This window comes from Delphinapterus leucas, chromosome 8 (genome assembly GCF_059928025.1).
Source record: "Delphinapterus leucas isolate spDelLeu-1000000601 "Yukka" chromosome 8, BTC_Dleu_Yukka2, whole genome shotgun sequence".
NCBI classification, from domain to species: domain Eukaryota; kingdom Metazoa; phylum Chordata; class Mammalia; order Artiodactyla; family Monodontidae; genus Delphinapterus; species Delphinapterus leucas.
In genome coordinates, this window is record NC_143136.1 from 12,583,265 (window position 1) to 12,727,443 (window position 144,179).

Here is a 144,179-nt window from a genome sequence, read left to right on the forward strand (position 1 = left end):
ATTTAGAAATATTCAAGTAGGTCAAAAGAAACACTCAAGGTAGAGAATATTATCTGGAAAGAGCGTTAGACGTGACACAGACACGTCATTCTTCATTTCAACTCCACGTCTCACTCTGAACAAATCACTCAGCCTTCTTTGACCCTAGTTTTCTTTTCTTTATGATAAGTGGATTGGATCAGTGACCTCTATATACCCTACTGCTACTATCTGTGGTTGTTTTTCTTTGAGTCACTATCCATTCAGATTAATACAAGGCAGAATGGGAAGCCTCTATCAGCTTTGTGAAAGGAGCTTCTAGAGCAATAAGAAAGATTGACTAAGATAATGGTAAGAATCAAATGAGTCTACATTCAGTCCTCAGCAGAAGTAACAGCTCTAGCAAGGCACTATTTGTGTCAGGTTTTGAGGGACTAACTTGCAGATGAGACATCATGACTCATGAAAGCAAATGACACTGAAATTTTCCGTGAGCTTTAGAGTGTAGTTGTATAGACTTATCTGCTTCTCAGCTTGTTGTAACTTCCCCTGCAGCCTATTTTTCCTTAGCCTCAGAATTAATACTGAGCAATGAATCTAAATCAAGTGAGAAGGGAAGTCAGAAGGACTTCAAATAAAAGGTAAAAAAAAAATCCAGCTGTTCCCCCCCTCATTTCCAGGTTTTTTGTTCCTTAAAGACTTTTTAGATGTCCTCTGAGCTCATGATTCTTAAGTAGTGACTGAAATCGCCTCCTTTTCATGCTCCTACAATATTAGAGTACCACATTTCTAAAATGAAGTGCTATACCCATGGTATGAAAAGTAGGATATTCTATAAAGTCAAATAACAATTTTCTCTCCAGACAATAAGCTTACCACACCAATTGTTCTCAAGTGACAATAAACATACCAAAGAATGACTTCCTTCTCAAAATTTTAAAGTGCATTTGCTAAAGAACAGGTTATATGATTTGAAAAATGCATACTGAATATAAAGTTGTAATTATTTTAGTTCATCATAGCATTATGTAGAAAAGATAGATGATATTATATAATTTAGCTACAATGGCCAACTAAGTCTCTAAACTTAGAGACTCGAGAAAGAGGACTGCTTGGGAACATAAGTAAATTCTTTCAGGTGTCCAGCCAATTAGAACCATAGATCATATCCAAGAAAGATATGTCTTAATACAGTTTGTAGGCTCCCATATGCTACTTACTACTTCAGATAAAGCAGGCAGATTTTCTTGTTAAACAGAAATAACCAATATTTCTATAAAATTTTACTATGTATGCATTTTTCAAATAAATTATTTGAGATGAAAAGAGGGTATGATTTTAATGATTTCTCACTTTACAGAAGAGGAAGCTAAAGCTCAGAGTTCAAAGCTCAGGTTGTAGTAGTGATACAAAACCAGGTCTCCAACCTCCAAAATCCAGACTGTATCTCCTTGTCACACATGGGCCCTATATTCGTCATTATATTATCTGTTGCCCTCAAAGAGATAGAGGTAACCAAAGTAGGATGCTTCTGCTATGACCCAGATATAGGGGACAAGACAAATAATTAATTCCAGTAATTGACATTTATTGTGTGCCTACTACGTGCCAGGTTCACAGACACAGCAATAGACAAGACAGATGAAAGTGTCTGCCTTGTGGATTTTAATGGAAATGAGCAGGGTAGGGGGAGAAAAGCAATAGGTAAATTTACTTATAAACTTACTTATGAACATACATGATACATTCAATGATAATCAATGTGAGAGGAAAACAAGCAGAATGAAGAGTAGGAAGCTGAGTAGTGGTGGATGCTGATGTTTTAAATGTCAGGGAAAATCTCCCTGAGAATGTGGCATTTTAGCAATAATCTGACACAAGAGAAGGAGATGAAAATGCAGGTAAACTGACATAATTTAAAGGATTTAAAGGATTAGCAGGAACAAAACTGAAAATGTGATTCTATCCCAGCTTCCCAAAGCTCCTAAATCATCTACACCCAGGATGGAGGTAGATGGTAGGAGGATGAGCCATGCTGGGAACATCATGGTAGTTTAGCAGGTTCTGGGGAGGAAGCATGCTTTGGGTTGACTCCAGCTGGTGCCAGTGGTGAGTGAAATGCTAGCAGTAAAAAAATCAGGGAGCACCATGCTGACAAAATGCCCTGTTTCCTTGAAGGAAATGATGCTCCTCAAACTTTTCATGTAGGAAGAGACCTCCAGGACAAGGCTCCAACTTTATTTATCCTTTTCTTTCTTTAGACACTTTGTCTTCTTTACTCCTTTTGAACCTATCATTTTTTCCTTCTAATTTCCATATAATAGAAAAAGGAAAGGGGTATGAGAAATGGTAAGTGATTGGAAAGGAGGGTCAAATCAGAGCTGGAAGTTAAAACCAATTCCTCCTTTTCCCCCTTCTCACCTCCTAATAATTTTACTTACTGCTCATCTTAAAAGTTGCATTTTTTTCTTGACTATAATCAATGTTGCCTATCCTTTTTCCTCATGTAAGTTCAATTCTCTTTGAGAATTTTTAAAATAAAAGCTATGTTTACATGCATAAACAATTGATTCTACTGAGTGATTGATGAGTTTAATCTTTGAATGATTAAACCAAACACTTTTAAACCTTTGTTTTCTTTCATTTAGTGAATCATACCATTTGACTGAACTATTATTGTAGCTAGGAAGGCCAGTTTGGGAATTTCCATTGTGGACACATCCTACAAAGAGAAATAAAATGAAACAAAGCCAGACATCTTCATTCAATTTGGACTGTATAGAAAAATGTTGCCAACTATTTTTACTGTAATATTTCTGGATAATATTGGAAGATAAAAATTCTTTTACTTATTCTGTCTCCCTTCCAGTTCCAGCAGTTGTATTCAATATAAGACCAGATTGCCTTCAGTGATGTTGTCCTAATGAATCATCCATCTGGGTTGCCTTTATATTCTTAAAATTGAAATGATGAATACCTGATTTAAAAATTTTACAGATGGTGTCTTCTTTTGTTTGGACTTACTTTAAAAGAACATTTATATTTTATCTGCATGGGGGGAAGCTCCTCATCTCACACAGTTCCCAAGCCTTTCCAACATTTCAAATACTTGCTGCTGTAGAAATAAGTGGAATGCCCTAGCCTGATTCATAAATGCCAGTAGGGTTTAATTCTGCACTTAAATTATGTATAGAATTGGAAATGACATTTTGAAAATTAAGAGTTTGTATAAGTTTAGAAATTCACAGACTTAGAGAAATTCTAATTGGAAAGGTTATTAGTAGTCATCAATTCATACTCACATGATGAATAAATCTACTATATAACAGCCCAATAGATGGTTGTCCAGTTTATGCTTGGACATTAACAGCATGTCTTTCAAAATATACAGGAGGCTCATGTTGTGTTTGGTAGAAAAAAAGGTTTGGGGGGGAGAATTAATTAGAAATAGCCTCTACTGTCTCTATAGGGGTGAATACCTTTGTCTTTATATTTAAACTGTCCAGTCTTCAGCGCAAACCTAAATATCCTCATGTGTTCTCAAAGGTTTTTAAAACTTGGGTTTTTAATAGGCTAGTTATTGTACTTTCATACAATAATAGTCAAGAAATCTAACCATAATTCAAAAAGAATCATGTACCACAATGTTCATTGCAGCACTATTTACAATAGCCAGGACATGGAGGCAACCTAAGTGTTTATCAACAGATGAAAGGATAAAGAAGATGTGGCACATATATACAATGGAATATTACTCAGACATAAAAAGAAATGAAATTGAGTTATTTGTAGTGAGGTGGATGGACCTAGAGTCTGTCATACAGAGTGAAGTAAGTCAGAAAGAGAAAAACAAATACTGTATGCTAACACATATAGATGGAATCTAAACAAACAAACAAAAAAGGCTCTGATGAACCTAGGGGCAGGGCAGGAATAAAGACACAGATGTAGAGAATGGACTTGAGGACACAGGGAGGGGTAAGCGTAAGCTGGGACGAAGTGAGAGAGTAGCACTGACATATATACACTATCAAATGTAAAATAGAGAGCTAGTGGGAAGCAGCTGCATCACACAGGGAGATCAGCTTGGTGCCTCATGACCATCTAGACAGGTGGGATAGAGAGGGTGGGAGGGAGACGCAAGAGGGAGGGGATATGGGGTTGTATGTATACGTATAGCTAATGCACTTTGTTATACAGCAGAAACTAACACAACATTGTAAAGCAATTATACTGCAATAAAGATGTTAAAAAAAAACCCCAAAATCTCAAGCCCAGGAGTCATGTTTCTTGTGTTTGAATGCTGGACTTTCTACTTGCTCACTACCTGACCTTGGACTAATTACTGAATCTCATCCTTAAGATGTAGTAATAATAATACCTCTATTATAAGTTAGATTTAAAAGTGATATTCCACATGGAAGTGTTAATCTCTGCCTATCACAAAGTAAACTTACAATAAATTTCATTATTACCCCTTGTAATTTTTCCTAAGCACAAATTTGAATTGATTAGGCCAGAGGCTAGTTTTCTGTGCCATGCTACATTGGTTAAGAATGAATAAAGTCATCTACCTATTTGAATGACCAATTCGTCTCTGTTTTCCAGGGATTTGCTGGGTTTACTGCTGAAAATCCTATATCCTGGGAACACTTCTTATACCTGCGCAAACCAAGATGCTTGGTAAACCTACCCAGAATCTACATCTCCAGCATGGGTTTGTGATTCTCTAATTTCATTTCCATCTCTACAAGTTTTTCCATGGAATAACTCCTGAATTATGATAATTAATTTAAAAAACATGTTAAAATTTTCAATATGTATCATTAAAAAATGTAAAGGTTTACTCTAATTTTTGAGTTCTGGATTATGAGAAACATGCTACCTTGTTAAGACAGGTATTATGAAAATGTGGAGGGTGATTATTTTTCTCCCCCACACCTCTTGGGACAAATATAATTCTGAGTGGTTTGCAGGGTTAGTGTCTAGAATGCCTGATTGAAGAAATCTCAAAGAATGTGCTGATTTTCCTCTGAATACTGATCATTTACTTGGAGAGCTATGAACCAATACTCATGAATGATACTTAGGGTATCTGGGAAACTCTTAAAACTGTAATAAAAATTCATATGCATATGTTTGTGTGTGCATTTTTCAGGGAGAGTATTTGTAAATTTCATCAGATTTCAAAAGGAAACCATGGTGCCTAAATGTTTAAAGTTCACTTTCTTGAGAAGGCTTGAAAAGCTAACATTTGTACAGTTTGGGCCTACTTGAAACAAGATTTACCTGCTCTCCTCTTTCTTGGTCCCTTTTAGTCCTTGGATTTAGTGAGTGAAGTCGCAGAGGATCACTTCAGAATAACTTGATTCAAATCTTCTATAGAGTCTCCTTCCCTCACTTGATATTAGACAAGCTTTGAATTGGTCACAAATTTGATTTCAGGATTGGAAAATCTGTATTAGGTAGGGCATTTCTATGGGGGGTTTGTTGTTAGAAATAATGAATAACATTATTAACCCTAAGGTAACAGGAAAGATGTGTTGGAAGAAGGTAAACAAGAAGTCTGGGTTGTACAGACAGCATAACTGAGTTATTTACCCTGCTCATGGGCTTAGGTCAGTGACAAAAGAGCACTCCTAATTTTCACATGAAAACTATTTCCTTTATGGGTGCATGAGATAACACATGCTGAAGGACAATCTGAATGATCATCACAGGTGGAAGCAATGTAAATTAGTGTTTGAGAGATGAACCGTGGCTACAAACACAAAATGATCCCAAGGTCCAATAAATAGTTTGTGAATTAGAAATGGGTTAGGGAGAGTGGATTTGAGACTCTTTTTGAGGATAAGACTCTTAGAGACTCATCTTTATATGGTGTCAGTACATGGGTGCATGGATGGGTGTGGTGATTTACAGGGATATACACAAATTCGCACAGAGATGTAGCAGGAGATGAGAGGTTCTCTGTCATTGGGGCAACAGTGCTCCCTTGTTGGGCACACTGCACTTTGTTGAAAAAGCACTGTACAAAACTTATCCAATTGGTACTTCTAAATTTATGGTCACTAAAGCTAAATGAAACTTCAGCGTTGCTTGGCAATGCTTTTTTCTTTTCATTTTTTCTAAATGACTTAGAATTCCATTTAACATAATGTTTATTTCATTACTCTCATTCTCCACAGTATTGTCAAACCTCTAGCCTTCCACCCTTTTTCACTCTCAGTAATTGATTACTTCTTGCCTTACAGAAAAAGTATAAGCTCCCAGAGAGGAAGGCTTTCAATTCCTGAAACCAAATGTACCTACCTACTACAATGAGGGTAATACACCATCTTCTGTCCATGCCCAGTTCCTTCATTTTTCCTCAAATCCTTCCCTTCCTGCCATCTCAGAAATCTTTACTTTATCTACTGTACTTTACATTACCTGGTGTCTCCTGAGTCTTCAACTTGTTATCCTACGTGAACATTCTTATCTCAGATAATCTTGCTTCTTATCTTAAAACAAAAACAAAAACAAAAAAAAACCTCCCTCTATTTTATGTCCCTTCCCACTTCTGCTCTTTACTCTTCTCTCTCAGTCAAGCATTTTAGGAGTTGTCTCTACTCATTGTCTCCACTTACTGAGCTGCAAATTATCTTCTGCTTCCATTTTCCACTCCAAAACTGACCACGCTAATGCCACCAATGACCGCAGTATCACAAAATCCAAAAAGTAATCCTTCATTATCTTAGGTAAAATCTCAACCACATCCAAGACATTTGATTGTTCTTGGAAGAATTTCTTGCTTTGACTCCACTGACACCAGAAACTTCTCATTTTCATTAAACTCCCTGGTCACTCCTTGCTGCTCTCCCTGGCTGTCTCTTCCTCTTCTACTCAATCTTCAAAGGTTGACATTCCACCCTGAGCTTGACCCTTCCCTCAGTGCTCTTTTTCTAGGCAATGTCTTATCCTTACATCTCTCAAACTCAACTGCTGACTTGGTCCATGTGTTAAATGCCTCAAACTCAACTTTTCAAAGTCAAATCAGTTCTCTTTCACCACAAACCTGCTCTTTACCCAGGATTCTCTACCTCAATAGACTACACCATCATCAAATATTCTGTTCAACGTGGAATCCTGGTTATCATCTCTGATGTCTCCTTCTATCTCCGACCATACTCAGTTAATCGCCATTCCCTCAGTTTCGCTTACATCTCTCCATATGTAACATCCTATTCTAAATCAATATTGTAGTTTACTTGGTCTCCTCTTTTTTTTTTTTTGCGGTACGTGGGCCTCTCACTGCTGTGGCCTCTCCCATCGCGGAGCACAGGCCCCGGACACGCAGGCCCAGCGGCCATGGCTCACGGGCCCAGCCACTCCACGGCATGTGGGATCTTCCCGGACCGGGGCACGAACCCGTGTCCCCTGCATCGGCAGGCGGACTCTCAACCACTGCGCCACCAGGGGAGCCCTACTTGGTCTCCTCTTATCCACTGTTGCTGCCTCAACATCCTACCTCTTTTTTCTTTCTTCTCTAAGCAGCCACAGTTGTCTTTACAAACTCAGATTTTATCATGTTGCCGCTATTCTAATATCCATCAATGGTTTGCCATTGCTCCTAGAATAGCCTCTAAAATCTTTAACCACAAGGTCTTAAAATTATATCACTCTCATTGCAATCTTAGTCTCATATCTTACCATATCTTACTTATCTCTCTGTGATATAGTCACCTTGGACTCCTTTCAGTGGTTCAATTACCTTGTGCTCCTTCACATCACAGAGGCTTCATGCAGATCTGGGCTGCTTTTGCTTTTTTTTCTGCACCTAGTTAATACATCCTTCAGTTTTCAGTTTATAAGTCATTGCCTTCTACCCAGATTAGTTTCCACTGTATTTCTCTCTTAATAAATATAAGAATTGCCATATGTGTAATTATTTGTTTAAAGACTTAATTGCCAGCATGATAATAACCTCCACGAGGCTAGGCATTATCCACCTTATTTACAGCTGTATTATTAGTTATTTCTTGAATGAATGAAGATACTATAATCAAATTTATCCTTTTTGATAACTTCTTGACTAATCTTATAACCAAAAAAAAAAAATCACTGAGGGGGGAGATCAATATGGCAGACTAGGAGGAAGCAGAGCTCACCTCCCCCCATGAACACATCAAAAATACATCTACATGTGGAACACTTCTCACTGAAAACTAACTGGAGACTGGAAGAAAGACTCCTGTACAACCCAGGCTGTAAGAAAGATACACATGGGATCAGGTAGGAAGGGAAGAGAAGTGATTAGTTGGGGACCTGTGCCCTGGGGAGAGACTAAGAAGAAGTGGGTGTTATATGGGTAGACATCCTCTGTCTGGGGAGTAAGTGGTTCAAGTCACATGTTGGGCACCTCATCCCTGGGGGAAAATGAGTCTCCTTGTCTGGTTGGAGGGCCAGGGGTACTAATAGGAAGGCTGTGGGAAGCCTGGACTCTGCTGTGAGGAGTGAACAAATACTTCCTTACTCCCAAAATAGGACAAAGAGGAAGGATTGAAACTGCATGGGTTGCTGGTAGGTTTCTGGTGACCACCCTGACACATGACCCAGCCTGCCCCAAGCAACCATTCTGGTCCCACTTGCTTTCTGACTGTAGCTCCACTAGGGTGAAGGCCACAGGGGCAAAAGGGAGGCTCAAAAGCAGCTGTGAGGCACAAAAGCAGCTCAGACCCAGAGGGACATCTGAATAGGGTGGGGGCAGCCAATACTGGCACTTACACAGGCACTGCATCAGAAGCAGTGTGGGTCGCTGACTGCAGCTAGGGCCACACAGCCCATACCCATACCCACACCAAACAGCCACACTAGCTCCTCTTGCTCCAGCACTGCTTCCCTCTGGGACAGGGATGCTGGTGCTGGGAGTGGGAGAGCACACACTTAAGGGGAATAGAACCAGCTCAGACCTGACCCTCAAGCCTTCTACTCTGAAGACCTGGTCCCATACCCAATAGGCAGTGATGACCTCTGGGCAGAGGAGAAGGTCCAGTTCATACCTAGCTCTCACCTCAGTCCCACCATCTCCAGCCCCACTTCCTACCAAGACGATAGCCGCCAGCACACTCTGAGGAAAGATGCGACTTTTGTTCACATCAAATCCAGCTCTCCTACCAAAGCCACTGGGCACATGCAGACTGCATAAGGATGCTCCTACACAAGGACACCCCTTCAAGACTGCAATGGGTAACTGTTCCACCTAATTTCATATAGAAAAGTTAAGCAAAATGAGAAGATAGAGGAATTTGTTTCAGGTGAAAGAACAAGAGAAAACGCTTGACTTGCCACAGCAATCTTGAGATAAAAGACTAAAGCTGGAGGAATCAGACTCCCTGATGTCAGACTATACTACAAAGCTAGAGTAATCAAAACAACATGGTACTGGCACAAAAGTAGAAACATAGATCAGTGGAACAAAATAGAGAGCCCAGAAATAAATCCACATGCCTAGGGTCAGTTAATCTACAGCAAAGGAAGCAAGAATATACAATGGAGAAAAAACAGTCTCTTTAATAAGTAGTGCTGATAAAACTGGACCGCTATGGGTAAAAAAGTGAAATTAGAACATTTTCTTACACCATATACAAAAAATGAACTCAAAATGGATTAAAGAACTAAATGTAAGACTTGAAACCATAAAACTAGGAGAGAACATAGGCAGAACACTTTTTGACATAAATTGTAGCAATGTTTATTCAGATCTGTTTCCTAAGGTGGGGGAGAGAAAAGCAAAAATAAACAAATTGGACCTAATTAAACTTAAAAACTTTTGCACAGCAAAGGAAACTATTGAAAAAATGAAAAGAAAAACTACTGAATGGGAGAAACTATTTACAAATGATATGACCAATAAGGGATTAAAATCCAAAATCCATAAATAGCTCGTACAACTCAATATTAAAAGAACCAAACACCCCAGTTAAAAAATGAGCAGAAGGCCTGAAAAGACATTTTTCCAAAGAAGACATACAGATGGTAACAGGCACATAAAAAATGCTCAAAATCTCCAGAATGGATAAGAAGATGTGGCACATATATACAATGGAATATTACTTAGCCATAAATAGAAATGAAATTGAGTTATTTGTAGTGAGGCAGATGGACCTAGAGTCTGTCATATAGAGTGAAGTAAGTCAGAAAGAGAAAAACAAATACTGTATGCTAACACATATATATGGAATCTAAAAAAAAAAAAAAGGTTCTGAAGAACCTAGGGGCAGGACAGGAATAAAGATGCAGACATAGAGAATGTACTTGAGGACACGGGGAGGGGCAAGGGTAAGCTGGGATGAAGTAAGAGAGTGGCATGGGCATATATCCACTACCAAATGTAAAATAGACAGCTAGTGGGAAGCAGCTGCATAGCACTGGGAGATCAGCTCAGTGATGTGTGACCACCTAGAGGGGTGGGATAGGGAGGGTGGGAGGGAGGGAGACACAAGAGGGAGGGGATATGGGGATATATGTATACGTATAGCTGATTCACTTTGTTATACAGCAGAAACTAGCACACCATTGTAAAGCGATTATACTCCAATAAAGATGTTAAAATAAAAAAATAAATAAATGCCCTAAACATTAATTAAGAATAAAGACATATACATGGTAATATTTGTAATAAATAAATAAATAGATAAATAAAGTATACATTCAGTATATACCAAAAAAAAAAAGCTCAAAATCTCTAATCATCAGAGACATACAAATTGAAACCACAACGAGATATCACCTTAAACCTGTCAAAATGGTTAACATCAAAAAGTCTACAAATAACAAATGTTGGTGAAGATGTAGAAAAAATAGAGTCCTAGTACCCTGTTAGTGGGAATGTAAGTTGATGCAGCCACAATGGGAAACAGCATGGAAGTTCCTCAAAAAACTAATATAGAAGTACCATATGATCCAGCAATTCCACTGCTGGGTATGTAACAGAAGAAAATGAAAACACTTATTCAAGAAGATACATGAACTCCAATGTTCATAGCAGCATTATATTATTTATAATATCCAAGATATGGAAGCAACACAAGTGTCCATCAACAGATGAATGGATAAAGAAGATGTGGTATATATATATATATACATACACACACACACACAGAGTGGAATATTACTCATCCATAAAGAAAGACAAATACTCTTTGTTAATACTTATATGTGTAACTAAAAAATAAAACAAACAAATGCATAAAACAAAACAGAAACAGGCTCACAGATATAGAGAACAAGCTAGTGGTTACCAGTGAGGAGAGGGAAGTGGAGAGGGACAAGATAGGGGTATGGGATTAAGAGACACAAACTACTATGCATAAAATAAATAGCAACAGGGATATATTGTACAGTACAGGGAAATATAGCTGTTATCTAGTAATAACTTTTAATGGAGTATAATCTATAAAAATATTGAATCAATATGTTGTACACCTGAAACTAATATTGTGAATCGATTATACTTCAATAAAAAAATTACTCTGGGGCATAGTAGGTGTTGATATTTTTCACTTTGTGGTAAAGGAAGCAAGATATAGAGATTTGTTGTTTGCTTTGGAGGGGATGTCATGGTATACCTCTGACCAGTGGACCTCCAAAACTGAAATGGCAAATTTCTCAATGTTTAGGATTTATTTCTCTCTCTGTAATACAAGTGTCTTACCAAGCCCTCCAGGGGCTGTGCTGTAAGTATAAAATACATCCTGGGTTTCAAATACTTCATGTAAAAAATGTAATATACCTCATTAATAATTTTATACTGATTTTTACATGATGAACTAGTAATATTTTTGGAATACTTGGTTAAATAAAATATATTACTAAAATTAAACCCAAAAAATTCTTTGAAAATAATACAGTAAAACCACTGCTTTAAAAGTTTTCCCACGTGTCAGACTAAAGCATTTCCAGAAGTCTTCTCAACTGCTTGTAATCTCCATTACTTTTAATGTATGTATTTGTTTGTTTGCCTGCTTACTTATAATATTATAAATATTGCAAACAGTATTCGAAGCTTATAAGAAACAAATAAAAAGCTGTGCCTTCCAAGTATTGTAAATAAACACATAACATCATCAAAGAGTTTAGCTGAAAAGAATCTAAATTACAGAGGTATGAGTAGGGATAAGGAAACAAACAAAGGTTAGTGACACACACAGAAACTCGCATGAGAATGAAGCCATTATCATTCTTAGGACTGAAGTGGGAAGGGGAGGGGACAGTGTCATTAGAACTTTACATAAATTAAACCTGTGGAAGAGGGGCCTTTCACTTGAAGCTGAGACATGGAAGAAAGCAGATTCTGCTGAAGTTCAGCAAGCCTGGAAGGGACCAGCAGCAGGCTGTGTGGAGTGATAATTCCTTCACCTTCTCCCACATAACTGTCCTTTAGTCTCTTCCCGATGCCTGCCATGGGTCTAAACCAACACGAAACCCGAGGACATTGGTGAGAGCAGCGTAGAAAGGAGTAAAGAATACTCTGCCAGATAGAGTTTAGGTAGGTGAGAGAGCTTCAGAGAATACCCAGCACACATCCTTTCTTTCCTAATATTGTGTAAAGATGGTCCCTAACTTATAACTCCTCTTGTTTTAATGTCTGTGGCTTTGTCTCTTTTAGATAGCCTAACAGAATTTAGTTCTCTCATTTCAAGTAAGACCCTTAATCATGATTTTCTTAGATGCTTTCCATACCATACTGAATTAGGGAGGTGAGATGACTTAATAAGAACATGTCATTAAGGACAACACATAAAATGTAATTTTCCTTATGGAAACTTTTTTCACACCACCACCACTTGAGTAAGATACAGAAATAAGTGTTTATGAAGCCATGACCAACATGGAATTGGTATCATCATGACTAAAAGAAAGTTATTGTTGTGTACATGGTATCACATGTATGCCTATAAATGTTTTAAGCCACAAGTGAACTTGATTTAGACAAATCGAATAACAGGCAAGAAACCAACAAAGTGGATAACAGCCAATAAAAGATTTTGTAACTAGAGTATAAGATTTAATTCTACCTTGGAATGCATTTGAATATTGTAGGTCAACCTCCTATTACTTTGTGGTTTTGAGCTTGTACTATGAAATCTATGTTACTTGGACAATTAATCAAGAATGCTGTTACCTGGTAATAGATATTCTATTAGGTTGAACCATATGAATTGCTGATAGTTACCCACTTTGACCTACAAAAACAGTTAAACAGTGATACTACCTAATATGTAATGCACGTTAACTCTGAGTTTTAAAATAAACGACCAGATAAATACATGCATTCTTGCTTTCTGATGTTTATCAGTTTCCTCAAGGTCCTTGGCCTTTTAAAAATGGCATTTATTTATTTGGTAGAATACTAGCAATTTTGAGAGAAATATACAATACTTGTATTATAGCCAGTGCCAACAAGTACATCTGTGCCAGAATTAATCTCTTTGACATAGCACTGTGTGAAAGTAATTTGTTTATCTCTTTCACAGTACATGCTTGTACAAAATTCTTTTTTTTTTAATGTAACACATAGACTCATCTCTTTCATTAAGCTCTTTGAATGTAGTCAGATGTTGTGGTGATGAGGGAATAACAATCTCTCTAATATATTTTAAAAATCAAAAATAACATAGCTACTATTCTTCTTTGGCACTTTCACTTTTTATGAGAATGTTCCATGGGATATCCTCTTATTCAATTTTCACATTTTTACTCCTGTAAATTTTAGCAGGAGCTGAGAGAATTAATGAGAACATCCTTTGACAGTATTTTTCAAACCTCTAATTCTGAAGATATCTGGCTACTTATTTGTTGTTGGAAACGAACTATAATTTTGATGTGTTAAAGGCAGTAAGAAACATATACAATGCCTATTTTTAATACAAACTTTCTCCTATTGGTATTGTATATTACATGTTTGTCCAAGGGAGATATGTAAATGCTATCTAGAGAGATGTTTATTTTAGATTGTGATAATTCATAATGTAAGTAATTTGCTTTTAACTGATGTTTAAATTTCTATGATAAAATGCAATCTAAAATAACTTACAAAATAAACCATTTTTATACTTTAATAAAAAGGAGTGGGTTTTTCATATGTTTCTGGATCTTAAATAGAGGATTGAAAGTGAATATAATATCCTTAATTTCAAAACTATTAATTAGCACATCTCAAAATCCTGTTCCACTAAAATTCATTGTAAGAAAGGAGTAAAGAATAAAGAAAATAAATAAACAGAAAGGAAAGGAAAGGGAGGAAGAGAGAAAGGGGGAAAGAAAGAACGAGAGAAAGGAAGAAAGAAAGAAAGAAAGAGAGGAAGAAAGAAAGAAAGGAAGAAAGGGAAAGAGAAAAAAGAAAGGGAGAAAAACAATAAAACTAAAGCAAACTCAAATCAATAAAAATAATGGCAGGAATTATATCCCAGTGTGTTGGAGAGTTTATTCTCCATGTTTTCTACATTGGCTGCCCCCGTAGTTGACTAGAGATGTCAGGTGACACTGACCTGGGTCATGTGTGGTGAGGGATGATAAAGGATGGGAGAAAAGAACCTCCCTTTTCACCTTGGCAGGCCTTTTCCTCTATATCACCATGGTTCCAACTTTTGTTTTTAAAGGAGGGTTTTAGGTGAAAGCAACAAGTCTGAGGTTACAGCCAAACGTGAACTGGGGGAATTACTATGGCAATGGCTACCTCTGCTCAGGTTTAATTCTCAGTTATCAGCTGGACATTTGCTCAGGGCAAGTGGTCTCAAAGATTTGGCTTACAGTATACTTTCTCAATTCTTGATGGAACTGGAGAAGCTGCCAAAAATAAGACAAGACTAAGAATTAGACTCTCTAGACAGCTGACCAACTACTTTCTATTTGTTAATAACTGAATAATTTCATGTCCCAGAGCCTTCTTTTTCTCACATGTAAATTTGTACCTGGCTTGCTGGTCTCAGGGAAGTCTCACAGGCTTAGATGAGAGAATATGTACAAAAGTTCTTTAGCAGCTACCAAATAATATGCAGGTGGAAGGTGTGGGGTTACAATTGTATTAATAGCTAATTTGAATTCATTGATCTAGAAAACATCTCTGGAAAAGCCAAGAAAGCATACATTCACAGAAAGAAAGAACTAAATCATTTGAACTTTTGAACAATCTCTATTCTTAGGGGCTGTACATGTACCTCTATTGTAAAGATACAGTCTATAACTTTGAGTCTTAAACATAAGAAGTACCCAATACACTTAAATAAAAATGCGGATACCCTGACCATATCCCTTGTGATTCAAAGTCAGTGCATTTTCACAAGTCAGATGATTCTGGTGAAGAGATCAGTATGGAGTAGGACTGCCCAGTTTCCATGCTTATGCAGAATATCCTAATATTTAAGAGTGTTTGCCTTTCCATGAGCTGTGTCACTTACTACTTATGTACCTTTGGGCAGGCAATGTTATGGACTGCATGTTTGTGTCCCACCGAAATTCATATACTGAAGCCCTAATTCCCAATGCGATTGTGTTTGGCGATGGGGTCTCTGGGAGGTAATTAGGTCAGAAGGATGGAGCCCTCATGATGGGATTAGTGTCTATACAAGACGTCTAAAGGAATCAAATCCTGTGTTATCTGGATCATTATTTCTTACTATTTCCCTTTATTTTATTTTTGTCCTAATAACCCCCAATCTTCCAAGTTTAATATGCTTGCTATATTTGCTATGTACTGGCAGCCTTCTGTATCCCCCATTCCCCATCTGAGGATACAGAGGGCCGACTGTAATATGTCATCTTCTATAAGGGACTTGAGCATCCATGGATTTTGGTATCCCTGGGGGTCCTGGAACCAATTGCCTGCAGATACCGAGGGATTTTATATTCATCAAATGCATACTCAAAATGTTAGCAAGTAAAAGGAAAACAAGCAAATGAACAATGAAGTTTTTCTGCATATACTTAGAATAATTGTTCATCAGTGGACCTGTCTCACATGCTGGAAAGCATTGCTTTGTTTTGACCATCCCTTGGGAAGCCCCTAAACTTTAATTCCAGCAAAAGCAACACATTTACAGTTGCCTGTAGGCTTGGATGTCCTATAACCAACTCTTAGGGAGGCATTTTCTGAAAATTTCAACTTTTATTTTTACATCTCCCAAAGCCTTAAAAAAAGTCACCCTTGTGGGTGAGCCCTGAGAAAATTCCATTTATTCCTTTCCCAAGATGGAGTTAGAAGTTGGGAGTCTCCATCTGTCATCCTCTGCTCACACAGCCTTGGTGTTCCTGACTCAGCATCTGAAATGAACACATTTTCCATTGCAGTTTGGTCGATGCATCAACTGTGACATTTGACTTTTACAGATTAAGGAAAGAAGGTGTCCCCTTATGTGCTGCTTATTTTTGATTTATTGCATGTTAGATTTCAGGTCTTCAATTTGCATCTTTCTAGCAAATAGTGTCTGAAGGTTGTGTCTTAGCACATGTCTGGAGTTGTATGTACATAAAATAAAGGCAAATTCAAATGGCAAAGCTCAGAGAAGGAAACTAAGGACACATCATCATTGTTTAACCCAAAATGTTCTCCCCTTTCTGTTGCAGAAGTGTCAGAATACAAAATGGCATCATTTAAAAAATACTATTTCTGAAGTTGCTCATTGACAGTTTTGTTTTTTTTACACCTGGATTGAAAGCAATGGTTGACTTCTTAAAAATATTTTTTATTGCAGAATATACTATAACAAAGAGAATGTTTTTTTCTAATTCATGTAAGTTTTTTAATTGTGCTATGATGAATGCAACCAGAGAAATAACCAATTCCTTCTAACAGAACCTTCATTAAAACCATTTACAAAAGCATGCTGTTTCTCCTCTTTTTCATTCCGTTAAGAAGTACTATTTAGATAATAACAGCCATATAATAGAATTGCCTATTTTGTATGAAGTCTCTTATTTTGTTATTAAGTAATCAGCTTAGATGATTGGATTCTTACTAACCTCTGCCACTCAGAAGTCCAACTATATGAGCCAGGTACAACCACTCAGACTCAGTTTCCTCAACTGGAAAATGGGAATAATAATAATTGAGTTAACAGCAGCCTTGTAGACTTGCTAAGGGAATTGAATGAGAAGTTTTATGTGAAACTGGTTTGTAAATTCTATGCGACTATAAAATGTACAGCAACATTGTAACATAGATAAACATATAAATTATATCATTTATATAATATAAATTACCACATATTGTAATTATTTAACAACAATCACTAATATAATATGACTTTATACATTTAAAGAGTGACCAGGATTCATAAACACTCTTTCAATTTCAAAGTTAATCATCCATATCATCTAAAAGGGCACTGATGTGTAATTTTTCTACAGGTTTGCTCTTTAATATTATTTCTGGATCATTTGTGATCAACATGGATTTTAATACTGAATTAACTAGTACAGTTGCTTAGAATTTGAACTTTTTATTTTGTATTTTCTAAATGACTTTTGCCAGAGTAGCCTTGTTAAATTGAGCTATATAAACATGTAATTATTTATACCAACTCACGTTAGGTCTATGGTTTACTGACTGCCAATTTTCCACCTATGTAATTATAGCCGTAACAGGTTTTCAGTTATTTGAACTAAAGAGTTCACAGTCTTAGAATCATACTTTTTATTCTTCCTTGCAAGTGATACATTCACTAGATTTTTAAACGTAAAATTACTTTATACGTTATATATACAGACACAAACTGTGTATGAAATGTATTCACAATTCTTAAAAAGTTGGTAATTCTGAGTTGAATATATGTTTCAGAAACAGTAAACGAAACTTTCACTTAAAAAGATGTTCTTCATACTTTAAAATAACTTTAATTTCCTTGGATGTGAGTACTATGTAATTAAGTAATCCCTGTTATACAGAAAAAAACGTGTTAGATGTAAATACATAATTCTGTCACCACAGCTAACAGAAATGTTATCATTAAGTGTTTTCTACATTTTGAGGAAGGTAATAAATATCCCAAGGTCTCCAGGTTTGTCCTTTTTAAATTTTTTTGAAAGAAGCATTAAACATGTTGACTATCCATTTCTAGCAGGGAAATAGGAAAACACAGAAGACATAGTATCAAATATTTTTGAGGGCTAACATTCTGTTTGTCAACTTTGGCTACCAGAAATGACATTATTAACTAAAACTCGTTATCATAAAGCAACTCTGGTAGCTCTCACAATTCTTAATTCTCTAAGTTGAAATATATGCACTTTGCAATATTTCAATTCCCAAGCTGACCTCTGGGTTGTGTTTTAATGGATAATTTCCACGAATTCATTCAACTTTTTGTATGGGGCCTAGTTAGTTTTTGGTGGACTGACTTGGTAATAAGTTTGATCTCTTGCCTACTTCTAAATCATCAACGCAATTCACATACTTGTGTCTAGGTAAACTCAACACCCACTGAATTTAGAGTTATATTTTCACCATTAATTCGGGCAAAAATTTTTTGTAGCAATGTGGAATGTTGGCAAAACTAGACTTTTCAGGGTAGATCAAAGAAATTTGTGTCTGAGAAAGAAAAGGTTGACATGATGTACTGTTACATTTCTAAGCCAAATATATATGTTAGACCCATTTTCACCAAGCCCAAGCCACCCTCAGAATGTGCCTGATTTGGATCAAACTGTCTTTTTTTTTTTCACCTCCAGAGCTTGGCCTTACTTATCTCTCTCAAATTTTTCTCAGAACAAACGAGCTAAGAAATTCCTGAACAAAAGTTGTGAAGTTCCATAATTACTAATTAAACAAATTAAATTTAGCAGTTTCTCTGAAAACTACTGGTCAAAAGAGGAAAAAAAATACACTAAAAGCATACTTGTGAGTCTATGTGTTTTTCCAACATCTCCTGAATGAATTCTTTTGGCTGTATATGATGGATCATTTGGAGGCACGCATAAAAGAAATTTGATGTAAGTTAGTTATAGGCAGAGACAATATTTATGCTCAAATTTGAGATAATTTTCTGTATAGTTTCGTTGCTTTCCACTAGTAAAAGATTACATTTAATTCATTCAATTCAGATGATTTCAGACTTTTTCCCTGCAAGTAATATTAATTGTATTTGAATTGCAAATGACCACATAATATCAGTTTAAATTTCAATCCTTGGAACCAAAAGATTTTACTAAAATCCAAACAGATGTTCAACATGAAAAATGTTTACAGACTTAATGAATGAAATGTTTTTGGTCACTAAACTTTTTGACATTAACAAAATATTTTTAAGAAAAGAAACCCATTTTTGTGTGTGGTCTCATTTACACAGCAATTGTATGTGCAATCAATTATTAAAGCTCCTTGGTTTCTATATTACAGAGTTTGCAAGACATAGAATAGTGTTTGTAAAGTAAATGTCTCAACTTCTACTTTGAAATGAAAGGGACAAGTTTTACTATCCAGTCTTAAACAAATTTTTAGTTGTTTAGGGAAAAAGAAAAAACTATGGTTTTCAGATATTGGACAACAGACAGTGAAATTTGTGATATTGGAGAAGAGGGTAATAAGCAACCTTAGTCCTACAGTTGCCCCAACTTACTGCCTTAGGGGTTTCCAAGCCACAGTACAGAGAGAATGCAAGCAAAACCATGCAGTTACCTTGCACCAAGGAGACAGAATTGGAAGATTTGGTAGAACAAGGAAAGAATAATGGAGAGAAAGTTGCAGAGAAAGAGAATGAGCTCCAGAGATCTATCAAGGGTTCCCTCCTCTTAAGTCTTCAGCCAAATACCGATCAGCACATGAATCTGAGAAAACTGCCAAGCCAGGGAAAAGACTACTTGTAAAGTGCAGACAGAAAAAGCCTTAAGAGTTGATATTCTTAACAGTCAGGACAGAAAAACCGTATAAAACACGGATGACTGAGTAAAGTGTTAGAAAAAGGCATTGCCTAGGTAGTGGAGAAAAATTAGCCCTGGACTAAAGGCTTTTTGTTCCCACCTAGCAAAGTTCAGAAGCAAGTTTCATAAAAGATCAAACTATTTCCACATGACTTGAGAGTTCCAGAAATAAAAGTTCAAGAGTACTTAAGAAAATACAAGAATATTCAAATAAATAATAAGAAAATTTTCCAGAAATGGAAAATGAAGCTCAGTGAACAAAGAACAGGAAAATTAAGACAACTATAATAAGACACAGCATTAATCACATTGATTAATAATACCAGTGACAAAGAGAAAAATCTTAAAGACAGCTTGAGAAAAAGAAATTGTACATATAAAGAAATGAAGATCAGGATGACAAATTGTTTCTCTCAGGAAAAAATGCAAGCCAGAAGGGAGTGGAACAATGTTTTTAATATACTGAAAGAAAAGAAAATTGTCAATCTGGAAGTTTATATCCAGTATAAAACCTTTCAAACACTATGACAAAATAATTTTTCTAGGATACAAAATATGAAAAAAATAACTACTATTAGACATGCAATATAAGAATGTCAAAGTAAGTCCTTCATGTAGAAGGAAAATTATACCAGATAGGTATCTGGATCTACAAAAAAGAAAGAAGAGCACAAGAATTAGTAGCATATAGATACATATAAATTAATATTTTAATTAAAAAATCAGTTTAAAAGATAATTATTTAAGTAAAAATAATAACATTGCATTGTGGGGGGTTATAACAAATGCAGAAGTAAAATTTATGATAATAATATTAAAAATGCTGGGATAGGTGAAATGGAAATATTTAGTTTTATACAAAGTAGTATAATATTATTTGAAAGTAGATCATAGTAAGTTAAAGATATATGGCAGAATCCCTGAAAGCAAGTGCTAAACAAACACACACAGGAAATTAGAGCTAATAAACCAGAGATAAAATGAAATCATAAAAGATAATTAATTCTAAACAAGGCAGAAAATGGGGGAAAAAAGGAACAAGGAGCAAATGGAACATAGAAAGGATGGTAGATTTAAACCCAGTCATGTCAATAATCACACTATATATAAATGGCGTAAATACTTCAATTAAAAGGTAGAGATTATCAATTTGTCTGATTGTATATAAAAGTAATACTCTACTATTTTCTTCCTAGAAGAAACTGACTTTAAATTAATGACACAAGGAAGTTGAAAGTAAAATGGTGGAAAAGGATATATCATTCTAACACTAATGGGAGGAAAGTTGGAATGCTTTTATGTAAATTATAGAATTTACTAGTGATAAAGAAGGTCATTTCATAGGGATAAAGTTGTCAATTAATCATGAGGATACAACATAATAATGTTTATGTTCCTAACAACAAACTTCCAAATACATGAAGCAAAAACTGTCATAACTGAAAGGATAAATAAACCAATTCAAAATTATAGCCAAATATGTCAACACCACTCTCTCAATAATTGGTAGAAAATATACAATGAAAATTGGATCCATAGAAATGCAGAAGACTGGAAGAGTACTATCATCTACTTAATCTAGCTGACATTTAGAGATTATCTCTTCACCCAACAGCAGCAGATATACATTTTTTCAAGTGCATACAGACGTTTTCAAGCAAATCATATTCCAAGTCATGAAACAAGTCTCAATACATTTAAAAATTTTCAAATAATACAAAATATGACCATAATGAAATTAAATTAACAATCAATAAGAGAAAGATATCTTTAAAAAGTTCCAAAGTTTGGGAACTAAATAATTTACAAAGAGTAAAAGCTAAAGAGTAATGCAAAAGGGAGATTAGAAAATATTTTGAGCTGAATGAAAATTAAAATAATATATCAAAAATTGTGCTGTGAAGCCGTAACATTTCCTAGAAGGAAATTTATAGCAATTAAAAATAAACTCAGAAAATTTATCACATCTTTTAAAACTTAAAAAAAGAGAGCAAATTAAACCTAAAGTAAGCAGAACAAAGGAAATAATAAATATAAGAAAAGAAACCAATGAAACATAAAACAATAGCAATAGAGGAAACCAATGACATCAAAACCTGGTTTTCAGAGAGAATCAATAAGATTTATAAATCCTTAGTCAGATAAATAAGAAAAAAGATAAGACAAATTGCCAATATCAGGGATGACAGAAAGACGATCACTGCAGAACTTACAGAGATAGGAAAGTATGATAAGGAAATAATATAAACAAATTTATGTCAATTTATTCTATAATTTAGTTAAAATAGAAAAATTCTTTGAAAGACACAAACTACTGGAACACCCCACTCCAAGAAGATAGATATAGACATATTGAGATAGAGAAAGAAATGATAGATAAATATAAATAACATGAACAGCCTATATCTATTAAATAAACTGAATTTGTTGTTACAAATTATCTTAGAAAGGAAACTTCAGACCCAGAGGACATGACTGGTGAATTCTTTGTAACATTTGAGAAGAAATAATGCCAATTCTACACAAATTTTTCCAAAAAGTTAATGAGAAGAAAGTATTTCCAAACTTATTTTATGAGTCTGATATTACAACCAAACAAAAACATTAAAAGAAAAGCACAGACCATTATTTAACAAGAAAGTAGATGGCAAAACTTTTAAAATTTAATAGGAAATGGTGCTAAAACCATTGTATACATATATGCAAAACAAACAAAACTCCAAAACAAAAAAATCTTCAATTCATACCTTGCACCATGTAAAAAAGGAACTCCAGGGGCTTCCCTGGTGGTGCAGTGGTTGAGAGTCTGCCTGCTAATGCAGGGGACATGGGTTCGAGCCCTGGTCTGGGAGGATCCGACAGGCCGCGGAGCAACTAGGCCCGTGAGCCACAACTACTGAGCCTGCGCGTCTGGAGCCTGTGCGCCACAACAAGAGAGGCCGTGATAGTGAGAGGCCCGTGCACCACAATGAAGAGTGGCCCCCACTTGCCACAACTAGAGAAAGCCCTCACACAGAAACGAAGACCCAACACAGCAAAAATCTCCTACCCTCAACATCTTCTTTAAAAAAAAAAACACAAAAAAACTCCAATTGGATTATAAATCTAAATATAAAGCTAAAAATTATGAAATGTCTGCAAGAAAACACATGAGAAAATCTTCATGACCTTAAATTAGGCAAACATTTCTTAGATTCAAGACCAAAAACACAATCCATAAAAGAAAAATTTACAAGTTGAACTTTATTAAAGTAAGAATGTCTGTTCTTTGGATGACACTCTTAAGAAAATGAAAAGACATGCTACAGAGTGGGAGAAAACAGTGGCAAGTTGAATATCTCATAAAGGACTTATATCCAGAATATATAAAGATCTTTCAAAATTCAACAATGATAAAACAACCAATCAAATAATGAAATGAGCATAAGATTTAAACAGATCTTTTACCCAAGATAATACAGAGATGGCAAATGAGCATATGAAAAGATATACAACATCATTAATAAATACAGGAAAACAAATTAAAACCACAATGGGATACCCCTCCACACCTATAATGATATTTAAAAACAAAACAAAGCAAAATAAAATGATAATGCCAAATTCTAGTGAAGATGCAGAGTGAGTAAAATGTTGATACATTGCTGGTATGACTGTAAAATATGGAAGATTCTTTAGTCAACTGTTTGGCAATTTCTTATATTCTTTAACATACACTTATCATATTGCACAACAATCCTAGTTGCTTAAGTGAAATGAAAAATTACATTCGCATAAAAATATGTACTCAAATGTTTTCCACATTTTCATTCATAATCAATGAAAACTGGAAGCAAACCAAATGCCCCTCAGTTGATGAATGGGTGAACAATGTGTGGTACATTCATACAATAGAATAAAACTCAGCAATAAAAAGACACAAACTGTGAATGCATACAATGACATGGAAAAAATAAAGTGTATCAGTTTGCTAGGGCTGTCTTAACAAAATACCGCAAACTGGGTGGCTTAAACAACAATTTATTTTCTCACAGTACTAGAGGCTGGGAGTCCTGAGATAAAGATGTCAGCAGTGTTGGTTCCATCTGAGGGCTGTGAAGAAGAATCTGTTTCCTGCCTGTTTCCTAGCCTCTGCTGGTTTGCTGGCAACTTTTGGTGTTTCTTGACTTGTAGAAGCATCACTTCAATCTCTGTCTTCATCTTCACATGGTATTCTCCCTGCCTATGTCCAAATTTCCTCTTTTTATAAAGACACCTGATATATATTTTGGACTAGGGGCTCATCCTACTCCAGTATAACCTCATCTTAACTTAATTAATTGTATCTACTGTGACCCTATTTGCAAACAAGGTCATGTTATGAGGTACTGAGGGGTTAGGACTTCAACATGTGAATTTGTAGGGGTACAATTCGACCCATAACAAACCTCACATGCATTACGCTAAGAGAAAGAATCCAGACTAAAAAAGCTACGTACCCTATCATTCCATTTATGTGACTTTCTGGAAAATCGAAACTGTAGGGACAGAAAACAGATCAATCGTTCCCAGAGGCTAAGGTAGAGAAGGGTACACAGTTCTGGGGGACAATTTTTGGAGTGACAGAACTGTTCTATACCTTGATTGTGTGTGGTAGACTGCATTCACTTGTTAAAGCTTGTTAAACTATACACAAAAAGGTGAATTTTACTCTATGTTAATTATACTTCAATGAAAGAATGTGCAAAAAAGTAAATGGTTACTGCTTACGAATATTTCCCACTTAAAATCTCACTATATAGTGAGATTGGAAAAGTAAGCACTTTCCTTCATCATCAGCCACCAACTAAGCACAACATTGATTTAAACTTTCTGGAAAGTAATTGGGCAAAAAGAATATATATATATACTCTTTGAACCATTTACGGGTACTATTCCTAAAGAAATAAAGTTGTGCTTAGAAAGATGCCCAAACATTCAAAATGCCCTATCAAGAAGAAAGTAAAGAATTCAAGTAATGGGGTTATCTTGAAGCTTCTAAAATAGTGAGGTAGATTTATATTTATTGACACAAAAGATGTCCACAGTACAGCAGACTAATGTTATGATGTCTACCCAACCCACATGTCCCTTTTCTTGAGAACTACAGCATGCCCTATTCAACTCATACAAATAGAGCCAAGATTCTCTTTTCCAAGAGTTTGGAATTGAGTTTAAGAGATGCTAGTTTTATTTGGGATGGTTACAAGAACTGAACTTTTAAACTCCAGAACTGTGAGGAAGCCAAAGCTGTGAGGGAGATAAAAAAGCAGATGTGCAGAAAGAAGCAAACATGAGACTTAATGGCCCCACAGAAAAAGAGAAAAATATGGTGGGGTCTCTGATGATCTTGATTCCAGTATGTCTTGATACCCACCTGCTCTTTTATACTTGGGTTTTCTGGAATATCCATTTTTCAAAAATCCTTATCTCTTTAAGTTAATAATTTACTTGTAATTGAAAGGTTTCATGAAAAGTAAGAATTCACAACAAAAAAGTGTGTGTGTGTGTGTGTGTGAGAGAGAGAGAGAGAGAGAGAAAGCAAGCTAGCTGCAGGATATACACAAAACTCTTACTAATGATTATCTGTGGAAAGTGGGACCATAGATGACTTCATTTTTTTTTTTTTTTTTTTTTGCGTACGTAGGCCTCTCACTGTCGTGGCCTCTCCCGTTGTGGAGCACAGGCTCCGGATGCACGGGCCCAGCCGCTCTGCGGCATGTGGGATCTTCCTGGACCAGGGCACGAACCTGTGTCCCCTGCATCGGCAGGTGGACTCTCAACCACTGCGCCACCAGGGAAGCCCGACTTCATTTTTTAATATATGTTTTACTTTTAGAGAAGAATGATTTTTTTCACAGATGGAGGAATGTGCCATACCGAACCAGTTCTAATCACTACAAGTGAAAATTGTTAATGGTTTGATATTTAATTACAGTGTTTAGAACTCTGAACTACCATCTTTTTTTCCACTTCCCAAATGGATTAGTTTGCAGTGAGAATGTATTTCTTTTATAATAAAAGAGCAATACACACAAAAATGGATTTGAGTGTTATGTATATTGCCTGTTTTCAGATATGAAATTCTATGGAATTTTCTCATTTCTTTGTAACATAAAACGTTTTCTCATTTCCTTACCATTTCCCCTTGATGTAACTTTTCTTTTAAATTAGTGCTAATCTTAACTTCATTGATCTTTACATAAGCAGAAGGAAAAAATACTTATTCTTATCTTTCTTTAAGTAAAACAACCTTTTAGTAAAAAAAAAAATGTCCTAGAGGTGTTCCAATTTCTTTGCTTTTATTGAAATTTATCATATTTAATATTATTCATAAAATCATAGGTATTACAGATAATTAAATTCTTTAAAAGGTAATTAGCTGAATCTCTCACTTTTCAAATGATACGATGAAGACCTAGAGATGTTAGGTTACCAAAGACCACTTTCAAGCTGGTCTGTTTTTGAGAAGAAAGTAGTTTTGTATACTGTGATTTATCTTAGGATCTCAGATACTTCTGCTCTCAATGACAGTATTTCAACAGCTGTGATTGATTCTTAGGCATTTTTACATTCTAATATATCTAAAAACAATTGTACATTATCAAGTGTACTTCCTCTCCCTCCTCTTTCTGTCCTACTCTCCTGCTCCTCATTTTCCTCCTCTTTCTTCCCTTCTTTTTCCTTCTCCTTTTTTTTTTTTTAGAATGAAACTATTTATTCTTCTTTTAAGGGGACAATAGAGCCATAGCATTAACAAAGGGTGAATAACCTCATAAGTTTCACGTATTTGAACCAGATGTGGCTCATACTGATGATGGTCCTTTGTGATAAGATTGTTCCTTCTGCATAATCTTCAGTTCAAGCTAAAATTACTAATTACTGAAAAAATTACTCTAATGTATTGAATTGTTTTCATAATAATACAGCAAGGAAAATATTTGTGGAGTATATGGAGTACCACTTGTGCATCATGTAATAATGAACATTTAAAAATAGATTCAACATCGAAAGACTTAAATTTCAGAAAATAGCTCCACATATTATATATTACAAGGAAGCACTGGTCAGAATTATTTTACATAGTCATGAACAATTCCAAATATTTGTTAAAACACATCAATTCAATAGGAAGTCTGGAATTGTGATATGTTCCTAATTCATTTTTATTATACCGAAGATCACTTCCTTCAACCATCCACTGAAGAAAGGCAAATCATAACAGGATGAAAAACAAATATTTAGGCTGATATGGTAGCAAACAACTTAAATAATTGTTTTCTCTCCAATAGGATTTTAGGGCTTTCTTAAGTTAGCTGAGACAACACTGGGGTGGAAAAACACAGAACACTTTTTTTGTACACATTTAACATTTTTCATTTTATCCAAATAGAAACGAGCACTTTGTTTTGGTCATCATCTTTATTTTATACTGGAGAATAGTTGATTTACAATGTTGGGTTAGTTTTAGGTGTACAGCAAAGTGATTCAGTTATACATATACATATTTCTATTCTTTTTCAGATTCTTTTCCCATATAGGTTATTAGAGTACTGAGTAGAGTTCCCTGTGCCATACAGTAGGTCCTTGTTGATTATCTACTTTACTTTATTTTATTTTATTTTTTATTGGGGTATAGTTGCCTTACAATACCGTATCAGTTTCTCCTGTACAACGAAGTGAATCAGCAGATTCACTTTGTATATGTATACATATATCCCCTCCCTCTTGGACCTCCCTCCCACCCCCCAAGCCCACCCATCTAGGTCACCACAGAGTACGAGCTGAGCTCCCTGCACTATACAGCAGGTTCCCACAAGCTATCTGGTTTGTTTTTTTTTTTTTTTTTTTTTTTTTTGCGGTACGCGGGTCTCTCACTGCTGTGGCCTCTCCCGTCACGGAGCACAGGCTCCAGACGTGCAGGCTCAGCGGCCATGGCTCACGGGCCCAGCCGCTCTGCGGCATGTGGGGTCTTCCCGGACCGGGGCACAAACCCGTGTCCCCTGCATCGGCAGGCGGACTCTCAACCACTGCGCCACCAGGGAAGCCCTAGCTAACATTTTTACACATGGTAGTGTATGTGTGTCAGTCCCAATCTTCCAATTCATCCTAACCCCGCCTTCCTCCCACACTGTGTCCACATGTCCTTTCTCTACGTCTATGTCTCTATTCCTGCCCTGCAAATAGGTTCATCTGTACTATTTTTCTAGATTCCACATAAAGAGAAAAACAAATATCGCATATTAGTGCATATATGTAGTTATCATCTTTTAACATTACAAAATGTTCACCAATGTATCTTTCCCCTCTTCTTTTCAGACAAAACCTGGTGATAAATGGACTTTAGCCCATATCTCACTAGGAACCATATTTTACATATGTATACTTATTCCATAGTTACTTGTTAGAGTTTTTAAAAGTTATTTGAGTAATAAATCCTGGTCATTTGCAAGTAACCACCAGTTAATTTTGGAGGAAAATTTCTACTTTCACAACTTCACTCTGTTAAAATCTATAAACATATTCTTTCATTTAGAGGTAATTGTAGAATTCTGCTCTCAGAATTACACACTTAAATCGTTTAAATAAATACCCACACAAATTCTTTTTAAAATAAGGTTTGACATACCAAGGTGTTTGAAGATTTTGTCTTCCTCCTTTTGGAACTGGTAACAAGTGAAATAAATGAAAAATGGTCTTGATAGAGAGTTAGCATGTGGTTCTTGATCCTATGTGGGTTCACAAATTCCAGAAATTAATAACTCACATTTGCCAAGTATGCACGATGAGCCAGGTACTGAACTAAGTGCTTTAAATGGATTATTTTATTTAAGCCTCTCAACAAGCCTAATAAGATGTTCTTACAGTCTCCTGTAGAAATTGAGGCCTGAAGAACTTGCTTAAAGTCAAACAGTTAGGAAGAGGTGGAGCTCTGATTCAAATGCAGGTGGTCTGAGCTCAGAGACCAGACTGTAAATGTGGACACTACATCCAGTCAAGGTCACTGAGGCTCAGTACTTCAACTTTGCAGGTGGGAAACTAGTATTTCTGGATCACTGCAATGGCCTGCAGACATGTTTCATTGTGACCACTGGCCACATTTCTCCACTGGGAGAGACTCCTGCAGACTCGAGCCAAGACTGAGGACGTCCATTTAGATCAAATTCCAACAGCATCTTTACTCCTCTAGCTGTGGTTTCAGGGCTGTCTTTTGGGGAAATTTTTATTTGTCCTGAAGCTCAAGATGTTCTATGCTGGGAGCTAAGTGACTATATTAAAAGAAAAAGAGTTCTTTCTTTTTAGTCTATTTATTTAGCCCCATAAGCAATGTTAAAGGTCACTTTGCTTGCACTGATTGTTTATGGCAGCCACAGAAATTCACACAGACTGACAGAGGTTTGCCCTGGAGTTAGATGACCTCAGAGTATGAACAAATACAATTTCTTAAAATAACTGAATATCTGATATTAATCTCTCTATGGAGGCTTACTCACAACCAAAGGATACTCCTTTGTTCTGATCATATTAAGTTGGAATAAGTTTAGGGCTGATAAATATATTTTGTGGCTAGTATATTTTTACTCTTACTATGCCACTAGGTGTTATTTAATCCTGACTCATAAGTTAGAGTGTTACTTACAGTTTTTAAAAACAAAGTAACTTAAATGTCTAGCAATACGGGATTGATTAAAACACTTTTACTCATAAGATGGAGTGCAACACTCACTAAAATATATTTAGGTGAAGAATCATGTTAAAAATGTGGTTAAATGGAAAAATATTAATGACCCACACAAATCAGGATACAGGATATAAGTTCATTTTTGTAAAACAATCAACAAAAGGAAGTATTTGCCTCTTACGAGATATTTTAATCTTTTTCTTTTTGCTTTTTCTATTTTTAACACTAAATATGTATTGTTTGTATAAGGGAAAATTACAAATTAAATATTACTTTAGGACAATATACAAGGAAGTAATTTATTCTTGAAAAAACACAATTTAGGTATTGTGGATGAAAGACAAGTATAAAACGCACCTCATTGAAAATGCTTTCTTAAGATTTTATTTATGCAAATACGAGGGACCATATGCTGAACCTTGCAGTCTGGCATGCAAATAGCTCATCTTCTAATGGCCCAGGGGATCTTGCTCAGGTTTGAGAGATTATTTAAAGTTATTTCAAACAACCAATACCATTTAGTCCATAGAACCAAGTAGAGTAAAAAAAAAAATCTATCCCAAGTAAGAATAGGTCAGTTCATTATAAACAAAAAATACCTGTGGGTTTAATTCTTGTTAGGGCCAATTATGCCTATACATATTTGTTTACCTCGAGAATGAAATTTATATTGGCCAGGAGTAGAAATCTTATTTCTTCTAAGGTCCATCTGGCCATTTGCAATTTTACTCACTGACAAGTTTCCAAAGAAGATGCAACATACTCCAAAACAGATCTTCCCTTATATTTAGGATTGCATATAAACTTTGAAATACATTGTCCATGCACATGAAATACTTAAACTTCTTAAAATGCTCTCCATTGCTCTTTGAGTAAAATCTAGATTTTAAAAATGATTTATAAGGTCCTCCGTGGTCTGGCCTTTGCTTGGCCCACTTGTCCCATCTGTATTGGTTCTCTAGCTCCTCAATATGTTCAGGTTAAACTGGATTTGTTTCAGTTCTTTTGTAAATGCTGTTCCCTGTGCCTGGAACTGCCCCTTCTCCTATCAAACTCCTACTCACATTTGAAGTCCAGGCTGAGACTTCCCAGTTCCTTCAGGAATCACATCAAAGCACTTTTCACAGTGATGACAGCACAGTCACCTGTGTACCTGGGTAGCAGATAGAAACTGAGTCTTTCATTCTCCACTGCATCGCCAGGACCTTATATACAGAAGGTCTACATTGAATATGTAATGACGGATATCATGCAAATTCCTTTTGAACATTATATTTTCAGAAAATGAATTTTATTCTTCCTCATTATGGTATGTAGGAAAGACCAAGAGATTTGGAGCCAAGAGGTTCTGGTCCTTGGGTCCTGTATTTACTGTGGATGTGATTCTGTAATGAGTTACTCAAACTCCCTGACCTGCAGTTTCTTCAATTGTAAATGGGGCCAATAAAAATACTCTCCTTAGCTTAACTTCAGGAATAAATTAGGCCATGTATATGAAAGCATTTTTTGAAGTGATGAAGTGCCTCGTAAGTGTCAGCTATTTTATTGTCCACATTTCAGCTGAAGCCTCATGAGTAACACTTGGTGGTGGTTGGTTGTCACTTCTTAAGCTCTATCAGCATCTATCAACAGCAACAACAAATGGACATACAAACTAAGTAAAAGCAGTATGCTTGCTTTGCAAATACATCGTCCTAAACCCTGAGCTGTTAATTCTAAATACGTTTCTGCTCCTCCTATGAAGAAATTCCAGAGGCACTGCGATCTTAACTTGCAAGGCTCTTATAGCTACAAGCATATAGCAATCAAAACCCATCCCAAATGGATTTTCTTAAAATTAAATTGGCCAGACATATTAGGGAGATATTTTTGGTCGCCGTGTTTTATTATTGGATATCATTGACGAGAAGTTTTGAATGATGTTTTCAATCCCATAATTTGGCATAGAATTAGCACCAAAATCAGTAGAAAGAAAACCCTTCTTTTTAACAGATTTGAAAAAGGATTATCAATGGAAAACCTTCCATTTAGGATATGGTGACATTTGACTAATTAAAACCTGAGGTACTCTAAAGGTGCAGATTTAACGTGATCTGTTCTTTTAACTGTCAAGCACTCTCTTTAAATAAGGTGTGTTTGTCTCGTTGATTTGCATGAATTCTTCTGGTTTCTGTCACCTGAAAGTCATGTCTTACAATTTTAAATGTTTATGGGCTTTGACAGTTCCCATCTGCTGTGGGGATGTCTAAGTGCCCCAAGTCTAGTTGGCAAAACTCAGTTAAATCTTTGTTTTTACTTGATAGAATTTAAATTATTTATAGTGGTTATGTCTCACTGATTATTAGAGATTTTTTAATGAGAAAAGGATTTACTGTCACCATTTTCTGGATTATGAATAAATGCAAAGTAAAAGACACACACTCCTTATTAACATGAACTTCCTGGTATTGTGACCATAATTAGTTGGACTGTAGTCCCTTCATTAGTTATTTATTTATTCACCTTCATTTTCCACTTCAATTTGGAGAGGATTTGTAGTGTTGTCATTTCATTAAGAAAAGTGCAAGGGCAATTGTGTCAGAAATGTCAAGTATTCAGAAATCGGCGAACTTGAAACACTCATAACTCCACAGAGCAAAAATTTAATTATAGCAGGATGGCTTTCTACAAGAAAGGAACTAGGGCAGAAGTTAGCCCCGAATGCCACATGCCAACTCTTTATGCCCAATTCATGGACATTCATGCTCTCTATATCACTTAATAAATATTTATTGGAAGCCTACAGTGTGCCAGCCATTGTCCTTAGTACTGGGAAAAAATAAAGAAAACAGAGAAGGTAACTGTCCTCATGGAGCTTACATACTAATGAGATAAGTCAGACAATAAATTAAAAAAAATTTTTTTTGTAAAGAGTTCTGGTAAAGGAAATATAGAGAACTGTGGTTGAAAACTCTCTCCTGTACAAATCTTCAGTTGCTCTGTCCCAAGTTTGCTGTAATACACCCTTTCAAATTAGAAAGGGTGAGGTTGTGATATTATATAAACAATAGACATTGTGCCTCTAATGATGTGGGTTTAGGTCTAACTTTTCCCCTGCTGTAAAATGATCACTCTTCTCAAAGGCAATAATAACTACCTGGATGTAGGCAATATTTCAATTCCAATTACTGATTTTGTAATAACAAAATTATGTTACATAGTATTTATTAAACTCTTATCCTAAGCATGAGTTATATTATTCATAACTTCACAGACTGTAAGGTTTTATTATTATTATTAAACTTTTAAGTTCACACTCTTTAAGTAAATTTCATTTATATAACAGTGTTATCAACTATAGTCACTATGCTGTATGTTAGAGCCTCAGAGCTTATCATTTTATACCTAAAATTCTATATGCTTTTACCAACCTCTCCCTATTCCCCCTACCCACCCCCAGCTCTTGACATCTACTTTTCTATTCTTTATTTCTACTAGTTTGACTCTTGTTTTAGATTTTGCATGTAAGTTAGAGCATGTGGTATTTTATCTTTTTCTGTCTGGTTTATTTCACTTAGTATAATGCCCTCAAAGTCCATCCGTGTTGTCACAAAGAGCAGGATTTCCTTTTTTTCCCATGGCTGAAAAATATTCCATTTTATAGATATACCACATCTTCTTTATCCATTTATTCATTGATGGACACTTAAGTTGCTTCTATATCTTGGCTATTGTGAAAAATGCTGCAGTAAAAATGAGGGTGCATATATCTCTTCAAAATCCTCTTCTTATTCCCTTTGGATATATAAGAGGATAGGATTGCTGGGTCACATGGTAGTTCTAATATTAATTATTTAAGGAATCTCCATACTGTTTTCCATAGTGACTACATCAATTTACATTCCCACCAACAGTGCACAATTGTTCCAATTTCTCCACATCCTTGCCAACACTTGCTACTTATCTTTGCCATAATAACCATTCTAACAGGTATAAGGTGATATCTTAATGTGGTTTTGATATGCATTTCCTTTATGATTGGAGATGTTGAGCATTTTTTTATATACATGTTGGCCATTTGTATGTCTTCTTTGGGAAAAATGTCTTAGTTTATCTGTCCATTTTCTAATCAGATTGGCTTTTTTTCTTTTTTTTTTTTGCTATTGAGTTGTGTGAGTTCTTTATATATTTTTGATATTAACCCTTTAACAGACATACAATTTGTAAATATTTTCTCCCATTCCATAACTTGCCTTTAATTTTGTTGATGGGTTCCATTGCTGTGCAGAAGCTTTTGAGATTGATGTAGTTTCACTGGTTGATTTTGCTTTCGTTGGCTTTGCTTTTGATGTCAAATGCAAAAATCATTACAAGGACCAATGTTAAAGAACTTATCCTTTATGGGTTTTTTTCTAGGAATTTTATAGTCTCAAGTCTTAAATATTTCTTTAATCCAGTTTGAGTTGATTTTTATGGATGGTATAAGATAGGAGTCCAGTTTGATTCTTTTGCATGTGGCTATCCAGGTTTCTAAACACCATTTATGGAAGAGACTGTCCTTTCTTTATTTTATATTCCTGGCTCCTTTGTGGTAAATTAATAGACCATACCAGCCTGGGTTTATTTCTAAGCTCTCTATTCTATTCCCTTGATCCATGTGACTGTTCTTATATTAGTACCATAGTGTTTTGATTACTATAGCTTTTAATATAGTTTGAAATCACAGTGTGTTGCTTTGTTCTTTCTCAAGATTGCTTTGGCTATTTGGGTTTTGTAGTGGTTTTATTTTAGAATTGTTTTATTATTGTTTGTTATATTATTTTTAATCATTTTTTGCAAGTATAACATCCAAGTAATAAGAGTGTAGAAATTTTAAATGTACAACTTAACCAATTTTTATGAAGTGAATACACAAAATATAACATTACCAGCTCTCAGAAAACACCCTTGTACCAATTCCACTTAGTACCTTTTCCCAACAGTAGCCAATTTTCTGACTTTTATTACATCTAATTGAGAAATTTCATGTAAATATGCATTCTTTTATGTTAGGCTTCTTTTTTCTCAATGTTTTATCTTGAGATTCATCCAGTTGTTGCATGAGGCAGAAGTTTGTCCTTTTTCATTAAGGTACATTATTTTAATGTGTGACTATACCATGATGGGGTTTATCTTTTCTACTATTGACAGGCATTTGATTATTTCCAGTTTTTTGTTTTCATAAATAAAAGCTATAGAAATTCTTGTTCATGTATATTTGTGCACATAGGTACTTGTTTCTGTGGGTGGATATTTGGGACTAGAGTTGCTCAATCTTAGGGCATGCATATGTTCAGCTTTAGAAGATACTGATGAATAATTTTATATCAACTGAGATTTTATCAGGGACACCAAACCACTATGAGAGATTTATTATTGTAGTTAGACTTTATTAATTGGTTGAAGCTGGTGGAGCAGTCTATTGAGAATGTTGCCATTATGTCTAGTGTTGAGCCCAAAATCACTCTAAGCCAGCCAGACCAACAGCTGGAGAGAAAAGTTAAATTTACAAGAGAACGATAACTAACTGGAACTCACAAGGAAGAACCAGAACCCTTGAGGAAAAACTGGAACCCTTGAGGAAAACTCTTGACTTATTAGGAAATGACAAAACCTGCTTTGTCACTTACCATCTCTAATCTTGATGCTGTGGGTCATCTGAAGGAAGAGCTGGCATTATTTGCTTTGGAACTGCACACATACTTTGTCCAGGCCTTGGAAAAGCTTAAGGAAGAGATAAACTAGACTTTTGAAGCTGTGAGTGACAACTGCAGTAACTACCACCATGCCTGACTTCCTGCAATGACCCTCAGAGCAGGAGAAATATGGCTCCTGCTTTACTTCTGCCTTCCAAATACCACTTAGAATGTCTTTCTAGCCAGTGTTAACAAGGAATCATATGGGGAAAGAACTTCTGTGAAATGTAGTTTCAGCTTAGTTGAGTAGACAAAGGACAAACCCACCTTATTCCAACCCTTGTCATATTGATATTCATACCCACATTTTGCCAACTATCTTAAAAAAAATAAGAAGCAAAATCATGTTTCTACCTAACATGACACAACTGTCCTTATGCAACTCAAAATAGGCTGTCCTTCTCTTCAAAAGAGAATTATACTTCTATGTGATTTTGAAAACCTGAGCTAAAATACTGAGATATAAGTTCAATGTCTATGAATATATCTTATGTTAGGTGATAGAAAAATGGTAGAGAAAAAAGAAAAAAGTTGGTCAATATTTATGCAAATAGAGTCACATCAAAATAAAGAAGGAATATTCATAAATATTACAGTCTTCATTTCCACAACTAGCCATATAGTTATCACTGGTATCTCTCAGATCCATATTTATTTTTTCCCTCAGCAAGCACTCAGCTGGTCATAGTTCCTTGCCTACTCTGGTGAGTCAAACTTTTATTCCCAAAGGATCTGGACTATTCACAGTCTTGCCTGTATTGGGTTATACATTGAATTTATTTATTTATTTTTATTTATCCATTGACTTTATTTTTTAACATCTTTATTGGAGTATAATTGCTTTACAATGTTGTGTTAGTTTCTGCAGTATAACAAAGTGAATCAGCTATACATATACATATATCTCCATATCCCCTCCCACTTGCATCTCCTTCCCACCCTCCCTCATTGACTTTAATGATAGGATGTAGAAGTATTAAGAGGCACCCAAAGAATATTCTGGATTCCAGACATACTTCCTTACCCCCATCATACAGTAATAGTACAATTTGCCCTTGATATTCAAGATCAATATACCTTGATAGTATAGTAACTATTGAATCATTGTCGTGGAAACTTAAAGTGGACAGTTATCAAATTGACTTTCAATTTAATGGAACAATTACTGTGTCCCCTAGTGTAAATATTCATCTTTTGGGAACTCTGGAACTTGTGTTATACATTAGCTAAATATTATAGACACTAGTCATGTGGTTATTTACATTAAATTTAAGTTATTTAAAATTAAGTAAAATTTAAAATTTATTAGATTGCAGTTGCAGTAGCCATATTTCAAGAGTTCAAAAAACATTTGTGGCTAATGGCTACCACAACGGACTACACAGATATAGACCATCACTAGCTAGTCTATGGACCATCACAATCCAAAATTTTGTTGGCAGAAGCAAAAATTTTGCTAGCAGATTATCAGAGCTAGTATTGAGAAGAGCCCTTCCCATTTCCACCCATTGATTCCTGGACCAATGGGTTTTGGCTAGGAGAAACAGCAGTATATATAGGTTGCTGATTTAGAGCATATACTGCATCCTGGAGGACATTATTTCAGCCCCATAAGGTGTGGTGTTCTTAGACAACTGAAGCCATAATTGAGTCTTCAAAAAGCCATTTCATCGTTCTATCCATATAGCTGGTTCAGGATTATGGGGAAGATGGTAAGACCAGTGAATTGCATAAGTATCAGACTGTGTCCCTTGATCAGAAGCAAAGCTGTGTGGAATATCATGATGGTGAATAAGGTTTTCTATAAATCCTTCAACGATGGTTTCGGCAGAAGCATTATGGGCAAAAAGTCTGGTTGGTGATCATAGTAGGAGTCTATTTTAGTGAGAACAGAGTGCTGTTCCTTCCATTATAGAATGGTCCAGTGTAATCGACCTGCACCAGGTGGCTGAACAGTGCAACATTGGGAGGCTCAGCATTGGCTGAGCAGTGGATTGGGCATTCACCAGTGGCTTTAGCCAGATTGGCCTTGATGGGTGGTAGTGTATGTTTTTGAGCCCATGTGTAAACTCTATCCCTTAAGTCATAGCCACTTGGTTCATGGACCCATTGGACAGGACAGCAGTGTCTGGCGATGTTCTGCCTGGCTGACCTCCAGAGAATGGGTCATGTTCTCTAGATGACAATTAAAGTCTTGTTTGAGGTCACTCTTCGTTAAGTGTTCACATGAAGAATAAATATCTTCACAATCTGTGCCCATTAATGGAACCAATTTTCCAATTATGGTCCTTTCAAGTCCTTAACTATTTATTTAATCATTAGCCACTGTACGTTAAGCAGTAAAGATGCATACCTCTGGTTATCTGTTCCTCCTTTCAGGCAAAGCAAACAACCAGGTGCACAGCTGAAGTTTTTGTTTACTGGATGGATTCCCTTCATTGTTTTTCTCTAGGGCCACCCCACAACGGGTCTGTACAGATGCCTCCCTCTCTAAAAGGGGCCATTTTTCCAAGTTAACTGTTTGTAGGAAAATCTCCATATGGCCATGAAGGAGGATTGAGAAGGGAGAGTCAATGAAGTATGAATATGACCTGTGAGCACATGTGCCACTTGCCCATGCAACTTATATTTGCTTTTTGGATACAACTGAGCTCAATCTTGTACATACTACTTCCATTTGACAATGAAGTGCTGTGGTGCCGCTCCACTTTATGGTTTGATGGTCAGATCGCACCTACTTCATGAGAAGCTAAGGTCTTTTGATAATTGGGTAGTCAGTGATCAAGCATTCACTCTTTGCTTGGCCCCAGGAATAAGCCTGAACTTGTTTCTCAAAATGACAATCATATTTGTAGAGGAATGCATAGTTTTGATCCAAAATCCTAAATGTTTGCATTGGAATCTACTTATAAGATCTCTGTAAAACATCCTTACCTGCCATACACTTGTCAGGCATTACCAGAACATGCAGGGTCACATGTTCCAAGTGGTAGGGCAGCTGAAGAATTATTTTTTTTTCTGGGTCCTGCTCAAATCTGGCAGATTATCGGACTACTCAATAAATAGGTCAGAGTGGCACACCCAAATGAGATTTAGACTTCTGTAAAATCTAAAGTGGCACACCAGGCACTTTGGTTCATTTTTAATAGTAAAAGGAAGCAGATGCAGCAATTAGTCTTTTACTTTGGATAGAATATCTTAACATGCCTCAGGCCTACTGTATCCCTAGAAATTGCCCTAGGTGACAAGTTCCTGAATTTTTGTGGGATTCCTCTCTCTTCCTCTCTCATGCATGTATCTTACCAAGAAGTCTAGCTCAGTTCCTGCTTCCTGCGGATCTGGTCTAATCAGCATTATATCATAAATGTAATGAATTGTCAATATAATGATGCTTTGTGAAATGAAGATGCCTTAGAAGTTCTTGTAGACTAGATTATGGCAGGGGGCTGGAGATCCAATATGGTCCTGCATTACTGGCCATGCCAGAGGAAAGGAAATTATTTCTGATGGTCTTTACTGATAGGTAGGGAGAGAGAAAGGGAGGGAGAGAGAGAGAGAGAGAACCATTTGTCAGATGCCAGGGATGTGTTGATTTGTTCTGGTAATGACACTATATCTGGACCAACAGCTGCAATTGGATTTCACCACCTTATTAAGTTTACAATAATGCACTGCCATTTTCTAAGTGCCATGTATCTTCTGCACAGGCCAAAGAGGCAAGCTGAAATGAGGATGTGGTAGGATCACCACTGTATGTTTCAAAACCTTGTTGATAGACTTTATCTCTGAAACCCCTCCAAGAATATGTTGTTTGCTTTTGATTTATTATTTTGGTGGGTAGAGGCAGTTCTACAGGTTTTCCTCTGGACTTTTCTACCACATTTGGTAAGGAGCTACTCATGTACTTGGTTCATGGTCTAAGAAGCTGACGGAGGAGATCAGCTTCTTAGACAGTGATCAGCTTCTGCTGAAGGTGGCAGCAGAAGGAGCTGAAGCCCTGATTGCTGTCCCATATCCTCAAGTCCATTCTCTAATAGGTCTGTGTCTTTATTCCTGTCTTACCCCTATGTTCTTCATGACTTTTTTTCCCCCTTAGATTCCATATATATGTGTTAGCATACAGTATTTGTTTTTCTCTTTCTGACTTACTTCACTCTGTATGACAGACTCTAGGTCCATCCACCTCATTACAAATAGCTCAATTTCATTTATTTTTATGGTTGAGTAATATTCCACTGTATATATGTGCCACATCTTCTTTAGCCATTCATCTGTTGATGGACACTTAGGTTGCTTCCATATACAGGCTATTGTAAATACAGCTGCAATGAACATTTTGGTACATGACTCTTTTTGAATTAGGGTTTTCTCAGGGTATACAAGTAGTGGGTGGTATGGTAATTCTATTTTTAGTTTTTTAAGGAACCTCCATACTGTTCTCCATAGTGGCTGTATCAATTTACATTCCCACCAACAGTTCAGGAGTGTTACCTTTTCTCCACACCCTCTCCAGCATTTATTGTTTGTAGATTTTTTGATGATGGCCATTCTGACTGGTGTGAGATGATATCTCATTGGAGTTTTGATTTGCATTTCTCTAATGATTAATGATGCTGAGCATTCTTTCATGCGTTTGTTCTTTGGAGAAATGTCTATTTAGGTCTTCTGCTCATTTTTGGATTGGGTTGTTTGTTTTTTTGTTATTGAGCTGCATGAGCTGCTTGTAAATTTTAGAGATTAATCCTTTGTCAGTTGCTTCATTTGCAAATATTTTCTCCCATTCTGAGGGTTGTCTTTAGTTCTTGTTTATGGTTTCCTTTGCTGTGCAAAAGCTCTGAAGTTTCATTAGGTCTCATTTGTTCATTTTTGTTTTTATTTCCATTTCTCTAGGAGGTGGGTCAACAAGGATTTGCTGTGATTTATGTCATAGAGTGTTCTGCCTAGGTTTTCCTCTAAGAGTTTTATAGTGTCTGGCCTTACATTTAGGTCTTTAATCCATTTTGAGTTTATTTTTGTGTATGGTGTTAGGGAGAGTTCTAATTTCATTCTTTTACATGTAGCTGTCCAGTTTTCCCAGCACCACTTATTGAAGATGATGTCTTTTCTCCATTGTATATTCTTGCCTCCTTTATCAAAGATAAGGTGACCATATGTGCGTGGGTTTATCTCTGGGCTTTCTATCCTGTTCCATTGATCTATATTTCTGTTTTTGTGCCAGTACCATACTGTCTTGATTACTGTAGCTTTGTAGTATAGTCTGAAGTCAGGGAGCCTGATTCCTACAGCTCTATTTTTCTTTCTCAGATTAGTTTGGCTATTTGGGGTCTTTTGTGTTTCCATACAAATTGTGAAATTTTTTGTTCTAGTTCTGTGAAAAATGCCAGTGGTAGTTTGATAGGGATTGCACTGAATCTGCAGATTGCTTTAGGTAGTAGAGTCATTTTCACAATGTTAATTCTTCCAATCCACGAACATGGTATATCTCTTCATCTATTTGTATCATCTTTAATTTCTTTCATCAGTGTCTTATAATTTTCTGCATACAGGTCTTTTGTCTCCATAGGTAGGTTTATTACTAGATATTTTTTTTTGTTGTTGCAGTGGTAAATGGGAGTGTTTTCTTAATTTCACTTTCAGATTTTTCATCATTCGTGTATAGGAATGCCAGAGATTTCTGTGCATTAATTTTGTATCCTGCTACTTTATGAAAATCATTGATTAGCTCCAGCAGTTTTCTGGTAGCATCTTTAGCATTCTCTATGTATAGTATCATGTCATCTGCAAACAGTGTCAGCTTTACTTCTTCTTTTCCAATTTGGATTCCTTTTATTTCTTTTTCTTCTCTGATTGCTGTGGCTAAAACTTCCAAAACTATGTTGAATAATAGTGGTGAGAGTGGGCAACCTTGTCTTGTTCCTGATCTTTGTGGAAATGCTTTCAGTTTTTCACCATTGAGGATGATGTTGGCTTGTCATATATGACCTTTATTATGTTGAGGAAAGTGCCCTCCATGCCTTTCTGGAGGGTTTTTATCATAAATGGGTGTTGAATTTTGTAGAAAGCTTTCTCTGCATCTATTGAGATGATCATATGGTTTTTCTCCTTCAATTTGTTAATATGGTGTATCACATTGATTGATTTGTGTATATTGAAGAATCCTTGCATTCCTGGAATAAACCCCACATGATCATAGTGTATGATCCTTTTAATGTGCTGTTGGATTCTGTTTGCTAGTATTTTGTTGAGGATTTTTGCATCTATGTTCATCAGTGATATTGGCCTGTAGTTTTCTTTCTTTGTGACATCTTTGTCTGGTTTTGGTATCAGGGTGATGGTGGCCTCGTAGAATGAGTTTGGGAGCGTTCCTCCCTCTGCTATATTTTGGAAGAGTTTGAGAAGGATAGGTGTTAGCTCTTCTCTAAATGTTTGATAGAATTCACCTGTGAAGCCATCTGGTCCTGGGCTTTTGTTTGTTGAAAGATTTTTAATCACAGTTTCAATTTTAGTGCTTGTGACTTGTCTGTTCATATTTTCTGTTTCTTCCTGGTTCACTCCCGGCACGTTGTGCATTTCTAAGAATTTGTCCATTTCTTCCATGTTGTCCATTTTATTGGCATAGAGTTGCTTGTAGTAATCTCTCATGATCTTTTGTATTTCTGCAGTGTCAGTTGTTACTTCTCCTTTCTCATTTCTAATTCTATTGATTTATCATTGTGATTTAATAAGAAGTCTTAATGTCTAGTAGTGCAAGTCCTCCAAAATGTTGGTCTTCACTATATTGGCCTTTCACCGTCCCATATATATTTTAGAATTCACTTGTCAGTTGCCACAAAAATTCCTGTCAAGATTTTGGTTGGGATACACTGAATGTATAAAACAATCTTCAGAGTCTATATTTTTACAATATTGAGTCTTCCAGTCAGTGCACATGGTGTATTCCTCTATTTATTTAAATCTTCTCTAATTTCCTTCAATAGATTTTTGTAGTTTTCTGTCCAGAAGTAATGTACATGTTGTTACTTAGATTTATTTTTAGGTATTTGGTGTTTTTTAATGCTGTAGTAAATGTTACCTTTAAATTTTTTTTAAATTGTCTTACTGCTATATAGGAATTGTATTTGATCATCCTATAATTTTCTACATTTAGTTATTAATTGAAATTTTGAATTCTCTATATCCTCAATTATGCCATATGAAAATAATGACCTTTAATTTCTTTCTTTCTGTTTTTAAATGTCCATTTTTGAACTGTCTAGGACCTCCAGTACAATTTTGATTATATATAAAGATAATGAATAGTTTTGTCTCTGCTATAGTGATAGCCCTAAGCTTTTTGTTTTTGTAGTTTATTGGACTAAGAAAACTCCTTTTTGTCTTTTTTATTCTTTGATTTTTTAATTAAAGTATGTTGATTGCTTTTTCTGCAAATGTGGAGATGGCTATGATTTTTCTTTCTTTGTCTGATGATATAGTAAATCATGTTGATTGATTTTACGATATTAACTTATCTTGCATTTCCTGAATAAACCTAACTTTTCTAATATGTTATTTTAAATTTGTTATCATTATTTTGGTATGTATATATTTTTATTTATGCTCATGAGATTGCTGTTAGGTTCTGTTATAATCCCTATGCTATAGATTTGGAAACTGAGGTGTAGAGAATTTAAACAAATAACCAAAGGAAACAACCTAAATGTCCACTGACAGAGGAATGGATAAAGAAGATGTGGTAGATATATACAATAGAATATTACTCACCCATAAAAAAGAATGAAGTAAGCCAGACAAAAACAAATATCATATGATATCACTTATATGTGGAACCTAAAAAAAATACATAAATGAGCTTATTTACAAAACAGAAATAAAACCACAGATATAGAAAACAAATTTATGGTTATCAAAGGGGAAAGGGGTAGGGGAGCAATAAATTAGGAGTTTTGGATTACCAGATACAAACTACTATACATAAAATAATAACCAACAAGGACCTACTGTAAAGCACAGGGAACTATACTCAATATTTTATAATAACCTATAAGGGAAAAGAATCTGAAACACTGAATCACTTTAATATAACTGAAGCCAGACAGAGAGTAAATGATTTAAAGTGAGGAAATTTGATTCAAGAATATATTTCCATAAAATTAAATTATTAAAATAGTTGCTGATTATGTTTTCAGAAAATGGTATAAAAATGATTCTGCTGTTCCATGAAGTCCCGTATAATAAACCTTATATGTTTGTATTTTTCTAGAGAGTATACCATTTTAGCGAGCATGATGGTTAATTTTATGTATCAACTTGACTGGGCCAAAAGATGCCCAGATGGTTGGGCATTACTAAATGAATAAAACTTTATTCTGGGTGTGTCTGTGAGGGTGTTTCCAGAAGAGATTAGTATTGAATCAGTAGACTGAAAAAGAATATGTTCTTCACTAATGTGGTGGGCATAATACAATGCTTGGAGAGCCTGAATGGATCAGAAGGATAGAGAAAGGGTGAATTTGTTCTCTTTTTTGAGCTGGGACATTCTTCTTCTCCTGCCCTCAGATATCCACCCTCCTGGTTCTTGGGCCTTCAAACTGACTAAATCCCACCACTGGCTCTCCTTACAGTGTCCAGCTTGCAGACAGCAAATCATGGGGCTTCTCAGCCTCTTATACCTATTATATGTATATATTCTATTTGTTCTTCTTCTCCAGAGAACCCTAATACAGCAAGATTATTTTTTTTCCAACCAGTGGTAGTACTTTTTTTTTTTTTTTTTTTGCGGTACGCAGGTCTCTCACTGTTGTGGCCTCTCCTGTTGCAGAGCACAGGCTCTGGACGCGCAGGCTCAGCGGCCATGGCTCATGGGCCCAGCCACTCCATGGCATGTGGGATCCTCCCGGACCAGGGCACGAACCCGTGTCCCCTGCATCGGCAGGCGGACTCTCAACCACCGTGCCACCAGGGAAGCTGGGTAGTACATTCTGACCACAGTTTACAAAATGCTAAATAATCTTTCTCTGCCTTTTTTACTCTCTTTCTACATGCACACACATTCATTATTCTACAGCCACACTGACCACCTGCTGTTTTCTGAATATGCCAAAGCCAAGGTGTGTCTGGTCATCACACGTGCTATTCCCTCTACCTAGACATTCTTCCTCTAGACATCTGCATGGCTCAGTCCCTCATTTCCTTCATTCTCTGCAAAAATGCCATCTTATTAAAAAGGACTTCCCTGACTCATGCCACCTTTCTACATACATTATTAACATCTACACTCAGAGCCATGCTCCTTCCTTCCCTGTTCATCCATAAACAAGTTTTCTTTATTTGTTCTCTTTACCTCTTTCCCACCTCCATAAGTGGGATATTTTAAATTCATCTTTCTAACTTCTCCAGAATAATGTGAACTCACTTAAAAGGCAAGGCTTTGCTCTGAATCCTATTCTTACAGCCTGGATAAGTGTCTGACATATTATAGACTACTTTTTTTTTTACAAATATTTGTTGTATGAATGAACGAATAAGTGAACGAATGAGTTTCTAAGCGTCTAAAGTTACCCAATTTCTCAGAAATTCCTGCTAATTATTATTTTTTCCCTGTGAATCTCACCCTGAAGAAAGACAGGTTTGTTTCCTTCATTATCTCCTTTTTATAGCAATGATGTCAGAAGGTGTTGACAGATAGTTAACGCATCTTTGAGATGCATCCTGTCTATGCCCAAGGTAACTTGGAGGTGGAAGCATTTATCATTTGCCCTATGATAAGCTCCTGTTGTTTGCTTGTGGTGCAGGAAGTTCTTAATGCCCACTTTATATGTAATATACTTGAAAAAGGAAAGATTATTGTTGATATTAAAGTAAGATACACAATATCATATGTAATTTGTTTCCCTCAATGTATGCCTGTTAGCTATATTCAACCCTGTCCTTCACACCTGGTCCTGAGATAAATGTAAAAGTAGGGTTCTGTATATAAATGGTCCATCTATCTACCAAAGTGATTTCTGGGGCCAAAGAAATAATTGTAATTTATGAGATACACTTGTGATAGTCATGAATGTTCAGTAGAGTAGATAGACTGGGTGGCATGACTTTGATTTTAATTATAGGTCAACTCAACTTAATTCCATAATGTCACTCTTCACCCTTCCTTCTTCCTTTAAACTGAAAGCTAAAAGTACAAAGGCCTAACTTTTGAATGTCAACCTGAGTTCCAAGAACTAGATGTGCAATTCTGATCAAGTAATTTGACCTCCTGGGCTCTCTGTTTCCCTAGCTTGGCCCGTACGATTTCTAATGTCCACTCTTAAATCCACAAAATGCAATGATTCTATATATTAATTATTAATCATTTATTAAGGGAACCAGTTTGGGGATTAGAAATTAGATGAGAAGAAGTGTCTTAGTCCTAAGTCCCATGCATAAGTTTCTGATAGAAAGAGAAAGGAGGGAGAAAGAGAAGAAAGAAAGAGAGTCCTAAGTCAGAAATCTTTAAAAAAAATACAACCCCAGCTTTTTAAAACACAACCCCAGTTTGCCATACCTTCCTTACTTGGGAGGACAGATGGAGGTCAGAGTCACAGAGTAACAAGTTTTGTTGGAGTTTTCCTTTAACCAGTGACCCAGAATCTCATTGTCTTCTTGAACATCATTCTTCCTCTGCATGAAGGTGTTTCTAAGACTTTCTAGGGAGTGTGCTAAGAGTGAGGAAGGAATTTGGAGCGAGGCTCCAGGAAAGTGGTTTTGGTGATGTCGACAGCAAGAGTAAAGTTTCCAGTATCTGGCGGAGTATGGTGCATTCAAGACATGATGTGGCTAGAGCCTGAAGATTGCGAGTAGGGGAAAGGGTGACATAAGATCAGAAAGTTAGGCAGGGGCTAGATCCAGCAGGGACCTAGAGGACAGCTATTTCAGCTTTTATGTGCAATACTTATGCTCACCATAAACTTAGGTAGGGCTGAGGTGGTAGGAAAATTCAATTGCCAAACATCATGTTGTATTTAGGGTGAATCTTTCTCCTGCCACCAAGGGTTTCCTTACAAGTTCAAGTTCCTTCTGAGTGGCTCCTTCTTAACTTAGTTTAAGAGGACTCCCAGAAAGTCCTAGACTTTGCATAGATTTCTTGAAGATCAGCCCTACTAACTCACTAGATATGCCCAGTCATATCAGAGCCACATTTTAGGTATAAAGCAGAAGTACATGTACTCAGGCCACATCATAATAGAATTTCATAATCAAAATTTACGATGCTTTCAGGAATATAAAAATTTATGTGTCATGTACACCTTGACTTCTAATAGGAGATTAAAGATGTTTCAGATAAGGTTATCACTTATGTCTCTCGTCAAAAATGGACTTTTAATTATCTCCTTCCCTATCTGCTTGCTGACCCACTAATCCTAGCCAATCTTATGGCTCCTTCACAGAAATGAAGCCACACCCCTCTTGAAATAGGTCTCCTTATTAGTAGAAGAGGCTAGTACCACTGGGATTATTTTCAAGCTCTCTGACAAAATATAGACAAACCCTCTCGAAAGGGTTGACAGGGCAATAGCTGGCCTAATTGGAAGCTGATATGTAAAACAATAATATAGGTCTTCCATATCACCTTAAAGGTGACTGACTTCATGCCAACGTGTTGAGAACACACTACTTTCCCATTAGAGAAGATGATCAAATATATTTTCGTATTACATTTATGTGGCAAGGCTAGTTAGTAAGGACCAACAAAATACTTGTTTCAGCCGCCGTGATAAAACAAAATGCTTGCAATTAGGAAACCTCCACTAACAAAACCAATCATTTTAATGGAAGGAACACATTATACTGCTAAAGCTGTGTTCCAGTGTAAGATGTTTATTTATAAAGGATACTTTATTTAGTAATACTAACGAAGCTTGAAGAGGAAGCAAAAGGACTAACAAATGGAAGTACAGTATTAATTTTTTTGCAAAATATTTTATAAAACTTAACTTAGGTTGACTTAAGGGTTTTCATTTTATTTTTTAAGGGGAAGAATCATTTCTCCCTGTTGGGCTCATTAAATGATATCAAACCATTTGTTGGTAAGTTCCTATTGGGTTAATACTGCATTTTTTGTTTCTAAGATTTGATTCTATGGTTATTTGAAGTAAACTTGTTAACAGCTGTATTTTTCATGAAAACAGCAAGTTTTAATCGCACTAATCCAATTATTTTTCAGGGAAACCCAGTAAGGACAATTTGACTCCTGCTACATACCAGCCTAACAGATTTATTAACTAAGAGATGTATGTTAAGTAATCATGTAGGACCTCTCAGCTCAGATTAATTTGAGATTTAAATGCAGGATTCCTTTCTAGTGCTGATGATATCAAGACAAATCACACACCGTTTCAACAAGTGTTAAAATTCCCAGCAATTTCTGTTAATCTATGGTAGAAATAGTTTAAGAAATAGCTTTTATGCATTGTGTTGATTCAGTTGCCCAGAGTAGAAGCGTATATAATGTTATATAAGGCTAATCAGATTGTTAAAATAAATTTTCTTGGATGTGGAGATACAAACTACAACCCCAAGTTCAAAGAACAAATAACATTATTTTTTATTCTATTGACTCTTGGACAGTTTGTATGAATGACTGAGGGTCAATGACATCCACAGCATGGTCAGAACTGCTCTAGCAGGGAAGGGTCTGCTAACTTGTACCTAAGGCTTACTGTGTGCCAGACACTTTATGTATATTAGCTCATTTAATTCTCACGATAATTCTCCAGGGAGGGGCACTACCACTGTTACCTTCCTTCTAAAGGTGATGAAATTGAGGTGTAGAGATTAAGTACAATCATGTGTCCAAGGATAGAGAGAAAGGTAGCAGAAGAGGGAGGATCTGAACTCAGGACCTTTGACTCTAGACTCTGCTCTTCACCACTGATCTATTTATGCTCTAGGAATGGAAGTTCATTACTGCCGTGCCCTCTCTGGGTGGGTAGTAATGCTACCTGGACTTGTCTTGGTTTGAGAAGTTGGAAAGACACTTCCAGCTTAAGGTCCCCATGATTATCCTAAAAACATCCCTAAGGATCAGACCCTCTCATCCTGTTTCCTGTCTTGGTAGAAGGTGATGACAATCAAGTTAGTTCTCTAAACTTTGTGAAGGAAGAGAGGAAGGGGAGTTAACATGGACATTTGTTCAAGCTGAGCATAAGGAAGAAGAGCTCTATCAGGACAGAGTGACTGATAAATAATGACCTTCCAAATAATAAACTTAGAAAAAAAAGTGAAAAAAACTTGCTATATTTTTTGCCATAGTCTAGAATAATGGCTCTCTCTTAGAAGTTCATGTACCATCTAAACCAGAGTTTCTTCACTTCAGCACTACTGATATTTTGGAATGTATAATTTTTTTGGATGCAGGAGGCTGTCCTGTACCTTGAAGGATGTTAACCAGCATTTCTAGCCTCTACTCACTAGGTGGCAGTAGCATCTCCAGTGTGACAAACAAAAATGCCTCCAGGCATTGCCAATATCTCCTGGAAGCAAAATCATCCCTGGGGCTTCCCTGGTGGTGCAGTGGTTGAGAGTCCGCCTACCGCTGCAGGGCACACGGGTTCGTGCCCCTGTCCGGGAAGATCCCACAGGCCGCGGAGCGGCTGAGCCCGTGAGCCATGGCCACTGAGCCTGCGCGTCCGGAGCCTGTGCTCCGCAACGGGAGAGGCCACAACAGTGAGAGGCCCGCGTACCGCAAAAAAAAAAAAAAAAAAAAAAAAATCCCTGGTTGAGAATGACATATATGTGTTTGTGTGTATATAGGTGTGATCTAAGTAGGATGAAAGGGTTTTCATAACTTTAATATTAATATAATTTCTATGAATATCTATGTGTTTAGAAAAATGGGAGTTTTTTATTTCCATGCAGATTAGAATATTTATCTTTTAATTAGTTAATTGATCTTTGGCAGAGTGATTGTCACATGTAAGATAAGAAAGATAGATTTTTTTTTTTCAGGGTATGGAATAATGAAGGTTAAAGCAACCTAAAATGGTAAAAAAATACTGACTTACTGAGAAATCAGAAACAGTTCAATAGGGATATTTCTAATCCAAGCAGAGTGGAAGTGTATCATATAAAAAAGTAGTTAAAGCTTGAAACATTGCATCAAGAAATAGTGACAATGGGAACTTTATCAGCTTTCTTGATTAGTATCATGGCATGTCAGTCTGGGGGCCTATTTAAGATCAACTTAATTTTCTCATTTTTCAAAGAAACGGGGGTGCATGAAAATTAAATTACTCTGTGGAGTTCCTGATGGCCGACATAGGAATGGAAGGTTGATCTCCTGATTCTCATTTCTACTAAACACAGTTTCTCTGGGGAATGCATGAAATCCAGGTTAGCTGTCAGGAACAGCCTTCATTTCCTACCCGTGCAATCAAGGGCTCTATTTGCCTGCATAACCCGTTTTTTCTTTGCTCTTTAATATTTCTGTTATATTGCCGTCACCCTATGTTTCTCTTTCATCACTTAAGTCTTGTTTTATAGGGAAGAGATTATATCATCCTAGTACCTATCATGGTTATTCAATAAGAAAATATTTTATGGACCTTAAGAATGACAGATTCCAAACACTGGGGACTGAGGCAGAGGCTTCTGTGAAGCTTCCAGATGACGTCTGTGTTTCCCCAACATGGAGAAAACTATTATTAGACGTTATTGTTTGATTTGATTGATTTTTCTGTCCTCTTTTCAGAACGCTTCCATGAGAACCGAACTCTTTTTTCCCTTGCTCAATCTTGGTTCTCCATGGCTCCACGTGGTAATTGGCAAATAGGAGACTCTTAATAAATGTATTCGTTGAGTGATGAAATAAAGGAGTGGATTTGCCAGGATGGACACAGTGGAAATTTTCAAAATAAATTCACATGCAATACAGTCTCTTGACAACCATTTACCAAACAGTGTATGTATTATAATATGTAGAAACAGCAGACCACTCAGCCAGACTTGGATGCGAGTTCAGCTCTGATCGTTATTAGCTACGTGACCTCAGTCAAGTTGTTTAACTCCCGAAAGCCTAACTCCTGCATTTGTAAAAATGCATTATATTTTTAATACTATAAGAAAATAATATAGTAGTTATTTAATATAGCAGTTACATGAGTAGCATTTATCTCTTAGGGTTCTTATGAAAATTAAATGAAAGAATGAAGGTAAATTGACTAGAACAGTGTTTGGCACCTAGTATGCACTTAATAATTGTGAGCTGGGTGGAAAGCATACTTCTATCCCACCTGGCTATCTTGCCAATAGACAAATTTTCATTGGCCAAACCCCGGGTTTGGGGGAAAAATTGCCATGTGGTAAGTCTCAAGATTTATGCCAGACAAGCCTCTTATTTTTTCCAGCATCCAAGCAGTAGGCACCCCTGCTTTTTTTTCCTCCCTGCAGTAGGGTCGTGGCTTGGTCCCCAGGCCAGCCCAGCCATCTTTATAGTGACTAGCTGTATAAATGGACTGAGAGCCGCCTTATCCACAGGCCACTTATTCTGGATTCAAAAATAGGATGAAGGAAACAGCCCTTTGAAATTCAGCCTGAGTCCCTTGATACTGCAGTGCTTTCCAGGGAAGTCCCTCATGAGGAAAGGTACTGAATGCTCAGTAATTATCAATAAAAAGGAATTCATTTTCCCCTTGGCTATTTTTTCCTTTGTGTCAGAGAACTCTAGAGAGCACCAAGGGTGAAGTACCAAGACCCAATCCTTTCAATTATTATTAAAAGAAGATAAGCCTTAGGATCCCGTCCTTTATCTACATGAGAAAATAAGATATGGATGACAATAACAGCTAGCTGAGGGATGGGATCTACATGTAAGTAAAGAAAATAGAACAACTATATTTAAAGGCTGGAGAGACATATAAAAGAAAATGCTGACTGTATTGTAATCTGTCTTCCACGTCCATACATAGTCATTTACTTTATGCTAATAGATGTGTTAACATCTATTTTCTTCTGAATAATGAAGTCACATACCTCCCTGGTAGGCGACTTTTGAGTTGCGTCTATAGACCTTCTGAGTTGCATGTATAGACCTTTTGAGTTATTCCACATGGAATAATTTGAAAATGAGAACACAGGATATCATGAGATGGTAAAACAGAAGGATGAACTGAATAGCGCCCCCTTCAGGAAGAGGTAGGAAAGGGAGTAACACAGCCCAGCCCTAGGAGAGCAGAAGGTGAGGGGTGATGTAACAGTCTGGGCAAATGTGGTCACAGAGAATGGCTATGTTCTGAAGAGCGCTGGCAATGCTGAACTCAGTAGATTATAAAAATAATTAAATTAAAAAAAAAACTCCATTTGTTTCTTCTCAATCGTGGACATTTTTTTGTCTCTGGAGCCACTGAGGGTAAGAGGCAAGAAGTCAACAATTCTGAGACTTAACAGACTTGAAGAGAGAATTCATTCATTCATTCATTCATTCATGCATTCATTCACCCATCCATTTATTTATCCCTTTAATGAATGTAGTGTGTTCCTTCTATGTCCCAGACAAGAAAAAAAAAAATGAGATACACATCTCAGTGGTGTCAATGCTCTTAACAAAAATCCTGAAGATAAAAGATTTGGAAAGATTCTAGCAATTCAGAGATGGTATATTAAAAATAACTGAACAGTAGCTGTTGCTGTAAAAGAAGCATGGGAAAGATATCACTATGCTCCTTTATTATTTTATAATTAGAAAAAATACTTTTAAATGTCTGCCTAAGTTTATTGGTGTCCTGTGCAAGATTTAGATCTTCAACAAAGATTCTTTGTTAAGAGAATGATTTTACAGAGCTGACACTCTAAATTTAGTTGTAACTGCTCTATAAAATAGCAGAATGATAAAAAGAAATGTAAGACTTTTAGATTAAGTTTCTATGACCCACTTATAACTGAGTGATAGATGATTAATTTTAGTTCATATTGTTGATTGGCTCTTTATGATAATCGCTTTTTGATTGTTTTATGCAAATTGGAAATTGAAATTTAAAGGTGAGATTTATAACACTAGGAAGATTGTTATTAAGCCCTGAACAAAATAAAATGTGTTTATAAAGTGAATTTTAATCATATTTCTCTGCAAAAAAAGCAAGTTCATATTTCACAATTAAATAAAAACTGCTTAGGACTAAGAAATGTTTTTATGAAATATTCTCAGTTCCTTGAAAAAGGTAAGCCATACAATAATAGAGAATTGGGATTTGGGAAAATATGTCTCATCTTCTGATTTTAATAATCAAAATCACACATAAATTCCATAATTATAATAGCAATAATAACAGTAACTCACCTTTATTGATAACTTAGGGTGTGCCAAGTTTAGTGCCAAGCACTAGTCTACAAGTTGTTTTACTAATGCTCACCATAGCCTTGTGAGATAAGTATTATTCTTCTTCTCGTTCTACAGATGAAATGCTGTGTCACTAAGATGTTGAGTAATTTGTCCAAAGTCACACAGCTGATAAAGCGTGGAGGTTGGTTTCTCCTGGTCTGTCTGGTTCCTAAACCCACAGGATCAACTATGCTTGATGGCACAGTATAGAAGTTGCTTTCTTCGACACTGTCAGCCAACGTTTGCATTAAGGGGAAAAAAAGTCTTACTGTAATCCTTGTTTGATTTCAAAATGTGAAGAAGAAAATGGAGAGGAAAGTGGACCCTGTCTCTTGATGAATCATAAATTCTATCTTAAAGGGACGCACCCTTTAAGCTGTGCTTCCATATTGAAGCACAGCTTCTCGCTTAGCACTAAGCACTTACTTAATTCTAAGAATATCACGTCCAAAACCTATAGTCTGTCGGAGGAAATTTCCCTTGAGTGTGCATTATACAGGGGAAATCCCAATTGTAACCCAAAATGAAATGAGATGAAAAATGAAAAAGAAAATTCAGCTCTCCTCTCCATTCTGCCCCACTGTCTCCATTTGGAGAAAATTTCTCAACATTCTCATGGTTTGAGCATATATTTAACATTTTGAGAAACTATTATTTGTCTTAGGCTAGAATAGCCATTATAAATATCCTCTGTCCAATTATTTAGGACAGCTCCTGTTTCTTCTCACACTCTCTTCTTGCAAGTTCACTACTGTGATAGCAATCATACCCTCCAAAATGTAGTAATTAATACTTAATAATAGGAATGTAGGGAAGTTTATTTTTGGTCTCTCTTATTATAAAATGAAAGTGCTTTTTATTAAGATCTTGGGGGAACACTAGGTAGTGTGGCCGTTTTCTTGAATTTCCAAATCTAATTTCTGAAGAACTCCATCAACAGAAATCAACCAGTTGGAATTGTGCTGAGGATTGTGTTTTTCCCTAAAAGCTCCTGAATGAAGAATGCCCTTCAAAATGATGTTTTAGTCAGAGATCCCAAACTGGGTAGATTTCCTCTCTTCTCATTATTCTTCGACCAATCAGAGATATTTGCGGTATACATATGTTTGGAGTGATAAGCCAGACAAATGTCAGAAAATGGAGTTGAAAGACACTGGGAATTAAGATGAACGCTATAGGAATAAGCCTTAATAAAACAACAAATTTATTTGTGTTACAACCCCAAATCTAAATTTATGAATAATGTATTATTTGGATAATAATGATATTTGGAAATATTCAGAATTCAAATTTGATTTTCTATACTTTATAATATTTTCATGTTTAGCTTAGTTGATTCTTCCTCTCAATTATCCAACTGGACTGCAAATCAAATTTTTCTAAAACCGATTTTAAGGAACCTTTGCAAACTATTCTCACAGTTCCTGTTTAAGTGGCTTAAGCCTCTTAAAATGTTCTTAAAATGTTCTTCTCCCAAACTAGTTTGAGTTCATTAACTCTTTACAAGTTATTCCCTGCCTCATGCCACATTTTACATTTGTTAATAGTTTCTGATACTTTCTAGTTGTAGGAACATTTTTTTCTACTTTTAATGGGGAGAAGAAAGAATGAGTATTGCTTTTTTTTTGAGTTGGAACATCTTGATTATATGATTTCAAGACATCACCTTTTGTGTTATGTCTTTCAATTTTCCCAAAAGTTATAAAATTTTCAAGATGGTAGAAAAATATAATTGTTTCTTCATGAAAACACACAAGAAAAGAACCAATGTAAAATGTTTGGTTCTCTTTCCCTGTGAAATAAAGCAACAAAATGTATTGGCCTTCTTATTCTAGCTCTGAATAAGTCACTTGTTTCTGGGATATTTGGATTTTTTAGCCAGGTGCCAGTGCTTCTACCCACAAGATGGAGAAAATTCCTATCAATTTTGAGTTATGACTGTCATTTTGTTCTTGAGAGACCTACATCTTTATCCAACTTGTAAAAATAAAAGAAAATAAACAAACCTGTAGATGCAAACTCTTGAAAATAGGTTCATAAAGTCATCGACATGTGATAAGATTTGAAATTCTAGAAGGATCTGGCTCATGGTCCCCTTCCCCAAACTCTCACTACCCGTCCCTACTCAGAACCGGGTCAACATGCTGGGTTAACTCTGTGTTTTCTCCATGTTAGTTACATCTTTCTAATTTATGGTTTTAAGTCCTACTGAAATGCAAGGACATTTTTTTTTTTTTATTGCAGGAAAGCGATGCATTTACTTTGCAGACATAGTACAATGGCTGCTGCAGGGTGTGGGCATGATTAAATGTCACCTTAAAGTGCTGTCTGGCCCAGTTTTGCTTGTTTAGGATGTAGCCTCATTAAGACGGACTCCCATCTTACTTCCCAAATGAAGAATCTGGGAGAAGATTTTGATAAGGTAATAAGAGGTTGGGAGTGGATTTAACTATCTGAAGTTTTGGTAGTGATGCCAATGAAGAGGTAGGAGGGCACTGAAGGAGGAGAGAAACACTGAACACAGGCAACTCACCCTGCTTTACCAGTTTGCTTCAAGCAGCTTTGGCAGAAGTCCTCACTTATTTTCACCTAACTAGTTCACAGTTTTCAACCCACATTTTAACCTCACCTCAGCTTTCAGATTGCCTCTAAGACACATAATTATATAAATAAGAACATCTAACAACAAACTGTTGGGTCCCAAGAAGCTAGGGTGACAAATGACAGCCCTGGATTGATACAATTGTGAATTTCTTTATTTAAAACCTCATCTCTCATTTAAACTCTGTTGATTCTGTCTTTGCAGGCAAGGCTTTTCCACAGCAGTTCAAAATATACGTAGTTAATGCTTCTATTAAGACAAGCTTTTTAGGTGAGACTGAGTTGTTATTTATTCTTCACCCACACTATTAGCATATTAATGGTTGGGTATTTTAAGAATAAGTAAATAAAGTCTCTTTGTATCCACTGAATAATATATCACATTATTATACTCATATAATATATACACATATATATACAATATACACACCTATATGTAATACACATGCATATAAATGTGAAACAACCTTCTGTTTGCCTTATTAGCTTTAATAACTGGTAACACATGCTCTCTTATGAGTCTAAGATTGTTAATATTTTTTCTCATTTGACAGAGGAGTTACCTTGGATAACCTATCCCCACACAGAGTTTTATGGCCTGTTTTCCAAATTACTCTGAAGTGAAAACCACAGTGGAAATATTCCAGAATCACATTCCTGGCTCTGGAACACAATGCCTTGGTGGTTTGCCAATTTTCTTTTCTTCATCATTCAGAGTAGTTTATAAAAATGTTTTTATATGCCAGTATTGAGTACTGGCACCAATGTGTTCTCCTTTAAATTCATTGCTGGCAGCTACCAAGATAATTAGGAAGAAACATATAAGTATCGGTTGAACAGTACCTCTCAGTCTAGGAGATCTCTCATTACCTTAGATAGGTCATTAATTTGTACCATGGAGAGTCCATCTAAAATGCATGGTTAGAGAGTAAAAGGATGAATCAAGACTTACAGGAACTTGCTGCTAGAACAAGATGTTACTGCCAATTTAGTGTCTTACCAGGGTAAATTTTTCAATGCCTCAGTAAGTTTCATTACAAGTGTCATCAAAAAACGTTTAAGAACTCTGGACAACACCCTCTGCAGCATTTAAAGAGCGCTGTAGAAAGGAAACAATGCAAAGAACATATATTCTATGATCAACATCTATAGCAATTTTAATACAGTCACATTAAAAAGCATAAAACATGACTACGTACATTCAAGAATGCAAAAAAGGGCTTCCCTGGTGGCGCAGTGGTTGAGAGACGCCTGCCGATGCAGCGGACACAGGTTCGTGCCCCGGTCCGGGAAGATCCCACGTGCCACGTGGCCCGTGAGCCATGGCCGCTGAACCTGCGCGTCCGGAGCCTGTGCTCCGCAATGGGAGAGGCCACAACAGTGAGAGGCCCGCGTACCGCAAAATAAGTTTTAATATTAGGAAATCAGTTTATCTACTTACATAACTTGTCCTATTAATAGATTAAAAAGAAAAAAAAAACAGGCAACTCACTTGATAGTTATTAAAGACATTTGATAAATTTCGTGACATTGTTAGAATGTTTCACGTGGAAAACATTTTTTGAAATGGTCATGTATATTTTCTTAATAGGATAGGAATAATCAAATTCAACCAGCGATTTGCAGCACAGTAGAAGGCTTTTATTTAAATAAAAAACAAGACATGAATGCCAATATCACCATTACATTTAGCATTTTCTCTCAAGAGCCTGTTCGTCCATTCGGAAACAACAGCAACAACAAAAAAAAGAGGTGTAATCATGAGAAGAAAGGAGGCAAAACTGTCAATATTTAATTTTTTGATTGTATATATACAGACCACAAGATAACCAATTGGGTGGAGGGAGGGGTGTTAGAACTGAGTTCAGCAAGGAAGTCATTTAAAATTTAATTTACAGAACTTTTTAATCCCATTTTGATTATAACCAGTTAAATATAGTAGAAACAAAAAATGAAATGCTTAAGAATAACCAAGGCATACGTGGTACGTTCATGAATAAAATTATAAAAAAGTTATTGAAGCACATAAAATAAGAATTGAAACATGGAGAGTTGTTTTCCAAAGATGTCAATTTTCTTTGAATTAATATATAAATGCAATTCAGTCCTAATAAAAATCTTCCTTCTTTCTAGAATATGATAAAATGATTCTAAGGTTGATCTGGAAGAGTAAATATATGATTATAGGCAAACATCTAAAAAAGTCGAGTATTGAAGGGGATTTTAAAATGCATTAGAACGCCATGGTAATCAGAAGATTTTGTCACTGGGAATAAATGTAAAGGAATAAGAAAATTAAAATCCAGCTTTGTGCTGCTATGATAGTCACCGAGTACATATTGAAAAGAAATATCATTTCCTAGGTATGATTATTATTCACTTCAATTCCATTATCCTGTGGCTACATACACAACCAGTATTCATTGGAAGATGTACAGTTCTTGCTATTGTATCCAATAAGCTATTTTTCTTGGTATAATCAGACAGGTTATATAGATGTAAACAAACACTACTTTTTAATGTCAAAAGTGTTGATTTTTAGTCCCCTTTTCCCATAAAAACCCATACATTTCACAACTAATTGTTTCATAATTTTTGAATATTTTAAAAGCAATATATATAAGTAACATGTTTAGAGACAAAATAGAAATTATACACCTTTACCTACCCTAGGATAATCTTTCTTTTTTCATCATTGACCACCTGAGGGGCTAAAATTAGTATTTTGTTCTTTGTATTTTATATTTAACTACCAATGAGCTTGAAATTTTGCTTTGTGGACTACTTGTGTTTTCCTGTGTGAATTATATGCTTCTATTTTTAAGCCATTTTTTCCAATCTAAGTTTTCTTTATTTTAAAAATTGATTTTTTAAAATATATCTACATACTAAGACTATTAGACCTCTGTTTTTCAAACACATGGCAAGGATTTTCCCATACTGTCCTTTGACTTTATTTATAGTGAATTTCATCATAGAGAAATTTTAACTTTTATGTAGTCAGATTTACTGATCTTTCCCCTGTGCCTGTCATGCATGATAGGACCTTCCCCATTCTTTTTGTTTGTTTGTTTGTTTGTTTTGTTTTGCGGTACGCTGGCCTCTCACTGTTGTGGCCTCTCCCGTTGCGGAGCACAGGCTCCGCACGCGCAGGCTCAGCGGCCATGGCTCACGGACCCAGCTGCTCCGCGGCATGTGGGATCTTCCCGGACCGGGGTGCGAACCTGTGTCCCCTGCATCGGCAGGCGGACTCTCAACCACTGTGCCACCAGGGAAGCCCCACATTCTTTTATTCACTTACACTTCTCTTTGTAAACTGGTGGTTTCATTGTCATATGTAAATCTTTAATCCATTTGAATTTATTATAGTGTAAAATATGAGGAGGGAATATAACTTCACTAGTCTGTTTTCCTTCCCTTTTGAAATATGATTATATGATCAATATACTTATATATATATTAATACATAATATATTTGATATATATTTATGTATTCAATATAATATAATATGTTAATCAACAATAATGGGATACATAATAATTACACACATGAGTTAATATCTTCCTTTCTTCCCTTTTAGTGCTACAGCAGGTGGAATTTTACTGCTGAGGTTGTGAGGGAGAAAGCAGCTTCCAAGGGGGCCCAGGAGGACGTATACCTGCTGTATTTGAAAAGCAAGCAGCCAGCATTTTGAATGGTATATTGGAGCATAATGAGGCTTTCTAAATAAATCAAGTGTATAGCTGATTAGTAATATTTCATGTAAATGCGTAAGCAAATTGTAATTTACCTTCATATGAGGCATAAATTGTTACAACCTAAAAAGAAGTGTGAAGAGACAATTCAGAGGAGAACCTTTAGCTTAATGCTTAATTGCCAAGCCTTGTGCAAGTTACCATCAGAGACATCTGACACCTACTGTGACCAAAGCACCTACCTGACAGGTTGTAAGTTTCCTAAAGCCACCATTTCAAATTGAAGTTGTGAACCTGAAGGTAGAAAGATTGAGAGTGGACCTAGAAGACTTCTATTCCCAAGTATTCTATTCCAGTTTCTCTGTCTGCTTTATCACTACCATGATCATTACCTTCATCATCATTGGCAGTTAGGTTTCTCCACTGTTCCATGAGAAAATCTCAGGTGTCAATAACGAATGGATGTACACTAAACAGTGTCCTTCATTACTATTTTGATATATGCAAAATAGTATTGATATTATTTTTAGTTAAGGTATTACCTAAATTAAAGTGCTTTATGTGAACATAAGCATGTTTGCTTGGTGAAATTTTGACTGTCCCAATGTTTGTTTATGTCCTTTTCAACAGGTTCTCTTACCAAAGTGAAGTTTAAAAGGTACCACTTTACTCAAGTGATCAAAGTAAACATTATCAGTAATGGGACAAATCTAAATTACTGATATGATATAATGTGAACAACTCAGCATCATTGCTGTAATGTTATACATAATACATAACAAATCTAACCATAAGAAAGCATCAGAAAAGCCCAAATTTGAAGGACAGTCTACAAAATAACTGGTTTGTAATCTTTAAAACAGTCAAAGTTCTGAAAGCCAAGGAAAAATGGAGAAATTATTCCAAATTGAAGGATATTGAAGAGAATATGTCAGCTAACTGCAATGTGTCATTCTGAACTAGGTTTTTTGTTGCTGTTCCTGTTGTTTTGTTTTTACTGTTTTGCTATGCAAGTCATTATTATGTTAATTGGAAAACCTGAACGGGGGCCTGAAAGTTAGATAGTACTAATGATATATCTGTGCTAACTACCTAGGTGTGAGGGTGGTAGTGTGGCTATGAGGAAGAATGTCCTTGTTTGTAGAATATGACAGTGAAGAGTTTAGGGGTGATTAGGGTGAAATTTACTTTCAGATGGTTTAGAAAAGACAAGATCTTCCTATAGTGCTCACAACTTTTCTGTAAGTTTGGGGTTATTTCAATTGTTTCAAAATAAAATTTAAAAAGAAATAAGCATGTTTGACAGGTAAATTATTGAGATGTAGTTATTGATTTTCTACACTTATGCCAGCATTCCGCCATGACTTTTCAACAATGGAAGTGTATTATTTAAGATATGCTGGCCACCCTGGAAGAATTTAGTCTATTTGAGTATATCATATATGAAATAGAATCATTTAAAGCTAATGAAGTCCTACTCTATATTTTCAGTAGACATTCAGAGATTGACTGATGTATGTAGAAATCAAAGAGAGTGCCTTTGGGGAATATTTTGTATAAAACATTCTTTGAGTTAACAGGAAACTTCTCTTGCCTGTATTAGTGAACCGTGGTTAAGCAAGGAGTAAAATGCAACGATGATATTGGGTAGGTGAAAATACATGATTGGCCAAGGATTGTCAGCTGAGCTACTAATTGTAGCAGCTGGGTTCTGAATAGAAGCTTGTGGATATACAGTCAGCAAAATCCAACACTCCACTTTTATATTGAAATAAGGCATGTACAGATGCTCATTATTCCTTTTCTTGTCTGTAGGACACAAAGTGTTTTAGATGACTTTCAGAGCAGCATTGTAATATACTATCATGCCCACCTCTTTCAAATCTTGTCTTTAGTATGGTAAGTGAACGTCACATTGGTTTTTAGATTCATGAGGATCTTCGGACAATTTCTTTGCAAAAGGATTAAAGCATTTCCAGAGTCTGTGTCAGCTGACTTGTACTGGAAGGTCTCTTGAATAAAGATGGTGCTATTGTTTGATGTGAACTTATCAAGGCCAGGCTAACACATCCTCCTACCTGGTGTATGTCCATTTGCATACCATGTTGAATGTTCTCCCACCCCTATGCTCCTTCATTTCACTGCTTGCACTCAGATGGTCCCTAAGCTTTCAGTTACTTTGACCAGTACAAAGTGGTTCCCAACACTTGTGACATATGTAAATTTGATGGTGAGTTTTAATAAAAACCCACAGATGATTCACCAAAAGAAAAACAAAAGTGAATTAACTGGTTTGGGAACCAATCCAGTTACTGTTATTTTTTAAATCTTCCCTGAGTTCTAAAATATAATCAGAGCTGAACATTGGATGGATTGGCTGGCAAAGGCCTCCTAAGAAATCGACTTGTTTATCCATCTTGTTGTATGGCTCAAACGACTGTTAGCATGTTAAAATATTTTTGACCTAATGGATGTAGTGTGCTCAGATTGTGTAGGAACTTTGAACCTGCTCTGATGGCAGGGGAAGGAAATCATATTGAGAAATAAGGTAAGAAGAGGCAATATTTTCAATGAATCTATCTCCTGGACTGACTTTAAACAATGAGCACAAATGTGAAGTGACTGAGCGCAATAATGTAATATTCATTCTGAATGACCTTGTCTATTAACATAGCACCTAACATGAGCCATGTCCTATAATACACTTTTAGAAGTGAAAGTTGAACAAGATTCGGTCTCTGCCATCATGAACCACACAGCACAGTAAAAAAAAAAGAGGCAAAATAAATACCTTGAAACTGAAACATGGGGCAAAAGAGAAATGCAATGTGGGAAAAGGAAATAGGGTATTTGGTGACAAATATGGAAGAGCACTTTTCTCCCTGAAAAGTTAGATTTTTGTAATTTTTTTCTTTTTTTTTATTACCATGGTAAATTCCCTACAATTCTTACTTTTACTGCAGTATCACTAGCCCCTTGTTTATAATTTTTTCTTCTTTGTTTGCTTATTTTTGCTTGCTAAATAACAGAACACCATGATCTGGGGCTCTTAACTTTATTTGAATAAAAATGTTTATTTATGAGAACTTAAAAAACAAATGGGGTCAGTTTCAGTTAATTCTCTCGTGGCTTCAGCAATAGTTAATTGTTTCCATCCTAAGGCAATTACAGCCAGCATTTCCCAAGACTATGACTTGGAACTTTCCCAGAGGTGATTGATAGGACAAACTCCAACAAAATGTTCCAAGTCAAACGAATCTGGGGAATTCTGGATTAGGCGAAGTTAAATACGTTTATTTACCTCAGGACTGCCTAGAACCTTTAATGCGCTACTGCACAATATAACTCACCAAGAAGAGAATATTTTTTTCAAGGTTTCTCAAACATAGCGAGCCAACGACCCCTTTTTTCCTCAGAGCTAACAGTAACACGGCCCTGTTTCCTTCCAGTTACCTCTCATAAAAGACTATAATTCAAATGTTGCTCTATCAGAGAGACTTTTTCCCACTCTCCTATCTAAATTAATATCAGACTTGCACCGGTTTCTACCCTCTTACCTTGTTCTCACTTTGTTCTTCAGAGAACTTACTAGTAGCCGGCATCCTTCCTGTCTGTATCTCATTCCCCTTTAGAATTTAAAGCCCATGAGAATAAAGCCCTGTTGCTCCTCCGTGCTTGCCACAGGGTAAATACTCAAAACATATTTGTTGACTGAGTTGGTTCCTGCATCACCACCTTTAGTGCATGGCTTTTGTTTCCATGGCCACAAGATGGCTACTCTCTGTCCAGGCATTATGACCATGTTCTAGACAGAAAGCAAGACAAATGATAAAAGTTTTGTGCCTCCTGGGGCTGTCCTTCCTGTTCGGAAAAACAACAGTTTTCCGAGTGGTTTTACCCTGTAGACTTCCGCTTGTATCTCATTGCTATAACTGTGTCATCTGACCACCACGAGCTGCAAGGGATTCTACCAAGGTGAGTATTTTAACTGGGCAAAGAGCCATTCTGAACAAAATAGGATTCCTGCTAACAAGGAATAAGGCTACACTGGGTATAATGTAGGCCACTAGCAGGCATCCTCACCAGCTCTAGGAGACTGTGATTGTCACATAGCTGGCTTCACTCATGTGACTTGTTTGGCTCCTATAGGCATTTGAGTTTGCAACCTTAAACTAGAGATTTCTTAAAATTATTCCCAGTCTTTAAATTTTGTGATTTTATATAGATAACCAACAAGGGCTTACTGTATGGCACAGGAAACCATACTCAATATTTTGTAATAACCTATCAGGGAAAAGAATCTGAAAAAGAATATATATATATATCACTTTGTTGTACACCTGAAACTAACACAGCATTGTAAATCAACTATACTTTAATTAAAAAAAGAAAAAAGAAATTTTATGATTTCTACATTTCCAGTAAATGCCTTTGGTTTATCTGTATACAGAAGATTTTCATGTGTTGGGTTTAAATTATTAACTTGATTATTTAAGGGAAAAAGCTTTCTTTTTTTCCTGTTTAAAAAACCCAAAACTTCCAGGTAATAGTCAGCTCTGTTCTGAAGTCTTTCTTGGTCGTGTTCACTGAAGTAAAACAAATGCTTTGGAACAAGTGAGCGTCCCTCCCCTGGGAAGGTTTGTCATGCAACCATCACGAGTCCTAATCACAGTCTCAGGAACAATGATGACGCTGTCACTAGGAGGTCAGGAGAGGAAGCTGAGCAGCTCTGGATTCTAAGCCAGAGCAAGAATGACAGAGGACGCAGGAAAAAAAAAATCACACTCGCCAAAAATGAAATGAAGACACACAGAGAAAACACTTTGTGAAATGGGTTGAAAATTGGAACATTTTGTTCTATAAAATACCCTGTCACCTTCTAGCAATTTTCCGTTTTGCCGTTTGATAAGTGACAAGTTTCACATTGCACAGGTGGCCAATTCCACTAGTTCGTTGAGCCCTATTATCAGTATCATTTACCAGAGGCAGCAGAGAATGCTGCACTGCACTAGAGACATTCATTCCAGTCGGGTCTACATTCCTGACTGGCCGGTGGACTTCAGGATGGGTCAAGAGGAGAGGCTGGTATTTATTGAGTGCCTACCATTTTCACACTGATCACATTATTTATTTATTTATTTATATATTTTGTAATAGCCTTGCTAACCTATTGCAAAGGAGGAAATTGAAACACAGGGTAGAAACTTAGGTAAATTACTTGAACTTGCTGACTTTCTATTTTCTCTTATCTTATTGGCATTGGACTGGATGACACCCTTCTTTATTCGTTTAATGACCGTGTAATTGTCAGCAAACAGCTGAATTTCTTTAAAATTTAGTTTTTCTCATTGGTGGAATGTAGATAATAATATCTACCATACATGCTTTACAGGGTTTTCATAAAAACAAATAAAATAATTATAGGCAAAAGTGCTTTTCATGCTGTCAACTATATGTAAAATTAAGTTAATTTTAGGACTTCCAATTTATGCTCCTATTGTGTTTTCACCGAAAGTTTATAATTCCATTTCTGTTTATGGTATGAGGTACAGGGCAAAGGTTTATTTATTTTTTTCTCAATAGGAATATTCAATTAACCCATCGCCATTTTTAATCAGTGCCAACGCCCCATCCCACTGTTCTGCAGTGCTGCCTTTGTAATAAGTCGGGTGACATATGTCTACAAGTCTGTCTTGGGATTCTGTTTTGTTCCATTAATTTGTCAATACCTGTATTGATGCCACACTGCTTTAATTACTATACCTTTAAAATAATCCTTGACACCTAGTATTGTTAGTCTATTAGATTTGTTCTTTTTTCAGAGTGCCTTAGTATATCTTCACAGTATTCAGTTTACCAACCCCCAAATATGGGATTTCACTCCATTTATATGTCTTCTTTAATTACTCACAATAATGTTTTATAGTTTCCAGTGAGATCTTACATATTTTTCCTTAGATTTCTTCCTATGTGCTATTTTTTAAAATGCTTTGGTAAATATGATTTTTATTTTAAATTTCACTTTTTTTTTTTTTTGCTGCTGGTATATAGAGATAGATTGAGGAGTTTTGTTTGTTTGATTGTTTGTTTTTTATATTGACCTTGCATCCAATACCTTGGTAAATTTACTTCTTAATTCTAGCAATTGGTTTGGAGATTATTTGGATATTTTACGTACACGTTTATGTCCTATATTAATAATCATAGTTTTAATTTCTTCTTTTCTAATTCTTATTACTTTTGTTTCTAATTCTTGCCTTTCTGCACTGCCTAGAACAGGTAGTTCTTTTTGAATAGAAGTAGTGACAATGGGTGTCCTTGCTTCAATCTCAGTATCAAGGGGGATGTTTCCAATATTTGATTAATGAGTACTGTATTTTCTTAGGTTTTTAATAGATATCCTTTATCAGATTTAGGAAGTTCCACTGTGTTGCTAGTGTGCTGAGAGTTTTTAAAAACTACCTAATCATCTTTTTTAAAGTCTCTAACTCTTAAATAATCGAATAGCTGAAGAACATCATGTATATGGTGAGAGTTCACAATGTAAAAGATCCAAACAGGGAAATAAAAACCATAAAGAACATGTATTGCCAGATTGAAAAGATTCACCAACTGACTTGCACAGTGAGTGAAATGGAGCCCACACCACCACACCAATTCATAGTATTGTGAAATTTCAGAATGCCAGTGACAGGGAAGATTCTAAAAATTTAGAAAGAAGGAAAGAAAGAGAAAGTGAGAGAGAGAGAGAGGGAGGGAGGTAGGGAGAGAGAGAGAGAAAGAGAGAGAAAAGAAAGAAAGAAAGAAAGAAAGAAAGAAAGAAAGAGAAAGAAAGGAAGGAAGGAAGGAAGGAAGGAAAGAAGGAAAGAAGGAAAGGAGGAAGGATGGAAAAAAGGAAGGAAGGAAAGGAGGAAGGAAAGAAAGAGAGAGAGGAATGGAAGGAGGGAGGGAGGGAGGAAGAAAGAACAAATGAATCAGGGGCATATATAAGCTCAGAATCAGGGTCTTTAGATTCCTTAAGACCAGCACTGGAAGTAAGAAGACTGAATGAATAAATAAAGCAATCACTTAAAAATCCTGAAGAAGAATCATTTCCTCCTTGAATTCTATACCTAGACAAACTATCGAGAAGGTATGAAGGTAGAACAGAGCTATTTTCAGGCAAGCAACGTCTCCAAAAGTTCATTCAATCCCGTGGACTTCTCCCCTGCCATTCCTCTATCCTACCAATATAGCTATCACCCTTCATCCTTTCCTCCAAAATTATTACAGCAGTGCTTCACATACAACATTCCTTTGTGCAGTACAATTAAAGATGAATTACTAGAAACAATTAAAAAGTCCAAATTCTATTTGATCCAGCAAACATTAAATTGCATTTCAATAAATGTGATCTGAACCAATCTAACATAAGGAAAAAAAAAAGAAATATAAAATCTGTACATGTTTATCATTAAAAATGAGTGTATAGACATTAAATTGATTGTTTTTATTACACTAGAAAATTTTAGTTATTCCACATTTGTGCCTTAAAAAATGTTATTAGTGAGATAGTGATTCCCTCTTTTAGACACACATATATACATAGTTTAACAAACCAAGTTTTTATCAATTTTTAACATTTTTAATATCACACATATGCTTACTTTTTGCTTGTTAATTTATCCATTGTAGATTGGATTCATGACAACAGTATCACCAGGTATAATGTATAGCTAAAATATTTCTATCTTTTGCTTTAATTGCATTAGTTGGAGTAAAACTAGTCTCCCAAAATGTGTGAGAGAAAGGAAGAAGAGATTTCAAAGCAATTCTGGCATGCTAAGGATATTCAGTTGCATCATTTATTTAAAATGAAGCACATTATGCTATATTTTCAACATTCATCTTAAATTTTTTACCAATTGCTAGTTCCAACAATCTGTCCTGTAACGTTTTAAGTAAGTTTAAATTATCTTTCAGTGAAAGAAAGGATTCTGCCTCCTTGAATAGACTATTATTTGAATATATATACATATATATATGGTAAAAATGTTTTATCAAATTTATGAACAAAGGTATTCAGTGATAACTTTTTCCAAATATATAAAATATATTTTAACAACCTACAAAAATTCTCTAAGCTGATCTGCCATTATAAAGCATGTTACATTCCTCCCTCACATCAGAGTATTAAGGTAATTAAAAATACTAATGAGATCAAATAAATAAGCAAGTCTGACTGTCCAGTTTATATCTTCAAATTTTGGGGCCTCAACTATTTTCTTATTTTGCAATAAAACCAAGTGTTCAATTAGTCTAAACAGAAGTTTTTCCCTTGAAACCACTGTATTTCACCATGCAAAGAAACTGCTTATAATCAGTCTCATTATTATCTCTATAATTAGCTCAATAGGCTAAAATTTAATATTGTGCATTAGTCTTTACATAATTCATGGCATATAATCTAGCTGACATTTGTTTGACAGTAAGAATTTCTTTTTTTTTTTTAAATTAATTAATTTTTGGCTGTGTTGGGTCTTCATTGCTGTGTGCGGGCTTTCTCTAGTTGCGGCGAGTAGGGGCTACTCTTCTTAGCAGCGCGTGGGCTTCTCATTGCAGTGGCTCCTCTTGTTGCGGAGCACAGGCTCTAGGCGTGCAGGCTTCAGTAGTTGTGGCACACGGGTTCAGTAGTTGTGGCTGGCGGGCTCTAGAGCACAGGCTCAGTAGTTGTGGCGCGTGGGCTTAGTTGCTCCGCAGCATGTGGGATCTTCCCAGACCAGGGCTCAAACCCGTGTTCCCTGCATTGGCAGGCGTATTCTTAACCACTGTGCCACCAGGGAAGCCCCGACAGTAAGAATTTCTTGATGAAGAATGCTGGGTCACTGATAGACACATTAATAGACAATGAGATATTTTATAGTTTGTATTCTAGAGTCCAGACTTAGTTGCATTTTTCTTTTTTTGCAATAAAAACCTTCCCTTATAGCACCAGCATAGCTAAATTTCACATACTCTAAAATAATTACTGCCTTAGCATTATATCAACGTGTGTCAACTTGCAGTAAAAACTGCTTGCTAACTTGATTTGTTCTGTGTTGAGCTTTTATGCTATGGATGTCCCGGTTCCTGAATATGTTGCCCTGTGGTGCAATTGTCAAGTGGTCCTCTACCTTCCTCACACAACATTTAATTTTAAGTATATTTCTTTATACCTTTTATGGAAACGATGCTTAATCATTGAGAACTTTATTACTTCATTAGCCGGTACATCTGTGCACCTAGCACAGTGTGATTTTGCACACACCATCAGTTATTACTTAAAAAGAACAAACTCAACACATACTTGTGAGCAAGCTAGCATGAACTCTTCTGGTCTTCATTTCTTTGGAATTCCTTCCCTCTCTTCTCTTGGATAACTTCTGCTGTCACGTTCAGAAAAGTCATGGCTCTTCTCAACAAGAAATCTAATGAAGCTTATTTCACCTTCAGTATTTTACCACTGAAATAATACAAAGTTTTCCACCCTTATTTAAAAGATAAGCTTGGAGGGGTGGGATAGGGAGGGTGGGAGGGAGGGAGACGCAAGAGGGAAGAGATATGGGAACATATGTATATATATAACTGATTCATTTTGTTGTAAAGCAGAAACTAACACACCATTGTAAAGCAATTATACTCCAATAAAGATGTTAAAAAAAAAAAAAAAAAGATAAGCTGTAGGGTTTCCCTGGTGGCGCAGTGGTTGAGAGTCTGCCTGCCGATGCAGGGGACACGGGTTCGTGCCCCGGTCCGGGAAGATCCCACATGCCTCGGAGCGGCTGGGCCCGTGAGCCATGGCCGCTGAGCCTGTGCGTCCGGAGCCTGTGCTCCGCAACGGGAGAGGCCACAACAGTGAGAGGCCCGCATACCGCAAAAACAAAAGATAAGCTGTATATTTAGAAAAGGCTTATTTAAATTAAAATCATTGTAAAGTAACAACTTAACATTAATACTTTTTTTTTTTTCAGATTTGTATACACTTCTCGATTAACATTGGCTAACTTAAAATACCACCCCATGTGACGTGGTCTTACTGCACCTGTCTCTTTGGTGCCTTGCCATTTTGTTCAAGGATATCTGAACAGGTCTACAGCTGGAGTAAAGGTGTGAATGGAGTAGCAATTTCAAATTATTATAAAAGCTTTCAAATGCTTACTAGTGAGTTTTGTTCTTATCATAAACTATGGATGAAACTCTTTGGATCAGAAGGCGTGTGTGGACCCCACTGAGCAGAGGATGTACGCTACCAATACAGGGAAGAAAAGCATGAAAGGGGAAGACACCAAACATATGAAGATCCAGAATAAACGAAGTCACAGGGCAGCAACTGAGAAGCAGGCATAGAGCACAACTTCCAGATTGGACAGGAACAGAGGACTCAAGGAAGAAGCTGAAAAGAAAAAAAAAGTAAAACAGTTGCATTGCTGGCTCCCTGAAGTGCTTGACCATGTGACAAAGGGTATTCGAGAGTCTTTTAATGCACATGGAGAGCTTGGAAAGCATTAATGGTAATGACAGAAAATCATAAAATCTAATGAAAAAGATGCAGTTGTTAGCTGCAGGAAAAACAAAGTCAATCATGCTTAAAACCATCAAAATAAAAGCATGATATAATTGCATTGGAGGATGTAAAGAAAAGGATGCAGGGCATGGGGATGTAAGAATGCTTCTTGTTTTCCAGTAGAAAGCTATTAGATGATGTCTAAGAAGTATAAATCAAGAGCTAACAGGAAAAGCTTATTATTTAGAAATAAGGAGGTGGATGAAATAGTAAACTGTTAAAGGAATTGTCAGTAGTTATTTCTGGGGAGCAGTATGCAGACTAGAAGTGCAGTAGGAGACTTCCGATTTCAGGATAAGGTTTGTAAAGTGATTTGTCTTATAAAGATTTGCACATGTATAAAATAATTTAATGAAGGATACTAGTCCAATTTAGTATTTTTATTCTTAACTGTATCAAAATTTTGATCTACTAAAATATCTGTTTCACAGTTTTTCTAAATATGTGTATATGTCAACCATTATTAACTGTTTAAAATTACTCAATTATCATGACTATGTCTAATACTCCAATATAATTTTAAGCCATTCTTAAAACTTTTACCTGAAAAATAAATTAATTCTCATTCCATGAATCTTTGTGTTTAAAGTTCAAGAATTTCGACGTTCTAAAAGTTAAATAGGGTTATTGTTTTTTGTGCTTATGACTGAAAAGTGGCTTAGAAGACTTCAAATTATCTTTTTAGAAAGTCACCTCACCTCTGAGCAGAGAAACCCCTGCCCCTTAGAGGGAAAGAAAGCATTTGTACTAATTTCAACCAAAAAGAAATGAGGTTAGAGTGGAAAGTATTTGGCAATGATCAAGTTTAGCCCTTGCCAGAATTACAGTTATTGTGCTTTAAGTTTGTAAAATTTCATACTTAATATAAAATAACGATATTCTTTAAATACATAAGTTAAATTTTACATTAAAGCAGGTAGAAGCATAGATGAACTTGGCTTCATCAACTTGCTAACAAATTCTGACAATATCTTCATTGAGATTTCCTTTTTTATTATTATTTTAATTACAAAGATAATAAAAGCTTGAGGCAAAGAGTTTAAACCAGGAATGAATTCCATTCTGTTTAGTGACCTGGAACATTTTCCTGGGAAAGTCTTACTTCGGCCATGTGATCCTTTCTTGTTCTTTAGTCCTCCACAACCCATAACCTTTCAGGGATTCCTATCCTTCTAATGAAAAACCACTCTTTGGCTGCAATTTAGGATCTCTGAAATTCCCACTGGAAATGCTACTTGAGGTATAGAGAGATGGGTGCCTAGAAGAAAAAAAAAAACAAACAAAAAACACATAATAAATTGCCTTGAGTTTTTCTAGAGCAAAATAATACCTGTGTTTAAAATGGAAAAGAGCTTACTTCCCTGTACAATACCTATGCTCCAAGTAAATCATATCCTCTGTCTGAAGATCCACTGTAGGGTTCTCATTGACTTGGAAGAAATTCAATCTACAGGGGTCAAGGCAGGGGGGTGGTGTGGGGAGAGAAATACGGCATAAAAGCCAATTCATGACAGTAGTCATCCATTCCCAAAATGTGTGTGCAGTTGCAACCAGATTAATATGACAGTCACAAAGTAGCATAAGGAAGCCATGTGGAAATGCAAGGGACAGAACATCCTGCTTTGCCTGGATCATATCAGGTAGATTTTAGTATTAGGCTGCTTTGGCAACATATTATGAAAATGAGATCTTCTTTTCTACAAGCTACCTTCCCAAGGCACTGCCTAACCCTCTGTTTCTGTGGAGTTCCTGAAGCCTCCGGGTTCAGGTTCACCAATTCAATTCTTACATCCCTGTTGTGATTAGCCACAGAGAGCAAAACAAGAGAGAGGTTAAGGATCCATCAGATCCCATTTGATTCCCAGTCTGAATTACTCCAACCAATAGCTGATCTCATTCAATCCCACCCCCACCCAAAAGTCAGACAAAACCCTTCAATCCAACATTCTCAAAACTGAACTCACTTTCCTTTCTAAGATCTACTTTATTCCCTTATTCCTTTAGTATGTGAAATCAAATTCTGATCAACCATGCAAAATAAAAACTTATTTTCTTTGATTCCTCATTTTTCTTAAAACCCAAAGTATTGTAGAATGTTTTTTCTTCAAATACGTATCGACTCTGCTGTATCCTCTCCATCCTGTACTACTTCATGTTAGACTACTAGGCAGATCTGAAGTTAGGTATGTGTCTCCACTGGACCTATACAATCCCTTCTCCCCATGGCTGCCAGACTCATCTATCCTCAGCATATAACCTCCCACATCACCCCCTTGCCTAAACCTCTTCAACAATTCCCTTTGACCTACAAGAGACTGAAGTACATGTTTCTCAATATCTCCATTATAATTTGATCCCCACCTTCCTTTCCTGTGTTATCTCTTGCACCATCTATCTTGCACATAATCAGCAACCACACTAAACCACTTCTAATTATCATGTTCCATGTGATGCTTCCTGCACCTATGTTTTGCCTGGCATTAATCACTCTCCCTGGGATGCTCCATTCTAATCCGTGTCAACGTTCTACTCATCCTTAGTCCCAGGAAGCTTTTTCTGCCTCCCACTTTTACTTCGAGTCCTACAACATTTACCTACAGATTTAGTTATTTTGCTCTCTTCCCCATGGAAGACTCATTACTTCTACCTGGGATTCAGGTCCATCCCTCTTTTCATTGTGATCTGGCCTCTGAAATTATCCCTTACTTTATGCATCAACATGATTGCCAGCTCCACTGGGTGTTTCCCTTTAGCCTCCAAGTGTGATCTCCTCTTTCAAATGTTTTTTAAAAGTCTTCCCTTGGTCTTACTTGCATCTTTTTTCTTTCCTTTATCACCACAAATATGGGAAGGGTAGGCTATACTTGCTGCTTCAGTTCTCTCACCTTTTACTTATTCTCAGCCCATTGTAGTCATTTCAAATGGTAAACATAATTGAAACTGGGGTCTCAAAGTCACCAATTATCTGCTGATTTTAAAACTGAAGATTGCAGTTTTATCCTTATGTTATCCCATCCCCTTGAAATAATCAAGATCAATGTGTATCTCTGAAATTCGCTTTAGTGTGGTTAAATGACAGTGCCTCCTCCTGTATCTACCATTATTCCTTCTCCTACTTTTTTCACCTGTTTCTCTCCTGCTTGTCCCATGTGCAGGAACTCCCCCCAAGTAACTGTCCCTCTCCTTTTCTTGTTCTTTTCTTATGATGTAACTACAAGCTTCACTTCTCTACAGATAAAACCCAAATGCATGTTGTTTACATTTCTTTGTTCTTTGTCTTCTGCATTTCAATCCTATGTTTCTAATTACCTCTCGAGTATCTCTCAAATTCAACAAGTATAAAAAGGACCTAATCAATTTTCATCTTGTTCTTTCCTGGAATGATCTTGCTGTCCTGTGTCCCCTCTATCAACTATGTTTTGGAGCCTTAAGTTTATCTTTAGAACAGCCTTTTCCCCTTGCCTTCCACCATCCAGATGATCCCCTAGAGCCGTCAGTTCTAGCATCCCTAAACGTCTCCCAAATAATTTTTCTCCCTTACGTTCTTGTTGCCATGACATTCGTTCACAGTCTGTCGTTCCAGCTTTTTAATAGATGCCTCATTGGTATCCCTTCCAATCCATTCTGTACATTGTCACCCCAGCCCTTTCTAAAAGCCGAGATCTGTCCACATCATTTTCCTGCTTACAGGTATGCTTTGTTTTCTTCTTGCTAAGAAAATAAGTTTGAAATATAATTTAGAAGAAAAACCCTTTTGAGGCTTAACATTTGTTCATCATCTGAGTCAATCGCTTTTTCCAGCCTTGACTTTTCCAATCGTATCTCAGAATTAGTTGAGCACCAGTTGTTTCAGAACTTGATCGGCATATTTCCATGTTATTTCTCTATTTATAAATAATAATTAGACACTTGCTATATACCGGATTCTATGCTGTGTATCAAAGAAACATAATGAATGTGGCAAAAACATCCCTTAATATTCATAGAGATCACAGTCCTAGTGCAGAAAAAAATAAAAATAAAACAATAAATAAAGGAAACGAAAGCGTATAACATGCTGTGCTAGAGGAAGTGTAAGATTCTAAAGTGTACATAGTAGGGCACCTTACCTCATGCTCCTGGTGGCAGTGGTGGGCATATGTTGGGCAGGAAAGTTGGTTACAGAAGTAGGCACTATTTAACTTGGTGGGGGGATAGGTGAGTGGGCTGAATCCTGGCAAGAGAAAATGGCCACACATAATATAAAAGTTAAATATGTTCAGCACAGTGATTGCTCAGAATATAAAGGGGAGAATGTTGACTATGGCGGTGCTGGTAGGGTAAGAAAACACCAGATAATGAAAGGACTTGTAAACCAACACAAGTGCTTTGGACCTTATACGAGAAGCAACTGGAAGTCCACTTTTTAAAAGGAGTGTGATAGAATCACACTTATATTGAGAAGAATCATTCTGGCTGCAGTGTGAAGGATTAAAAAGAAAAGATGAGAAGAAGTGGGAGCATTTAGTAGCTGTTGCTGAAATTCTTGGAAGCAAACACATTGGCTTTAACAAATTCTTTGTTGTATGGACAGAGTAAGGTGGGTTGGCTTAAAAAACAGGTAAGAGGAATGAAAATCAGGATTTAGTGACTGCTTTCTTGCTGGTGGTATACAATTAAGCAGGATGGATGATGGTCAATGGGGAGTGGATATATAAGTCTGCAACTCAAAAAAGGAATCAGGGCCTGAGATGTAAATATGAAATCCACTAGCATATAGGTTTAGCTAAAACCGTGGACGTAGATTGCTCAGGGAGATATAGTACCTGAGAGGACCTGCGGGGATGCCAAACTTTCAGGTATCATTGAAAGAAGACAATGGTGGTCCTAGGAATGTCAGAGAAGCTTATTCAATGAGACAAAAATGTCAAACACTGCCTAGGGAAGATATAAGTTTACTTTTTTGTGGGGAGGGAGTATTGAGTGTCAAGGATATCATTAGTGAGCTTAATGAAAGCACTTTCAGTAGAGGTTTGTGAGGGAGGTGACATGGCTTTCTTTATTCACCTATCTACATGTCCATGTCTTGCGTGGGCCAACTCGGCGGCAGCCCTAGCCCTGCTCTGGGTGGTGGTTGTGGGAAGGGGTAGAAACCACAAGTCACTACACCTTACATCTCTTTTTGAGCACAAGTGCAAGTCAGTGTTGACATTTCTGTCTTTACTGAAATCCCAAATACCCTATGGAAGACGACAGCAGCAAACCCCCCTTTCAAGTATGATTATCCTGGGCTCCCTGCTATAGCTGGTCGTTCCAGACCCCACTCTCTTGTAAGGACAGAACTACCTGCCCTCACCTCTCTGTTAAAACTCCATTCAATTTCCAGAAACAGATCAAATATCACTTCCTCCTAAAGACATCCTCACTTCATAAGAGAATTATTGTTTTTAAGTATTCCCAGAGGACTTTGTATCTAAATTCCAAAAGCATTTGAAACATTCTTCTTCGTAATATAGTTATATATGTAAGTCTGTCTTTCCCTCTTGGGACACCATCTTATTCATTTTTGTACCCCAGGTTTCACCTAGTAAGTTGAGGTATTTAATCCTTGTTTATGGAATTGAATGGAAATGTGTATATACCATTGTGTGTCTGCTTACAGTTTTATTTTTAAAGTCCAGACTTAGTTTTTCCATGATGGAGAACTCCATTTTTGTAGAGAAAACAAAATTATAAGAGAGTTGAAGTTACTTTTGCTCCTTCCTCACACTATGAAGATATAGTACTGAATCAAGTAGAGCTCTACTCTTTGTGTCTGAGCTAGGCTTAGTTAAAACTTTCTTGCATGCAGAGGAGAGAGATAGACTCCATAAATAATATTTAGTGACTATAATTTGTGAGCAGCATTCCAAAACGTACACAGTAATCTTGGGTCTGCCTATAAACTGGGTTTGCTCTGAATAGGCAGCTTGCATCATACAACAAATAAAGAGACTTGCTGCTGGGAGCCATCGCCTAATTTCCCATCTTCACTTAAGTAAAGAAATTCTAAGCTAGTTCCTAAATGAGGTTTATGTTTCCCACCAATCTTTTGTCTTTAAAAGATATAATTTTTATTTATATGGTCTAGGACCTAGAAAAGTTATGTTTAGTACTTTGAGATGATTATTGCCATGTAATGTCGGATTTGTGATATGGTTTCTTCTTTGCAGTAGGGTAACATTTGAAATAGGTATAAATTTTCAAGTGTCAAATGAATTCTCAATATGCATGAATACCATAAAATTTGAACATCAACTAAAAATTTATAACTTCATAATGTAGCCAATAGCCTTAAATGAGTTGTGAATTTCAGGGTTTTTTTCTTTCTATCCAAAATATTGCTTATCTTTGAGCAAACTGATCCTTGGCTAAGGACTTGATGAGAATAAGTAATACTGGAAAGTGTTAAGAACTCTTGAAATGTTCCATGCTTTACTTGCTATTTGACCCCATTCCTCTTCCCACCAGACAGAGCATAGAGCAAATCATATGATGGATATCAAATGCAGATTCATAATTCACCACAGTTAAGAAGACTCATAATGGTGTATTTTTAAACTCAGTGAAAACGCCCAAGCAGATCAACATCTCATTCAGTAGAGTTGGTGCTAGTATAATGGAATGTTTTCTTCAGTATATTCAGTGAAGCATGGTAAGGGCTAAGGTCCAATTATTTCTTATGGTGATGGAGGTGGAGTATGGTCACAGATGCAAAAGAGGACATGAATCAAATTTGTGTCCTCTCCTATAGAGTTTGTATGTGTGTGTGTGCGTGTGTGTGAGAGAGAGAGAGAGAGAGAGAGAGATTGAGAAAGAGGGGTCAGTCTAGGGAAAAATCTATCGTTAGGTATTAAAAATGGTTTAAAGTTCCTCAAGTGTTACACAAGGAAAAAAATTTCATTGGAAAAACAATACCTCTTTGTGTTAGCGTTATGATAATGTATTTTAATGAATGAGTTCCCTGCCATTAATACTTTAAGCAGAATATTTAGCAAAAATCTAATAAAGTAGAATCATTTCTTCAAGACTAACAATGAAACTTTGCTTATATTGGTTTACAAAGGAAAGTGACAATAAATATTTTATACATTTTCTGAAAACAGTTCATTGAGAGTTTTCCATGAATAAATGATTTTTTTTCTCATGTGTCTAAATTCATTGCCAAAAAATTTGTGACTGGACACCTGGGGCACTTGCTTCCTCCTTGGGCACAGGCCTCCTTCTCATTTCAAATACTGTTGACTCAATCAGTTCCATCTGTTATAGTCAGAACCCACATGTGGCCAAATTCAAAGAGAAAAAACTTGGCATTGGTGCCCACAGCTTCACTTCCTGCTTCACTGACCCCACTCCGTGGTGCCCCTCTAAAGCTCCATCCTTTCAAGGAGCTCAGGCACTCCTGATCTCCCTCTGTCATTCTTCATTAAGCTTCCAGTAGTATTCAGTTACTTCGGGCTCATTGTGAATTTCATTTTATGGGTACTTTTCCAATGTCTCTGCATTTTATCCAAGCTCTGATTGGAGGATGAATGGCTCTGCTTCCCATTATGGGATTTCCAGGCATCAGTGTGCAGGTAAGAAAGCAATGGTACTTTCCTGGCCCTCAGAAACCATACCACACAGGCCTGTTCTGACTCCCTATCTTACTATGAATATTCAAGGCCATGTGACCTAGGACTCTCAGTGGCTATTGTCTCCATTAACTTTTAGCCCTTCTATATTTCTCCAGTTAACTTTGATAGCTTCTCTGTGGTCTGTACATTATATAAAAATCTATGCATATCAGTTTATAGCTCTATGCATACATATTTTGGGGGGAATCTTCTAAGCTTTTCTTGTAAAGAACCTCCCCTTTGATTCTATTTGTTCCATTATTCAAACTTAGTGTGTTCTAGGGGACAAAAACAACCATTAGATCCAATATGGACCCGATTACAGGGTCTTTTCTCCTGTTTTTAAAAATATGTGCACAGAATTTTTATGAACTTCACCTCTGTCACTGCTGGGCACACGATTCTGCTGGAGCCACAGTTATTTTGCAAGTCAGCGAGGACTCCTCCAGCCCTGGGTTGGAGCTGTGTTGGTAACTTTGCTCTAAATTCCCCATTTAATGGAAAAAGACATGGATGGAAGACAGAGGAACATAAATCTTGCGAGTTGCTTTTCCGAGTTGAGCCAGAGCAAACCCTAAATAAAGACAGTGTATGCTGCTGGCGGCCGTGTTCTCATCCCGATTTCAACAAGTAACCGCCAGCCGGAGAAGCGTTAGAAGGAAAAAGGGGATCAACCAGTTGTTAATCCAGTTGTGACTTTGGTTTTGGGTTCCTTTCTTCAAACGGCCAAGCCGTGCATTGTTCTGTGATTGAGTGCCTTTGTCCTGACAGAGCTTCTCATTTTGTACCTTTCACCATTGTTTTTGGCCACAGACCAAGCCTCACATCTTCTGGTCATAGAATTCCTTTCTACAGGCTCCACCGCAGGCCGAGGCCCCAGCGTAACCTGAGATGCCTTGATTTCCCGGCAGACAGCACATTAAAGGGAGGTCTGTTGGCCAGCTGCAGGAACAGGTGTTTTTCTCCTTTCATTCACACCCGCCCCCATTTAGTTGTCTGAAGAATTCCTCTTCCAGGATTGTTCACAAATGCTGAAAGAATTGGGCAAATTGTATAGGTGCTAGAGTCTGGGATTAAAAATACTTCACCTGCTGGGTAGCAGAGTCTGGTAAACAATGCTACCAGATGCAGCGCACCTTCGCTCTGTTGTTTTGCTCGCCCCTTGCTAATGAGCAACAGGGGATGCGGGTCACCTTGGAGGCCCACCACACCATGTGTTTACCGACTGAGATTCCACCTCCGCTCTTTGGAGAAGGCTGGCTCATGTTGCTTTCTGAGAAACTGGAGAAGTAAAGTAAACACTATGATTATTGTCCTTTTTTTTAATCCACAGAGTGAGCCATGAAAACCTGTACTGGTTTAGTCCTATCAAATTTAATGTTGGTAGGGCTAATCCAGATCAATTTTTTATAGCTCTATTGTATAGATACAGAGGGTCAAATATCAGAGTGTTTACTACAGACTCTGCTGTTACTTCAAATACGTCCTTGGAGATTGTTGTGGGATGTAGAGATGTGGTCTTTCTAGTATAGATCACCATGGTCCATTATTACCTTTTCTGATATTGGCAAATCTAAGCTGACAGAATTTGTTTCTCTTCCTTATCTGAAATTTGGCTGTAAAAATCCCTCTTTGAGTTGCCTCACAATTTTTTCACAAGCCACACTCCATGTGCAACCCTCTGTGTCATCTCCCACAGGCTTGGGTAACTGATTTTTCTTTCATTTGCAGGATTTGGGGGTAAATAGGAATATTTTCCAGAATTAAAGTAAAGGTTTTTAAATACAAATGAATATCATAAACAATTAGCATAAGATACTAATTTTTTGATTTCAGTAATATAAGTAAATACTATGCACCCGTGGAACTACGAGACTACCAGGGGTGACTGTGAGTTCATTTCATTCCTTCCTGACATTCAGAATTATCTCTTTTAAGATATTTGGATGGAACATGGGCCACATAGGAGAGGATATCCTTATCCCTGTCTTCCGGAATTTCTGGAAGCTGGTCCTTAAAGAAAATGGTATGTTCTTCACTTAAACGCCCTCGGGTTATTGGTATCTTTGGACTCTTCCTCCCCTCCTTCAGGCAGGAAATAAAATAAGCCAGGCTGGTAGCAAGACTTCATAAGTGGACTCCTACCATACTGTTACTTTTGGCCTTTTGAAAACTCCTGTGTCTTTACTGTGCTTGGCAAACCCCACAGGCTGTCACAAAATGTCCTGTGTTCCAACCACAAACATCGCTAGGCACATTCTGAGCATGCTGAGTTCTTCTAGGCCTTGGTGCTTTTGCACATGCCCTTTCCCCTGTATAGGCTGCTTCCTCATGCTCTTTTTTCCCTTTTTTTTCACTTGGCTAAGTCCTGCTTTTCTTGTATCCCTGAAAGCAAGCATCTTTTCATTTGAGAAAACTTCTCAACGTTTCCTAAGCAGAGCTAGACATTTCCTGATCTCTCGGTCTCTTTACCACACCTCATTTTGTCACGCATCACGTGACTTTTGTGACCCTGAACTGGACCCTTATTTCCTTGAGGGTAAGGACTGTGCCTTATTCATCTCCATGAACCTTTACACCCTTCCCTCCCATCTCCCATTCTACTGCCCGGCAGAGTCCCACACACAGTAGGTGCTCAGTTAATATTGATTAATGAGTGAACATAGCTGTACTTATAACTGGTCTTGAAAAGTTTGAGGGAGTGAAGGCAGCCTCTAAATCTGGGAAGGGACCTGAAGAAGGGAAGCTCCTAACTTCAGCTGCTCATTTTCTGGGACTTAGCACCAATTGGCTAAAATGAACTAAGTTGTACATTTCACCTAACTTCTTCCTTTCCATCCATTTACTGCTGCTCTGTTCAAGAGGGGCACCTGATAAGCCAGGCAATGTGAGAAATTCACAGTTTGCCATCCTTCCCTCCCAAACAACTGTGATCATGGTCCATTTTATCTAGTGTTTCATATTTACAAGTATAAAAAGAGACTGATCTTTGCTTCAAAATAAAATCAGGATTAATATATTGGTGCATCACATATAAATATCAAAGAGCACAATGTTTTTTTTGTTTGTTTGCTTGTTTGTTTGGTTGGTTTTATTTTACTGTGTGTAAAGTAGTTATATTTCTGATCTCTTGATCTTCTTGTGCCGATGGATAGACCATCTTTCTTTCATTTTCTTTCTGTTCCTCTCATACAGCTATGGGCAAACAGTTCCAGGCAACGTTCTGAGCACTTTTAAAAACCCTCAAAACAACCATATAATGGGAATGCTATCAAGCCTCAGTTTTATAGCAGAAGAAACAGAGAAGCTGAGAAGTCAAGAAACTTGCCCAAAGAGCGCACAGCTGGTAAGTGACAAAGGTAGAATTCAAGCCCGTTCAGCCTGGGTCCAGAGTCACGCCATGATAACCTGTCTCTTCTTCAGAAGTCCGCTCTAATGCTGTATGAAGGAAAAATTATTTACAGGGAAAGAAACTGAGCAGCTAATGTAAAGAACCCCTGTAAATGTTCCATAAAAGAATAAAGACAATAGAAAAATAATAGTTTAACTTGTAGTGCCAGAGCCTGGTAAACTTTTGAATACTCATGCAATTTGTACCTCAGACTAAATAATTGAATATTTCCTGAAGTAAGTAACTAGTTATGCAACTTGGCAATAATCTGACTACTTAACCCATGTAGAAGACCACGGCTTATGGGCTAATGGCCCAAGAGTTTTAAGTCAATATATACTGATATAGTGAAACTATTTTTATTGTTGTGGTGGTTTTACCCTTTCCTTCCACTTGGAAAAAAATTAAAGTTTCAAGCTGTTTATAAATTGTATTTTTCCCTAAAAAGCAGAGATCACAAAGATAAATGTTAGCTGTCAGAAAAGCCACAAATGAAGGTGATGTTCTTTTATTATGGTATCTGAGAAGAAACCCAGTAATCCAGAATTTTTTATTCCAAGTTTACTGAGATGTTCAAACTTGAGTGTGGCCCTTGGTAAACTATTGATTTCTGAAAGGTAACTTTGTCTCATGGAGGATCTGGAATGAGATCTAGCAGAAATTTCCATTCAAGTTGAATGGAAAACACAAAAGGGAATGTTCTATGGAGCTCAGAATCTGGTAATGAAAGATTTACTCCATGTGTGAAAGCCTGGAGTGTCTTTCCCATAGTTGATTCATTAATTGGTTTATTAAGAAAATCCTACATGGTTAATGCTTCAGTACCTGCTTGAACATAGTTATAAATTCCTAAGTAGAGAACCCACAAATTAAATATGGACACTCCAATACCCATCAAATAATGTTTTTGCGTTTATCTATCTACCTAACTATCTATGTAGTCATTTCCTAAGAGACAGTATTGTGCCTAATTTGAGTATAATACTGTGTTTTTATTTTTAAATGTAGATATATCTAAAGATGATCAAGTATTAATTTACAGGGAAATTATTATACCCCTTTTTGAAATAAGCCTGTCTAAATCTATGGCATGAAATGCACCCATTTATGACTGGATTACTTTAATAATACTCTCTCATTTGATGAGATTTCATGGCATCATCACATAACTGAATAAATTACTTTCCATACATAGCCTAATTTCCCATAGTCATAACTCTTAAATATTTTTCAGATTTTTTTAGTAGGGGAACTCTTGTAAGATTATGAAATTCAGTATTTTGCTAAAGGACAAAATTTTACCTGAACTGTCTTAAAAGTGTCTCTTTTCAATAATAAAAAAAAAAGCTATAGCAATGGAAGTCTTCTATTATGTAACTCTCTAGGGTGGGTCCTTCTGTTAACTAACTTAAATTTTCAGGAAGCTTGAATTCCTCCAATTCCATATTAATGCCATTTATTTTTTCTCATTCTGTTTCAGTGACAATGAAGAACAGCTGGCCACCATCCTCTGTGATAATAACCTTCATATAGTCGAAACTAGAGTGGTTTTGGACATGGTACTTACAAAAACATCTCCATGCAAATGATGTGGCCTATTTGGTATTTCACCCTGTAAATAGCTAGATTCCTTATAGCCAACCCGTCCACTTACTATCAGATTTTAGCTCTGTTTAGTATAATGCAAGCATTTTCTGCCTCATCTACTCAAGAATGTCTTCTGAGAAGTTTTCACAATAAAATTTACTGTTTTTAATTTATGACATACAATGTAAGAAGAATAGAATGCTTTTCTGTTAGGATTTGCATTGATAATGAAGGGTTACCATAGTGCTGGTCTGCTTTTACCAAATTTGCCAAATTCTGAAGGGAATTCCAATTAGAAGGCTGTAATGTTTTTCACTGCCACAGATTGAGACCAATACCTGGTGGTGAGGACCCATCACTGTTGGCCAGACCCTACTTCTAATTGGGAAGAAGGCAAATGCTAGATCATATAGTGTTTATGAAGTGATATCAATCATTCCGAGTCATAGCCACACCCCAAGAAAGCTGAGGAAGTGATTCAGTCTTTCTTAGGTCATCTTTTCTATTAGTAGCAGGGGAGCCAAAAGTCTGAAAGCGCTCACATCTTGCTCTCTTTAGGAAAAAACAACATTGATTTTAGAGGCTTTTGTTATGGAGGCCAGGGGGATTTTCCCACTGCAGCACAGAGGAAGCTGGGTTTGGATCGGGAAGCCAGACATTTCTTGGCCTGAGTTTCTCACTTGAATGGGATTTGAGTGTGCCCCCTCCTCTCCTCTCCAACCCCCAAGCAGCTAGAAGCCCCACCTCCTGCCTTGGACCATATGGGGAAGCTGGCGCAGTGGCTGTTATTCTACTGACTCCAAGTTCACGCAGCTGTTCATTCCCTGCTTAATGTACTGGTAATTACAGCAATGTGCTCTTCTCTTTTTCCAATCATGTAACTTTTTCTAATGGAAAATGATTTGTTTTTAACAACTTCCATGCATTCTGTTCTTTAATAAGAAAGGGTGTTTTGTGGCATTGAGGGAAATCAAAATCAAAAGTTTCTCTCTCAGTTCCCAGCTCCATAGAAGGGTTCAGTGAGACAAGCCAAAATTGGGGCTAGGGAAGACTTAAGTGGGTGTAACTAACTTGATATGAATAGGTCAGTTGGGAAACAAAGCAAGCTCGTAGGCTTCTGCACATGGAGGTGGTGAAAGAACATTTTTTAAAAATGTGAAACTGGGAAAAATCAAAAGTACAAACTGAGCTCTGCTTTCATGATGCAAATTCAATATGCTCTCAAAGGATTTTTAAAAACAAATATTTGAAGAGCTTTACACTTATGTTGTTTCTATCTTTCAGAGCTGGCAAATTTTTGGCTTTGATGTTTGGGATTGGGTGGTGGAGTCAAGTGACAGTAAGGACCGCTTCCTTGCCTTTAGCCATGCCAAGCTCAGGGGCACAGTGCAAACATCTGTTTGCTCACACTATCATTTCGTTTGTGGATAAAATAGATCAGCTTGGGAATCTCTGCCCTTGTGTCTACCTAAATGGCACTGGGAATCATCTCGCACACACAAAAAAACATTTATTTTTTTAAAGCAATAAATGTTTCAACTCATTACAATGTTTCATTTGGGGATTTTTATTTTTAAAACTTAGTTAAGCAGCAGTTGCAGGGAAGAACACCAAGTCAAATCCCTGTGTGTGGATAAAGATCCTAGTTCTACACAGCAGATAGAGCTGATTAGATCAGAAGGCTGATAGCAAAATGAAAGTTTCCTTCACGAAAATTCAAACTTTGATGAAGTTGAGAGGACCACAGACTATGATTGCAAATTGAATATGCCTCATTTGACATTTTAAAGATTTGTGTAATTTAAGATTTAGCTAAAATTATAAGATGCGTACTCTGAGCCCCAAATCTTTTAGTGCTAAAATGTATCAGTATCTTCTAAGGACATTAATTTTATTACTTGTGTAATAAGTGTAATATTACCTTTAAACTAATAACGATTAGTAACAAAGTGATTGCCAGAAATCACCAATCTTTTCCTCTACTCTTCTTATCTAGCCCATCCCCCGACTCCCTACAAAAATCTTTTGCTTTTTTTTTCTTAGAGATTTTTAAAGAAATTTTTATTACACCAAAGTGAGGCAATTTAATTTAAATTTCCTCAAATTGAAACTTGGAATTAAATAATTTCTTTTTTTTTTAACATCTTTATTGGAGTATAATTGCTGTACAATGTTGTGTTAGTTTCTGCTGTATAACAAAGTGAATCAGCTACACGTATACATATGTCCCCATATCCCCTCCCTCTTGCGTCTCCCTCCCACCCTCCCTATCACATCCCTCTAGGTGGTCACACATCACCGAGCTGATCTCCCTGTGCTATGCGGCTGCTTCCCACTAGCTATCTATTTTACATTCGGTAGTGTATATATGTCCATGCCACTCTCTCACTTCGTCCTAGCTTACCCTTCCCCCTCCCCTTGTCCTCAAGCCCATTCTCTATGTCTGCATCTTTATTCCTGTCCTGCCCCTGGATTCATTAGAACCATTTTTTTTTTTCTTTTTAGATTCCATATATATGTGTTAGCATACGGTATTTGTTTCTCTCTTTCTGACTTACTTCACTCTATATGACAGACTCTAGGTCCATCCAGCTCACTACAAATAATTCAATTTCATTTCTTTTCATGGCTGAGTAATATTCCATTGTATATATGTGCCACAACTTCTTTATCCATTCATCTGTCGATGGACACTTAGGTTGCTTCCATGTCCTGGCAATTGTAAGTAGTGCTGCAATGAACATTGTGGTACATGATTCTTTTTGAATTATGGTTTTCTCGGGGTGTATGCCCAGTAGTGGGACTGCTGGGTCATATGGTAGTTCTACTTTCAGTTTTTTAAGGAACCTCCATACTGTTCTCCATAGAGGCTGTATCAATTTACATTCCCACCAACAGTGCAAGAGGGTTCCCTTTTCTCCACACCCTCTCCAGCAAGAATTAAATAATTTCTTAATTTGTAATAACTTTGGCAAAACAGTTCCTTTCCTCCAAAACCACAATAGCCACAACAACAGCATGGCAGCATTTCTGTTTCTCTGAAGTCTTGTTTAGAAGCTCTATATGTGCCAAACAACAGCGAGAAAGATCTGTGCTTCATTCCTTATGAACACAGCATGTGAGTCTAGATCTGACTTCACCCAGTAGGAAATCATTGTTTCCTGTTTTATGAAAAGTAAACATGCTATTTAACATATTTAAGCAAGCTCTGAGAATTAGGGCCTTCAGAATTTGTAGCATGGCTCTAATCCAGGTGTGTATGCTGCCTCATATTCTATTTCCTTCAATGTACATCAGTATCTTTGAAAAGAATTGTTTTTAAAGCTTTGGGTCATTTTGATATATGTTAGACCATCAAAGCTATACATTTGATCTGATGAATGTCAAAATAAATAGTTGTATGAGGAATGATGTCTCACAATCCTCATTATACTCATTCATTCAACAAATGTTTTATTTTTTCCAGCTGTATTGAGGAATAATTGACAAATAAAATGCTATATATTTAAAGTGTATACTCATTCAATCAGCAAATACTTATTTAATTTTATTTTTTCCAGCTGCGTTGAGGAATAATTGACAAAGTTCTTTATATTTAAATTGTACAACATGATGATTTGATATTTGTATACATTGTGAAATGATCACCACCACCAAATTCATTAATGCTTCATTTTTAAAAGTTAATTTTTTTGTGTGTGTGGTAAGAATGCTTAAGATCTACTGTTTCAGCAAATGTCAAGTATGCAATACAGTATTATTGACTATAGTCACCAAGTTGTACATTGGAATCCCAGGACTTATTCATTTCATAACTGAAAACTTGTCCCCGTTGATCAACATCTCTCCATTTCCTCCACATACCCCCTCCCCAGCCCTGGAAACCACCATTTTACTCTTTTCTATGAGTTTTACTTATTTTTAAAATTTATTTATTTTTTAGATTCCACATATGATGAGAGATCATACAGCATTTGTCTCTCTCTATCTGGCTTATTTCACTTACCATGATCCTCCAGATTCATAATGTTGTTACAGATGGCAGGATTTCCTTCTTTTTTATGGCTGAATAATATTCCATTGTAGATATACATCACATCTTTATCCATTCATCCATTCATAGATACTTAGGTTGTTTCTATATCTTGGCTATTGTGAATAATGCCACAATGAACATGATAATACAGATAACCCTGAGATACTGATCTCATTGCTTTTGGATAAATGCCCAGCATTAGGATTGCTGGATCATATGGGAGTTTATTTTTAATTTTTATAGAGTCTTAATACTGTCTTCCATAGTGGCTGTACCAATTTATATTCCCGCTGACAGTGCGCAAGGATTACTTCTTTTCCACATCCTTGCCAGCACTTGCTGCCTCTTGTCTTTTTGATACTAGCCATTCTAACAGGTGTGAGGTGATATCTCATTGTGGTTTTGATTTGCATTTCCCTGATAGTTAGTGATGTTGAGCATCTTCCCACGTACCTATTGGTCATTTGCATATCTTTGTAAAAATGACTGTGCAGGACCTTTGCCCATTTTTCAAGTCAGATTATTTGTTTTTTTGCTATTGAGTTTTATGAGTTCCTCATATATTTAGATATTAACCCTTTACCAGATATATGACTGACACAAATTTTCTCCCATTCTATAGGTTGCCTTTCATCTTGTTGTTTGCTTTCTTTGAACATCTTCTATGTGCCAGGCATTTTCTAGGAATCAAGGATTCAATAGTGAACAAAAGAAACAAAAATCTCTACCTCATGTAGGTGACAATTTAGAGTTTTTAGTAAGAGGAGATGGACAAAAAAAAATATCAGTAAGAAAAAAAATTAGATTAAAAAGCAAGAAGAGTTAAGGAGAAAAAATAAAGCACTGTAAAGAGATGTTTATTTATTTATTTATTTTTTAGTATGAACTTAATACATATTTATTGAATATTTGAATAACAGTATGATTTTCAACTCACTTGGAAAATGCCTTTTTATTTAAACATCTTTATTGGAGTATAATTGCTTTACAATGGTGTGTTTGTATCTGCTGTATAACAAAGCAAATCAGCTGTACATATACATATATCCCTATATCTCCTCCCCCTTGCATCTCCCTCCCACCCTCCCTACCCCACCCCTCTAGGTGGTCACACATCACAGAGCTGATACCCCTGTGCTATGCGGCTGCTTCCCACTAGCTAGCTATTTTACATTTCGCAGTGTATAAATGTCTTTGTCACTCTCTCACTTCGTCCCAGCTTACACTTCCCCCATCCCGTATCCTCAAGTCCATTCTCTCACTGTAAAGTGATGTTTAGAAGTTACGGGAAGGTTAGAATTTTACATGAGGTAACAGAGAAGACCTACTAATAGAGACCTTTGAGCATATATTTGAAGGGAGTGAGATATGAGCTACATGGACATCTGAGTGGAGAACTGTCTAGGCAAAGAAAATAGTAAGTGCAAAGGTCCAGAGGAGGTGTGAATTTAATGTGCTCAAAGAGCAGCAAGGAGGCCATTGTGCCTGGATTGCAGAGAATGATGGGGCAGACGTCAGGGTATAAGGTCACAGAAGTAGGAGGGAACCCGAACACACAAAGTCATAGTTTATTATAAGAACTTTGGCTTTTATTTTGAGATATGGGAAGCAATTAGAGATTTCTAAACAGAAAAGTGACAGAATCTGACGTACTTTTTCACCAGATGACTCTGGCTGTTATGTTGAAGGTCAATTCAAGGGCAGCAAGGGGGGAAGAAGAGACCAGTTAGGAAACTAGTATAATAAGCTGGACACGAGGCTAAAAGGAAGAAGTAGAGATAGTGGATATTAAGGGAGTTCCTACTGTATACCAGGCACTCTTTTAGGTTTTGTAGATATAGCAGGGGGAAATAGAGTGTCTGTTCCCAAGGGATTTACTGAGAGGAAACAGACAATCAACAAATAAGCCAATGTATGTATAAAATATCAGGTAGTGATAAGTTCTATTTAGAGAAATGCAAAAGACTCTCTGGAACATATTCTCAGTAACAACTCAGTTCCTGATGCAAAGTTCCTAGAAATAAGTACATGCCTCTACAGAGGGGACCAGAGAAGTAAATTCTGGCACATTCAATCAGGGAAATGAAAACGAGTGACCACAATTATATGCAACACTATAGACGGACCTTAGCAATATACATATAAAGAAAATATAAGCATATAGATATTTTAAAAATCAAGATTTTTTTCATAAAGTCAAATACATATACAACAAACCATATACTTTTAAAGGAGTGCACATGTGTTAAATGTATATAAAATAAATTTTTAGAAATTGTTAATACTAAATTTGGAATAGTGGTTATCTTGGATAAGGGGAAGCTTGGAGTGATCACATAGGTTTCTATGCGTGTTCTAGTTTCCATGTTGGGTGTTGGAGTCATGGGTTTAATTACATGTTTTTGAAGGAGAAAATGGAGGAAGAAAGAAAAGATGGATGGAAGGAAAGAAAGAAGAAATAAGGAAGGAAGAAGGAGGGAGGAAAAGAAGGAGGGAGGAATGTAGGGAAGAACAGACATTTGTGAAGTAATTAATACTGAGTGTATGCCATGAACCAAGGATTACGATTAACTTTTATGCTCCTGGGGTGGGGAACTGGGTAGAGTTATAAGGTAGTTGTTTTCAGTTTGTTTGTTTGCTTATTTTTTGATAAAGTTGTCAGGGAAGTCCTCTCTAAGGAAATGACCTTTGGGCAAAGACATGGATGGGCTGAGAGAGAAACCAGCAGAACAAGGAGATGCTGTGGCAGGGATGGAGTAAGTGAGGGGACCAGCAGCGGGAGGTGAGGTCAGGGAAGTGGCAGGAGCAGGTCGTCTTGGGCTCCACAGACCATGAGAAATGCTTGGAGGTTTATTCTAAGGGAAGCTGGAAAGCACTGGAAGACTCTGCACAGGAGTAACATCATCGGTTGTATATTTTAAAAGGATCACTCCTGCTGCCATGTGGGAATATACCGGCATTTCTCAGCACCATTGACATTTGGGCTGGATCCTTCTTTGTTGTGGAGGGTTTTCTGTGCATTGTATGACATTTAGCAGCATCCTTGGCCTCTACCTTACAGAGCTATATCACCCCTGATGCAGCTGTGGCCACCAAAAATATCTTCAGACATTGTCAAATGTCTCTCAGGGGCAAAAACATCCCTGGCTGAGAAACACTAGGAGGCACTGAAGGAGACTAAATACAGAATCCAGGAGAGAAGGTAAGAGAATGTTTCTGTGTCCACTAGAGGCAATGGCTGTGATGATGGTAGAAGTGTTTGGTGTCTCCTCTTTCATTCCTTTTTCCTTTTTAAAATTTATCTTTTTTTCATTTTATTTTTCATTTTTTCAGCTTTATTGAGCTATGGCTGACAAATAAAATTGTAAGATAATTAAAGTGTGCATCATGATGATTTGATATACGTATCCATTGTGAAAGAATTCCTTCCATCTAGTTAATTAACACACCCATCGCTTCACATATTTATCTTTTGTATGTGTGTGAGAACAAGTAAGTTTTACTCTCTTAACAAATTTCAATTATACAATACAGTGCTAGCAACTTTAGTCACCATGTTATACCTTAGCTCCTCAGACTTTATTCATTGTATAGCATGTCTTCCTCTTTTCTATATAACACACTTTCACAGTTTGGGTCTATACTCACATGTCTGGAATCTCTACAGTTTTAGGATAATCCCCAAAGATGAGATATCAAATATTCATTCACATTCAAAACAAATATTTTCCAGGTGCTATAGAAACAGGGTATATTTGAGCATGAAATCATTTACATGGTTATTCTGTAAGGACTAATTGTATACTACCCACTTCTTTTTCTATTGTTTTTTTAGCAAGTTCTACTACTAATTTTCTGACTTGCATCCAGGTGAGTTCCTGAAGCCCTGAACTGATGCCCTTCTATACACTTTAGCACTTGGTCAATCTTAAGATAGTCTGATTGATGACATTTTTAACACACTGTTTTAAAAAAGATCACAGGCACACTACTCATCCATAAAATGCTCACTTCTGAAGACAGGTTTCTTTCAGAAGGTACAGGAGGCTGTGACTGTGATCCTCAGAGAATCAGCCTTGCACCCCAAACATGACAGGGCAGGGGGGGTCAGATGGGAATTTTGTTCTGTGCAGGATGCTGGGCAAAAAGGCAGGGTCAATACATCAGTTACCCAGGAATTAGGGAATATTGTAGAACAGGCAACAACAGAGCCCGAGAGCAGAGCTGACAGCACGAACCTTGAATGCTTTCCCCTGAGGACTCTGTTCTGTTTTCACAAAGTCCTCTCAGAAAGCCAGATATGAAAGGTAGAAGTGCAAACACAAGGACACCGAGTGGCCTTTGGTCTGAGAGTGAGCCCCACAGGCTCCTATGTAAAACAGTTTCTAGTATTCCAGAGTGATATAGGGAAATTGTTTTATAGGAGAGACAAATCATCCAACTGCAGAAAATACAACTGCACTGAAGCAAATCCAGCTTCTTCCCTGACAAGGAGAATGTAATTAAACCCTTCAGGACCCAGAGGCTTAGCATCCTCTGCTACTGGGGGTCTAGACTCATGCATATTGCTGGTAGTTTACCAGATGACATTCCTTTCCGGGTTTGATGTGCTAAGGTAGCCCTACCTTTCAGAAGGCCATGGTGCACATGGGGAAAGGAGATGGATGGGACTGGGTTTTTATTTGACTCTTCATCTCTCATATACACACCTGAGATTAGAAGCCCACACCTTCCTTGGTTTTTCCAAAATAATGACTCTAATATAACTCCAAAAAGAGCTGTGTCAACTCACCTTTGAGAAGTAGGCAGAGGGGCATACATCATAATAATAAGGTGAGAGAAGGGAGTAATTATAATATTAAATGTTATTGTCACCAGCCAGAGAGTAGTCCCATGGGATGAACTGACTTGAGCACACCTCATGATGTGACCAAAATGCAATTTTACTTTATTTATCTAATTAATTAGTTGCTCACTTGTATTTCAAAAATATAATCACTGGCAGTAACTACCTTATTGGAAATGAAAACTGCAAGAGGTACATGAATGTGCTACTCATTTTGGTCCTGTAGTTACTCTACATCACTTAGCCTTAATTTAGAAAATGAAATGTTCTGTCCAAGATAGTAATCAAAACTGTAGCTTGTTATGACATCAAATATCAATTCTTCTTCCTTCCCAGTTTAGACCTGCTTCTGGCTGGAAATCTACAAAAGGAAAATGGCAGTGAGAGCAGGGTTTGGGGTGCATTTAATTCCCTGTCTCTATTTTTATAGCGCGGTTCTTCCTCTCTCTCCAACAGCTTACCAGCCAGTGTCCATCATCCAGATCACAGCAGTGACGAAACAAAGGAAAAACCTTACTTGAGCTGGCCCTCTCCTTGACAGTCTTCAAGTTTTCTGGATCTACCAGATGGTTAAGTTTAACTTTTTCCTTCAAGAGTCTTTTGCATGGATATGCCTAGGACCCTACTCCCACAGTCCCCTTGATCTGAGCAGATGCATCTGTAATTAAGATGGTAGATTGTGAAGCTTTGCAGCACACAGGGATATGCGTTTATTTCTATATTTTCCTCGTATCCCTGGCTCATCTAGTTGTTATTGTTAGAAGGACTTCAGGGCTCCACTTTGGTTCTCTCTCCCAGGTAGCACATGTAAGTAAGATGTGTGTTTCCTTACTTCAGCACTCTGGAGTGCAGTCAGGTCCACCCCAGGGCTGATACACCTACTCTCCTACCTCAGGCTGCTGGGGCTTTCTCAGTCGTGAGTCAAGCTGAACCCACATTTCACCCACATGTCATGACTCTGAGTTATTACATGGCCATGCCTCACTAGGTTTGGGACAGATGGATTATCACTACTATCTGAGAAAGGATGGGCACCACAACCAGCAACAATTCTCTCCCAAGACAATTCTTCAGTACATTCTCTTTCCAGTCCCTCTGTAAAGACTTCTATATTCTTGAAGGGAATGAAGAGATGCAAGAATCATGCAACAGATTCTTACCATTTTCTTCGTAAAATCTGTTTATGGAAAACTCCTTCACACACACTGTTATCTGATGTTAATTTTCTTGGGACCTCCTTCAAAGCTAAATCAGAAAGAGGCCCATTTCAACCTGCTAAATTTGTAAAAGAAAATTGTCCCCAAATAAAACTGTAAAGAAAAGAAAGTTGATTTTCTGTATTCTTCCATCCTTGGTCTCATATGCTCATGGACCCCCACCCCTCATCTTTTAAATTAGTTCATCACACCCGGAAATATGAAACCCATGGTGCCCAGCACAAGACAATACTCCACCACCATCTTCAGTAACAGATTTTCTAAACCTTTTATCTCCACTAAAGTACTCTACCACAAGACACCCTAAGGATCCGGTGCCGTGCACACCAAGAGACAGATCTTGAGTGGATATCTTGTGCACTATCTAGAGTTCTAGATGCAGAAGGGGATGAAAACAATTCTGTGCCTTAGAAATTTCAATATTTATTCTAGTTCTTTTCATTAGAATCTGAAACTACATAGTTTTGCCAATATGTTTTATTCAACACGAAAATTCATTTTTACAAAAGTGGGGTGTGCATACAACATATTGTGATGTTGGCTGTAAAACTGGGTCTAAAGATTGAGTTTGGACATGTGGGGTGGGATAGGGCAGAATATGCTCCTTTAGGTCAAGAGGCTAGCCAGTGCCACTGAAAGGATCCCTGTTTACTACAAGCCATGACAAATTTTAACTCTTTGTATTTTATTTCATAAGACAAAGTCAGGGAAATAAATACTTCTACTCAAATCCTCAAATAGTACTGAAAGAATACCAAATGAATGGGGTTAAAATGGTATATATTAAAAATTGCTCTTTAAAAATTGACATTGACCTTCTAATCCCTTCAATGTCAACCTAAATTCCAGTACTAGTAACTCAGAGAATTTAGCAACTACTGGTCCATTTATTATTAAAGAAAACATTATAGACTCATTCGGACTGGGCTGTTAATTGTTGATTTTAAGGTTAATGGTTGACACTAGTTTTTCTTAACCTTCCAGGATAACATTTGCATTTTATGCTTTTTAAAAATCTTGAATGTCCTTAAACCTGAAGGACATTGTTAGATAAATATTTGAGGAACCATGTCAAAATCAGCTATGATGATGTTTTGATAAGGGGATTACAAGTACTAGACAATCCCCTCCACTAAAGAAACGTACTAAAGTCCAGTATTGGTCCTTGGAGACACTGACAATAGAGGAAGTATCTGTGGAAAATTGAAAACGAAGATTATTTGAAAGGCAGATTTGGCTGCACCACCTCTTTAAGCAGGACCATATCTTAGCCAATAGGGATCAGTTACTGAGGATTTAAATATTTAACCGTTCTTTTCTGAAAATATATGACATTGAATTTTTAAGACATGATTTTTTAGCTTTGGGTCTATTTTCCATTTTGAGAAATTAGCTCATGATGTGTTGCTGAACTGGGGACAAAATGTCAAGAACTGAAAAACAATTGGTCAAGAATGGCCAAGAATTGATAAAACTCCATCTGGTTCAGGCCTTATGATGTTGCCCCTCCCTAGAGAGAGTTCCAAGATGAACTCTCCTCTCCTCACACTGCTGTCCCCCCAACAAGCTGCTAAAATGTACAGTGTTGGGTAAGGGTTCTGATTTTCAGGGCCTCGACAAACCGTATTGGAGCCTGCAGCAAAAGGAATAAGGTACACCCTTATATATACTTAACAAAATATCCTACCATGATTTGAGCCAAATAGAAAAAGTTAATAAAAGCTCCATAATCAAAACAATGACTGTATGTAAAGCTCTGCATTGCCCAATCTGTTTGTTCACCATTGTCAGCCCTCATAAACCAGCCCAGTGGTGGAAGCCAAAGACCCAGAATCCGGGGCTGATTGGAAACGACTGTTCCCATTGCCCAGTAATGCAGGGTCATAAAATAAACAACAGCAGCCTGTCTTAATTTAAAATTCTGATATTTTGTTCAACATGAATTTTTCAGAAATATTGCAATAAAGTATTATTTATCTTGATTACTGAGTTTTTGAAGACTCCTTTTGCATCAGAAGCGAGTACATCCCCTCATCTTAATTCTGGATGCTGGTTTGTTGCAATCTGCATCTAGATTTGTGAAAGCAAGCAAACAAACAAATGAAACAACCGAAACCTGCCCTCAGAGACGAAGGGTGTCCCTCGATGGAAATCTCCTGGAGGGTCTATAGATGATGATGCTTTGTCTTGGTCAGGGAACAATATGCATCTTATAATGAATGAGAACTCTGGATCCTTCTTAACCAGATTTAATGAACAGAAAATGGGCAGAAGAAACTGAAAGTAAGCGGCAAGAATGGCTGTAAAGACTTTAAAGGCAATCTAAAAGATTTTGAACAGTAATTATATGTGTGTGTATGTGTAATTTTTTTCAAACAGACTTTTGTGGCAGAGAATAATTTTCAGAGATGAGTAAAGAGTGAGGGCAGGTTTCCAATCACTGACCCTAATTTAGAATTTTCCAACTTTCCTTGCTTAGCTTCTAGTGCCAAGCTGCCTGATAAATATTTTACATTGAACACAGGCCAGATTTCCTAAACTTTGCATACAATTTTTTTCCATATGAAAAAAAGAATAGATTAAGAAGTTACATAGTAAATTGAACATTAGATTGGCTGAAAAGTCTTCCTGAATATTTGATGTATAATGATGCTCAGAAGTGAGACCCACCACATCAAGAATTCAGAATCCAAAAAAAAAAAAAAAAAAGAATTTAGAATCCACTGATGTCATCAAGGAATATTTTTGAACAGGCAAGGCTGTTTTCTAGGATGACAATATAAAAAAGTGGAGTTGATGCCATAAAATCTACTTACGTTGTCATGCTCATCTTTTATAAATCTATTATCCATGAAGTAATTTAAACTTTTACTATAACTATTTCTATTTTCAGTAAACTTACTTTTACTACATTTACAATATTCCATTTAAATGTGATTTTTAAAGTTGTGAATATATTTGATTTTTTAAAATTGTGGTAAAGAACACAACATAAAATTTATCTTAACTATATTTCTAAATGTACTGTTCAATAGTATTAAGTATATTCACGTGGCTGTATAACCAATCTCTACAACTTTTTCATCTTGCACAGCTGAAACCCTATACCCATTAAAAACAACTCCCTATTTCCCTCTCACCCCAGTCCTTGCCAACCACCATTCTAACTTCTGTGTCTTTGAGTTTAAATACTCTAGATACTTCATATAAGTGGAGCCATACAGTACTATATTTAACTTTTTGTGACTGGCTTATTTTATTTAGTACAATGTCTTTAGTTCATCCATTGATGGACTGTTATGTTGCTTCCACTTCTTGGCTATTGTGAATAGTGCTGCTATGAATACAGGTGTGAAGATATCACTCTAAAATTCTGTTTTCAATTCTTTTGGATATATACATAGAAGTGGGATTTCTGGATCATATGGTAGTTTAATTTTTTAAGAAACTCCTGTACTGGTTTCCACAGTGGCTGCAGAATTTTATGTTTCTGCCAACAGTGTACAAGTTTCCAATTTCTCTTCCTTATCACTGATATTTGTTATTTTCTGTTTTATTTATTTATTTTTTTAGCAGCCATCCTAATGGGTGTGAGGTGATACTGTGATTCTGATTTGCATTTCTCTAATTATTGGTGATGTTAAGCATCTTTTTAATATGCTTGATGGCCATTCATACATTCTTTTTAATGAAATATCCATTCAAACTCTTTGCCCATTTAAGAATTGGGTATAAATGGTTCTTAGTGTTTATCTTAAATGTGCTTCTCAGATTTTAGTTTCTGAGTTTTGATGAGCATGACATAATGTCCATAGGCATGGCTCTCAGAGCTGGAGCCTGGCTGTAGAAAGATCGATTAAACTGAGCAGAACCAGAACCCAGAACTCACACAAGAACAGGAAAGACAGTCCAGAGAGAAATCTGTGTTTTGATCTAGTGGTCAAAGACTGAAAAGCCTTTGGTTTTGATAGGAAAGGATAGCAGAACCGAATTAGGAAATAGAGTTGGGGAAATATAAAAAGAAAATAAATCCATGCTATTTAATCCTCACTAGAACCCAAGATATGGTTGCTACTACAATTAGCTCAGATTTACACATGACAGATGTAGAAACTAAAGAATGGAGAGGTTAAGTAACATACTTGATAGAAGTAGAATTCAAGTTTAGGCCAACTTACTCCTTGTATCTACTGTGCCCAAATTGCACTTTCCGACTGTATTTTAAATACTTTGTTCATGCTCGTTTCTGCTTCTAGAACAGTGGTTCTCAACAGGGGGCCTGTTAGAAAGTCTGGAGACATTTTTTGGTTGCCAGGACTTGAGGACACTACTGTCATCTAGTGAGTAGAAACCAGGGACATTGATAAATACCCTACAATAAACAGAACAGTTCCCTACAACAAGGAATTATCCAACCAAAAGTGTCAATAATGTTGAGGTTGAGAAAACATATTCTAGAGCATGAAACACTAAAAGACAAGAATTATTTCTTAAATTTGTATAGCACCTGGAACAGAGTTGGCTGAAAATAAATGTTTATCAATGAAAAAGATAACAAGCTTGTCAAAAGGAAGGCATTGTACTTAATAATCAATAAGGCACCCTTCGGCTCTAACCCAGCAAATTAATTCATACATATATACCTACTGTGGTTAAGGCACTGCTTTTACCTGCCCCTTAACTGTGTGATTTCATAGTGTGAAATTTGTACTTATATAGAAAAATAATCCAGATATACATGGAGTAGATTTTGTTTTTGTATTTTTTTTGCGGTACGCGGGCCTCTCACTGTTGTGGCCTCTCCCGTTGCGGAGCACAGGCTCCGGACATGCAGGCCCAGCGGCGATGGCTCACGGGCCCAGCCACTCCACGGCATGTGGGATCTTCCTGGACCGGGGCACGAGCCCGTGTCCCCTGCATCGGCAGGCAGACTCTCAACCACTGCGCCACCAGGGAAGCCCTACGTGGAGTAGATTTTAAAGCAAGAGAGTATAGGTGGATATTATTAGAAAAAAGGTAAGTAAACATAAGTAAATAAGGTGAGTTTTACAAATATAAGAAATAGATGGAAAAATGATAATCTCATACTTTAAGAATTTACCAACTACAAGGGTAGTATAACACATACAAAATTCTGGAAGAGTTTTATAACATATTTTGGCTTATAGCAGTACAAATCATTAGAAGGAGATACAGTTTTACTTTAATGAATCTTATTATGAAAATTGCTCTTGTAAAATTTTTTGTGCTTATAGAACAACAGACAAAGACTATGATTCCTTAGGTTACCCCAATCTGACACCCAGATTTCTTGGTGTCTAACTCATGAACACAAAACCCACACTAGCTCAAAGATAACAACATCACACCTCCCCTTTGCTTTTACTGCTTACTGGTAAGGTGCCCTGCTTGCTCTCTCTGTGGGAATGCTAAAATAAAAGCACTACACAAAGAGTAATCACTTCAAACTGATATCATTTCTCTTTCATGGACTTTCAGAAAACAGGCAGCCAAGATACTCTTGTGAACTAGCTCCCTAAGAAACAGAAAATAGGAGATGTTCTGACAGCACTAGTAAGGTATCGCTTGATTTAATAGGAGTCAGTGCTCTTAGAAGCAGTTAGTGCCCTGCCAGGACACTTCTTGCAACTGAAGAGTCTCACAAATTCAAACTTCTTTCTTCTTTTAACTTTCACAACAGTGGTAGCTCAGAAATTCTTTGGCCTGCTCCATCTTCATGGGATTTTGATTTTTTTCTGTTTTCTTGGAATCAGGGTCTGAAGCTCAAACTTGGGGGCAAAGTGAGCCTAAAAGAGTCAGAGCTTCCCGTAACAGAAAGCAGAAAACCCAGCCTATTATAATCAGATCCTCACCCAGCCTCAGTGAGTATAAGCAAAACACTCACAAGGAAAGCCTCCTCTGGAACAACACACTACCATAAAAAGCAATAGAAGATATTACTAGGAACAGAAGCATTTGGGATTCTCCTATACTAAGCTAAGGTAATAAGACAATATGTCATCCTCTGTCCCAGAAGTTCTGAAAATGCCCAGGGCAAAGCAATCCCCTCTGATCCTATGGACTGACAGATCCTTCAAAAGACCCCATGAGGCTGTCATGAAACTTACCTGGGCACCTTTTCAATGATCAATGACCACTAAATGTAACCACCAAGGCACCTCTCTAAGTGTCCGTAGATCTCCAGTTCCAGGGGAGAGTTTCACCTTCAAATGTCATTGAAAACATAGGTTCAAATTCCAAGCCCATAGAGTTGGCTTTACTTTCAAAGTCTCAACCATGACATTTTCATGGGAATAAACCACTCTGAGAGATCCATTTAATATGTATCATTGTATTCAGATCTAACAATATTATTTTGTGGGTTTTCTGATAGTGTTTTCTTAGCATAACATTTTTATGAGAGAAGTTAACTATTCCTAGTTAGAAAGGAGGACAGCAATAACAAAAAGACCACGTTGCAGGTTATCTAGGGCCACAGAGACCTTTATATGTATGTAATATAATTATTTTTATGGTAATGCTTTAAATTTATTTCTAATTGTGACTTTCACATCAATGATTCACATGACTTATTGCCTTTAAGTATTGTTATTTTATAACCAGAATATATCTCAAATAAGTGGGCAGCTCTCCATCTTCACTGCACAGCCCTAGTCCAAACTACAACATCACTTCCTAGGCCACTGTGATAGCCTTTGTACTTAACTTCCACAGTTTGCTTAGCCAATTCATTTTTCATACATAAGCAGCTGTGGTGTTATGATCACCTAATGATTTTTTTTGATATCTTTCAAAGACCTTTAACTTTCCCTAGAATAAAAACCAGATTTAAAAATATGACTTACACTGAAAGGGAAAAACCTGCAACCTAGGATGCTCTACACAGCAAGATTATCATTTAGAACTGAAGGAGAGAGAAAAATCTTCTCAGACAATGAAAAACTAGAAGAGTTCATCAATACTAAACCTACCCTAAAAGAAAAGTTGACAGGTCTTCTCTAAGTGGAAAAGAAGTAAAAATCTATGGAAAGGGAAAACACCATTAGGAGAGACACATATACAGTAAGGGCTGAGGATCAACCACTTAAATAAGCTAGTACAAAGATTAAAAAATAAAAAGTTATAAAAGCAACTATAACTATAATAAACAGTTAAGGGATGAACATGAAATTGTAAAATATGACATCAAAAACACAAAATGTGGAGGAGGGGAGTAAAAAACGTAGACCTTTTAGAATGTGTTTGAACTTAGATGACTACCAGTTTAAAACAAGTAGAAATAGTTATAGGTCAACATTATGAACCTCATGGTAAACACAAATCAAAAACCTACAATAGACACACATAAAAAAAGAAAGAAATGTAAGCATACCATTAAAAAAAATCATAAACCAAAAGGGAAGAAACAAAAAGGAGAGATGAACAGAGAAGAACTCCAAAAATAACTGGAAAACAAGTAATAGAATGGCAATAGGTGCATATCTATCAATAATTACTTTAAATGTTAATAGACTAAATGCTCCTATTGAAATACAAAGGTGGCTGATTGTATTAAAAGATCCATCTATGTGCTGCCTGTAAGAGATTCACTTAACAGCTAAAAAACACACACAGACTGAAAATGAGGTGATGAAAAAAGATATTTCATGCAAATGGAAACAACAAGAAAGTGGAAGTAACAATACTCATATCAAACAAAAGAGACTTTAAAACAAAGGCTATAACAATAAACAAAGAATATATGATGATAAAGGGATCAATACAAGAAGCATATATTATACTTGTTAACATATATACACTCAATACAACAGCACCTAAATATATAAAGCAAATATTGACAGACATAATGGGAGAAATCAACAATAATACAATAATAGTAGGGAATTTTAGCACTCCACTTACATCAACGGACAGATCATCCAGACAGATAATCGCTAAGGCAATAGTGGTCTTAAATGACACGATAAGCCAGTTGAACTTAATAGATATATACAGGATATTCCATTCAAAAACAGCAGAATTCACATTCTTCTCAGGTGCACATGGATCATTTTCGAGGATAGGTCACATGCTAGACTAAAAAAAAGTCTCAACAAATTTAAGAGGATAGAAATTATATCAAGCATTTTTTCCCCACCACAACACTATGAAACTAGAAATCAGTTACAGAAAGAAAAATGGGAAAAGCATAAACAAGTAGAAACTAAACAACGTGCTACTAAAAAAACAGTGGGTCAATGAAGAAATCAAAGAGGAAATAATAAAATACCTCAAGATAAATAAAAATGGAAGCACAACTGTCCAAAATCTATGGGATGCAATAAAAGCAGGTTTTCCTTAACCAACCCATCTAAACTATCTATATAGCATCATTATTTTGTTCTTTAGGTCATGCTGTGCAGCGTGTGGGATCTTAGTTCCCTGACCAGGGATGGAATCCAAGCCCCGGCAGTGCAAGTGCAGAGTCCTAACCACTGGACCCCCAGGGAATTCCCTGTATCACATTATTATCTTACAAAACAACCTGAATTTTCTCTTAATAACACTTCTAATTATAAATTGACTTTAAAAAATTGTTCAGATTCTAATTCTCCTACTAGAGAATCTAATAAGCCAAAGATTTTTCTATTCAATTTATGTCTGTATCCTGAGTGCTTTCTCAGTGCCTGGTGTATTATAAATGCACAGTAAATATTTGTTAAGTAAATGAAAAAATGGCCAAATTAACAAATATGTGACATAGTTTATTTTTAATAATGCTGAGATGGAGTTAATGTATTCTACTGCCAGTGATACAGTGAATCTTTTAAATCTTTTAAATAATTTTCAACTACCAGGCATTTCAGTCTTTCAGCTTGAAAAATATAATAACAAACTATTAACACTGATAAAAGGATAATCCCAATTAATTAGGTGACCGGTCTGCACAAAACCTCACCCCCGTATACTCAAAGAGAACTTGGTGTCTCTTTGAATGGAAAGGGATGGGGTGTAGTGGGGTATCTGATATTCTAGTGAGACCATACAGGGTCTGTATGAGGCTGGTTGGAGGCTGAATTTGAGAAACAAGTGTAGGTTGAGCAGATCTAGCTGGAAACATACAGACACAGAAAGGCAGCTTTAGCCAGAAATTAGATGGTAGCCTAAGAATTAAACATAAATATTGTGGGAGAGAATGTCGACGTTGAGTAAACAAAGACAAAACCTAGACAACATTCAGAAGGTCTGTTGGAACAGCGTTTACTAGGGTAACATAAAAGCAACAGGAGCATTAGCAGGAGTGGGGGTCCTTTGTTGCAATCTTGCAACTGGCAGAACCAGAATCAGATGGTTCCTTCAAAAGAAAGGATGCCAAAGTTTGGCTTGTAGAGTTTATAAGCACCAACCTCTCTTATAAGATCAGAGATTGGGTCCAACATCAGTGTAATGTGGCAGAACATGGTTACAGCCTAATCCCACATGATTCACATGATCTAGTAGATGGATAACCTATTTCACCACTTCAAGACTCTCCCAGGATTGAGTGCCTTAAACACTTGACTCTAAACAGCACATTGTGAGTAGCTAATACGCAAGAAATCACTCTTGGATGAGTTGCTCCTTTCCTCTCAACTCTTGCCCATCAATAGATCTGTGATTCCTCTTCTTCCCAGACACACAATTAGACTTTATTTCTCAGACTCCATGAGGTTAGGTGTGGCCATATTACTGAGTTTTGGCCAATAGAATAAGGACAGATATGTAATATGTAATTTCTAGATCTGATTTCTACAAACTCTTGGCCATTCTTTCACCTTTCCTTATTGTCTGCTGAGAATTCTAAAGCCGTAAAAGTAAAGAAGCCATACAATTGAAGGATTTTGGTCTTGGAATGCCTGTAGAAACTAAGTATCTTGCTAATACTCAGTGGACTTGTTATGAGCAAGTAAATCTGGGATTTATTAAAGCATTGAGATTTAAGGAGTGGTATATTATGGTGGCTAAAGTTATTGATACATACCTTGACTAATAAGTATATAAAGTAAGACTCATTTAGTCAAAGATAAGCAGAGAGCTAGAGAGAACATGAAACACCTGAAAGATCAAGCCCGCTTTTTGCAGATACACAGATGCTACTGGCAAAAAAGTACTACATCTAGGGCTACCCTGGTGGCGCAGTGTTGAGAGTCTGCCTGCCGATGCAGGGGACATGTGTTCGTGCCCCGGTCCGTGAAGATCCCACGTGCCACGGAGCAGCTGGGCCCGTGAGCCATGGCCGCTAAAAGAGTACTACATCTATTGTCCATTTTTGAGCTTGTTCCCTAAATTATAAAATTAGGGATATATATTTTGACATTGAAAATCTGCTATTGTATCCTGATATATTTAATGGAATTGTATGCTGAAACATCCCTTCCCTTCTCTCTTTTCTCTCTACAGTACCTCACCTAATATCTTATCAATTCCAAACCCAGTCAACACAGATTTGTGCAAATGCTCCTAAGTGAGTACATCCAACTAACATTGCTGAAACGTCTCTATGTTGCTGGCACTGCTAAGTGCTGAGACTGCAAAACTAATAAGATTTGTTCTCTGCCTTCAAGGCTTTGAGAATCTACTGTGAGAATATAAATGATTAAAAGAACAACTAACTCTACGTGCTATAATTAAGATATATTCAAGGCAATAAATGAGAAACAGATTAGTTTCCTTGAGGAGGTGGCATGGGTTGGGGTCTGAGAAGGCTGCAGAGAATATGAAATATTTGACTTAAGTTGGGGAAGAATGCACATGTGTTTTTGGAACTTGGAACAGGCTTTCTAAAGGGAGGGGATGTTAGGGACAAAGGCACAGGACAGAGATGTGAAATGTGAAGGCATTTTGCAGGGGAATGGAAAATTATTTTGTATGGCTAGAGATTAATGTACAAATAGTGATAGAAGCAGCAGGGAGATTTTGGTCTCTTAGACTCTCGTTTTTCTCATTTCCAGTGAGCTTATCTTTCATCTTATCTCAGCTAAATATTTCTATGTTTATACCTCAAACTTATCTCGAGCAACGTGCCATTTCTAGACTCTCTGCTGTGAGCCATTCACTTTCTGATTACCACCTCCTGTCCTTCCAGCTCACCTACTCAAGTGCTTTGACCTCAGTAATTCCTCAACATCATTAATATCTTACACTCAGTGTTACTTTTCCTCATTATCAACCACCTCTCTCATATTTTCACTTCCTTACTAACCCAACATAAGATTTTATCTTCTATTATTAGACTCAGTGATAGGTCCTTCACTACATTTACTTATCCCTCCTAGGTGATCTCATTTATTCCTTTTGTTTTGAATGGCATCTAAATATTAATAGTCCATAATCCATAGATACCACTCCAACTTTCCAGAGGCTCAAATTTATATATTCATTTAGTATCTCCCAAATCTAAATGTTTGCTTCATTCTTCTCATTTTCTCCTTACCCATATCCAGTCATTAACAAGATTTATCTACTCCATCTTAAAAACATATTTCAAATCCAAACATCTCTCTCCATCTCAATAATTACTACCATACTAATCCATCCAATTCATCTTCTTGCCACTATTTTGCACCTGAGTTGCCACAATGATCTTTTCAGAATATAAATTGTCATGTCATTTCCTACTTGAAACTTCTCAGTGGTTTCCTCTTCAATTTAAGATAAAGACCAAATTCCTTAGCAAGATTTGTAAAGTTCCATGGTCTTTTCCCTGCTTACATTTCTGACATATTAGTCTTCAATTCAGTCTCCACACCAACCTTGCTGCCTTTCTCTCTGTTCCTCAAGCATGCCACGTTTGTCTATGCCTTGGGACCTTCACAATGCTATTCACCCCCACTAAGAATGCTCTTCCTAAGACTTTTGCCCTCCCTCCATTTTCTCAGGTATCAAATTAAAAATTACCTATTTGATGTCTTTCCTGACCCCAACTGCATTACAGAAAGCCATCTAGTTAATCTCAATTACATCATTCTATTTTAATTTTCACATAGAATCTACCACTTAAGTGTGTGAATGTGTGTGTCTGTTTATTTGTTTTATCCCTGACCTAGAATGTAAACTCCATCAGTATTACAAGCTTTCCTGTCTTTTCCTTTCAGTATTCCTGGTGTCTAGAATATTGCCTGGTGATACTCAATAAATATTTGTGGAGTAAATAAACGAAACTAAGTCAGTGAACTTTGTTCCTACTCAGCTGACATGGGAGATCTAACATCAGGCTGAGGAATTTGGACTTTATCCTGTAGATGGTAGGAGTTCAAAAGAGTTGTAATCCAGGGAGTGACATGATAAGAGTTGCATTTTAAAAATTCACTGTGGGAGCTAAATGGAAGATAGAATTCAGAAAGCAAAGCTGGTGGCATGGTAACTAGTTAGGAGATGACAATAATAACCTAGGCAAAAAACTAAACAATAAAAGTATCAGTGAGAAGAGAAAGACGTGGGAAGTAACGAAAGTGACCAAGGAAGGAGAAATGATAGGACTGAAGGATTTATTTGACATGGTGAATAATGGAGAAAATAGAAGGTAAAATGAGCCCCAGATTTTTGCTTGGAAAATTATGGATATAAGAGTATTGAATAATAAGCAGTTTTGAAAGAATAAAATAATAAATTAAACTTGAATAGTTTGAGTTAAAAGTGCTGGTAGGAATTGTTGCCTGAGGCAGCAAGAGGCAGTTAGAAACATGGAGGTGGAACTGAGAACATAGTTAAATTCTGGAGGTAAAAATCTGTGAGTCTTCTGAACATAGGAGGTAGTGAAGAACTGGGCAAGCATGAGGTCACCCAGAAAGAGTAAAATCCTTGACCAAAGAAGGATGACATGTCAGAACCACCCGAGGAAATTTTTAAAATTAGACACATCTCCCTTCTCTAACTTAGCTTTGCAAATATAATATTACTGCTGCATATTGGGGTACTCATTGTGCTGGTTTTGAAATGTGCTTGAAAACCACTAGACTAGGAATGATGTATGATGACCAAGGAAGAAACCCTTGAAAAGAAAACAGTCTTAAGAGTTGACTCAGTACTATGGAGTATCATGGCACTTGGGTTAGCTAAATGCAAATAGATGGCAGAAAACCAGTTAGAGGGCTTTTGTAGCAATATAAGTGAACTAGGTCAATGGTATTAGAGAAGAAGAGTGGAGATTGAAATGAACAAATATTTTGGAATGAAAATCAATGTGAACTTTTGATGGATTGGAGATAGAAAGTGATGAGGAGAAGATGCTTAGCGAGCTTCCAGGTTTCTAACTTGAGTGATGGGGTTGCTGATGTTAGCCATTAATCAAAGTAAGAAATAATAGGAGAGCTAAACTGGAAGAAAAATAATTCAGGTTGAGATATGTCAAAATTGTGGTCAGAAGAAGTTTTCAGGTAGATGTTCAAGGAAGTATGGGGAAGGAACTCAATAGAGAAAGCTGGAGTAGTTATGTATGTCAGAGATTCCTTGGTAAATGGTCTTGTTATAACTCATGGTGTCTTAGAAAAGAGTCATCTAGAGTGAAAACAGAAGCACATATTGGATCACAAATATGAGAAATTTATTTGAAGATAGTCAAAGGAAGAGGCATTTATAAAGAAGACTAAAATTCCATGATCAGAGAAGTACAAAGAAAGATAAGTATTATTAAATTTAAGGCCTAGTGTAACTCCAGAGTTGGGGGTCAGTGAGTATTTATTAAGTTCAATTGACTTAGTGACATAAAGTGAGACCAATAAGACCATGAAGATCAAATTAAATACGAGTTTAGAAGTGTCCATTTAACACATTGGCTATCAGTTAGCATCTTATTGACCAATTTTTAAAAATTGTGGTCCAGATGGAAACAAAATTTCAGTGGGTTAAAGACTGAAAGGATTGTGTGGAAAATTTAAAACAAAAATGTGTCAGTCTTTTTGGACATTGTCTAATTTCTTGTGTTTTTCTTACTCCTGAAATATTTAAATAGACTCATTAGTAAGTATTCAGGACTTGTAAGATAACTCATGATGATATGAATTTCATGTCTTCTACATTTTTTTCGAAAGAACGTTTCATAAGTAGATCAGCAGAATGTAGAACAGGGTTTCAATGCAAGTGTACCATGATGGATTCATATTAAGTGTGCCTTATCTGGCACTGAGCATTACTGGATCACTTTGGAATTATTTGAATTTGCTTTTAAAATGAAGATTTGACAAAAAATATTAAATAAGCTAATTTTTGTCAAAAACTTCTTGCCAGGCATCATAGCTAGTATTTTTATAGATGATCTCATTTAATTCTCATATCACTTAACTGGTGAGTACTAATATTGTTCTTATAGTATGAATGATGAAATTAAGGTGCAGAAAAGTAAGTTGCCCACCGTGGCCTAGCTGATAAGTCATAGAGTAAGTTTTTGCCAGGGCACCTGTGATCTTAATCACTATACCTCACTTTCTCTTGTAACTTTACATATTCCCTGGGGAATTTTTTTTAACACAAGCAGCAAGTTATTAGAAGTAGTTTTAAAATATAGTACCAAAGAAAGTGTTTTGAAAGTAATAATTTTTCAAGAAAACAAATTAGAAGTTCGGAAGAGAAATAAAATATGCTGCTCTACATCTTCAATTTTAGTGCCCCATACAAGACAATAAAAAATAACTGAGCGGTTTATTTTGCTAAAACAAGGTAAGCTTCTGAAAATCTCTTGTGTTGTGGCTGGCAAAATTCGTCTGTGCCTTTATTGTGAACATTGCTGTGTCAGCATTTTTCAAGTAGATAATTCTATGCACCAAGACCGATCTCTGAGTGTTTAAGTTAGTTAGTTTTCTGAAATTGAATTCTACCAATTTATACAAAAAACTAGAGCTTATTTGAAACATTAATTTTCTTTTAGTGCTTTTAGTTCAAGTTCCAAACTTCTATTCTTACATTACCCCAGACAATACTGTTTAATATTTTGGAATAATTATTTTATAGTACGAGTTTATCAATAGACCGTGCCTCTTAGTATTTACTGAGAAATATTTGACTAGCATCTTTTAAGTACTTATCACTCAGATGTAGTGAAAACAGTAAACTAGTTAGACAAGAGCAGGGTAATCACACCAATATGCATTCCACAATTCCACATAGCAACACTGGGTATTTTATAAAATTTCACTGCTTATTTGATCTCTAATCCTGGTAAATTCTTTGCAGGAAAAAACCCCACAAAAAACAGAAGGAATTGAAATTATTTTTGTGGGTTTTTGTCTTAAGTCTCCCCAGTTAGTATTTCACTACATAATTTTCCCTATCTATCTATGTATCTATTTATCTATCTAATTCTTCCAAATACATACTATACATGGGACAGGCAGAGAAAGCAGAAGCTGTAGAAGTTGAGTGTTGTTCCAGTTGTATCTATCTATCCAGAAATAAAACTGATACAGAATCATTACAATTTCCACTGTGTAGTAGAATTGATTACCTGCAGATGGTTCATGAGAGAATCAAGTGGTTTCCAGCAGTCGTTACTACAGCTGGCTAGAGATGACAGGCTCCACTGTAGTTCCAGAAAAGGAGCTGCTACTGATAACTCACACTTCTGAATATATAGTCATAACTATAATCTCACAGCTTAGATTCAATATCAAGATAACACTAGACATTTTGTTCCTGAAAGTGCTACTGGAATTTCAAAGCCAGAGATGAAACTTCTGATATAATCTTTCTAGGCCTGATTCATTTCTACCTCTTCCAGAGACCCTCCCCTTACTCTCTATAGCAGAGACATTGTTAAGTGGCTCTCAGAGACATTGTGAAGTGGCTCTCAAAGACTGTTTCATTGTCTTTCTGGGCACTCAGAAAGACTACATTTTGCATTTGGACTCCCTTAGAGCAATTTAATTCTGGCTATCTGTTTTGAAAATAAATATGTGGTTGGTCAAAGAGAAATGAAATAGAAGAATTAGGGGGTCACCAACTATTATGCCAGAGCTGTTAAAGTCATTCCTAGAGTAATAAACAGGTGATATTTCAAGATCTGACCTACAGTAATCATGCATGTACATGGCCATAGACAGTATGTAAATGACAATATGTAAATAAATGAGCATAGACAATATGTAAATGTAGACAATATGTAAATGAGCACAGCTATGTTCCAAAACAATTTTATTTATGAACACTGAGAGTTTATTTCCCACATTTCATTAAATACCACTACTCTTTTGATTTTTTTCAACCACTTAAAATGTAGAAAATATCCTTAGCTCACACACAAAAACAGATGGGGGCCTATCTGGCCCATGGGCTGTAGTTTGTCCACTGCATGACGTTAAAGGCATGTCAGTCTATAGATGGTCCTTAGTCTCTCAATAAACCAAACAGTCATGGCTATTTTCTTATACCTGATTTTTACTTTTTTGTTAATCAGTGACTCATTTGAAAATGGTCTATTTATAGTATTAAAATTTAGGTTTAGCTTTCAATTCTACATTTTTGCTGATTCAAAAAGAAGTTAGCTTTTTTATTTTTAATTTTACCACAAGAGAATAAGAGAGAAATGTAAATTGCTGGGTTTTGTAAATTGGAAGGAATGTTAGGTATTGTTAAACATATAATATTAGAATCAACCTATATGATAGACATCAGGAATTCTTAGTTGTTTTTCAATGTTTTAGAACCATGACTCAGAAGAGAATTAACTCAAATATTGAAAGATGTGTTGAAAAATGTGCAAAAATAGGGGAAATGTCAAGAGGATATTAATTATTAGTGTTGGTTGCTAAGCATCTGAGAAAGGCACAAAACCACAGAAATTTTTCTTGTGTGAGTTCAAAAATGGAACTTTTCTGGGGTAGATGTTTGATCAAATGGCAAGGGGGTATTTTATGAGTGACATCTACTTTTACTAAAACATCCTGAAAATACAATTTTAAATGTTTTGAAAGGCATAATCTGCCTTAAATAGGATCACTGGGAATAGCTTTACCAGCAGAATTTCCCTAATAGCCTTTCCTGTCTTCTGCTTTTCAGGATAGAGAAGGAGCTGTGTTACAAACTTTAACCTCTAAAGCAAAAACCACAGTGGTAAACAAGGGTAGAGTTCAAATTTCAAAAGATTTTCTGGTTAAAAAAAAAAAAGAACAAAACGAAAAAAAAAAAGCTTTTGAAACTGAAAAACAGAAATAGCTCTTTCCTAGGTTAAAATTACCTTTAGATTTAAAAACAGAAAATGCCAGGCAAAGCACAACTGAACATGCAATCAAAGAAGTTATTGTTTTACAAGCTGGGAAGCCCACATTCTTGACATTCCTCTCTAAAATACACAAGAGCCTTGAGACATCTTTCTGCTGCCTCCCACCTTTTATGTATTTTCGATAAAACCTGAGAGCTCTTTAAAACACACCCCTAGAATATTTACATATAAACAAATAACATTTTCAGATTTTTGTCTGTATATACAGATATGGTTAGGAATAAAATTTTTGGTAAAAATTCAAGAAACAATGTTTTTTATTTTTTATATAATTTTCAAAGGCTACTTTCCATTTACAGTCATTATAAAATATTGGCTATATTCCCCCATGTTGCACAATACATCCTTAAGCCCATGTTACACCCAATAGTTTGTACCTCCCTCTCCTCCACCCCTATATCCCCCACCCCGCAGGTGATAACAGTTAGCTTGTTCTCTGTATTTGTGAGTCTGTTTCTTTTTTGTTATATTCACTAGTTTGTTGTATTTTTTTTAGATTCCACATATAAGTGATATCATATAGTATTTGCCTTTCTCTATCTGACATCTTTCACTTAGTGTAATGCCCTCCAAGTCCACCCATGTTGCTTCAAATAGCAAAATTTCATTCTTTTTATGGCTAAGTAGTATTCCATTGTGTGTGTGTGTGTGTGTGTGTGTGTATATATATATATATATATATATATATATCACCTTCTTTATCTTTTCATCTTTTGATGGACACTTAGGTTGTTGCCATATCTTGGCAATTGTGAATAATGCTGCTATGAACATGGCAGTGCATGTATCTTTTTGAATTAGTGTTTTTGTTATTTTTGGATATATACCAAGGAGTGGAATTCCTGGGCCATATGGTAGTTCTATTTTTAGATTTTTGAGAAATCTCCATACTGTTTTCCACAGTGGCTGTACCAATTGACTTTCCCACCAATGGTGTGAAGGATTCTCTTTCCTCCACATCCAAGCTAACATTTCTTATTTGTGTTCTCTTTGATGATAACCATTTTGACAGGTGTGGGGTAATATCTCATTGCGGTTTTGATTTGTATTTCCCTGATGATTAGTGATGTTGGGCATCTTTTCATGTGCCTGTTGGCCACCTGCATGTCCTCTTTGGAAAAATGTCTATTAAACTTCTCTGCCCATTTAAAAAAAATTTTTTTTTTGATGTTGAGTTGTATGAGCTGTTTATATATGTTAAACACATTAATCTCTTAATGGTCATATCATTTGCAAACATTTTCTCCCATTCTGTAGGTTGTCTTTTCATTTTGTAGATATTTTCCTTTGCTGTGCAAAAGCTTTCAAGTTTAATTATGTCCCATTTTTTCACTTTTGCTTTTATTTTCTTTACAAGACAAATCCAGAAACATATTGCTGTGATTTATGGCAAAGAGTGTTCTGCCTATGTTTTCCTCTAGGAGTTTTATGGTATGCAGTCTTACATTTAGGTCTTTAATCCATTTTGAGTTTATTTTTCTTTATGGTGTTATAGAATGTTCTAATTTTATTCTTTTACATGTAGCTGTGTAGTTTTCCCAGAACAACTTATTGAAGAGACTGTATTTTCTCCATTGTATATTCTTGCTTCCTTTGTCATAGATTAATTTCCCATAAGTATGTGAGTTTATTTCTGGGTGCTCTATTCTGTTCCAGTGATTTATGTGTTTGTTTTTTTTTACAGTACCATACTGTTTGGATTATTGTAGCTTTGTAGTGTAGTCTGAAGTCAGGAAATGTCATTCCTCCAGCTCTGTTCTTGTTTCTTAAGATTGTTTTGCTCTTTGGGGTCTTTTGTGTTTCCATACATATTAAAAAATATTTTGTTCTAGTTCTGTGAAAAATGCCAGTGATAGTTTGATAGGGATTGCATTGAATCTGTAGATTGCTTTGGGTAGTAGAGTCATTTTCACAATGTTGATTCTTCCAATCCAAGAACATAGTATATCTTTCCATCTGTTTGTGTCATCTTCAATTTCTTTCATCAGTGTCTTATAGTTTTCAGAGTACAGGTCTTTTGCCTCCCTAGGTAGGTTTATTCCTATGTGTTTTATTCTTTTTGATGTGAAGGTAAATGGGATTCTTCCTTAATTTCTCTTTCTGATCTTTTGGTGTTAGTGTATAGAAATGCAATTAATTGTGTATTAATTTTGTATCTGCAATGTCACCTAATTCATTGAAGAGATCTTGTAGTTTTCTGGTAGCATCTTGGGGATTTTCTATGTATAGTATCATGTCATCTGCAAACAGTGACTGTTTTACTTCTTCCTTTTCAATTGAGATTCCTTTTATTTCTTTTTCTTCTCTGATTGCATTGGTGAGGACTTCCAAAACTATGTTGAATAAAAGTGGTTAGAGTGGGCATCCTTGTCTTATTCCTGATCTTAGAGGAAATGCTTTCAGCTTTTCACCATTGAGTATGATGTTAGCTGTGAGTTTGTCATATACGGCCTTTATTATGCTGAGTTATGTTCCCTCTATGCCTGCTTTCTGGAGAGTTTTTATCATAAATGGGTGTTGAATTTTATCAAAACCTTTTCCTGCATCTATTGAGATGATCATATCGTTTTTATTCTTCAATTTGTTAATGTCATGTATCACATTGATTGATTTGTGGATATTGAAGAATCCTTGTATTCCTGGGATAAATCCCACTTGATCATTGTGTATGATCCTATGATCCTTTTACTGTATTGTTGGATTGGTTTGCTAGTATTTTGTTGAGGATTTTTGCATCTATGTTCATCAGCAATATTGGCTCATAATTTTCTTTTTTATGATATCTTTGTCTGGTTTTGACATCAGGGTGATGTGGGCCTCATAGAATGAATTTGGAAGTGTTTCTTCTGCCACTTTTTGGAATAGTTTTAGAAGGATATGAGTTAACTCTTCTCTAATTGTTTAGTATAATTCACCTGTGAAGCCATCTGGTCCTGGACTTTTGTTTGTTGGGAATTTTTAAGTAAGTGATTCAATTTCATTACTGGTAATTGGTCTGTTCATATTTTCTATTTCTTCTTGGCAAATTGTACCTTTCTAAGAATTTGTCCATTTCCTGTAGGTTGTCCACTTTTTTAGTGTATAGTTGTTTGTAGTAGTCTCTTATGATCCTTTGTATTTCTATGGTGTTCGTTGTTAACGTCTCCTTTTCATTTCTGAATTTATTGATTGGAGCCCTCTCTCTTTTTTTTTTTTGATGCCTCTGGCTAAAGGTTTATGAATTTTGTTTATTTTTTTCAAAGAACCAGCTTTTCATTGATCTTTTTATTTGTATTTATATTTGAAATGATAAGAAATTGACCTCCAGATTTTCTAGGACCAGAAATTGCCCACCATTTCAAAAAAGAAATAAAGAAAAATATGATTTATTATTTACTTAAGGAAAAGGTTGAAAAAACTCTATAGCTATTGAAAGGCAAGCACATAATAAAGCCTTATGTATTACATTTTTTAAAGTGAAAAAGTGAAAATTAATTGCTTTGCAGAATGATAAGGTATCCGTGGAATATATTAAAATACAAGTTAATTGACAGTTAATATAGGTATATCTCAGGGATATACAACTTCATGGTGGCCTTCAGTTCATTGATAAGCACAGATACAAAGGTGCAAAATTATGTAAAAATAGAATATGGTAATGATAAGTCAAATAAATGGTATTGCAAAGAGCAATAGGACTTGGGAGGAGAGAATCAATGTGGGCTGCAGAGTTAAACAAAATATTGCTGAATCAATGAATGTGAGCCAGACTAGCTGGGTGGATGGGGTTTACAGTGCACTGGAATAAAACAAAAACAGCCTTTTCAGGAAAGAGCAAATGTGGAAGGCAGGACCTGACTGGGATTCTGTGACAAAGGCAGATTAGCTGGAGTAGAAGTTTTATGTATCTGAAGAAAGAGACAAAGATCAGTGTAAAGTTTATACTGAACATACAGACTCATGTGTAACCATAATTTCACTTAATTTTTCACGCTACTATCCCTTTAAAATTCAATAGAGGAATTTCTTTCTCTGCCTGAGCTTAGATGACAAAGCTAATAAGAAGTCCAATGGATCCTTAAGTCACCAAACAGAATCTTGATTCAGAAGTCGGAATGTCCAGAGGCATTTAATATACAAAACTACAAACTTGATTGAAAGTTAAATTTTATTGTCTCCGCATGTTGGGAACTGCAGACAGGAAGCCAAGGGTGGGGATGTGGTCTTCATTGCCTCCACCCTTCATTCCCCACCTTACTAAGAGCGTTTTCTGATTCCAAGCCCTGCTCCAGCATCAGGGGTGGGGTGGGAACCAGCGGGGAATAGAGACAAGAGATGGGTCTCACTTGACTCTCATTGTTGAGAAATGACTCAGGTTCTCTGGGTCTGGCAGGTGTTCCAAGCTGCCTCTTCCCTTGTAAGTATCTACCTGGGTTGTTTAGAGGCTCCCACAGGAAACATGTGACTGCTGCCATGTTGCAGGCCAGCACTTCCACCTCAATCCTGGTGACTGGCCACCACTCACAGACTCTCTCTGTCTGGTTACCTCACTCCTCCAGTTGTTCATGGTGTAGGATACTCATTTTTAGAGTTATCAGTAACTCAGACTGTTTCATAACCTTTCTCCCACAAGCCTACATTTCTACAGACCAAAAGAGGCCCCAGGGAGAGTCTTAGGTCTGTGTTAAGTCTCCATTCTTGAGTAAGTTATATATTTAGAATATGTCATAATATTTGACATATTTAAAAACACATCTTACAAGACTTTATTTTAAATGTCATGGTTTTTAGATATTATTGTTGCATCTAAACCTTTGAAAGGGGGAAAAAGAATTCTTAAATGTTGCATGGGTTCATTATAGTGATCTGAACAGCTCTATGCCTACGTATTGAGATCATACACACACAAACCCTTGAGGAACATTGATAGTGGTTTTGCCTAATGGATTCAAATTTATATAGCACAAAAGTTCTTAGGTTTTTTGGTGCCATGGACTCTGCAGTATGGTGAAGCCAACAGACCCAGAAGCCTACAGACACAGAAAAATGTTTTTAAACACAAAACAAAATACAAATAATTCCAAAGGAAATCAATTTTATTGAAATACAGTTATCAAATTATTAAAAAGTGATATAATAGTGTATGCATTTCTTTATTACATAACAAGAAATAGTGGCAGGTCCAAGAATATTATATTTTGAAATAGTGGTGAGTGTAAACAGTATTTCAAAATACCTCTAAAACTGAAATGTGATATGTGATATTTGTAATTTCTGTTGGTGACAGAGACAAAGGTATTGCAAATACTGCTGTGGGTTGTTTCATAAATTGCTACTTAAATAAAGTGCTAAATTTCAGTAAAAGAATAGGGAAAATAAAGGTTTCTGAATTCCTTCCGCAGTCAAAAGCAATCTATTTGCATTTTGTCACTACCTCTTTCAGTGAAATATTGCTAGTTGCTCTATTGAGGATGGTTAGCTGGTAGAATTCAATGAAAGATATTACCCTTTCCTTGAATCACTCCTTCAATTGATTCCTCCTATTCCTGCTTTTCCCCTGGGAAATTGTCACGGACTTTTTACACCACTCAGTTGGGCCTGGCTTTCCCCATTAGCAAGGTGTGGTCTCTAGCTATTGAAAAATATTACCATTACACAGAAAGGCACTTTATTTTTTCTTAGAATTTCCCTGCACATTGGGTACTTATCCACACTGGCTATGACTTTTGAAACAGCAGGAAAGATTCTATCTGAACCAACAGTTTTCCTTTTGCCTAATAAGATGATGATGGCATCACAAATAAAACACCTCCCCTCCCTCTTGGAAATGCAGGCCTCCTGATGGGATTTCCACTTTACCTCTTCAGCAGTGTGAAATGACCCAGGGAAAGACTTAATAAGTGGATGTCAGCCACAGAGTAAGCAGAAAAAAATGATAAATGGACCACTGGACCACCTTACCACGGTGCAGTTTGGCCAAGGACTTTGCACTGATTCTGTAGTTTTTCTGTGTTAACTATGGTCAGGGATTCCCAAGTAGTTTCAGCCTGAAGCTATTACTAATAATTGAGACTGATGAAAGGTCGTTGTATTCTTACAGCTTAGCTGTGACATGCAATATATCACTTTGCTTCTGTCAAAGAAAATATTACACATTTCACTGGCAAAAGGTTGGATCCTGAGTTTTTCCTCCCCCACTGTCTACAATGTATTTGCTTGAGTTTACCAATAAATTTCACATTTAAAATGTTCCAGAAAATTGTCTGGTGCCAGAATGAGATCATTCAGGTATAAAGCAAATGTGTCGGCATCATTAGGAAATTAATTACATGAAATGATTGACACGTTGCCACCAGAGGGGAAGTGTTACACACAGCCTTGCTCTTTTGAATACAAAGCCATAGATTCCTTGTGAAAAACTGCTTACTGTCCTAAAATAGGAAGAATAATTTGGAGTAAAAATCAACAGTTTAAAAAATTGTACATTCATAGGATTTCGTAGTGTTTATTTTCTTTTCCTACTTATGCTTAAAATATTGGTAGCTGCTGAATTTTTATGTAAGAGTTGGCACCCCAGCCATCAGTGCTTGGGAATTTTTTTAAATTAGCAAGATATTTTATTATTGTTTGGACAAATGAAGAAAATCTGCAATAAAAATAAGTTATTTATGATAAAAGAAATAGCAGATAATAAAATTGAGGGCATCTGTACAAAGAGGTATTCAGAGGAAAATTCAGTGTGTCAAATTCTATATAAATTGAACTACCCATACAGAAAAATAGATAATATGTGAACTAAGCCTGTAACCTAAGAATTCTCTCAAGGTCTTAAAGATTTCAAGGAAAACTGACAATAAGGATAAAAGTAAAAATAAGTATATTCTTTAAAAAGAGAAATAATTTAATAAATCCTAGAATTATTTATTTATGAAACTTTAGGCAGACACCTTAAATTTTAATTGAAAAAAATCAGCTAGAAGTAAAAAAAAATAATAGTAATCTATATAATTAGATGTAGAATGCCATAATGGAAGCTTTCATTTCCTGTTACAAAAGTGGGCTCAGGTGGGCTGCTGGCTATATTCTCCTGAGTCAATTCTGGAGAAACTACAGAAGCTCATGGGATACATGGGTAAGGAATACTAACAAAAATTGAGAAAAAAACCCCCAGAAAAACATGCTGAGAATCCAGACTACCAAGAAGCAGTGCCTATAAAGGGAGGACCTTGATGTGTTTGCAGCCAGAGCACAGGGTAATCAGGGGCAGGTCAGAAAGAAGAAGTTGGAGGAAAACTTTTTAGTTCTGCTTTTACCTTTCAATGCATTACCTTGACATCACTGCCACTTGTTCCTTTGCCGTCAGAGATGTCGGGACAGCCCAGGCCACTGGTTGTGTTGAGTAGTAGGACTGCAATTGATGAAGGGTCTGACTTGCTGCTGCCCTTGGACATTCACTTTTCAGTCCTCTTTCTCCAAACCTTCAAACTGGATTTATAAACAGGAAGCCTCTTTCTAAACTGCTTATTCAAAATAGTTTAAACATGCATCTATGACTAGAAGACTGGTATGTAACAGTTATCATGATTCTTGGGGTCCAGGTCTCTCTGTCCTGGCGCACATCCCCTCCTCTCTCCATGTATAAAATGGAGGGGCAGACAAGGGCCTAGCCTTTGGGCTTATCCTAATACATATTTCTAGAAAGAATAACTGGTACTCGCAGCTACTTGTGTACCCAAATTCCTAAGGGTGAACAGATAAATGAACAGCGGTACAGCCAGACAATGGAATATTACTCAGCACTAAAAAGAAATGAGCTATCAGGCCATGAAAAGACATGGAGGAAACTTTAAATGCATGTTACCGTGTGAAGGAAATCAATGTGAAAGGCCTACATACTATATGATTCCAGCTATATGACATTCTGGAAAAGGCAAACCTTGGAGCAGTGGTGGTCAGGGGTGGGCTAGGGAAGGGATGAATAGGTGGAACACAGTGGAATTTTAGGGCAATGAAACTTTTCTGCACAATACTACAGAATACAAAGAAGCACACATAAATATATATGTGATAAAAACAAATGTAGCAAAATGTTAATTGTACAATTTAGTTTGTGGGCATATGGGTGTTCATTCTGAAATTCTTTCACCTTTCCTGTATGTTGGTAAACTTTCATCATAAGATGTTGCAGGGTGAAGGAGGACTAATAGAATAGGGCAGAGGAACCATTCCTACCTTTTGTGTGTGTGTGTGTGTGGACCCTGCTGGAATCAAATACATGAACCAAATATGAAGGACAATTTTATGTATTAAAATTTTTGTGATTCTTTTAAGATGTATAGTACTTTAATTTTTTAATGAATAAACTATATTTTTAGAGCAGTTTTAGGTTCATAGCAAAATTGAGCCAGAAGTACAAAGAGGTCTTATATACACCACCTTCCCCACTATCAACGAGAGTAATACCTTTGTTACAACTGATGAACCTGCAGTGACACAACACTATCATCGGGGCCTAGTTTACACTAGGGTTTACTCTTGGCGTTGTACCTGTCACTATACAGTTGCCAAAACACCAAAAATGTACAATTAATATTTTACTATACTTGTTTTTATCACACATATATTTATTTGTGCTTCTTATTTTTTAAATGCATTTTGAAGTAAGTTGAAGACTTTAGTGCATGTCATTGTATACATATCATTAGCATACACATCATTAATTAGAATTCAGTGTTTATGGTTATTCTTTTTTTCTTTTCAGGTAACATCTATATACAATGAAATATACAAACCTTAAGTGATCATTTGATGACCTGTTAGTAAACAGAACATGATTGTATCTGCAGAATTCACTGATGCTCTTTCCCAGTAGATCTCCATCTCCATGCTCATAATAAATTTGTTTTGCCTGTTACAGAACTGTATAAAGATGGAATCTCTGAGTGTGTAATTTCTTGTGTAAGACTTATTGCGCTCAGCACACAATTTGTGATTCATCCATGTTAGAGTATGTATTAGTGGTTTATGCTTTTTTATTGCCTGTAGAATCCCGCTGTAGAAACCCGCTGTAGAAACATAGGATAATTTATTTATCCATCCTCCTATTGCTGGACATGTAGGCTATTTCCTTTTTTGAGTTATTATGAATAAAGCTGCAATGAACAATTTTGTGCAAGTTTTTTTTAGGGGGGCATATGTTTCTTTGGAATCACTGGGTCATAAGCTAGGTGTTTGTCTACTTTCTGAAGAAGGTAGGAGAGATTTTTCTAAGATTATAACATTTTATAATGCCATCGACAGTATATGAGAGTTCCAATTGCTACACATTCTTGCCAACATTTAACAGTATCTGTCTTTTGATTTTAAGTATTTTATTGGATATATGGTTGTATTGTATTATAGTTTAAATTTGAATTTTCCTGATGTCTAATGATATTCAGTGCTTTTTAATATGTTTATCGTCCACTTGTATATATTATCCTTTGTGAAGTATATGTTTTATTTTTTCCCATTTTCTATCTGGTAGCTTGTCTTTTTATGATTGTCTTATAGGAGTTGTGAGTGTGTGTGTGTGTGTAAAATATATTCTTCTTACCAGACCTAAGTCAGGCATATGAATTGCAAATGTTTTCTCACAGTCTATAGCTTGTCTATTCATTTACTTAAAGATGTCTTTTGATGAGTTGAAGATGTTAATTTTTATGAAGTATAATTTATCATATTTTTCTTTCTTGGATTTTGCTTTCTGTGTCTTTTAAAAGAAACTTCTTTTGCCTATCCTCAAACCACAAAACTATCTTATGTTTTCCCTTAAAAGCTTTATAGTGTTAGCTTTTATGTTTAGGTCTGGGATGCATCTCCATTAATCCAAACATCCACTAAGGATGGTGGTAATTTAGAGGTTAACGTTGATTTGAATACCTAGTTGTTCCAGTACCATTTGTTGAAAAGCTTTTCCTTTCCTTTTTGGAACACTTTATCACCGCTATCAAATATTAAATGATTACATGGCATGAATCTATTTCTGGGCTCTCTATTTCATTGATCAAATTGTTGACCTTTTGCCAGTACCACACTGTCTAGATTACTGTATTCTTATAGTAAGTCTTAAACTACTGTATAATAAAATACTTTTGATTCAATTTTTAATCAAAATATATATATGATAAGTAATAGGAGAATCATATTCACTTAATAGAAATATTTTTTATTACTTAACACTTGGAGGGGAAATAAAATGGACAAAAAGTGTTAATGAATAAATTGGAGAAAAACACATCACACAAATACAATCAACGCATATCACCACTTTACTTACAATAAAAATGACTGACGTAGCACTTCACATATTCCAAAATGGCAGCATTTTTTTTCAAAATGGCAGTATTTTAAGTGATTATATTCATTGTTGATTGCATTCATATACAATTAATTTGGGCAACAGATTGGTGTCATATATCTGGATACAATTTTGGAATATGTATATAAAGACTGAAAGAAATAATTTTGTCTTTTGACCCCCTAACTCCATCTTTTGGACTCCTCTCCAGAGGTAGAGAGCAATTCATATGCTCAAATACTCCTGAAATTTCTTTATAATTTTGGTACCTCAACTAATTTCAAATTTCTTTTTGTAATTAAAAAAGTCGGGCTTTTGAGAAATGTTCATAGATATAGGGAAATGCTCAATATGTGAAAAAGGCAGGATTAAACATGTATGTTAATTTTCTAAAATGAAACATTTATACATACCGGGCAAAAAAAGTTCTGGGAAGAAATATTTCAAGAATTTGACTATTATTTATTTAATGCCCGGTATTTTAGATAGTTAAGATTCAAAGTAAGCTTTGTTATCTACTTTATACTTTTCTGTCCCTTCTGTATTTTATAATGGGTATTTATTTTTATAATTTAGCAAGATAAACCCTCTTTAAAAAGTTAATCGACATAAGGAGTAACAAAATACTGTGACAACACAGGTCCTCAGAACATGTCTGAAGTAGAGAACAGGTAATTACTTACAGATGAAGGAAATGGGGTGCATTGGGAATAGAAAGATCCAACACTAGAAGGCTTTGCAAGAAAGAGCTTAGTTGGACACATAAGCTCTTGTCTCTTTGGGCTCTTCTACTCTTCAACACTGCCTCTTTAGATAATTTCCAAATAACTAGACCATTCAACCAACCTGGTTGGTCATATCCAGTAACAGTTGGTTAATAGTTCTTCAAAACTCCCTGCTATTCTATTTGACTACACAGAAGAGCAGAAGCTAATGATACCCATACCTACAAATTTGTCTTCATATAGCAACTTTATTGTGCTTAGCACCTTGTTGCATATAGTCAGAATGTGTATATTTACTTCATGCCATTATATAAGATCTTTGGGGGCTCATGGATAAAGCTAGCACAGGCAGAACCAATAACTAGAACTGCTTCACGAATGACCAGGGTAAGGCGCTCCAGCAGCCCCTGGAGCTGTTTCTTGTGTGCTGTGCCTGCTCTCGGAGCATCAATCCACCAGCTGGATCTGAAGTGTTAGCAGCCTCTTACTGCCAAGCAAAATGTAGTAGATGCTGTTGGAGAGAGTAAGAAATAACATTTAATTAAGTATAAATTGTTTTAGCAATAAGCATTCACATATAATGCCCTATAACCAAAGCAAATATATATATATATATATATATATATATATATATATATATATATATATATTTCTCATCTTTGATTCCTTTTGCATCCGTTGACAGAGTGCCTTGGAGGATGACCTATATGTTGTCAAGTTAGTGACCTGGACTTATAATTGGGAGAATGGAAAATGCATAAATACATCAGAGACTTCCTTGGAGCTGGGCTGGTTTCTATCAGATAGATGTTTTTGTGTTTTAAAAATCCAATTGATATGCCTGTTTTATAAGCATAAACGTGCACAATAGCTATAAAATAAGTAAATGTCTTGGGGGAAAGAGCCCAGGGTAGCAGTTTATATGCTAAAGGTAAACAAAATCCAATTTGGCTAACCTCTCCTCATCCCATGGCAGGTACTAATCACAGTAAGACTAGACTGAGGAGAAAATTGATTTGATTTTTCTGATGCAAAAGAAGAAAACCAATTTGATCTTAGTTTTAGTGATTGGATAACAATGAGAACATCATGAACAACACAGTATATAAAACTAGTGAGAGCTCATTTATAATTCAACAAACAACTTCTAGTGAAAACATTATTTTATTCTCAAATGCAGAATGGAATATATTAGGCAACATGTCCTTGAGTGACTGCGTTTGTTGAATTGTCTCATGCAAAGTATCATGTATTAAACCCTGTATTAAACCCCTGTAGTTTGAACAGTCAGGCCCCGCTCACCATGTGGAGAACCTGGAGTTATCGCTTTCCTTGGAACATTCACATGATCATTTGGTGCTAAGATCTTGGCAAAAATCAAAAGGGGTGACCTTCCACACTGACTTTCTTCTATATTTTCATCTTATTTTCATGCTGGGGTGGACTTGTTCATTCCTCTTTCATCCCCTGCTAGAGCATTCCCTGCTCTCCTGATTTTGCAGACAGAGTCTCTCTCCCACTTGATCGTACCATCTGTCTCCACATTACAGTTTACTCTGCATGAGTACCAGGTAGCAGGCGCGATTTTGCCCAATAGCAAGTACAGTGGAAAGTCTTTCACAGGCTCCCCACAATCTGTGAACATATGATCAGTCTAGGATAACACGTTGTGCTAAAAATATACCAGAGAAATGTTCATGTGGTGATAAACAAGGAACCTGACTCAAGTGGGGGATACGTGCCATGTGCCATGAGCTTCTGAAATGTATGCTTCTATGTGCAACCGAATGACGATGGTCTGTCAGTGGGAGATGACAGGATCAGCTAATGTTTGTTTCTTTATCGCAAGTGTTAGTGCACATTTAACAGTGTCGGCATCGTGTATTTGGCCTAAAACCCAAACTGTGAGTTAAATGAGTGGAAATCTAAAAGTATTTGTCATGAGGTGGTTGGTTTGATAAACAGAAATCTGTATAATTTCCAGGATAACTTCTGACACTGCCCCTTGATGTTAGAAGGAACATCACAGTAGGTCTGAAAGAACAACTTTAAGAGAAAGGATTGTGTCTACTATGTATTATGCTGCATCATTCATCCTTTATTTATCTATACTATCTATTTAATAGAACTTGACATTATTCCTCAAATGTTAGATGCATAGAGACCTTATGCATAGAGACCTTAGGCACGGTGATTGTCAGTTTATGCAGAGAAAACTTGCACAGATTTTTTAATATTTCATTTTATTACTGGATACTGGGAACTGATTTTGTGAACTTAGAACTTGTAACTTGCTTTAATTCATCAGATAATCAATATCTATTTCTATTTAATCAGCTAAAATGGACATTATCTTCATGTCATACCTCTTCTCCACCTCTTATTTCCATTTCTGTTTCCTTGGGGAGTATAAAGATAAGCAATTTTCTGTTTTCTTGAATTGGTCAAATGATGGTGTCTGGGTTTTAATAGCACCATACAGACCTGGATCTATATTCTGGGTCTGCAGTTGGTGCAGCTATTTTAATTCTAACACTAGTCATAAAGCTTCTGAACCCCAGATGGTATATCTGCTCTCCCAGCTGCAGGGGAGCAGTGTGATGTAGTAGAGAGGTAGTACCCTGGTGGTCAGAAGGTTGCTATTCACACGTGGCCTTCTCCCCCGTATCTGTGTGGCTTTGAACCACTGATTTAAATTCTTTGTGCCTCACCTATAGAATTTGGAAAATAATATATATTCCATTGTGTTATTGCGCATTAAAATGCCTGGTTCATAAACTTTCTTATTTGAATTTGTGATCTGTGGATGTGCCTGAACTGGTGGGTGTTTGTGAATCATCTTACATTGTATGTAAAATTAATTATGTGTGTGAACTTTCGCAGGACAGGGGTCCATAGTTTCATCAATGTCCCAGGGCATCCTGTGGCCCTAAACAGTTTGGAAACCATTAACATAGATGCTCCTTATAATTTTATTATGAGTATTATTTTCAAAAAGATCATTAAACCTTCAAAGTGATAATTGCCCTGGATTACGTGTGCCTTGGACATTTGCTTCCTTTTATTCTTGCTTCTTCGGTTTGTTCAATGTCTGCTGCCTAAAGAAATACAAATGCCTTCTGTGAACATTATATATACAACATCACCCCCAGGAGACCACAGTACGGTCAATCAGATTCCTTTAATGAATTATTTGGCTCTCATGTCAGCATATAATCAGTCTTGCCAATTGAGAGGTAATCGATCATTAACTCATCTAGAAAAATGAAATTGACAGTAACCCATTATATGCCTGACTGAGAAGCCTAGATGTCACCTAAGGTCTCCTCTCTCCTACACCCCACCTTCTAAGAAAAGAGTGGCAAGGTGAGGGAAGTAGCAAAATAGAAGCTTGACTAATTTCTAGAGTACACATTATTTTAATTACTTTCTGTTCAAATTACATTTGGCCTTTAATTGGTTATTTAAACGTGTAGAAGAATGGGGACACTTTGGATCTGTTACTTTTAAATGATTAAATATAAGATTTCTATTAAGTTTGTTGTAGTCATTAGAGTGAAGGCTGTGTTGATGCAACAAAGAGACCCACAAAACAATGATTTCGCAAAACAGAACTTTATTTTGTGTCTTCCATGGCACAGGGCAGGAGGAACTTCCAGTCATCCCCTGAATGGTAGGGCAGCTCTGACGTCCTCAAAGTGTAGCTTTCAAGGGAGCCTTCTCATTATCACTTTCAGCAAGGAGAGAAAAAGTGAGGAGAGTCCCAGACCAGGCATTTTCTAAGCAAATGAGGCAGAAGTTCCCTGTTTCATTTCTGCTCACACTCCATTGATGGGAACTTAGTGGCATGGCTACACCTAACTACCAAAAAAAACAGAAAGATGTGGTACACCTGAGCAGCTGTGCAGCCAGATCCAGCCTGATACTCTAGAAGAAAAGAACAGATTTTGCTTAACAAGTAACTGTTACTGTTGGATAGGTAGAATTAGGATTTAGACACATGCAACAAAACTGGGCAAAACCAACTGCTTTGGGGACCTGGTGAATGAATTCTTTGTTTCTCTTTCTTCTGGAGGCACTCAGTAATCTTGAGTACTGTAAATTCAAAATACTCTCATTGTCTGAGAAGAATGGGAAAGCCACTTAAGGAAATGAACCGAACATAGGTTTGGGTTTCAGCAGGATAGACAGAAGAGGATGATCAGGAACCAGAGATAAGTCAGCCCCATTTGGACAAGATAGGTGATTATGAAAGATCCAGGTACAGGGTAATAGAGAGCATAAGAGGGGGCTCTGACAGCAAGCAGTAGGAATATAGGCATGATGCCCAGAGCTGAGGTGTACATTGCTGTAGCTCCTGCAAGATCTCAGAAGGGCAGGCCAGGAAATGGAGCTGAGAACTAGAGCCACTGGCAGAAACTTAGTTCAGGAAAGTTATGCCTGGTTGCTGAACCCTGTTACATGGCCACCAAGAATAAAGCAAGAGTCCACTGACTGTAATCAGGATGAAAGGAAAACCTAGATCAGCTACCGAGGAGTTTAATAAGGTGTGGTCCAGCTAAGCATGTAGGTTCTTCTTAATCCTTATTCCTGAGGCTTAATGAAGTCCCACAGGCTCAGGTAAGTTATACCTGTAGGTGTCATTGAAATAAACCCAGCTGCAGATTTAAGGAGCTGTGAGAGGCCAAGGAGCTAACCCATCTCAGCCTCTTGAATAAAACAGAATAAAATTCTAAGCTCTGGATTGTTTTGAGGAGTGAATGATTGCTTTCTAGACAGAAAGACAAAGGTTATAAATTAGGAAAAGAATCAAAGTGAAAACAATTTCTAAGCAATGAATGGTGTTGGAATAACTAGATACTCACATGAAAAAAAAAATGAAACTAGACACAGACTTTACACCTTTCATAAAAAATAACTCAAAAATGGATCATAGATCTAAATTTAAAAAGCAAAGCTATAAAACTGCTAGAAGATAACATAAGAGAAAACCTAGATGAACTTGGTTGGGTATGGTGATGACCTTTTAGATACAATACCAAGGGCATGATACATGAAAGAAGTAAAGGATAAGCTGGACTTCATTAAAATTAAAAACTCTGTTCTCTAAAAGACAATCACAAGAGAATGAGAAGGCAAGACACAGACTTAGGGAAAATATGTGCAAAAGGCATATCTGATAAAGGGCTGTTTCCCAAAATATATGAAGACTTCTTAAAACTCAACAAGAAAATTTAAAACCTGATTAATAAATGGGCCAAAGACCTTAATAGACCTCATCAAAGAAGATATACAGATAGCAAATAAACATATGAAAAGCTGTGCCATGTCATATGTCACCAGGGAAATGCAAATTTTAAAAAACTGCAAGATAACACTACACACCTTTTAGAAGAGTCAAAATCCAAAACACTGACAACACCAAATGCTGGTGAGGATGTAGAGAATGGGAACTTAGACGCATTGCTGGTGGGAATGTAAAATGGTAAAGAAGACAGCTTGGCAGCTTCTTACAAAATGAAACATAGTCTTACCATAGGATCTAGAAAGTGTGCTTTTTGGTGTTTACCCAAATGAACTCAAAAGCCTATGTCCACACAAAATCCTGCACATGGATGTTTATAGCAGCCTTATTCACAATTGTCAAAACTTGAAAGTAACCAAGAAGGTGAGTAGGTGAGTGGATATATAACCAGTGGTACATACATGCTATAGAATATTATTCAGTGCTAAAAAAATGAGCTCTCAAGTCATGAAAAGACATGGAGGAAACAATGCTTTTTACCAACTGAAAGAAGTTGATCTGGAAAGGTTGCTTACTTTCTGATTCCATCTATATGCGTTTCTGGAAAAGGTAAAACTATAGAGACATTAAAAAGATGAGGGTCTTCCAGGTGTTAGGGGAAGGGAAGGATTAATAGGGAGGGCACAGGGGATTTTTAGGGAAATAAAAATATTCTGTATGATACCGTCATGGTGGATACACATCATTATACATTTGTCCAAACCCATAGAATATACAAAGCCAATAGTGAACTATGATGTGAACTATGGCCTTTGGGTGATTATGTTGTATCAGCGTAGGCTCATCAGTTGTATCAAATGTAACCCTCTGGTCTGGAAGTTTGTAATCAGAGATAATCAGGGAAGTTTTCATTGTTGAAGTTAAAGGAAGTTAAAAAAAATAGTAATACAGAGAAAACCAAATAAACAAACCAACAAACCCATGTGAAGAGAATGGAAAGGAGCCCCAGCCAGAAGCCTGCTAAGATTGGCTGCCCAACCACCTGCTGCCTCCTACCAGTTCTCTTTTACTGCTCTGTTTTGGAATAGAAATTCGATGTACAGCCATCTTCTTACATTCCTGTTACCAAAGCAAGCACAGAGACATTTGTTTACATATTTTTAAACCCTAGAGACTATAGATAAAGAGACAAGAAAGAAACACACCTGGTCTCACCTCCCCTTCTCTGTTTATACCTGTGAAGATGGCTCCTGGCGACCCCTGCCCCCTGATGCTCACACCCTTGTGTATTTCTCCCCCCTTTGAACAGGGGCTGGACTTGGGACTTGCTCCAAGTGGATCAAACACAACCAAAGTGCAGGGCTGAAACTACCAAGGTTAGGCCACAAAAAGGCTGTGGCATCTGTCATCAGCTCCCTTTCTCACTCCCTTGCTGCCTTGTTATGGAGGAAGCAGCTGCCGAGCCTTGAGCTGCTCTATGGAGAGGAACAGGAGCTGACCTCTACCACCAACTGCCAATAGCAGAGAGCAGGCTTGGAGTGGACCCTCCCTGCAGCCCCTGCTGACATTTGCACGGGCAGCCAGTGAAACCACACCCACACCTCTACCCACAGAAACTGAGACAGGAAGTGTTTGCTGTTTTAAGCTGCTAAGTTTCGGGAAATTTTTCTTCACAGTGATAACTGACTAATACACACCTGAAAGGTGTACATCAGTGACTCTCAAGCAAGGCAGGGTAAGAAATGCCCTGCTTATCAAAAGGCACAAAGGCAGAAAAAGCTGGTGGCCAAGCAAGATCCACGACCACCTTCTCCAGTGCAGGGCTGTAGCCGGAAGCAGCTGTCAAGCCAGGGACCACATCGTCCAGCCTCACCTCCACCCTTCTCTCCTAGGTAGGGCCATGTGACTAGTTCTCCCACTAAGACAGGTGTGGGAGTGGTGAGGGGCACTTCCAGGCCTTGGGATGGACACTGTAGTGCCGTCTCTACCATCTCTGTCTACCTGCTAGGCTGGATCCCTGAAAGAATAGGAAGAAGAGTGCTGACTCTCTCTCAGAGGACAGGAGAATTTGTTCTCAATTGTCATGAATTGAACGTCTGTCCCAGACATGAAATGCACTTTTAATGGGTTAAGCCACTAAAATGTTGGAGCTTCTAGTTTTTGTTGTTGCAGCAGCTAGCATTACTCTAAATAATACAAGGATACAGAAGCATAGTTCAAAAAACTTAGATGAGACACCCCCCCACCCCCTGCACCATGGAGGGTGCTCACATATTCAGCAATGTTTAAAGGCCAAAATCAAATGCGGTTATATCTCAGAGCAATTCCCATTATCCCAGCTGGGTGTGGCCTCTAGGGTAGGCAAAAAGGGAGGATAATATGACATGGATCAGAGCTGGGGATCTCACTAAGTCCAGCATCACCACATCATCAGGAGAGAGAGGAGAAAGAAAAACCTTTGAGAAGTTCCTGTTTTTATCTTGTTTTCCCCCTCAAAGCTCATGTGAAGTGTCGGAGAATATGGGTGGTTTCGTATTTTGAACTGACTCTCAGAAGACCAGAAAGGCGGGGAGCAGAGAGACACGCAGAGAGAGAAAGAGACTGAGAGAGAAACAGAGAGACAGAGGGAGACAGAGAAAATGTTTGTGGGGAGGCAGAGAGGTAGAGAAAAAAGGGAAGCGAAAGGGGAGATCATAATCTGGGTAAATATTGTTCTATTTTAGCAAGATTGGACATATCATAAACTGTTTCTGGAAAACCCTAAAATTGAGGCAATTAACTTGGGGTACAAAAAGGAGCTTCAAAAGTTTTGAATTCCTTAACATTTTCACAAAATTTCAATGCTTACACACCCACATGTTTTTCTGGAATTGATGACCCCTCAAAAGTTTAAGAACGTCTCTAGAGTTACCTTGATCATATTATTTGGGACATTTTGATTTAATCTTGTTCTTGCCAATTTTTTTTCACCTCCTTAAAAGTCTTCCTTAAAAGTTATTACCAAAGGGAAATTTTATAAAAGCCAGGTGAAAATGTGTTTTTCAGAGCGTGTTTGAACAATGCTTGTTCTGTCTGTCTCTCTGTTACTTTCTTACATTATAAACTTGATTCAAACAGGAACCATGTCTTTCGTGGAAACCTTCTTTTATTGGAGTACCCCAAACTAGTCCCATGTAGGATAGAGCATAAAAAAATGTGATTGGTTCTTGCTGATGAAGTGGCTAATCAAGTTCTCCCAGGAGTTAATGCAAGTACTAGAAATATAAATTTTGTTTTCTATTCCACTGCCTAGTTAATAAACTCTGACAGACGCGTGTGATTATTTCAGATGCAGGAAGACAAAAGGATGGATGAGAGGAAACAATTGATAAGATGGTATTGACTTAAATAAGGAAGTTAATTTTATATGATGGATATATTGTACGTAAAAGCAAGAAGCGAACATGATCATTCTTTTATCCTAATGTAAGGTGACCTATTTAAAAGGACGGACAACTATGGTGATTTAAGTCATGTCTTCTATGCATGGTGCATGTTGCATGTTAATTATATTATCCCCAATCTAGTTTTTGCTCCACTGCCCTGAACATCTTCCACTGTTGCCAAGTTGACCTGAGGATGCCCAGAACAAATAGGACTATTGGTATGATTTCACTACCGAATTAATTTGTCTCCTTCCTCCTAGAGTGATTAAGTGACACAATTGTTGGTGCTTATCAAGTAAACGATATGAAAATTAACCACTATGATTACTTTAAGATTCCTGAAGAAGATAGTAAAAAGGGAAATAAACACCTGGATGGGAGTTTTAGTTAAAACCTATGAAAACCAGTTAGTTACTAATCATTTTCTATTAGTGGATTTTTTAAAAAGTAACTTTGACAAATGAAAGAATTGTGCCACTCCTTTGTTTTGGTAGGACCAACTTTATGAAGTTGAATGGCTTGGAGCTGAGAGAGGCCTAGAGAGATCATGAGGCGCTAGATTTGGAGTTCTGATCTATCTCTACCCAGAACATGATTCAAGATGTCAGCAACAAGAATTTAGGTTGATCACGATGCCAGCAGTTCTCTAAGAATCGATTTGTAAAACTTAACATAGAGAAATGATGGGGAAATGGAGAAACCAGGATGATGCGTGTGTGTTTTTTTTTAATCTTCTGCATGTCAGTAACTAAACTTGACCACTAAAAGAATCACAGTAAAGAGGAAGATCCTGTTTGCTCAGTAAGCTTCCTGAAAGGAAGAGCACCAGCAGCTCAGCTCTGAGGTGTCGGCACAAAGTGCAACGCAGTTGGAGAGAAACACATTTCCTTACCTCTGACAAGAATGCACCATGATTCAGCTGGTGCAGAGAGGACTGAAGAAGAGACAGGCCTCCTTGGTATCTTGCATATTTGCACTTGGGGATGCCCTGGGAGACAGCATTCCTGGCAGGGGAGCAGTGAGCACAATGAGATCACCTCCAGCCACATCCTGGCAGAGCACAACCCTCAAGCGGACGGCAGGCCGTGGACGTCCATAAGAAAGCCAGCTCAGAACAGCAAGTGGGGGATTTCACCTAAGCACATGTGAAACACACCAGAGAGCGGGAGAAGCAGGGCAGGCAAGGTTGAGATCTCAGGAGATGACTCTCACGGATTGCCCTAGTAACTGACACTTTGTGCTACCTCAAGGCAGAGGAGCTGGGCTCTGAGATCTCCTCATTTGTTTGTCAAGTCAGCCATTGCCTCAGGGTCTCCTGACACTTGGTGAGCAGGCACAGTAGCTAAGCGAGGAAAGAGACTTGAGGGGATCAGAATAGAGCTTTACCAGTGTTTGCACTACCGTCTTAACCAGAAACGGCTGGGCTGACCTTGGAGAGAATGATAGAGGTGCTGAGGGCTTGCAAACCTGTGGTCAGGGACCGGTCAATGTATGTGACCACAGTGTAAGTGTACATATGACCTCATTTATATTTGCCGAGTGGTGAGTCTGGATGGGTTACATATCAATCAAAGAATTTCAGAGCTGGAAAGGACCTTTTGGGCCATCTAGTGAGAATTCCCCTTTTCCATCTTGTAGCGAAGATCCCAAAGGACTAAGAAAGATAAATGATTTGCCAAAGCCAGCAGCTCACTAGTAGCAAAGCCAGGATTAAAATTCATGTTTTCTGCTCTCAGCCCAATTTTTTTTCAAGTATACATGATACATTATTATACTAGACACATTATGATATGGAAACATTTTATAATTTGAGGATTTGCAATTCTTTCCCTGAAAATGTGTGAAAGAGTCTATGCTCTCTTTCATACAGTGTGATGGAGCTTTGGCACAATGGACTTATGAATCTTATATTTTGTCTATTTCTGTTCATATTTTATATTATTTAATGTTATACTGAATATGAACTATTAATATCTATCTATATTTACCACTGTCTAGCACCCTCATTCTGTAGCACCACCAACTTGAGTTTTACATTTACCTCTTGTCTTGTTAGAAGAAAGAATGCAATGTCCCCTTTTCCCCCTAGGGCTGGTTTTCCTAGAATAAATCCATTTTACTTTTCTGGAAAATTGGGCAGCCCATCTCTGACTGTCTGGCCCACTGGTTTCTGGAGATCTGTTAGAGATTGTTGCACAGCTCCTCAAGGTTTACTTCCCTCAAAAGCAGAAGGTGGCAGGATGCCTTCTGTAACCTCATCTGAAAGATAGAGAGAAAAAATAATGCCTTAGGAAGTGTTAGGTGGATCATGGAAGATCCTACAATGCAGCTGTGACTTCAGGTATTAAGGCCAACGGGCTGCTCTGTGAGCATAGCAGCTCTGTGCACTGCAGAGTGATGACAGAGACATGGCCAGGGAGGAAAGCGAGTGGAGGTAGAGCAAAAGTCACCCTACTGAGTAACCCTGACTGCCTGGGGCAGAGCCTCATTCCTCGCAAGATGTACCTGGCTTTTCCCTGCCCCAGTTATCACGCGGGCAGAGAGGGTGTTCTCCGTGGTGTCCACACCATTCTTAGGCCTGATTCAAAGGGATCATACAAGGTCACAGAAAGTAGGTTTGGATACAGGACACTTATTTGAATTCCAAATCTGTCATTGGCTCTAGGACATTATCATTAATTTAGATATGCCATACACACACACACACACACACACACATACATACACTCTGCTAGAATATTTCACACGTTACACATTACACACATGTATATAGATAGATGTACATATTTGATTTGCTGAAAACTGAGAACAATTCGAGTACTGGAAATTATAATAGAAATCCCTGGAAGTTCCCTGGCGGTCCAGTGGTCCAATGGTTAGGACTCGGTGCATTCACTGTCGTGGCCGGGGTTTGATCCCTGGTCAAGAAATTAAGATCCCACAAGCCACAGGGCATGGCCAAAAAATAAACGAACAAACAAATAAATAAAATAAAATTGATTGTGGTGATGGCTGCACAGCTCTGTATATATACTAAAAACCATTACATTGTACACTTTAAATGGATGAATTGTATATCAATAAAGCAGTTATAAAAAGTCTTTAAAAAGAGAAATTAGAAATCCTAGCTCTCTTTGGTGACAGTGCCAGCCCTCTAAATTTCCCTCTGTAGCTTCTTTGTCCTTCCTTCTATTCTCTACCTCTTGGAGCCACACTTTTTTATACCAGGTGCTGCATTCATCCTCTTCTTTTAGTTGTCTTTTTTCACCCTTTTTAGGTCTGTCACATCTAAGGTCCTCTCTTTATTATTACAGTATGGAAAAATGAATTCTCTCCCTAGTAATCATCTTGAATCATCAGCAAAAATTTAGATCCTCAGTACATTGTATTAGGACAGGTTCTTCTATAATACAGCTTAGGATGTGTTTCATAGTAATGAATAAAATTAAATAAAATGTTGGAGCTTGAAGTAGTCACATTCAGTTATCTGGAAAATCCAGTTGTGTAGCACACATTGATTCTATGCCAAGGCAGATAGATAATACTGTAATTGAATTAAAATGTCTATTAGTTTAGAAATAATGATATTTTTAAAAATACCATTAGAAGAAAATAGAGATATGTTCAAGAAGTAAAAGTCAAAAGGAGATTGAGAGAGTGTAGAAGGCAGCGACTTCGTAGTTCAGCCTATGAGACTCGAGTCTGTGGGGAGGTGGCTGTTCTCTAACATTCTGACGTGAATACCTTGGACAGCAAACACCAATGTAGGGCAGGCACTTCATTCTCAGCAAAAGAGCCAACTGGAAGGATTTCAGAGAAGTCTTGGGAATGTTGGGATGGTTTATGCTAATCTCCAAAGAAATTGAGAAGGTTCCACTTACTTGGTATTTTAGACTGGCCTGGTATTTAAATTGTACTTTCCATCATTTGCAAGAAACCTCTTCTAAACAAATAAACACACAAACAAAAATGAACCACACAAGTCTTTACATACTTTTTCTTTTGCTATGGCTCTAGGAACTAATTTGATTGTTGACAGATTGTCTTTGGTAGCTATATGTGTTAGAGTCTTTCTTGCAGTTAATATTAATTGTGCCCTACAATGTTCATAACAATGTAATGTGAAAATTCCATTGAATATATATTTAATATAACTCATATATATATATTGAAAAAAATTTTTTTAATATATATGTAGTATACATACTGAAAATAACTCAGTAAACATTTAGCAGATGCTCTTTGCCTAAGTCAAGGCTATTTTTCTCTTTCCCCCTAATCACTATTTAGTTTGGGCATCTACTTTTCCTTCATTTCATTCAGAGCCTAGCTTTCAAAGCAGACCCTGATTGGTCTAAGACCAATCCACTGTGGGTTCCAAACACTTGTAGAAAATAAATCAAATTAGTGGGACACATTATCCTGTTAAAATGTTACAGAAAAGGAAATACCAGAGTGTTTCATATAGATTAGGGTAAGGGTAAGAAAATTTCATAAAAGTTTTTTTAAACAGTTATGTATACCTATGTACTGAGCCTTGATGTAAAAACCTATTTTCATTGTTACAGTCAAAGAGTTTGAAAAACATTGGAGTGAACTAATCATCATGGTCCTGTTTCCACTGTGATTTGTTTATTTGTGAATATGCACCATAATTTTGAACAATGGCCTCTGTGGGGAAGCTTTCCAAGTATCGTCCAGAAGATTTCGTTCATGGATTATAGGAATCACAGGGTAAGAGACAACCCCATTTCTTTCTCTATATATTTTCATGTGCAGATAAGATAATCCGAAATTGCTACGGCATCTTTGCAAACACAAGATGAGCTGTTTTGTGGAAGAGCCAATCTTCTCAGTAGGACCAAACTGAAATGAACCTGACTTCTTAGTGACATCAGTGAGCTGCAAGTGTATTCTGATGGCTTCTTACCTCTGAAGTTCTTGTTGTAAGATAATGCAGTTTTGTAACTACTTAAGCTACTTGGCTTTTGGGTTTCAATTTTTTCAGCTGAATAAATCTTAAGTGACATAACTACCATCTTACACTTTGGTGCAAACATTGAAACTATGCCTAGTTTATTCAGTAAATTATGTATTAAGTGACTATTATATGTGAAGTTCTAAGTGCTGAGCATATAGCTGTGAAGAAGATAAATAAGGTGTTTGCCTTGATAAGTTATATTTGAATGATGCTGGCAAGTAATAAATAATGAAACAAATAAATGAATTTAGATTATGATTGGTCTTGTAAAGGAAATACATAGAATGACAGGATAGAGTGATTTATTTGGTTAACAAGTGCTTCTTTGAGCAGGATAATAACTTTTCTGAGGAGGAAGAAGCATTAGTGCTGAGACTTGAATGAGAAGTTAGTCATAAGAAGAGTGAGGGAAAGATCATACTAAAATGAGGGACAATACACATAATAGACTGTGCTGTTAGGAGAGTGTAGTCACACACTTTTTCTATTTTTAAACATTCAGTCCTGGGAAGTTTGAAATCTTGGTAAACTTTCTATTGATCCCTTGGTAAGGACTCTAATATCTCTTGGAATGTACATGTCCACATACCAGAATTACTGGATTATCCCTCACTAGACTGATTATCCCTTACTTTACTGGATTATCCCTTATTAGAATTGAGTCCTACTCTCTGAACAACCAATTCAGCACCTGGACATTGGCAGGGCTCAGTGTTGGTTGACTAAATGAATTAATGAATGGAAACTCGTAGGAATATTACTCATCTGATAATGACTGATGGCTTGTGGAAAACTCAAAGACCCTGAGAAGGTTTATTCAGGTTACCATGGTCCACTGCTAGGAGGGTGTGTCATCTAACCACAAAAAAGAACTCACAGGTATGACTATGCTATTTCTCCTTAATGAATCTCACTCAAGTTACGTTATCGCATAGAAAAATAGGTTGGTAAAACGCATACCAGATGTTAATGATAAATATCACTGGTTTAGGAGATGTTTTTGGTGGTTTATATAAACATAATTTTATTTTTTCTCCATTTCTGCTTTGGTATATTTACATATATATTAAAGTTTGGAAGATATCACTTCTGTGTTAGAAAAGGATCTGTGCATTGAGTGTCTCACTAGTTCCTGAAACTACTTCTGGAAAAACTTCTCCTGATTTCCCTTTCTTCTCTCCATTTCTGAATAATTGATTATTCTTAGGAGTCTCCATTGTACATGTAACATGCAATTCTGAGATGACAGTGACTAAGTGTATTGTAGCCCTATATTGGCTTGTGTCTCTCACTAAATTATAAAACATTTCAATCCAAGATGTAGGTTTTATTGTATTTTTACTCCAGGGCATACCATAAGGCCAGGACATGCTGAGGCCTCAATAAATCAATATGAAAATCAAATTCCCTGTAGAATTAAATTGTTTTATTTTTATGCTATTCACTGAACCTCACTAATAGGCACTGTGGTTTCTTATCTCCATTATTGCAACAACTTTCTACCTATTTTCCCTGACTCTCCCTCCTTCACCATTCATAACTCTTTAGTATTATTGTACAATATAGGAGGGCTTTAGAGTTGGAAGTTTGAATTTTAGCTACAACACATATTGACCATGTGATCATTAGCAAGTTTCTTAACCTCTCTGAGTCAGAAGATTATGACTTAAGCGGGAATTTTAAAATCTAAATACTTATCAAAATGAAAGACATATATTGGCTCTGTGATCAGATTATTCCATTTCTTACTTCAAAAACTTTACAATTCTCATTGTTACTTAATTTTATTTTTAATCACTCTCATTTCCTATGTCAAAACTCATGATAAAACTTCCAAAGTCCTCTATGTCTTAAGTTTCACCTGAGTGAGAGCTTTCCTTATGGGAAGCTCTGTCCTTCTTCAGTTCTGCCTGAAACCAAATGGATAAATCTATCAAATTTGCAGATTTAACTGGCAGACCCACCTGGGCAATAGACAAAAACTATGTTCTCCAATCTGACCTTTTTCGGTAATGAAAGTGATTTTTGGTCCCTTTTTAAAATTTTTCAACTTTTTCATATGTGAGGTAGAGAAAAGTATTGGTATTTACTGAAAACTTTTTGAAGATTCCAACAAGAGCTGGACTATTTACTATTTACCTGGAGTGATGATACATATTTTAGACACTTTATCTTCCCATAGATAATAATTATTTGAAGCACTGTTTAAAAACAAACAAACAGATTCCTTTGTCCCAATTCAGACCTATAAATCAGATTTTCTAGGAGAGGCCCAATAGTCTGTTATTTAAAATATACTCTAGGGAAGCCCTGTTTTCAGGGAAGGTTTGGGAAACACTGAAATATCATATTTAATATGCACACCAAAATGGATCAAAGAAGCGTTCTTATAAGGAAAAAGAATGGAAACTATCAAGAACTGTGAAGGGTCTCAGATTGTATACTACTTGCCAGCTAACAAGTCCACCTTCTACAGTTTCTTGAGTGCTGGCAGAAAACACAAGACTACTGAGTCAGAGACAAAAGGCATTTTATTACCCAGAGCAATAGTAGTAGCAAAAGTGTCAGAAATTTTCTTCTGCTGGTTCCTTAAACTTTTATTTGCAGCGAGATTTATGTGATGCCTGCAGAGTAGTGGAGTATGTTATGGAAGAAACCTGAGCTCGCTCCAGGAGGCATTCTCTCTGTCTTCCTAAGCTGTATGCTATACACCCATCCTTGGGGATTGTCTGGAACTGAAACCTCTGATTTCTTTTTTTTTTTTTGGCTGTGCCACATGGCTTGCAGGCATCTTAGCTCCCCAACCAGGGATTGAACCCAGGCCCTTGGCAGCAAAAGCTCAGAGTCCTAACCACTGGACCACCAGGGAATTCCAAAACCTTTGCTCTTAAGATGTATAGAAACACAGGACACCCATAGAGAATTGTCTCCCAACAAGCTGGACTATGATATCTTCAAGCAAGAGGAATAGCTTAAATAAAAGTTTAGAGAGAGGAAAGGATGGAAAATATAAAGCCAACAGCAGCGAAAGCTTGAGTTTTGCAGGAGACTGAAGAAGGTACAAATCATGTTTAAATTCAGAAATTGAATAATTTATGTACAGAACTTCTGATGACTGAATTTGCTTCCTACTTCTATGACTTCCAACAGAGCAAAAGCTACCCTGGAAGTATAAGACCAAGGTTAGCTACCTTCAAAGTCTATGACCCAAAATGCGTCTCTCTGTTCTCAGGTTTGAGAGACATGTAGGTCTGCATTAATCGCCTGGCAATTCAGTTCGTCATACGCAACATTCCTGGAGCTGTGTTACTGCATGCAAATTTCAGAAATAAAATTGAGAAATGGAATGGAATCAGAAAATGACCAATAACAGACCAATAACAACAGAGATATATAATGGCAAAGTTTACCAAATTAAATGTATTAAGTCTTAGAAAATAATAATCTTCGAATACCTCCACAATAAAAAACAGAGCTCTGGGTCTTATTATATTTCATTTTATTTTCTAGCTGGGCAACAGTAGTATAGATAAATTAGTTAACCTTTCTTGTATCTAATTCTCTGAAGTCTCTTAGAAACCTAAATGCTTCCAGTTTTGTTTCATTGGTAACTTTCTTTTTCATCACTGTTTACTTCACATTTTCTTATCTTGCCAGTATCCTGTGCCAAAAGTATTGCACACACACGTTAATACACCATCTGGAACATCCTTCTTGAGAAGAGAAAGAAGAATGTGAGGGCTGATGGATTCAATGCAATCCCTGGCCAACATCTATAACACCCTCTCCCTCCAAAGAGACTTGTGGGTTAGAGTAGGTCTCCTTAGATTTAATCTGAGTGCCATTCACCCTCTGCCTTTTTCGCAATGAAAGAGCTACTCAGACTCGAAAGGATTTCCTGGATATTTCAGGAAGTGGTGAGATTTCCACCAAACCTTTGAAGCTAAATAGCTTCAGAACTGAAGGAAAGCTTTGTCACAATCTGTGAAATGGGAAGATGTAATAGCAAAGAGGCACAGCTCAGCCATAAAGAAGTGATACTGACTGAATTTTTCTAGCGCTAGCAAAGGTTGGAATACTGTTGGATATATCCCATGAAGGATATAATATCTCAATTAGGTATACAAACACATCGTTTTACTTATTTAAGTATCTTTTAAAGAGATAGTTCTTGGGCTTCCCTGGTTGCGCAGTGGTTGAGAGTCCGCCTGCCGATGCAGGGGACGCGGGTTCGTGCCCCAGTCCGGGAAGGTCCCACATGCCCACATGCCGCGGAGCGGCTGGGCCCGTGAGCCATGGCCACTGAGCCTGCGCGTCCGGAGCCTGTGCTCCGCAACGGGAGAGGACACAACAGCGAGGGGCCCGCGTACCGCAAAGAAAAAAAAAAAAAAAAAAAAAAGGATAGTTCTTGAAAGGTCTGTTATAAATATGATTTTATTCCAAAGCACAGATTAAGATTCAAATACAGGTTTGCATATTCCTGATAATGACAAAAGTAGTAGATTAAGGGTGGGGCCATATAGATTAAATTTAGTAGCTGAGGAAACCTTATGTCAATAAAGGAATTGGCATTATAGAAATGAAAATCTTTGCCCAACGTTGAGGATAGACTACTAGGTTAACACATATTTTATTCATCAGAGAAACCTATACTTCAATTAATATTTGTATAATTTTTCTTTAATAATTTTACAAATGAATAAAGATATTATCTTTAGTGAGTAATCTTCAGAAGTAAGGAAATATAAAAGAAAGTCTCTATTTTTTTTCCCACATATTTACTTGGATGTAGTTCCATAAAGTAATTGAACACACACATCACTATAATAAAGTTAGACTGAAAAAAATAGCACTTCTGAAGTCTGAACATATGCCCCAACCAGTGGCTGTCTGATTAGGAGGGATATTTTACTGTCTAAAATATGAACTCATCCTACGAAACCTGCCCTAGATGAGGGTTTAACTTTTGGCAGGAAGATCCTTTGCTTCATATGTCAGGAATCATCCAAAAGCACTCAAGAATTCCCTCACTGATGAGGCAAAGTATGATAGTAATTGTTACTCTTCTTGGGGACAATCTTAATTGCAGTCATAGACAGTCCCATCTCCCTTCTTGAGAGGTTTGAGAAGAAATGGTTGGGTTGACAAAACGAGACAAGGTGAAGGAAAGCACTCATATCAAGGCAAAAGATTACTTCTCAAAAAGAAAGAGAATGCGAACAGCGTACCCAGTCAATTGATTTCTTGCTCTTACTACTCCGTGTATTTCATCTGTAATAGCAGTGGGCACTATTTAAAGTACCACAAACAGGCATCATGAAGCTTTTTTCATCTAAATTTTATTGTTTGGCTGGCTCATCCCCAGGAAACAAAGACCGTTCACATGAGTTAGCCATTACATTGACATTTGAATTTGAGAGGAAAGAGCCAGTTCAGTGTCTTTACTGTGCAGTAAAAGAATTGCGCTGAGGCTATAAACACCCTCCAGCTAATATATGACTTGGGTAGATGTGTTCTTTAAATGGAGTGGTCATTTCTCTCCCCCTCCCTCTCCTTCTCTCCTCTTCTTATTCCTCCTTCTTTTCCTTCTACATCTGTCTTCCCTTATCCTTCATCTTCTTCTTTTGCAACAGCACTGAGGTATAACAGTTACAGAGATTCTTCAAAGGAGAAAGGGGAAATGTGATTTTTGGAGTCCAATTGCTTACATTTAATTCTGATTCTATTACTTGCTACCTGTGTGGCCTCAGTCCAGTTACTTAACATCTGTAACCTGCAGGGGCTGAGAGTACCTATCTCATCATATTAGGGAAGATTTAAATGCTCTATTATAAGTAAAGTTCCTAATGTGACCCTAGCCATAGAAATGTGGATTACACGTTAACTGTCATCGTATCCTGATATTTCTTTCTGTTCTATTTTCTTTTAATCCTGTATTTCCATTGCCTTCATAACATAAACTTGGTCTATTTGATTGTTTCTGCAATCTAATGGGAAAAATAACTTTACAAATATTGTCATATCTTTTAGAATACGAGGGGATATTTATTTTGAAGTTGGCATGAGACACATTTCCTCCCTTAGTTAAATTTCTCTATTACACATAAATCCGAAATCTCTCTTCTTGTCTAGTAACTATTACAATATGATAGACTGGAATATAGATCGGGAAACAGACATGCCATAAATATGTTCAGTGTTTTCAAAGATGACAATTTTAAATGTGAAACTTGTAGAAGAAATGAAATGAAGGAAATATGAAGCTATTAAAATGGAAAAAAGCAGGAAACATTTGGATTTAATTCCATCTTGGACTCATTCCACCAAAGTTCAACATAATGCAAGTCCTGAGCAAATGTGATTGCTCTCCTCTGCCCTTAGTCTTTTAGTTTTCTTTGTACTTTTGCACCGTAGAATTATGTTAATGCCACATATATTTTAAAAGATCATGTCTTAGGCCAGTTAGTAATATTACTTATTCTTTGAGAGGTTTAAAAAAAGGAAGAGAGAAAAACAGACTTAATTTTAGAGTCTAGATGCATCTGGAGGGGGCTGTTTAAAGCTTCAAAACACAAGAGAGCATTAAAGGGTGTTGTGTTGGCAGGATGCATTTTGATGAACCAACTCTGAACAGGAAAATGCTTTTGTAAAACACTTAAGAATGGTTCTTCCATAAAAAGTCCTTTGATCTAGAGTCAAAAATGTGCCCACTAGGAAATGGGCAAAGCCAATAAGGGGTGGCTATTGGGAATGAGAATCTACCTGGCAACTGTTACAGAGAACATATTGATGACTTTATTTTTAACTGTTGCTTTGCTTATGAAAAAAAAAGCAAATTGAGAAAATCAATTAGACAATGGATGGAAGAATGTCACCTGTTAGAAACCATCAACTGAACGCCATAAGTCTGCATATGCAAATCAAGTATCACTTCAAATCGGAAACTAATTTTCTGAGGGACTGTAGGGAGATTAAAACCACAGTGAGAGAGAAAACCCTATAAGATGAGTACACATTGTAATTCCTAAAATTGGTTAATCTCTGAGTTTTACAAATGTTCAGGAAAAGATTTCCTAACAAAAATTGTAATACTTTCCAAATGATCTCATTTTAGAATGTTTTACAATATATATCATTTTTACCTGTAAGGCAAATAATTATTTGCTTATTTTAAACATTAACTAGAAATTATACTTAAGATTAAGAAGAACTTAATTGTGAAGTTACTTTATAGCATATAGCATATAAAATCATATCAGCTATAAAATGAGATCTAACAACTGTGAACAAATTACATTTAATATTCTTGAAATTACCCAAGTAAGACTATTTGTAATAAATAAATGTATCTTTCACCATGCTGGAATGGTGACAAACTATATGGCAATTTCGTGCAATAAGCAGTTAATGTCAAAAGATGAACATTTGTCAAATGTGATAAATGTCAGTATAATAAATACTTTCAGAAATTTCTAGAAGTAATTATCTGTTATATTTTGGGTGTTATGGATATGCTTGTGTGTGCATGTGTGTGGGTGGGTGTGTGCATGCTTGAATGCATTAACTCTACATAAGATAAAAATGCTTAAATGCAAGTGTAAGTTTTAAATGTTTAATTTGCTTTGCTTTGTCTGCTATATATTTTTGTTTTTAGATTGATAAGCATAGACAAATTGATGATTTTTGCTCTGCTCATAAGTAATGTAGCATAAATATATTTTTCCAGTTTTTTGAAAGGATTTTCATGTGTTTTGAAAGTGGACTTCAGGATAAAAATCTAATCTTTTAATTAAAGACAAGCAACTAGATTTGGCTATAACTGTAGGATATAATATGTACTTAATTGTGCATATTAAACTATAATCTTATTACCCTATCTGACCATAAATCTACCCTGGATTCTCCTGTAAGCCTCCAAATCCCCATTGTCTTTGCAAACTCTCATTTATAGAAGAATGTGAACTAACTTAAATGATTTTTTCCATAAAAGGAGACCACATGGGAGCAAAACACAAAAAAATCACATAGTGATTTTATTAACTTTATTGGTGCAATTAATATTACCCTATTTTACGCTGTTTTCTTATCTCTTGACCTAAGAAAATTTAACTCCCGATCAATTGAATCTTTATGACTTTTTTAGTCAAATACTTTTAATAAAATGTCAATTACCCAATCTTGATAATTGACACATCTGCTGTTATCACAGATCCTTCTGTTGAAGGATTAATACAGACATAACGTGACACTGAACACATGAGTGTTTGACCATTAGGAAAGCATAATATTTTGCAATGTTTTTCCCCACCTATTTGTCAACTATATCAAATTGATTATCCCCCTGTAACATTTTATTCTGTTTGTGAAACCCTGTTCTTAACCATCTTCCTCTTCCGAGGGCATATACATTTTTAAATCGATGGCATAGCTTGTCTGGCACACATAAAATTGATGGCCTTCCTTTCTTATATTAGCATAATATGCCAATTTATTATGAACAAGTGAATGACATGCTTGCGATTAGAACTGGTCATGAAAGGTCCCTTGAAAACTTACTGATGGTGTGTGAGACGTGCTTTTTAATTAAAATGTAGGACTGGGTTGCTAGCCAAACACCCTCTTCTCTTTACTCATCACAGTTATTGAGTCATGTATTTGTTTATTTATATTATTTTAAATTAACAAGGGTGAGTCAGTGTAGGGTACAGAAGGTCCCAGAGGGAAAAAAATAAAGACACAAAATAGCACATGCTTTTTTTTCAGGGTGAGCAAAAGTACATTGCCTGGAAAAATACTGTAAAAAGATATGAACACTAAAAATGATTACTTGGATGAGAAAAATTTTTACCAGGATTACTAGTCATTTTATTACTCTCCACTAATGCCAACTCAATTGTTTCAAGTGAGGTGGGTTTTCTCACTTTCACCCGCTTTTCTTTCACAAAGTTAGAAGTGAAGCAAGAGATCCCCAGCCCTGATTGCACAATATCCTTGGGGTTACTGTGATCTCAAAGGATGTTGTGAAATTCTCAAGGCGAAATTAATTGCAATGTGACTTAGTTTTTTCAACCGAAATGTGTACCATAAAGCGGCCCTAAGAGGAGGTTTGGTGGATGAAGAGGGTGGTGAGGAATCCAACAAACGATTACAGGGTGTCAGCACTGCAGGGCTCGGGTGGCTGGCCGCGACTTCTACTTTCATCCCACAGACATCTGCGGGTGAGGGCACAGGATGAAAAGCTATGCATCTTCTCTGTAATTTATATTGCCACAAAATTCCACCGTGGCCACACTATTCAGTCCCAGAGAGCTCACACGTACTTTTGTTTGCTCAGAAGAGTTTCCAAAAGACATAAGTATGCACTCTTCTTGCTGGGAAAGAGGGTCTTGCTGTGAGTTAGGGTCTATTTCTTTGTTTGATTTGTCTTGTTTGTTTCAGAATACAATATCTGACTTCTAGGCACCTCATTTTATTTTTAGACTTGTCAGACCTTGTTTTAAAATCTGTCCTTTCCAGTAACATGAATTGGATATGTTAAGGAATGAGTTCCTCATATGTAAAATGGGCCAGCACCTACTTCCTAGGACTGGTGTGAGAAAAGTGTTTTAAATACACGGACAAAATTCTGTCTGGATAGAAGAAACTCCACAAAGATCAGGCCTTAATGGTTTCCTAGTTAGAACATCTCAATTAGAGCTGCCATTTCCACTTGCCTTTGCTGCCCTGAGTTTATCTTCTCTCTGTTTTTACTACAAGTTCTAGGTCACTCACAAATGGAGTCACCTTTTCATTTATCAGCTTTAACCACGTATTTCATGAGGTTGCTTTGTTTTCATAGAAGGCAAAACCTGGAAAATGTTCTTCAGGGTCAACTAGTTCCACCTCCCCATTTTTATGGCTGAAAGGAACTAACATTCAGTCGAATTTCACAGTTTTCCAATTAATGTTTCAGGAACAATTAGTGAAACGCATGATACTAAACTCCCATTCTCTAGAGCAGAC